This window comes from Hordeum vulgare, chromosome 2H, assembly GCF_904849725.1.
Source record: "Hordeum vulgare subsp. vulgare chromosome 2H, MorexV3_pseudomolecules_assembly, whole genome shotgun sequence".
Classification (NCBI taxonomy): Eukaryota; Viridiplantae; Streptophyta; class Magnoliopsida; order Poales; family Poaceae; genus Hordeum; species Hordeum vulgare.
In genome coordinates this window covers 228,528,028-228,672,206 of record NC_058519.1, presented here as the reverse complement: position 1 = coordinate 228,672,206, position 144,179 = coordinate 228,528,028, and positions in this window count along the sequence as shown.

Genomic DNA, 144,179 nt, shown 5'->3' with positions numbered 1-144,179 from the left:
CATGTCCTACCTCTCGCAAGAGTCGGGGCTTCAAACCTTGAAGAATAAGCCCATTCGCTCGCTCAGCTTGCCCATTGGATTGAGGATGTGCTACGAAGCGAAATCCACTCGGATACCCTGACTCGCACAGAAGCCTTTGAATCTGTCCGAGTCGAAGTTTGTCCCATTGTCCGTGATTATGCTGTGAGGTACCCCGAATCTGGAGATGATGTCCCTGACAAACTTGACAGCTGTTGAGGCGTCAAGTTTCTTGATGGGCTTGGCTTCTATCCATTTTGTAAACTTGTCGACTGCCACTAACAGATGTGTGTAGCCCCCTTGGCCTGTCTTGAACGGTCCGACTGTGTCTAATCCCCAGACTGCAAATGGCCACACAAGCGGGATTGTTTTTAGAGCAGATGATGGCTTGTGAGACTTGTTAGAGTAGAACTGACAGCCTTCACATCGGTCGACCATATCTTTAGCCATCTCGTTGGCCTACGGCCAAAAGAAACCGGCTCTGAATGCCTTGGCGACGATTGCTCTTGAAGAAGCATGGTAACCGCAGGTTCTCGAGTGAATGTCTTCTAGGATCAACTGTCCTTCCTCCGGGGAAATGCAGCGTTGGAGAACGCCTGACACACTCTCCTTGTACAATTGACCGTCAATGACAGTGAATGCCTTCGACCTGCGAACTATTTGCCTGGCTTGGACCTCATCCTCTGGAAGCTCTTGCCTTAGGATATATGCGATGATCGGCACAGTCCAATCGGGAATGACAACCAGAATCTCCGTGACCAGATCAACCACCGCAGGTACATCGACTTCAGTCGGATCTGTTGCGCTCTTGGGTTGTATCGGTTCTTCAGTGAAGGGATCTTCTTTGACTGAGGGAAGATGGAGGTGCTCGAGGCAGACGTCACTCGGGACTGGTCTCCGAGTGGATCCGAGTTTCGCCAACTCATCAGCTGCTTGGTTCTTCAGTCTCAGAACATGATGGAGCTCTAGACCTTCAAACTTCTTCTCCAGCTTCCTCACTGCATTGCAGTACACTGTCATGGTGGGGTTCCTTACGTCCCACTCTTTCATCACTTGATTGACCACCAAATCCGAATCGCCGTAGACCATCAAGCGACGGACGCCGAGTGAGATGGCCATGCGCAATCCGTAGAGGAGGGCCTCATACTCCGCCTCGTTGTTGGAGGAATCGAAGTGTATCTGAAGCACGTATTTGAGCTTGTCGCCTTTGGGTGATATGATCACAACGCCAGCGCCGGAGCCATTCAACATCTTAGACCCATCAAAGAACATTGTCCAATGAGCCGAGTAGATGTGGGTCGGTTGCTGTTGTTCTACCCATTCTGCTAAAAAGTCAGCCAGGGCTTGAGACTTAATAGCTTTCTTGGCCTCGAACTTGATGTCGCAGTACAACATCTCCATTGCCCACTTCGCCACTCGGCCTGATGTGTCACGATTGTGGAGAATTTCCGACAACGGAGCATCCGACACGACAGATACCGAGTGGTCTTGGAAATAATGGGCCACCTTCTTCGCAGTCATATAAATCCCATAGATAAGTTTCTGATAATGGGGATATCTCTGCTTGGAAGGGGTCAGGACTTCGGAGACGTAGTACACTGGCCGCTGAACTTTATACGCTTTGCCTTCTTCTTCTCGCTCGACTGTAAGAACAGTACTGATGACTTGATTTGTAGCCGCGATGTACAGAAGAAGGGTCCCTTTACTGAGCGGAGCAGTAAGAACCGGCTGGGTGGAAAGCAGGACTTTGAGGTCGTCGAATGCGACTTGGGCTTCGTCTGTCCACTCGAAGGTATCTGACTTCTTCATGAGTCGGTACAGGGGAAGTGCTTTTTCGCCGAGTCGACTGATGAACCTGCTCAAAGCCGCTAGGCAACCTGTGAGCCGTTGAACATCATGTATTCTGACCGGCCTTTCCATTCGGACGATGGTCCCGATCTTTTCGGGGTTAACGTCGATCCCTCGCTCGGAAACGAAAAAACCGAGTAACTTTCCGCTGGGAACGCCGAATGAACACTTGGCTGGGTTGAGCTTGATATCGTACCTACGAAGGTTGGCAAATGTTTCTGCCAAGTCAGTCAGCAGGTCGGAACCTTTGCGTGACTTGACTACGATGTCATCCATGTATGCCTCCACGTTGCGACCGATCTGGTCGAGGAGACATTTCTGGATCATGCGCATAAAGGTGGCTCCTGCATTCTTCAGACCGAAAGGCATAGTGATGTAGCAGAAGCACCCAAACGGGGTGATGAAGGCTGTTTTTAACTCGTCGGGACCATACAGACGGATCTGATGATAGCCCAAATAGGCATCGAGAAATGACAACCGCTCGCATCCCGTAGTCGAATCGACAATTTGATCTATGCGGGGGAGCGGAAAATGGTCTTTCGGGCAGACCTTATTGAGATGCTTGAAGTCAATGCACATTCGGAGTGACTTGTCCTTCTTGGGCACCATGACAACATTGGCGAGCCACTCGGAGTGGTGAACCTCGCGAATGAAGTTGGCAGCCAATAGCTTGGCCACCTCTTCTCCGATTTCCTTCCTCTTGTGCGCGGCGGACCGGCGCAGGCGCTCTCGGACAGGCCGAGCGGCGGGATCCACATGCAGTCGGTGCTCAGCCAACTCCCTGGGCACACCCGGCATGTCAGATGGTTTCCATGCGAAGATGTCCCAGTTCTCACGGAGGAATTGGGTGAGCTCGGCTTCCTATTTAGGATCGAGGGTGGTGGAGATGTTCGTCGGGGCGGCTGAGTCGTCCGTCGGGTGGATGCTGACCTTCTTCGTCTCCCCCGCCGACTGGAATGCGGACTCAGAAGCTGGTTTCTTCGAGCGCATGAGGTCGGCAGGGTCGACTGTCTTCTTGTATTCGTCGAGCTCGAGTACCGCCATCTGATGGTCAGCGATTCTTGATCCCTCTTGCAGACACTCCTCGGCTCGCTGGCGGTTGCCGGTGATGGTGATAATGTTGGGGAACGTCGCATGGGAAACAAAAATGTTCCTACGCGCACGAAGACCTATCATGGTGATGTCCATCTACGAGAGGGGATGAGTGATCTACGTACCCTTGTAGATCGTACATCAGAAGCGTTAGAGAACGCGGTTGATGTAGTGGAACGTCCTCACGTCCCTCGATCCGCCCCGCGAACAATCCCGCGATCAGTCCCACGATCTAGTACCGAACGGACGGCACCTCCGCGTTCAGCACACGTATAGCTCGACGATGATCTCGGCCTTCTTGATCCAGCAAGAGAGACGGAGAGGTAGAAGAGTTCTCCGGCAGCGTGACGGCGCTCCGGAGGTTGGTGATAATCTTGTCTCAGCAGGGCTCCGCCCGAGCTCCACAGAAACGCGATCTAGAGGAAAAACTATGGAGGTATGTGGTCGGGCAGCCGTGAGAAAGTCGTCTCAAATCAGCCCTAATTGCTCCATATATATAGGAGGAGGGAGGGGGACCTTGCCTTGGGGTCCAAGGGACCCTCAAGGGGTCGGCCGAGCCAAGGGGGGGAGGACTCCCCCCCCAAACCGAGTTGGACTTGGTTTGGTGGGAGGAGTCCCCCTCCCTTCCCACTTCCTCCCTCTCTTTTTTTTTCTTTTCCTTTGATTTCTTTTTCTTGGCGCATAGGCCTCCTTGGGGCTGTCCCACCAGCCCACTAAGGGCTGGTGTGTCTCCCCAAAGCCTATGGGCTTCCCCGGGGTGGGTTGCCCCCCCCGGTGAACTCCCGGAACCCATTCATCATTCCCGGTACATTCCCGGTAACTCCGAAAACCTTCCGGTAATCAAATGAGGTCATCCTATATATCAATCTTCGTTTCCGAACCATTCCGGAAACCCTCGTGACGTCCGTGATCTCATCCGGGACTCCGAACAACATTCGGTAACCAACCATATAACTCAAATACGCATAAAACAACGTCGAACCTTAAGTGTGCAGACCCTGCGGGTTCGAGAACTATGTAGACATGACCCGAGAGACTTCTCGGTCAATATCCAATAGCGGGACCTGGATGCCCATATTGGATCCTACATATTCTACGAAGATCTTATCGTTTGAACCTCAGTGCCAAGGATTCATATAATCCCGTATGTCATTCCCTTTGTCCTTCGGTATGTTACTTGCCCGAGATTCGATCGTCAGTATCCGCATACCTATTTCAATCTCGTTTACCGGCAAGTCTCTTTACTCGTTCCGTAATACAAGATCCCGCAACTTACACTAAGTTACATTGCTTGCAAGGCTTGTGTGTGATGTTGTATTACCGAGTGGGCCCCGAGATACCTCTCCGTCACACGGAGTGACAAATCCCAGTCTTGATCCATACTAACTCAACTAACACCTTCGGAGATACCTGTAGAGCATCTTTATAGTCACCCAGTTACGTTGCGACGTTTGATACACACAAAGCATTCCTCCGGTGTCAGTGAGTTATATGATCTCATGGTCATAGGAATAAATACTTGACACGCAGAAAACAGTAGCAACAAAATGACACGATCAACATGCTACGTCTATTAGTTTGGGTCTAGTCCATCACGTGATTCTCCCAATGACGTGATCCAGTTATCAAGCAACAACACCTTGTTCATAATCAGAAGACACTGACCATCATCGATCAACTGGCTAGCCAACTAGAGGCATGCTAGGGACGGTGTTTTGTCTATGTATCCACACATGTAAATGAGTCTTCATTCAATACAATTATAGCATGGATAATGAACTATTATCTTGATACATGAATTATAATAATAACTATACATTTATTATTGCCTCTAGGGCATAATTCCAACAGTCTCCCACTTGCACTAGAGTTAATAATCTAGCCTTCACATCACTATGTGATTTTACATTGTAATAAATCTAACACCCATACAGTTCTGGTGTAGATCATGTTTTGGCCGTGGAAGAGGTTTAGTCAGCAGGTTTGCTACATTTAGATCCGTGTGCACTTTGCATATATTTACGTCCTCCTCCTCGACGTAGTCGCGGATGAGGTTGAAGCGTCGTTTGATGTGTTTGGTCTTCTTGTGAAACCTTGGTTCCTTTGCTAAGGCAATGGCACCAGTGTTGTCACAGAATAAGGTTATTGGATCCAGTGCACTTGGCACCACTCCAAGATCCGTCATGAACTGCTTCATCCAGACACCCTCCTTAGCCGCCTCCGAGGCAGCCATGTACTCTGCTTCACATGTAGAATCTGCTACGACGCTTTGCTTGGAACTGCACCAGCTTACTGCACCCCCATTAAGAATAAATACGTATCCGGTTTGCGACTTAGAGTCGTCCGGATCTGTGTCAAAGCTTGCATTGACGTAACCTTTTACGGCGAGCTCTTCGTCACCTCCATACACGAGAAACATCTCCTTAGTCCTTTTCAGGTACTTCAGGATATTCTTGACCGCTGTCCAGTGATCCACTCCTGGATTACTCTGGAACCTACCTGCCATACTTATGGCCAGGCTAACATCCGGTCTAGTGCACAACATCGCATACATGATAGAACCTATGGCTGAAGCATAGGGGACGGAGCGCATATGCTCTCTATCTTCATCAGTTGCTGGGCACTGAGTCTTACTCAATCTCGTACCTTGTAACACTGGCAAGAACCCTTTCTTGGACTGTTCCATTTTGAACCTCTTCAAAACTTTATCAAGGTATGTGCTTTGTGAAAGTCCTATCAGGCGTTTTGATCTATCCCTATAGATCTTAATGCCTAGAATGTAAGCAGCTTCTCCTAGGTCCTTCATAGAGAAACTTTTATTCAAGTAACCTTTTATGCTCTCCAAAAGCTCTACGTTGTTTCCAATCAGTAATATGTCATCCACATATAATATTAGAAACGCCACAGAGCTCCCACTCACCTTCTTGTAAATACAAGATTCTCCAACCACTTGTATAAACCCAAATGCTTTGATCACCTCATCAAAGCGTTTGTTCCAACTCCGAGATGCTTGCACCAGTCCATAAATGGATCACTGGAGCTTGCACACCTTGTCAGCATTTTTAGGATCGACAAAACCTTCGGGTTGCATCATATAAAACTCTTCCTTAAGGAAACCGTTAAGGAACGCCGTTTTGACATCCATATGCCAGATTTCATAATCGAAAAATGCAGCTATTGCTAACATGATTCTGACGGACTTAAGCATCGCTACGGGTGAGAAGGTCTCATCGTAGTCAACTCCTGGAACTTGTGAAAAACCCTTTGCCACAAGTCGAGCTTTATAAACGGTCACATTACCGTCAGCGTCCGTCTTCTTCTTAAAGATCCATTTGTTCTGAATAGCCTTGCGGCCCTCAGGTAGTATCTCCAAAGTCCACACTTTGTTCTCATACATGGATCCTATCTCGGATTTCATGGCTTCTAGTCATTTGTTGGAATCTGGGCCCACCATTGCTTCTTCATAATTTGCAGGTTCATTGTTGTCTAACAACATGATTGATAAGACGGGATTACCGTACCACTCTGGAGCAGCGCGTGATCTCGTCGACCTGCGTGGTTCAACAGAAACTTGAACTGGAGTTTCATGATCATCATCATTAACTTCCTCCTCAACCGGCGTCACAACGACAGAGGTTTCCCCTTGCCCTGCGCCACCATCCAGAGGGATGAGAGGTTCGAGAACCTCGTCAAGTTCTATCTTCCTCCCACTCAATTCTCTCGAGAGAAACTCTTTCTTGAGAAAAGTTCCGTTCTTAGCAACAAACACTTTGCCCTCGGATTTGAGATAGAAGGTGTACCCAACTGTCTCTTTTGGGTAACCTATGAAGACACATTTTTCCGCTTTGGGTTCCAGCTTTTCAGGCTGAAGCTTTTTGACATAAGCATCACATCCCCAAACTTTAAGAAACGACAACTTTGGCCTTTTGCCATACCACAGTTCGTATGGTGTCGTCTCAACGGATTTTGATGGTGCCCTATTTAAAGTGAATGCAGCTGTTTCTAATGCATAACCCCAAAACGATAACGGCAAATCAGTAAGAGACATCATAGATCGCACCATCTCTAACAAAGTACGATTACGACGTTCGGACACACCATTACGCTGTGGTGTTCCAGGCGGTGTTAACTGTGAAACAATTCCACATTGTCTTAAGTGAGCACCAAACTCGAAACTCAGATATTCACCCCCACGATCAGACCGTAGGAACTTGATCTTCTTGTTACGATGATTTTCCACTTCACTCTAAAACTGCTTGAACTTTTCAAATGTTTCAGACTTGTGTTTCATCAAGTAGACATAACCATATCTACTTAAATCGTCAGTGAAGGTGAGGAAATAACGATATCCACCGCGTGCCTCTACGCTCATTGGACCACACACATCGGTATGTATGATTTCCAACAAGTCACTTGCACGCTCCATTGTTCCGGAGAACGGAGTCTTAGTCATCTTGCCCATGAGGCATGGTTCGCACGTGTCAAGTGAATCAAAGTCAAGTGACTCCAAAAGTCCATCAGCATGGAGTTTCTTCATGCGCTTTACACCAATATGACCCAAGCGGCAGTGCCACAAAAATATGGCGCTATCATTGTTTACTCTAACTCTTTTGGTCTCAATGTTATGTATATGCGTATCGCTATCAAGATTCAATATGAACAATCCTCTCACATTCGGTGCATGACCATAAAAGATGTTACTCATAGAAATAGAACAACCATTATTCTCAGACTTAAAAGAGTAACCGTCTCGCAATAAACAAGATCCAGATATAATGTTCATGCTCAACGCAGGCACTAAATAACAATGATTTAAGTTCATCACTAATCCCGATGGTAGCTGAAGTGACACTGTGCCGACGGCGATTGCATCAACCTTGGAACCATTTCCTACGCGCATCGTCACTTCGTCTTTCGCCAGCCTTCGTCTATTCCGCAGTTCCTGTTTCGAGTTGCAAATGTGAGCAACAGAACCGGTATCGAATACCCAGGCACTACTACGAGAGCCGGTTAAGTACACATCAATAACATGTATATCAAATATACCTGATTTTTCTTTGCCCGCCTTCTTATCTGCCAGATACTTGGGGCAATTGCGCTTCCAGTGACCCATACCCTTGCAATAGAAGCACTCTGTTTCAGGCTTAGGTCCAGCCTTGGGTTTCTTCGGTGGATTGGCAACAGGCTTGCCGCTCTTCTTCGAATTGCCCTTCTTGCCTTTGCCGTTTCTCTTGAAACTAGTGGTCTTGCTCACCATCAACACTTGATGCTCTTTACGGAGTTCAGACTCTGCGACTTTCAGCATCGCAAACAACTCGCCGGGAGACTTGTTCATCCCTTGCATGTTGTAGTTCAACACAAAGCCTTTATAGCTTGGCGGCAGTGATTGAAGGATTCTGTCAGTGATAGCTTCTTGCGGGAGTTCAATCCCCAGTTCAGCTAGACGGTTTGAGTACCCAGACATTTTGAGCACATGTTCACTGACAGACGAGTTTTCCTCCATCTTGCAAGCATAGGATTTATCGGAGGTCTCATACCTCTCGATCCGGGCGTTCTTCTGAAAGATAAACTCCAACTCCTGGAACATCTCAAATGCTCCATGACGCTCAAAGCGACGTTGAAGTCCCGGTTCTAAGCCATACAAGACTGCACATTGAACTATTGAGTAGTCCTCCTTACGTGCTAACCAAGCGTTCTTAACATCCTGATCAGCCGTAGCGGGTGGTTCATCTCCTAGCGCAGCATTAAGGACATAATCCTTCTTCCCAGCTTGTAATATTAGCTTAAGATTACGAGCCCAGTCTACAAAGTTGCTTCCATCATCTTTCAACTTAGCTTTCTCTAGGAACGTATTAAAATTCAGGATGACTGTCGCGTGAGCCATGATCTACAACACAAATATATTCAAAGTGGACTTAGACTATGTTCAAGATAATTAGAGTTCAACTTAATCAAATTATATGCTAAACTCCCACTCAAAAAGTACATCTCTCTAGTCATTTGAGTGGTTCATGATCCACTTACACTATCTCAAGTCCAATCATCACGTGAGTCGAGAGTAGTTTCAGTGGTAAGCATCCCTATGCTAATCATATCAACTATATGATTCATGATCGACCTTTCGGTCTCATGTGTTCCGAGGCCATGTCTGCACATGCTAGGCTCGTCAAGATTAACCCGAGTGTTCCGCGTGCGCAACTGTTTTGCACCCGTTGTATGTGAACGTTGAGTCTATCACACCCGATCATCACGTGGTGTCTCGAAACGACGAACTGTAGCAACGGTGCACAGTCGGGGAGAACACAATTTCGTCTTGAAATTTTAGTGAGAGATCACCTCATAATGCTACCGTCGTTCTAAGAAAAAAAAGGTGCATAAAAGGATTAACATCACATGCAATTCATAAGTGACATGATATGGCCATCATTACGTGCTTCTTGATCTCCATCACCAAAGCACCGGCATGATCTTCTTGTCACCGGCACCACACCATGATCATCCATCAACGTGTTGCCATCGGGGTTGTCGTGCTACTTATGCTATTACTACTAAAGCTACATCCTAGCAAAATAGTAAACGCATCTGCAAGCACAAACGTTAGTATAAAGACAACCCTATGGCTCCTGCCGGTTGCCGTACCATCGACATGCAAGTCGATATTTCTATTACAACATGATCATCTCATACATCCAATATATCACATCACATCGTTGGCCATATCACATCACAATCATACCCTGCAAAAACAAGTTAGACGTCCTCTAATTTTGTTGTTGCATGTTTTACGTGGTGACCAAGGGTATTTAGTAGGATCACATATTACTTACGCAAACACCACAACGGAGATCTATGAGTTGCTATTTAACCTCATCCAAGGACCTCCTCGGTCAAATCCGATTCAACTAAAGTTGGAGAAACCGTCACTTGCCAGTCATCTTTGAGAAAAGGGGGTTACTCGTAACGATGAAACCAGTCTCTCGTAAGCGTACGAGTAATGTCGGTCCAAGCCGCTTCAATCCAACAATACCGCGGAATCAAGAAAAGACTAAGGAGGGCAGCAAAACGCACATCACCGCCCACAAAAACTTTTGTGTTCTACTCGAGAAGACATCTACGCATGAACCTAGCTCATGATGCCACTGTTGGGGAACGTCGCATGGGAAACAAAATTTTTCCTACGCGCACGAAGACCTATCATGGTGATGTCCATCTACGAGAGGGGATGAGTGATCTACGTACCCTTGTAGATCGTACAGCAGAAGCGTTAGAGAACGCGGTTGATGTAGTGGAACGTCCTCACGTCCCTCGATCCGCCCCGCGAACAATCCCGCGATCAGTCCCACGATCTAGTACCGAACGGACGGCACCTCCGCGTTCAGCACACGTACAGCTCGACGATGATCTCGGCCTTCTTGATCCAGCAAGAGAGACGGAGAGGTAGAAGATTTCTCCGGCAGCGTGATGGCGCTCCGGAGGTTGGTGATGATCTTGTCTCAGCAGGGCTCCGCCCGAGCTCCGCAGAAACGCGATCTAGAGGAAAAACTATGGAGGTATGTGGTCGGGCAGCCGTGAGAAAGTCGTCTCAAATCAGCCCTAATTGCTCCATATATATAGGAGGAGGGAGGGGGACCTTGCCTTGGGGTCCAAGGGACCCTCAAGGGGTCGGCCGAGCCAAGGGGGGGAGGACTCCCCCCCAAACCGAGTTGGACTTGGTTTGGTGGGAGGAGTCCCCCTCCCTTCCCACTTCCTCCCTCTTTTTTTTTTCTTTTCCTTTGATTTCTTTTTCTTGGCGCATAGGCCTCCTTGGGGCTGTCCCACCAGCCCACTAAGGGCTGGTGTGTCTCCCCAAAGCCTATGGGCTTCCCCGGGGTGGGTTGCCCCCCCGGTGAACTCCCGGAACCCATTCGTCATTCCCGGTACATTCCCGGTAACTCCGAAAACCTTCCGGTAATCAAATGAGGTCATCCTATATATCAATCTTCATTTCCGGACCATTCCGGAAACCCTCGTGACGTCCGTGATCTCATCCGGGACTCCGAACAACATTCGGTAACCAACCATATAACTCAAATACGCATAAAACAACGTCGAACCTTAAGTGTGCAGACCCTGCGGGTTCGAGAACTATGTAGACATGACCCGAGAGACTTCTCGGTCAATATCCAATAGCGGGACCTGGATGCCCATATTGGATCCTACATATTCTACGAAGATCTTATCGTTTGAACCTCAGCGCCAAGGATTCATATAATCCCGTATGTCATTCCCTTTGTCCTTCGGTATGTTACTTGCCCGAGATTCGATCGTCAGTATCCGCATACCTATTTCAATCTCGTTTACCGGCAAGTCTCTTTACTCATTCCGTAATACAAGATCCCGCAACTTACACTAAGTTACATTGCTTGTAAGGCTTGTGTGTGATGTTGTATTACCGAGTGGGCCCCGAGATACCTCTCCGTCACACGGAGTGACAAATCCCAGTCTTGATCCATACTAACTCAACTAACACCTTCGGAGATACCTGTAGAGCATCTTTATAGTCATCCAGTTACGTTGTGACGTTTGATACACACAAAGCATTCCTCCGGTGTCAGTAAGTTATATGATCTCATGGTCATAGGAATAAATACTTGACACGCAGAAAACAGTAGCAACAAAATGACACGATCAACATGCTACGTCTATTAGTTTGGGTCTAGTCCATCACGTGATTCTCCCAATGACGTGATCTAGTTATCAAGCAACAACACCTTGTTCATAATCAGAAGACACTGACCATCATCGATCAACTGGCTAGCCAACTAGAGGCATGCTAGGGACGGTGTTTTGTCTATGTATCCACACATGTAAATGAGTCTTCATTCAATACAATTATAGCATGGATAATAAACTATTATCTTGATACAGGAATTATAATAATAACTATACATTTATTATTGCCTCTAGGGCATAATTCCAACAGATAACGCCTTTTGGGCCTGGCATCTTCAACTTCAAGTACACATAACATGGATGTGCCATGAAGCTCACGTATGCCGGGCGACCCAGAATTGCATGGTAAGCGCTCTGGAAATCCACCACCTCAAACGTGAGTTTCTCCTTGCGAAAGTTTTTGTCGGAGCCGAAGGTGACGTCCAACGCGATCTGGCCGAGTGACTTGGCCTTCCGTCCAGGGACGACTCCGTGAAACTGCATACTGCTCTTGCTGAGTCTGGACATCGGAATGCCCATTCCCTTGAGAGTGTCAGCGTACATGATGTTCAGTCTGCTACCACCGTCCATGAGGACTTTGCGCAGTCGGACTCCTTCCACCACCGGGTCGACGACCAGAGCTTGTCTTCCTGGGGTGGGGACATGCGTTGGATGATCTGACTGATCAAAGGTGATCGCAGTCTGAGACCATTTAAGGAACTCGGGAGCAGTCGGAACGGCCATGTTGACCTCTTTGTTCACCAACTTCAGTCGACTCTTGCTTTCAACGTCAGCAAAAATCATGAGGGTTGCATGGACTTGGGGGAACGGATCCTCTCTATCCTCCTCATCTTGTTCAGGATTCTTCTCACTCGGTTGTCCTTCGCTGAACCCCTGGATCAGGAGACGACATTGCAGAGTGGTGTGCTTCGCGTATATGGGGTTGCCTTCTTCGTCCATCTTCGTGTGAACCGGAGAAGGCTGGTCCAGGATGGGATTGTTGAACGGCTTCTTCTTGGGAGCAGACTGCGCTTTCCCTTTACCCTTGAACTTGGCGCTGGTCACAGCTGCAGCTTCTGCTTGCGGTGTGGGCGGAACCTTTTGTTTTTGCTTCCGAGTGTTACCTCCGTCGGCATCGCCAACTGTCTTGTGTTTGCCACTCTGGATGCGGTCCTCTTCCTTGCTGTTTGCATAGCGAGCTGCTATCTGCATCATCTTGCTCATGGAGATGTCGCCTGTCCGGTCGAACTTCAAGTACAATTCTCTGTACCGCACGCCTGCCTTGAAAGCGCAGACTGCTTGATGCTCGGTGACGTTCTCCACCGTGTGGTAGAGAGTTGTCCATCGCTGGATGAAGTCGCGCAAGGGCTCATTTGGCTTCTGGACGCAGTGCTGAAGCTCCACAAGGCCTGCAGGGCGCTTGCACGTCCCTTCGAAGGTTCTGATGAACACTCGGGCTAGATCTGCCCAACTGTAAATGCTTGAGGGGGCCAACTGGTTCAGCCAAGCTCGAGCCGAGCCGTCGAGCATCAGAGGGAGGTGCTTCATAGCGACATGGTCGTCCCCTCCTCCGATCTGGACTGCCACTCGGTAGTCGTCTAACCATGTTTCAGGCTTGGACTCCCCTATAAATTTATCGATTCCCGCTGCCAATCGAAAGTTGGGCGGGATGTCAGCCGAGCGGATGGCTCGACTAAAACACTCGGGGCCAGACACGATGGTTCTGCTGCTACTCGGACGATCCAGATCGTGACCATCGCGGTGGGCTCGACCTCTGTCGACTCTTCGCTGGGCGATTCGCCCTCTTGCGTTGGGTCTTGGGTCGTAAGTGTCGCCGACTGAACGCCGATCATCATGATGACGGGACCCATAGGGTCCACCCCGCGGAGGGGTGCGTGAGCGGCGGCGATCTTCACGGATGATAGAATGGCTGCCTCCCCTGTGGTGCTGATGGGAGCCAGGGCTGTGAACCGACCGATGCGTGTTTCCATGGACGGAACTATTGTGGATCCGATTGTGCGACTGGTTAACTGCCGAGTTCTGCTGCTGCGCCGTGTGCAATAAAGCACGGATCTGCTCAATTCCCCTTCCTGCCTCTGAATCAGTCGGTTGGAGGGAATCGGCGATCTTGGCAGCCGCAGCCAAGTTGAGGAGAGGTGTGCGGAACAACTCCACGTTGCTCCACCGGGAGTGCCGACTGGCGAAACGACGAGGCGGACGGCGCGCGCCGGATGCTTCACCAACTTCGCGCTCGCCCCGGCCGGCCTGATGGGGATCTTCATGGGTGTTGGCCATGTGGACTTCCGCTGCAGGTCCGCGACCCGTGTACTCGGAGGGGAGCTCAGTCGGAACCGAGCCCGAGCACTGGGAATGCGGGGCAACTACAACAGACTCCAGAACTGCCACTTGAGAAGACGCGATCTGACGCGCTCTGGCATGCTGCACCCAACGTTGGAGACGCGAACTACGGGAACGCTTGTTGCGGCGCATGACGGAGGTGCAAGCCGACAATGGAGCCGATTGTTGGAGAAGAAGAACGCCACGAGCGCCAGCACGGAAGTGCATGGCCCCGCGATGGGGAAGCGCCTTGACGTCGAGAGGCGCCTCCCGAAGCCATGCTGAATCATCGACGGTGAAGGAGAGAGCGCCGAAGAGGATCTGATGACCCATGCTCCAATCTCCACCAGCCGACATGATGAAGGATCGTAGTCGCAAACTCGCCGGAAGTCGCTTAGACGCGTGCCCCACGGTGGGCGTCAACTGTCGTGGGTATAAGCCTGACAGTAGATGTGTAGGGTACGAATGAGATGGGCAGAGTCCTAGATACGACGAGGTTGTATGAGTTCAGGCCCCTCTGCGGTGGAGGTAACAGCCCTACGTCTCAGTGTTCTCGGAGCTTGTTACCGAGTGTAATATGGAATACAGTGATTTGCTAACCCTTTGACCAGTGGGGGAGGGCGGCTTATATAGAGTGCGCTGCCCTCCACAACGGTTCTGACTCAGGGGTGGAGTAGTGGCGATTGAATGCATACGTTATAGGTAATGTATGCTCTAAATGCTAATAAACGCACGCGGAAACGTACGGCAGTTTCCCTCCAGAGAGGTTACGACGTACAGAGTGTATCCAGTCGGTTGGCCTGGTGCCTTCCGAATGCTAGCCTCCGACTGGATGATTCTTGGCATGTTACCGACTGGATGATGGGGACTCCTTAATTCAGTCGGGGTTGACTTAAGGTCCTGTCTTTTATGTGGGGTAGTCCTTGGGTAGGACATGTAGGGCAGGCCTATGACCCTACCCTAGGACTATGACCCCATCACCCTCCGTTACTAAATATAAGTCTTTTAAGAGATTTCACTAGGAGTCTACATACGGAGCAAAATGAGTGAATCTACACTTTAAAGTATGTCTATATACATATGTATGTAGTGTACTAGTGGAATCTCTATAAAGACTTATATTTAGGAACGGAGGGAGTAGCTGATAATATTTTATTCGACATTTATTGCTGCCGACCGGCTTTATTTTATTCGATATTTAAGTAAAGATATAATATTTAAATCCTTATAGCCTGCTTATATCATCTTATTGTATTTGTCTTACTTGATTAGCAAATACAATAAGGTGACATAAACAGGTTATAAGGATTATAATATTATATCCCTACTTAGTTGAAGGAAAGAGAGGAGGAGAGAGGAGAGAAGCGGGCTCTTGATGAGTAGTCAGCTGCAGCACGAAACCCAAGACATTTTGTAAGATTATAAGGTGGACCAACTATTACTAAAGTAGTACACATCTAAAATTTACTATTGTATATGCCGGCTATTAGGTTGGCTCTATATAACATGGCAACTCCTTATAGCCGATTGTTGGCTGTATTATTAACCATGCTCTTACAGCCTTGCTAAGCAACAACGAATTTTACTTGATGTGTCGACATGCAGCCATGCATGAACCGGAGATAAGTTTGACCCAACATGCATGAGCCGCTGCTGCTTTTGTGCTGCCGACATGCACATGGATTTAAAGCTACATTTGACCCATGTATTTTGTTCGACCAAACAAATGGTGGAATGGTTGACCAGTCAACTCAGTAAAATACGAAGCTGTACGGTGGGTGAGTGATCGTATAATCACCTTTTTACATATTCAGTGACTGTAACGAGAGTATTTCAAAGTAGGACAGTACTATGGAGCGGCGCCGCACCGATGCATTATCATGCAGCGGCTACCTAATCAGTTTCCAGCGAATAAATGAACATCACGTGTCCATGTAATCCTATTTCTACTTACGCATAATATCGTTTTTCCTGGCCACAAGCACGTCTTCATGCATGCATGCATGCATGCAAACCAATACATCAGCTTGATGTAAGCAAATATTCCCCTAGTTTTGAGTTTTTAAAAAGTTTTATCTCTTAAATCATTAATTTAATTAATGATCCGTTTAAACAATTAGGTTCCTTACGACAAGATCTTCGAATCTAGATCCCATATAGATATGTTTCAACACCTTTTTTTTTCATCGGTAATTGCGAGATTACTATCACTTAGTTATTGGTATATTAGCAACTTAGTGACCAGTTACAAATAACTTAGTTGTCATCTATTTTTACATTTTAGTTGTGTCAAGTTACCATTTTTATTTCATGCAGCTTGCCAAAAAAATAACATTACACACTAGATTTAAAAATATAACTTGTTTGACACTTTTTAATGTTGTTTCGTACAAAGCTTTGTAGCAGTTTTCATTATACATGATATAAAAAGCACGTCATAGGTTATGTTCGTCAATTTGAAAATATGCCAACTTGTCATATTTACATACAACTTTGCGAGAAAACTATTTTATGTGCTTGTTAGTTTAACTATGTCAAGCTGTCATATTTACAAACGATGATGAAAAAATATTTCTTGTGGTCATATCTGTTGAGTCGTCATATTTTTGCGCGTAATCGACTAAAAAAAGTTGTTTCTACTTGTCACTTTGATTATGCCGAGATGTAATATTTATACGCAATTTTTAAAAATATGGCAATTAAGTTATTTTTTATTAGACAAGTAGGTACTTACTAATCTGACAAGTAAGTGCAACAAATGTGGTAAGTATGAGCAAAAAAAATGTTGTCGAAACATGTCGACATGGGATCTAGTTTTAAAGATTTCGTCGAAACAAAGTCAACGACGAAAACGGATCATCGATTGAATTAACGGTTTAAGAGATAAAAGTTTTTGAATTCTGGTCGTAGAAACATAATCTAGCGCGCGTCCGCCGCACGGGAACACCCCTGTACGCACACTTCTCTTTAGATTTTTCCTTCAAAGTACAATGATTGTATTATGGTTTGACCTCAAATAGAGTGACTATGTATGTATTTATCTCGACCAACAAAGAGGAGTCATGCTGCCCGAAGCACAGAGGAAACAGTCTCTCATTAGGTTTCAAGACTAAAAAAATGTAGCTACCTATAATTTTGTTGTTCACAAGGTCAACTCAAAACTAAGGTTTTGCAATCAACCAATTTCCGATGATGATCTCATTGAGAAGACCTTGTGCACTTTCGACCCAACAATGAGGGTTCTGCAAGAGTAGTACCGTCAATAGAAATACAAAAAGTAGTCTGAACTCATAAACACTTTACTTCAGGCTGAGAAGCATGATGAACTTCTCATGAAAAATCATTAGGCTCACCCGACGGGTTCTATGCCACTACCTGAAGCACATGCTAACACTCAGATTACTAACAAGTATGGAGGCCATGACAAAGCCCTAGAAAATTCAAGGGAAAGTGGTAAAAGAACAACAAGCAGAAGTTGGGTGGTTATCCTAAGGGCAATGGTCACTTTAAGAAAGATGACCGGAACACCAACTCCGAGATTTGTCAAAGGTGTGGATGTACTAACCATCGTACTAGAAAATGCCGAACTCCGAAGCATCTAGCGGATTTATACTTCAAATCCACTAAGAAAGGCAACAAGTTCATGGAAAAGCAGAAGCTCACTTCACCGCTTTACAACAAGAAGAAAACCTTAAGGCTGGCACTTCTCAAAGTGCTCCTCATAAACAAGGAGAAGGATGAAGATATTTTTGATGTTGACAACATGATGATGGAATACAACCAACAATCACATGGAGATCTTATATAATCTCCACAACACTCATTTGATGTTATCAACTATTTTATTGTAATAATGGATGTTATAATTTGCATAACTCTAAGTAGAATAAAGTCCTACACACCAATCATATGATGTCATATTTATATTTTTATGTGTAATATGAATATTTTGTATATATATATTTATTTATATGTGAGTAATATGAATAAAATTTTCATCCTAAAATATTCTCTTACTCTATATAGATTTTACAGGTAGATAATCTAATGGAAGAAGAATTACGCTTGGTGAACAGTTGTACCACTAAAATAATATTAGGGAAATAAAGTATTTCCAAACTCTAACTAAGAGAAAAGGGAATATTATGACCAACGTCGCCCATGATGCGTCAATTATTGGTTCTCGATGAGTCACACCCGTTCTGCCTATGGGTACTACAATTGTAACTGAGGATGCACTCTTGCATCCTAAATCTACACGCACCCTTCTAAGTTTGAAAGACCTCAGATCAAATAATTCCATTTGGAAACAATCTCTAAAAATAATACTGAATATTTTCTTTTAACAAAGAGCAATGAGTCTGAGAAACAAGTTCTTCAGAAATTCCCTCACTTTCATCTAGATTATATTATAGTTATATAAAACCCGCACCACATGTTGCGTACAAAATATTTTTTTCAAGACCTTGATAAATTCAAGACTTGACATGATCGCCTAAGTCATCCTGGCATAGGGATGATGAGAAAAACTATTGACAATTCTATTGATCATAGCCTTCCAACTAAAAAACTCCCAAAAACATCAGATTTTGTTTGCACCGCATGTGCAACTCGGAAATTAAGTACAAGACCATCTTAACTTAAAGTAAAAAATGAGTCACTTAATTTTCTTCAACGCATAGTTATATAAAACCCGCACCACATGTTGCGTGCAAAATATTTTTTTCAAGACCTTGATAAATTCAAGACTTGACATGATCGCCTAAGTCATCCTAGCATAGGGATGACGAGAAAAACTATTGACAATTCTATTGATCATAGCCTTCCAACTAAAAAACTCCCAAAAACATCTAATTTTGTGTGCACCGCATGTGCAACTCGGAAATTAACTACAAGACCATCTTAACTTAAAGTAAAAAAAATGAGTCACTTAATTTTCTTCAACGCATTGAAGGAGATATATGTGGTCCAATTCAACCACTATCACGACCTTTTAGGTATTTCATGGTACTCATAGATGCATCTACTAGATGGTCACACGTGTGTCTATTATCCACACGAAATCATGCCTTTGCCAAGCTAATTTTTCAAATTATCAAATTAAGAGAAAATCATCCTAAAAGTAAAATAAAGACAATTCGAATGGATAATGCCGCTGAATTTTCTTCATGTGCATTGAATGACTATTGCATGGCTATGGGCATTCATTTGGAACATTCTCAACCTTATGTTCATACTCAAAATAGTTTGGCTCAATATCTCATCAAAAGAGTAAAATTAATTGCTCGACCACTATTACATAATTGTAATTTACTGACATCTTGTTGGGCACATGTGGTATTACATGTTGCAGATTTGAAAATTAGACCGATTGTGTATCATACAACCTCCCTGATGTAATTAGTATGTGGCACTCAGCCAAGTATTTCCCATCTGCGAAAATTCGGCTGCACGGTATACGTACCAATATCACCACCACAACGTACATACATGGGCCCTCAGAGAAAACTAGGGATCTATGTGGGTTATAATTCTTCGTCAATTATGAAATATCGTTAACCTCTTACAGGGGACCTGTTTACTGCCCACTACGCTGATTCTATTTTTGACGAGGACCATTTCCCGGCATTAGGGGGAGACTCAAACCACAAAGAATGCCAGGAAATAGATTGGAATGTAATAGACATTCAGTCCTTTGATCCATGTACTAAAGAATCTAAAACTGAAGTTTAGAGGATCATAGATTTGCAACACATTGTAAATAACCTGCGAGATGCATTTATTGACCATAAAGGTATCACTAAATCACATATTCTTGCAGTTAATGCACCAGAACGAGTGGAGGTACCAACTAAAACCACTCAAACCCCAAATGAGGGTAAGAGGGAGAGAAATTTGGTTAGCCGGAATATAGCTTCTTAAAAGCTTCCGTGGAAACAGAGGTAATCAAATCCTCTACCAGTAAATGCAATTCAACCTCAAGTTGAAGGACACCAACTAGATGCTCAACATCTTGAACCCAGCATAAATGCGCATACAAACATAATAGCTCGGACATCGGAACACCATGACTCTATTGTTGTGGGAAATCACATAGAGTGTGAAGGTATAAAAGAAATTTCCATGAACTATATAGAATCAGAAGGATCATATAATTAATAGAGAGACGACATATATTTCGCCTCCAAAATTTCTGAAACCCTTCAACTAGATCCAGAACCAAAGACCGTCACGAAGTGCCTCAAGCGTCCTGATTGGCCTAAATGGAAGGAAGCAATTGAGGCAGAACTGCACTCGCTCAACAAAAGAGAGGTATTTTCCTCAGTAATACCTACTCCTCATAATGTATTCCCTATGGGAGCAAAATGGATTTTTGTTCGAAAAATGAATGAAAACAATGAGGTTATGAGATACAGAGCGAGGCTTGTAGCACAAGGGTTCATACAGAGACCCGACATCGATTACGATGATACATACTCTCCTGTTATAAGTGGAATAACGTTTCGATACTTAATATCTATGGCAGTACAAATGAGTTTATCTATGCAGTTGATGGGTGTAGTGACATCATACTTATATGGGTCACTCAAATCACACACACACACACACACACACACACATATATATATATGAAAGTCCTTGAAGTAATTAAAATGCTGAATCCAAAAGAAAATTGCAACGCGTATTGTGTAAAATTACAAAAGTCACTCTATGGCTTAAAACTGTAGGGTAGAATGTGGTATAACTGACTGAGTGAGTTCCTTATTCAGAAAGGCTACTCAACTAATGATGATTGCCCTTACGTATTTATAAATAAATCTTGAAATGGATTTTGCATCATCTTAGTGTATGTTGATGATCTCAATATCATTGGGAGTACACATGATGTAGAAGAAGCACGCAATCACTTAATGGCGGAATTTGAGATGAAAGATTTGGGAAAAACCAAAAAATTCTTAGGCTTACAGCTTGAGCACCTTCCCTCGGGAATTTCAGTATACCAACCTGCTTATATTCAAAAGATTTTGGAAAAATTCAATATGGACAAATCCTATACAACCAAAACACCCATGGTTGTGAGATCCCTTGATAAGAATAAAGATCCTTTTAGACCTCAGGATGATGACGAAGAGATATTAGGACCTAAGTTCCCGTATCTTAGTGCCATTGGTGCGCTAATGACCTTGTAAATTACACATGCGTGATATTGCATTTGCGGTAAATTTACTATCTAGACATACCATGCCGCAACAAAACGTTATTGGACGGGAATAAAGAATATCCTTAGATATTTACATGGCAAAAAATATCTTGGCTTCTTCTATGAGAAAAACCAAGATATGACTATGGTAGGATATAACGATGCTGGCTATCTATATGATCCTCACAATGCGAGGTCACACACAGGTTTCGTGTTCTTATATGGTGGAACTGCTTTTTCATGGAAGTCAACAAAATAGACTCCCGTAGAAACTTCCACCAATCATTCTGAAATTATTGCATTATTTGAAGCATAAAAAGAATGTGTATGGCTTTGTAGGATGATTAACCACATTCAAACTTCATGTGTTGTTGGTTCACTAGGATCACCAAATATTATCTATGAAGATAATGCAGTTTGTGTTGCTCAAATGCAAATGGGCCATATAAAAAGTAATATCACAAAACGCATTTCTCCTAAGTTGTTCTTTCCTCATGCATTACATAAAGATGGAGAAATTGGTATTTTGCAAACTAAATCATGTGACAATCTAGCAGATTTGTTCACAAAGTCTTTACCAAATTCAACATTCTAGAAATGTATTCATCGAACTAGTACAGGATGACTTCGAAATTTGCAAAGTTCAAGGGGAGAAGTCTCCTGAAAATATAACTCTTTAGTTATCATCAACTAATGAATATTGTACTATTTTCCTTTATGAGTTTTTCCAACAGGTTTCTCATAAGAGGTTTTTAACGAGACAATTAAATACAAGCGTTAATGCATGCCATATCATATTTCTCCTTATATTTTTCCTACTAGATTTTATAGGAGTTTTTCATGGCACATTTCATTCCACTCTTTTCATTATGATTTTCTTTGAAAATTTCTCTCATGATTTTTTTAATGAGGCAATAACATCATAAAGATCATATGCTATACTTTCTATTTTTCTTATGAAGGTTTTTAAAGGAAAGTATCTAAAGCATATTTATTATTCTCTAAGCTCACTAATAATTTTCTGCTTCTTCGAAGGTTTTTATCATATGAGTTATCAAGAGATAATAACCACTATATGTTGCATCATTTTCTCCTTATTGTTTTTTACATTGGGTTTAAAGGAGTTTTAACAACATATCTATACCATTCTCCTCGTATTTTTCCCACGGGGTTTTTGGAGAAGACACTCAAAAGACGAATGATGAATATACAAGAAGGCTTGAATAATGAATTATTCAAGAAGTCGACGATGTACAAGGGGGAGTGTTATGAACCGACTATCTCGAAGGGTCGTTAGCAAGCCGTCATTAGGACTATCCTTAGTCAGTTATTAGTGTCCAAGCCTCGTACGGATGCACCTATCCGTACAAGCGCCTCTTTGTACAGACGCCTGATCAATGCGTCCCAAAATCTTGTATAAATATGTTATTCTTGAATCAATGAAAGCTATCAATCATTTTTCAATCATTTACATTCTTACAGGATCAACATATTAGTGGTATTGCTATATGTATCGATCGGCCACGGAGTGCTCTTAATGGTCACGCTGTAATGTAAAACTTGCTTGGATAACAGGATGTGTTCTTCTCGCTTTTACAACTCATCCTACTCTGTCGAATCTTGTTTTGAATGAAACAAGTCAATTTCTAAGCACTTGGTAACAGGGGATCATTTCACACAACGGTTGGTGCCCTCTCTGCTTACAAATTGTGGCGTTGCCTCTGGTGCACTTGGCAAACTATAAAGACCAATCCATGTACTGTCAGACATGATTGTGAGCCTCCATTCTAAATCCACCCTATATAACTTTTTGAGTTAGTTGTTTCATTTTTGACAAGTTGTGTAGGACCTTGTATGCAAATCAAGCATCCTCGATGAAGCTAGTGAACTGGTATGCATGCCACTTAAGAGATAATGTGGATGACCTTCAATCATGTGACAATCCCTGGCATTCAATTACCCTACTAGCGAATTTAGTGTGTTTGATCATGTCGCTTTATTTACCCTATTTACTTTTTGCTTTCAGTAATGTAACGACTCTATATAAAGCCTTGGATTCCTACCGACGTGGGCATCAAGTTGTAATCGGGTTGAAAACCCTAGCCACCACTCGAATGGTTGGTCTCTACATCCCCCTTTGCTAATATGAATCCTAACTAGTTCCCCGTCCAATTCGGTGCTAGCTTATGAATTCCTGTGAAATTAGTGAGTGATCATGATACTGACAACAGGAATCTAGAGCCTACTACCCTTGGAGGCGTGGTGGATTGCAGGTGAGAAGAAGTTCAGGAGACTGGTAAAATCCTTCGCACTCAATTCTGGCTATGGCATTACATCTAGTGGTACGGGTGGCGGTAGACTATTCAAATGCAGGTTAAGCATTGGTCCTCGTTAATGACTTTGCTTGGCACCGTATTAGTATGGATTTTGTGGAGGGCCTTCCATTATTTGGGAACAAAAATATTATCTTGGTGGTTGTTGATAGATTTACAAAGTATGCTCACTTCCATTCCATGAAAATCTTATTACTCTTCAGACTGTTGCTAGGAAGTTCTCTCACAATATCTTCAAGCTACATGGGATTATTGTCACTGATAGAGACAAGATCTTTACTACTCCTTGTGTTCCTAAATATAAGTCTTTTTAGAAATTTCACTAGGGGACTACATACGGAGCAAAATCAGTGAATCTACACTCTAAAGTATGTCTATATACATTTGTATGTAGTCTTTTAATGAAACCTCTAAAAAGACTTATTTTAGAAATGAAGGGAGTAGTATTTTGTGGCAAAAAAGTCATTAGGCATTAAACCTCACATGAGCACCTCATATCATTCAATTCAGATTGTTAGACAGAAAGATTCAATTAGTGCCTGGAAAACTACCTAAGGTGCATGGCTTTTGAACAAAAGTGGCACTCCTGATTAGTATTGGTTTAATGGTGATACAACAGTACATTCCACACATCCATGAAAATGAGTCACTGTCATGCATTATATGCCCCCTATGACGCCCCCGATTTGATTGTATGTCGATCATACACGCAAATGCATTCGACCAAGATTAGCGACTCACGGGGAGATATCACAACACACCTCTAGACACAAATAAAAGTCGTACAAGCTTCATATTACAAGTCAGGGGCCTCGAGGGCTCGAATACATAAGCTCGGGAAAAACATGAGTCAATGGAATCAAAAATATCCGAGTACACACATAGAAACAAGTGTATGCCTTAGAGAAGTCTAGCACAAAGATACAAAGATCAAAAGAGGTGACGCCTCCTGCCTGTGAACCTCCAGAACTTCTCCTGGTCGTCAACAACCTCCACATAGTAGTAGGAACGTCAGGGTATAGTAGTCGTCGTCATCCTCGGGATACACCATCTCCTCGGCTCCATCATCTGGTTGCGGCAATCATATGAAGGGGAAAAGAGGGAGCAAAGAAACGGTGAGTACTCATCCAAAGTACTGGCAAGACTGACATCAGAACTATACTAAGTATGCACCAGTATCAAAGGAATGGGGATATATCTGGACTGACTGCAGTAATGCGAGAATAGAGAGAAGGGACTAGTCCTATCGAAGACTAGCATCTTTAGTGTCTTGCAGCATTAGATGAGAGTAGAACAATACCACATATAGTCCTATTGTTGCGACAATTTTAATTAAGTCACGCCCAAATATTCTTTCTTGACTCCGTGCGAGAAAGCAATCTCGGAGCCACCAGTTAAGTCACAGTTCTAGTTGTATTAGATCAGGATACAACTCCAAGTCGTCCTGTTACAGTGGACATGGTTATTCAAATAGATAAATTCCATCCCTGCAGGGGTGCACCGCATTTCCTAACACACTTGATCAACTCTCGCCAGACTCACTGTCCTGGGTCGTGCTCGGCCTCGGAAGATCAACATGTCGCAGCCCTACCTAGCCTCAACTGAGAGGACAGCCCGCCGGTCTACCTCCTAAGCATGCATGGGTCTTGGGCCAATCGGTCTTTGCGCTCTGATACATTGTGTGGGCGGCCGAGATCAGTCGTGGCACCTCTAATACAAGATCAATGCTTACGCATACCACTCGTGCGCGTGCCGCTCCATTGCTGATGTCTGAAGAGCTTTGGCTGATACAACGACGTTGAGTACCCGTAACTTCTCCGACGTGAAAGTTAGTGCGAAAGAGGTCATCGACCAACTCAGATCAAATACCCAAATCCCATTAGAATTTTAATTAACATTGTGACGATGATCAGCAATCCATGATATGTGGTCCCGTCGCCACGTCTCGAGGATGTGTGGCAAGGGCCAAGAATGCCCGGCCACACCTCGTCACTTCCACGTGGGAATCCACCCGCGACACACCTCATATCATGATCCCAGTAATAAGTCAAGTAACTGTGTGGTTGTTGTCGGATTTCGGGCTCCGTAAAACCCTAAAGATTCGAACTGAGGGGCGTGTATGAAGATCTCTCACTGATTCGCCTCACCTAGCTCGCTACTCGCTTCGGACGGCTAGAAACTCACTCGATGGTGAGGGAAACACAGAACATAATAGTTTACCCAGGTTCGGGCCGCTGCGAAGCATAAAACTCTACTCCTTCTTTGGTAGATTGCCTCTGGTGGAGGTTGGTGGAAGAACTAGTACAGTGCTTGGGCGCCTCCGGAGGCTGGATGACCTTGCGGAGTGCTAGTGGATGAATAGGTGGTTCGGAATCAGATCCCCTTCTACAAAGCAACCTATCCTCTATTTATAGTGGCGGCCCTGGTCGTCTTCCCTTATCGTTTCGGTGGGAAGGGATCCCAAAGTGGCCAATTTTGAAGGGGAACAGGGGAACATGCTCCCCTGCCCAAAGATGGTTTTTGCTTGCAAAGTGGGTGCGTGCGTTGCAGGGATGGGCCCGGGGATGACGTCTGTCCGGTTGGCGGGCGTCATTGGCCTTGTTGCACCAGAAGGGAAACGTTTGAAAGATGTCTTCGAGGCCCCGACACTTCCTTCCCCCCTTTGCACTAAAAGGGAAACTGCACAACCCTACTGCTTGCTGCTTGCCTGTCCTTCCCTTGCGTCACCCTTGACTCCTGAGGCCGGTCCTCTACTCGGAATATCCGCCACTCCAGAGGGGTCCCGAGGAGGCCCCCTGTGGGTCTTGATGTTGTTCCTCCTCATGAGGCTTGGCCCCTCACGAGGGCCTTGCCTTGAGTGGTGCCAAGCCCGTTGGGTCGCTTGATGAAGTGGGCCGGCCATGGGCCACATGCAGGCAGGTCTGGGTACCCCCATTCCCAGAACGCCGATAGTAGCCCCCGAGCCCACGGCACGCTCAATTTGGCTTCTAGGAGAAGCCTTGGGGGCGACCTGAAACGCCGCGGGCCCTAAGTGCTTGTTGGCCTGGCCGATGCACGTCACAGGGCTGGCGTTGAGTCTTTCTTGTCTTTAGTCTTTCCCCGAGTTATTAGGAGCCTTGCTTGTTGCGTCGGTGCATTATTCCTTTCCTTCTCTCACACTTGCTCTTCCTCCTTGGTCTCCAACTCCAATCGGCATGCCCAGATCTAGCGTCGCGCTGCTCCTTCGCCAGTCTAGCGATGGCGCCCACCGGCAAGCAGAAGCCAGAGGCACAAGGCCCAACCCCGGCTTCTCCGCTCTTGGAGTGCGTCCTTTCCAAGGAGGTGGATCTCGCCCCCGTGCTTCCCTGGACCGCGGCCAAGTCCAACGAGTACGGGCGGACCCCGATCTGGCCTGGCACCATAGAGGAGTGGCTCGCGTCAAAGGCGGTGTACCCCTTCTTCGTCCATAGCGTCTTCGCCGGGCTGGTGCTACCTTTCTCCTCGTTCTTCACCGCCATCTTGAACCACTACGGGATCCAGGCTCTTCATCTCCATCTCAACTCTGTCCTGCTCCTGTCCGTATTCTCTTTCTACCATGAGGCTTTCATAGGAGTGCAGGCTTCGGTGGCCCTCTTCCGGCACTTCTTCAGCCCACGTCTGCATGACCATGCCCATTTGTCGGCGTGTTTCTCCTTCATGGCGGCCCAGGGCGGCAACCTGCTCCTGAAGGCCGGGAAGAAGGTGGAAAACTTCAGGCAATGTTGGGTTCTTATGGGCCTCTAGGACGTCAACCCTCGGCTGGAGGAGCCGAAGGGATTGCCAGAGAAGACCTCCGCGTGGAGCTCAGCGAAGCTTTCCGACCCTCAGGCTACGCCCGTCTTGGAGCGCTTCTCCCGTGACATCAGCGCCAAGAGGCTGACTGGTGGGATGATAGTGAAGGAGTTCTTGGTGCAGCGCCTGGCGCCCCTTCAGGCCCATCCCAGGCCCCTATGGGGCTACCATGCTGGTGACGACGAGTTCAGGCTATGGTCCCAAGACCTCCCTACTCATGAGCTAAGCAGGGTCGTGGTGATCTTGGTGGGCGGCGACCCTGGTGACTTGCCTGAGGCTCTGGATCCATTATACCGACTTCACGACCGGGCCGACGTGATTTCCGGGCTGCCTGTCTTTGATGAGCGTGGGCTCTTCCCAGCCGTGGGCTTCGGTCTGGTAGAGGTGTCGTCCGGCGATACCTCCGGTGAGGCGGACTCAGAGAAGACCGTCGAGGACTGCCTGACAAGCGCGCCCCTCCCGTCGTAGGTTGTCCTTCTACGCGAGCTCGCGGATGATGATGCCGCTGGTGGGGTCTCCGTGGGGGTTCCCTCGCGCCCGATCCGGACCTCCCCGGGACCCGCGTCGACCCCGCGTGCTGCGTAGTCTGCGTGCATGCCCGCCCCCCAGAAGTGCAAGGCTGGGTCATCCTTGGCGCATCCCGCCTCCGTCGGTGGAAAACATGAGGCGCCGGGCTCACCCCCCTCCATGGGGGTCCTGTTGCTCCCGCCGGCGCGGGGGCGGCGAAGAGGAAAAAGTGGATCGATCCCGAGGAGTAAGTTACTTGTCTTGGCACGCTATGTGCATTCGAAGTCCGTGCTTGGCTGATCCCATGTTTTTCCTGATGCCCAGGGACGTTGTATCGCCGAAGGCGAGGAGGAAGAAGTCTGGCGTGAAGCCAAAGGCATCTCCTGATGCACCGCCAGTTGTCTGCAATGCGTCGTCGCCTGCCGATGGAGAGGAGGAGGCTCGCAAGGCAACATCCTAGGCCTTGATCATCTCGCCCCTCGAGCCCTCGAAGCACCCCGAGGCGGCCGTGGTGACGCCGTTCCCCGAGGGGCAGGCCCTGGAGAACCCGCGACCTGCTGATGCACCAACGCCTGCAACCTCCACGCAGCCTTCGGAGCCCCCTATTCTTCGTGACACTGTCTCCCCGACGATACCGTCCGCGTCCATATTGGAGGCTCTCTAGGAGGAGGTCAGGAGGACCTCGGTATTCGCCTAGGGTGTCCTGAACGGGGTCTTCACTGCCGCAGGAAAGGTCGCAGCCGAGACAGGGAAGGACGAGAGGGAAGCCAAGGCCGCCCATGCTGCACGTGAGGAGGCGCTGGAGGGAGCCAAGGCGACGGCCGAACGCTGCGAAGAGGTGGAGGCTCGCGCAGGCCCTTCGAGGGGAGCAGGCCAAGCTGGCCAAGCAGCGTCGCCTGCAGGAGGAGGAGCTTAAGGCCCGCGAAGCCAAGCTTGCCGCCCGAGAGGAAAAGCTGTGCCAGGGGGCGTGCCGCTTGGAAGAGCGGGAGAAGGAGGCTGCCTCGAGGAAGGCCCTCCTTGATGACCAGGACAAAGTCCTCGCCGCGGCTATTGGCGTTCTGGGAACGAGGGTACCCAAACTCGCCTGTGTGCGGCCCAGGGCTGGCCCACTTCATCAACGCAAGATCAGCAAGGAGTAGCACCACCCTGAACAAGGCCCTCGCGAGGGGCCAATACCCGTGAGGAAGAGCGACATCAAGACCCGCAGGGGGCCTCCTCAGGACCCCTCCGGAGCAGCGGATATTTCAAGGCAAGGCCGGGCCTCAGGAGTCAAGGGTGACGCCATTGAAGAACAGGCGAGCTGCAGATGGCAGGACGTGGCAGTTTCCCCTTTAGTGCAAAAGAGCAAGGAACGTATCACGGGCCCAAAGGCATCTTCCAAAGGTTTCCCTTCCGGTGCAACAAGACCATGTCCGCCCGCCAGTAGGGAAAACGTCATCCTCGGGCCCGTCTGTGATGGCGCGGACAGTTACTTCGCAGGCGAAGACCACTTTTGACACGGGAAGCATGTTCCCCTTGTCTCCCACCGAAACTAGCCATTGTGGGATCCCTTCCCGCCTACGATAAGGGAAGAGGACCCTGGCCTTCACTATAAATAGAGAGGGTAGGATACTTGGCAAGGGGATCGGGTCATTGAAACTCAGAGCAATACGGCTAAGCACTTGGCCTCTGGAGGCTCAAGAGCACTGTACCAGTTCATCCCCAAACCTCTGTGAGAGGCCATCCACCAGAAGAAGAAGTAGAGTTTTATGCTTCGCACCGGCCCGAACCTAGGTAAACTGGTGTGTCTCGTGTTCTCCTCACCATCGAGTGAGTTCTTAGCCTTGCCCAACGTGTAGCGAGTCTGGTAAAATGTATCTGTTGAGTGGCCTCTACATGCGCCCCTGAGTTCGAATCCCTCCGGTTTTGCAGAGCCCGAAATACGACATTTGGCGCGCCAGGTAGGGGGTGCGTGTCGGAGCCTCCACGCCAACAGCAGGAACCAGATCTTTACTCGGCGGCACCATGGCAAGTGCAACCATCGACAACCGTCGATTCGCGGCGGTGGACGGCGTCCGAGCAAGCAGGGCCGTCCCTACGGTCGCATGTGTTCTCGGTGGATCGCAGGCGCCACCCTCCAGCCACCACGTCAAGTGTTTTGTGCATCGCGGGGGGACGGCCTGCCTAAGGCCCGAGCCCCGGAAACGTCATGTGTGGCCAGAGGTCGACATCACCTTCGGCCTCGATGACCACCCTAAAGCCATGACGGCTGCCGGGGCGCTTCCCATGCTGTGCACGCCGACCATCTCCGGTTTGGCTGTCTCCAAGACCCTCATCGATGGCTGCACGGGCCTCAACGTCATCTCAGTGGAGGCCTTCGATGCGCTGCGGTTGCTCCAAGAACAGCATACACCCTCGAAGCCCTTTTCTGGGGTTGTGGCGGGATCCGTCGAACGGATCTGTCTCCTTGTCACGTTCGGCACCCGCTCCAACTTCCGCACCGAGCGGATCGACTTCGACGTCACTCACATCCACCTTCCGTACAATGCTATACTCGGCTACCCCGCCCTCGCGCAGTGCATGGCGGCGACGCACCCGGGCTACAACATCGTCAAGATGCCAGGGAGCGGCGGCCTGCTTACCGTTGTGGGGGACATCAAGGACGCCTCACGGGTGCTCGGGTTATCCCATAAGGCCGCGGCCGCAGCGCGTGCCGATTCCAGGGGCGAGGCACGCGCCGCAGGGGACCCACGAGACGCCCATGACATCGCGCCCGTGAGGAAGAAGCATTTGTTTTCCCAGTACCGGGCAGAGACGAAGCAAGTGCCGGTGGATGAACGGGGCCTGACCCCCATCTTCACCATCGGCGCGAATCTCCCCCAAGACCAAGAGAAGGCATTGGTGGATTTCCTCAGGGCGAACAAGAACGCGTTCGCCTAGAGCACCTCCGACCTCGTGGGGGTTCCGAGAGACGTCATCGAGCACCACCTCATGGTGTGCCCGAACGTGCGTCCGGTAAAGCAAAAGGCAAGGAGGCAAGCCCCGGAGAAGCAGGCGTTCATCGCTCAAGAGGTGTGCAAGCTCAAGGAAGCAGGGGTCATAAGGGAGGTGTGCTACCCAGAATGGGTGGCTAACCCAGTGGTTGTCCCGAAGAAGTGTGGGAAGGAGCGCATGTGTGTCGACTTCACGAAACTCAACAAGGCTTGCCCTCAGGACCCGTTCTCGCTACCACGCATCGACCAGATCGTGGACTCCACCATGGAATGCGACCTCCTGTGCTTCTTGGATGCATTCTCGGGCTACCACCAGATCAAGATGGCAGTGGAGGACGTCGAGAAGACAACCTTCCTCTCCTCGTGTGGGGTACACTACTATGAGTGTATGCCTTTCGGGCTGTGGAACGTCGGTGCAACCTTCCAGCGGCTGATGCATATTGCCTTGGGGCCGCAGCTCGGGAGGAACGCGGAGGCCTACGCCGACGACATCGTGGTCAAGTCAAGGCAACCAAAGACTCTGGTGGAGGATCTGGAAGAGACATTCGCGAGCCTGCGGGAGGTGAACCTGAAGCTCAACCCCGAGAAATGTGCCTTCGGAGTCCCATCGGGCAAGCTACTTGGTTTCCTGGTGTCGCACCGGGGGATCAAGGCTAACCCAGTAAAGTTAAATGCCATAAACAAGATGAGCGCGCCCACAACCTCAAGGAAATGCAGAAGGTGGCGGGGTGTGTCACCTCCCTAGGTTGTTTCATCTCCAAGCTTGGCGAGCGGGCCCTGCCCTTCTTCAAGATCATGAAAAGGAAGGGGCCCTTCGAGTGGACCCCGGAGGCCGACGCTGCCTTCAACGAGCTCAAGCGTTACCTCACGAGCCTGCCAGTCATGGTGGCGCCTCGCCCTCGGGAGCCCCTACTTCTGTACCTCGTTGCCACCCCACACTCTGCCAACGCCGCTTTGGTGGCAATAAGGGAGGAGAAAGCCGGCAAAGGTGCTACTTTGGGAAGCCACAACGGGCTCTCGCCAGATGCCCCTGAGGGCTCGCACGACTCGCAAGCTCCAACTCCCCCGGGAGCGGAGGGACCTGAGGCCCAGACTGGCGAATCAGGTCATGAAGAGCCTTGTCCTCCCAAGGCCCCGACTTTTCATCCGGACGGCGAAGCGTCCCAACCTCCGGAAGCCACCAAGGAGCACGACGCACTCGGCGGTCGCATCCTCGTCGAGCACCCCGTGTACTTCGTCGACACGGTACTGCGGGACGCCCGCTCGCTCTACCCCATGCAACACAAACTCCTTCTGGCACTCCTCGTCGCCTCGCGCAAGCTGCGTCACTACTTCCAAGGACACCCGATCAAGGTCGTCTCCGCTTACCCCTTGGAGAAGATCCTGCACAACCCAAACGCGACAGGAAGAGTTGCTGAGTGGAACATCGAGCTTCAGGCCTTCAACATCGAATCCAGCACGACCAGGGCAATCAAGGGAGCTGCCCTGGCCGACTTCGTGGCGGAATGGACGTACGCACCGGACCGGGGGCTGGAAGGGAACCAATCCCTTTCCCCCGGAGCAAAGGCGCCCGAGGGATGGACAATGCACTTCGACGGAGCCTTCGCGCGAATGGGAGAAGGGGCTGGCGTCCTTCTCACTTCCCCGATGGGAGACAAACTTCTCTACGCCATGCAGCTCTGCTTCAAACGGGGGGAGAAGGTCTCCAACAACATAGCGGAGTACGAGAGCCTCATCGTCGGCCTCAAGGCAGCGGCGGCTTTAGGGGTCCAGTGCCTCACCGTTATGGGCGACTCTCAGCTCCTCATCAACTTCTCAAACAAGGGGTACACACCCAAGGATGAGAATATGGAGGCATACCTCCAAGAGGTACGTAAGATCGAGATATGTTTTCAGGGCCTGGGGCTGCAGCACGTCCCGCGAGGCAAAAACAAGGAGGCGGACGACATCGCCAAAGAGCTTCATGTCATGAGGCTCAGGAGCTAGGCTTCTTTGAGGAATGACTCTTCAAGCCTTCTGCAACGTTGTCACCCAAGGACCCGGCGCCGCATGGAAAGAAGCTCCCCCTAGCACCACCCTCGGGGGGCTCCAGACTGTGGCTAGGCCTCGGTGGCTCGACTGCTCTTGGCCGTGGAGGTCCAATATGATGATTGTATGCAGGAGCTTGGAGCGTACTTGCTTCGCGGAGTATTGCCGGAGAAGGAAGAGGATACATAATGCATAGTACGACAAGCCTCGGCTTACTGCGTGCGAGATGGCACCTTGTACCGCAGGCGCCCGAACGACGTCGTCCTACGGTGCATTTCCAGAGAGCACGGGCGCGAGCTACTGGCCGACATTCACGGAGGGGACTGCGGACATCACTCTTCCTTGTGCACGCTCGCAGGTAAGGCATTCAGGTCAGGTTTTTACTGGCCCACAACTCTGGACGATGCTACCGAGCTAGTTAGGTCTTGCGAGGCCTGCCAGTTCCATGCCAAGCAGATCCACCAACCCGCGTAGGGCCTCCAGACCATCCCGCTCACCTGGCCTTTTGCGGTCTAGGGGCTGGACATATTGGGGCCTTTCCCGCGGGCTACGGGGGGTTTCCGCTACCTCTACGTCGCCATCGACAAATTCACCAAGTGGGCGGAGGTGGAGCCCGTGTGCACTATCCCGGTCGGGTCTGTCGTCAAGTTTATTAAGGGCCTCGTGAGCCGCTTCGGCATCCCCAACCGCATCATCACTGATAACGGTTCGCAGTTCACCAGTCAGCTCTTCAAGATTTACTGTGCTAAGCTCGGTACACAGATATGCTATGCATTGGTGGCCCATCCGCGGAGCAATGGCCAGGCGGAGCGCGCCAACGCAGAGGTCCTATGAGGTCTCAAAGTGAGGAGTTTCAAGAAGAAGCTCGAAGCTTGCAGACGAGGTTGGGTTGATGAGCTCCCGTCGGTACCGTGGTCCATGTGCACCACTGCAACCAACCCCACCGGTGAAACTCTGTTCTTCCTCGTCTATGAAGCACAGGCGGTTCTTCCCCGCGAAATCAAGCACCGCTCCCCGCGGGTCTTGGCGTTCGATGAGGAGCGTCAGGAGGCCGTGCGGGGGACGGAGATCGTCTTGGAGAGGAGGTATACCGCCGGGCCTCTCTCCGAGCCGCGAGGTACCAGCAGGCCTTGCGGCGCTACCACTGCCGCAACATCCGCTCCAGGACCCTCGAAGTCAGCAACCTCATCCTAAGGCGGGTCCAATCCAGGGAAGGCTTGCATAAGCTTTCGCCCATGTGGGAAGGCCCATTCAAGGTCGTCCACATCTCCATGCTTGGCTCCGTGCGTCTGGAGACTCAAGAAGGAGTTCCCATCCTGTAATGCCCAGAGTGTAACTTGCCATATTTGGAACCTTCATGTATGTGGGTCCATCATGTCATTGCCATGTGAGATATATGCATGTGTTATTTCATGTGATGTTACTGAAAGTGCGTTATATCGACTAGAGGGGGGGGGGTGAATAGGAGATTTTTCGAATTTCATCACTGAGGAAATTCCTTTTGAGGAAATTCCTCACTGATGACTAACTTACAGCGGAAACAGTTAAGGATCAGACGTGCAAACGTTTACAACAGCAGTATTACAGAGTGAAGGTTGTGAAAACAGATTGCACACTAAGCAGGCACGCAGAATACAGATGATGATTAACTTAAGTGAAGAATTTGGGGTTGAGGAAATTCAGAGAAAGTCTTCAGCAAATTCTTCAAACAGTCACACTGAAAGTCATCAACACATAATACAGAGAAAGTAAAGAGTTGAGGAATTAGAACCCGATTCTTGGTGAAGACTGTTGTTGATGACCTAGTTCCAACTGCTGTGACAGTTGTACATCTGGTTTGGAGCGGCTTGGTATTGAAACCAAAGGACACCCAGTCCTGGGACACACAGTCTCTACCGTATTCTCCTTGAGCTAAGGACACACAGTCCTCGCCCAACACTCGTGGTAAGTCTTCACGGCAGACTTCCAAACCCTCACAAACTCGGTCACCCGGCGATCCACAATTGACTGCTGGATTGCTCTAGACCATGACGCCTAACCGTCTGGAGGATGCACAATCCTCAAAGGTAAAAGGCTTCAGTCCCACACAGGAACAACTTCTTAGTGATGCTCAATCACTAGGTTTGGTTTGTAGTTTCGGTGTGTGGTGTATTTCCTCACTGATGATTTACTCTCGAAGGCTCTAAGGAATTTGGGTTGCTCTTATGTCAAGTGTCAGTTTCTAACGGAGCAGCCAACCAGCTAGTGGTTGTGGGGGGCGGCTATTTATAGCCTGGGAGCATCCTGACATGATTTGACACTAATGCCCTTAAATAATATGACCGTTGGAGTGGATAAGACCAGTGACTTGGCGTGGTTATCGGAACGGTCGGGACCCTCAACTGTGAGAGTCCTCATGTCACTCATATTCCTCACTTGAGGCTTTTGGTAGGATTTGGCTTGGGTTGAGCATCATGAGGAAATTCATTCCATAGTGTTACTTTGACCCCCTTTAACAGTACGGTGTTCCTATTCATCAAATGCGAAGAAAGTAAAACAGAAAACGAAAATCTTCACGCTTCAATTTCTTCAGAATGATTTTCTTCAGGAACCACCGGTCTTCTCAATATCAATATCTTCATGAGGAATATCAATTTCATCGCAGATTTCTCATGATTCATTTCTTCAGCTTCAGACCAATTTCTTCAACTGAAGACATATATTTTTAGGGGTCGATATTCTTCAAATATCTCAAACTCCTCAATGACTTATAGATCCTGTGTACACTTATAAACACATTAGATACTTAACCTATAAGTCTTCAAACCACCAAAATCACTAAGGGGCACTAGATGCACTTACCATCTCCCCCTTTTTGGTGGTTGATGACAATTAGGTTAAGTCTTCAACAGGGAATAAAAATGTGGAGTGTAAATACTCAATTGAGGAATTTGAAGACAAGATTCACAGAGACTCCCCCTGAAGATGTGCATACCTTGAGGATTCTGCTTTTATAGCAGATGCACGTTGATGATTTATATCATGGAGATCTCCCCCTAAATCTTGTAAATCATGCATACATATAGCATATCATATGAAGAAAATGAAGATGCATGATGGCAAATGGTATCTGACGCATTCCAGCATGCGTGCATTAAAACTTGAGGAATAAGCATGCGAAGAAAAACGTTCAAAAGCGTCAGAGTACCATCGGGCTTAAGTTACAACTCATTGCATAAAAACTTCAGAAGAGCCAAGAGTTTGTAACTTAAATATAGTTCATAGGCCCCAAAAATAAATCCCGTTTGAAGACTAACTCTCAAGTTTCTCCCCCTTTGTCATCAAGTGACAAAAAGGCACAAACTAAGGACTAACGCCCGTGAAGACTTCATTTCTTGGCGGTTGATGAAGATCCTTGACGCTTCTTGGGTGTAGTCTTCTTCCTTGGGCCGGTTGCGGTGTCGAGTTGTTCCTCATCAGACTCAGCGGTGCGGAATGAAGAGAAGGAGCTATCTTCAAGATCTGGCACTGGAATGGGCCTAAACTTCTTCTTGGGAGGCCACAACCACTCAAAGTCTTGCTCAAAGTTCATTTCTTCAAGCTCAGTCTGGGTCTTCAGATGTGCAAGAGTAGCCCAGGTGCGATCGAAAACCTCATGCAGATAGTGATGATTAAGTTTCACAGAGTTCTGTGTCTCAGTGAGGGTTTTCACAATGGCACCAAACTGGCGTTTGACCCATTTGTGGTTGTGATCCACCTTCTGATGAAGACTGAGGAGAAGCTCTCTGGTGTTTTGCACACGAGGAGGAACAGGGCTGGGTGGACGAGTCTCAGTATCGTCGCATGAAGAATAAGCGTCTGGTTCTTTAAACTGGCCATCAAGGGGCCTGCTGCCTTCGTCAATCACAGACTTTCCTTTTCCCTCAATGGGCTCGAAAGTCTTCTTGTTGACCCGGATAGGAGGCATATAACCAACATGGTTTTGGAAATCAGCGTGGAAGTTGATGCCTGTCCTTGTCCTGATGAATCTCATGATCCATGGGGCATAAATTTTGTGATCAAAGGGGCACATGGCATTGTCGGCCAAAGTCCTCAAGAAGAAATCATGGATATTCATAGGAATACCGTGAATGATGTTGAAGAGGATATTCTTCATGAGGCCGGCAACATCTTCTTCATTGTCATGGCCTTTGATTGGCGCGAGCACACTGCAGAGAATGCGGTAGACAGACTGGGGTGTGTACTTGAGCTCATGGACGAGGAATGTGGTTCTTGAGGGTTTTCCTACAGCCAAAGGCTTCATGAGGACTTCCGTCATTCCATTTGGCAGCTCACGCTCACCATAAAGCTTCACTTCCCCATCTGAAGGAATTGGTACAGGCAGTTCTCTCAGGAGTTCAGAAGAAGGAGCCTTGTAGTGAGTGTTTTGGGTCATCCAATCAAACACCCAGGTGTTGATGTCATCAGCATTGCCAAAGATGTGCAGAGTTGCATAGAATTGAAGAATAAGCTCACTATTCCAGTCTGTTATATCTGAGCACATAGGGAGCAAACTTGCATCATGGAGTACACTGAGGACTGGTTCCATGCAGGGTATTGCTTCAAGCTCATCATGAGGAATGTGCCTGTGCTGGAATATCTTGTTGCGTCCACAGAGCACAGAAGCATAGTAGTTCATCTGAGTCCTTGTCCAAAACTTCAGATGCCTCATTTGAGGCTTGTCATAAGGATTCTCTCCGATGAAATACATGCGTTCCTCAAAGAAATTTTCTTTCTGAAACTTTGGCCGCTTCGAGAATGGCTGGCGCTGAACTGGCTTGATACTGTGCTGAGGAATGGGAGGGGAAACAACCATGGCAGTCTCTGGGTTGAGCACAATGAATTCATTGTCAGGGGCAGGAACATTTTCTTCAGCATTTTCCTCAGGTTGAGGAATTTCATCAGCTGGAACTTCTTGCTCTGGCTGAGCTTCAGACTGAGGAATTTCTGCTTCTTTCTCAGCTTGAGGAGTTTGGTCAGCCTGTTCAGAATGAGGAGGCTGCTCAGGATGGACATTTTCATCAGCTTGTTTTTCTTCAGCTGGCTTTGTGGCAGAGGAATTTTCATCAGCTGCTGTAGCTGAAGCTTGAGGAATCTCTGTCTGAGGAACATGAGGTTGAGGACTGTCATCAATCTGGATTTCCTCATCAGTGTGTTCCTCAGAGGCAACATCCTTCATTTCCTCATCTGCCCTTGTAGTTTGGTCACCAATGATGACCATTTCATATGAAGGTGCAACATTTAGAGGCACCGGGTCCAGAGGGGCAGATTCTTCAGTTTCCTTGAGGCGCTTTGCCTCTATCTTTTCTTCTGCTGAAGAAGCTTTTCTCTTCTTTGCTTCCTTCTCAGCAGCTCTTGTCTTCTTCGCGTCTGATGCAGACGGGATTGTCTTCTTCACCTTTGAAGCTTTTGGTGAAGGTGTTCTTTCTGCACATTCTTCAGCTGGTAGTGAGGAACCAGCTGGAACAGAGTCATCAGCCTGCTTTGATGAAGCAGCTGGATCAGGAGCAGTTGCATCAGGGGTTGCAATTTCATCAGTGGCGGTCTCGGTGATGATTTCTTCAATGGCCGGCTCATCAGCACAGCGCTCTTGGTGTTGTTCCTCAGCTTGAGGAATTTCCTCCTCATTAGGAGATGCATCTTCTGGCTGCTCAACCAGGGGCTGACGAGTTGGTGCTCGTGGTGGGTGTCGTTTGTTGTAGTCATCAACATCACTAGTGGCTAGCTTGATGAAATTGCGTTTGATGCCTTTGCGGTCTGACAGTTTGTCACACTTGTCAGTCAAGACTTGCAGCTCTGCCTGGGTTGACACCAGTGCTTCAGGAGTCAGCTTGAGGAGATTTTGCCTGAGGAATTTCTCCTTTTTGGCCTTTGCAATCTTTGCCTGCTTGGTCTTCTGTTCCTTCCACTTGGCTTCGTTTATGAAGGTGGCCACCATGTGGCTGATGCCAGGAGGAAGTTTCAAATCATCAAATGGTGTGTTTGGGTCCTCATACCATACATTGATGAAGTCGAGGAGGACCTTGGGGTCCATGGCCAGAGGAATAGCACTACCTGATGCTTGTGCTACCCGTTCTTGCTTGTTTCTGATGATGGCTTGCAGGGTTTCATCATCATAATCATCACTTCCCTCTGATGCAGACGGGACTATGATGATTTTGCTGGGGCTTGGCAGAGGTGCACATTCAGTAGTTGCCAAAGTCTTCACAAGTGGTGTTGAAGACTTTGTCTCCGAGCTAGTTGCAGCTGGGAGTGAGGAGCTGGAGCTGGCGGTCGTAGGCTTTACGACATTCTTCTGTACTGGCTTTAGAGGTGGAGCCGAGGATTTTGGTGTAGATGAGATGGGTGCTGAGGGTTTTGGCGCTGATGGTTTTGGTGTTGACGGTTTTGGAACCGAGGGTTTTGTGACAGAAGCCTGTGCAGACTTCTCTTGAGGCTTTGAAGCCTTTGGCTTTGTTGGCGCAGAGTGCTTTTGAGGAATTTCTGAGCCTGAAGTTTCTGCTGCTGAGGAATGAGCAGCACCGGAGGTAGCAGCTGAGGATTCATTAAATTTCTTCACTGCAGTTTTAGCTTGCTTCTTGAGCTTGGCCAGATGCCTTTCTTTTTCATCTGGGTAGTCATCAAGTGTCATAAGACTTGAGGGATGAGCAACTTGATGATCCTCAAGTGGAGCCCTTCTGCCAGGAGGCTTCAAAGCGAATTTCTTCGCATATTTTGGAGTCACAAACCTGTACTCCTTCCGTTCCTTCGCCCATCTGCGTTCAATCTTCTGCAGCCTAATCTTTATCTTGGCCATTGTCTCAGGTTCTTCTTCAGGCGTACAATAGTCCAAGTATACGTCCTCAGGAATATCAGCAGCTGTGTTCTGCTCCAGTTTCTTTCTTCCCTTCTGTTTCCTTTCTTCCTCCATTTTCTTCAGATGAGGAATTTGCTGATGATTTTGAACTCTTGAGGATTCTGATGAGCCTTGAAGAGTTTCTTCCAGAAACGCTGCAAATGAGTTAATATGATGAGAACCGAGAGATTCATCAGCTGACATGTGTGTACCTGTGAACAGAGTATAGTTGGAGAGGTCATATGCGTTCTCAGATTTGAAGAAAATGAAAAAGTTTGACAGTTTGAGGAATATAACCAGTGGTTGAGGAATTTGCCTAAGCATACTGTTCTTGGGTTCCAGAGTTGTATAGATCCAAAAATTTGCACAATTGAGGAATCTCGTGAAAATCTTAGATGCTTAGCTAGTTCATCAATGATTGTGGTGATAGATAGTGTTTGAGGAATCACGTGCACATCGTATCTTGAGGAAAAACAGATTTCTCATAGAAGGGGTAAAATTTCAGATCTAATCTCCTCTAAAAATGGGATATATTTACCCTGGAATGTGCGAACGAAGAACACAGAAAGTAGTGTTGGAGAGGCTCTTCGGTCGAGTGTCCAATGCACCCTAACTTGGTAGCAGAGGACGTCTACGGCGGCGTCGGACGTAGATGTTCCGACTCCGGCGTGATCCTGGCGACGAAAAGGTCGAGGCAGTGAAGCTCTTCCTTACCGGCGAGAAGACTACCAGCAGTGGCGCTAGGGTTCGGTGGAGAGTGCGATGGCAGAACAGTGATGAGGCAAAGAAGAGGATACCAAGGGGGATAAGGATCTATTTATAGCTCGAAAGTTACTATTTGGCGCGAAAGTTTCGGACCGAATAGCCCCTGCCTCTACGTCTTCGCAGGACACGTGTAGCTCCCCTATGATGCGGTGGAGATAGTGGAGATCGTGGTTATCCGATCGTGGGAAGTGGGGGTTCAGTTACTGTTCCTTTGAAGAAAACAATTTTTGAAGATTTGAGGATTTTTGTTACAAAATCATCAGCTGACAAGGATGCAGTGAGGATTTTGAACAAAGTTTCAAGTTGAACGCATATGAAGAATTGAATAGACTGGATAAGTATAGCATAGAGGGAAAGTAGGGTCCGATCACATTCACTTAGCAGAAACATCAACTTGAAGAAATAGCAATAAGTGAATGCTGTTGAGGACTAGAAATCACAGTCTACCTAGGCAAATGAAAGTCATCAAGTGTTTTTGAAGATTTTGTAATAGATCATCACAATGAAGAATAACTATTTTGAGGAAAAAATGAATTGTGAGGAAATTGATCATTTGAAGAAAATCAACTTGAGGAATTTCACATTGGGCGGTGGCGTTACCCACCATATAAGAATGTTGATTACAGACGCCGCGTACAATTGTCATAGGGCCCTGAGAATCAATTTCTTCGTTAATTTCTTCACATTCAGAGTGACTTTCTTCATTAGTTGAAGAAAATCGTTTCATCATGTGTTGCACATCTAAGTCATCAACTTTGCATAAGTGTTAGGATGTGTGCATGTTTTTACAAAACATTTGAAGGCTCTAAGATATTTAGCTCACACCGCATCTTACAAAACCTTTTCTCATCCAAGGGCTTAGTGAAGATATCAGCCAGTTGATCATCAGTCTTCACATTGTAGATGAGGATATTGCCCTTGAGGACATGGTCCCGAAGAAAATGATGACGAATCTGGATGTGCTTGGTCTTCGAGTGGTGTACTGGGTTATATGCAATCTTGATAGCACTCTCATTGTCACAGTAGAGAGGCACATTCTTCATGTTGATGTCGTAGTCCTTGAGGGTTTGCTTCATCCATAGTAATTGAGCACAACAAGAACCAGCAGCAATGTACTCAGCTTCGGCAGTGGAGAGTGATACGCAGTTCTACTTCTTTGAGGACCAGCAAACTAGTGATCTTCCGAGGAAATGGCATGTGCCAGATGTTGACTTGCGATCCACACGGTCACCAGCATAGTCTGAATCAGAATACCCTACCAGATGAAGATTGGAGCCCTTGGGATACCATAATCCTAGTGTTGGTGTGTGAGCTAAGTATTGAAGAATATGTTTCACAACCTTATGGTGTGATTCCTTCGGTTTTGCTTGAAAACGTGCACACATGCAAACACTAAGCATTATATCTGGCCTAGATGCACATAGATACAATAGAGAGCCAATCATAGAACGGTATACCTGCTGATCGAAATCTTTACCATTTTCATCAGTGCCGAGGTGGCCGTTGGTAGGCATCGGAGTCTTGGCACCTTTGCATTCGTGCATGTCGAATTTCCTCAGAACATCCTTGAGGTATTTCTCCTGTGATATGAAGATTCCATTGCTTTGTTGACGAATTTGAAGACCTAAGAAGAATTTCAGCTCCCCCATCATGGACATCTGATATTCTTCACTCATCATGTAGGCAAATTCATCACTGTATCTTTTGTTAGTACAACCAAATATGATATCATCAACATATATTTGACATACAAACAGCTCATTATCATAGGATTTTGTGAAAAGAGTTGGATCGAGTGAACCAGGTTTGAAGCCTTTCTTCACGAGGAATTCCTTCAATGTATCATACCATACCCGAGGGGCTTGCTTGAGGCCATACAGAGCCTTTTTGAGTCTGAAGACTTTGTCTGGATTCTTTGGATCCTCAAAACCTAGGGGCTGAGCAACATATACTTCTTCCTCAAGCTTACCATTGAGGAATGCACTTTTCACATCCATTTGATATAAGGTGATGTTATGATGATTAGCATAAGCAAGTAGAATTCGAATAGCTTCAAGTCTAGCAACAGGTGCAAAAGTTTCATCGAAATCTATTCCTTCAACCTGGGTGTAGCCTTGGGCTACAAGTCGTGCCTTGTTCCTCACCACTTGATCGTCCTCATCTTGCTTGTTTCGGAAAATCCACTTGGTGCCGATGATGTTATGCTTGCGAGGATCTGGTCGTTTGACGAGCTCCCATACGTCATTCAGCTTGAATTGAAGAAGTTCGTCTTGCATGGCTTGGATCCACTCCGGTTCCAGAAAAGCCTCAGCTACTTTTGAGGGTTCTGTGATGGATACAAAAGAAAAATGCCCACAAAAGTTAACTAAGTGTGAAGCTTTTGAGCGAGTGAGAGGACCTGGCGCGTTGATGTCATTGAGGATTTTGTCAAGTTCTACTTCATTTGCAATCCTCGGATGAGCTGGTTGAGGATTTTGTCTGGGCTGAGGAAGTGGTGCTGTTGCAATTTCCTCAGGAGCATCTTCTTGGTTTTTATCAGCGATGGGGATCGTTTCTTCACTAATTTCCTTAGTGGGGACAATGTCTTCAGTAGGCTTAAGCTTTATTGCTTCCTCAGGAGACAGCTTATCTGGATCAGAAGGCAATTGCTCTCTTTGCGAGCCATTAGTTTCATCGAACCGCACATCTACAGTTTCAACAACTTTGTTGTGATAGTTGTTGAAGACTCTGTAGGTGTGCGAGTCCTTTCCATAAGCGAGCATAAAACGTTCACGTGCCTTAGGTGCAAATTTTGAGCTATGATGAGGATCTCTAATCCAGCATTTTGCACCGAAGACTTTGAAATAACTTACATTGGGTTTCTTGTCAGTGAGGAGTTCGTATGAGGTTTTCTTGAGGAATTTGTGAAGATATACCCTGTTGATGATATGACATGCAGTGTTGATTGCTTCTGGCCAGAAGCGACGAGGAGTCTGATATTCTTCAAGCATAGTTCTTGCCATTTCAACCAGAGTCCTGTTCTTTCTTTCGACGACACCATTCTGCTGAGGAGTATAAGGAGCAGACAATTCGTGAGTTATACCAAGTTCATCAAGATAATCATCAAGACCAGTGTTTTTGAACTCGGTTCCATTATCACTCCTGATATGTTTGATCTTGATGCCGAAGTTCATCGAGGCCCTTGAAGAAAATCGTTTGAAGATTTCCTGCACTTCAGTTTTATGCACTATAATATGCACCCAAGTGTATCTGGAATAATCATCAACTATGACAAAGCCATATAGAGATGCTGCATTGGTTAGTGTGGCATAGTGAGTAGGTCCAAATAAATCCATATGAAGCAATTCGAATGGACGTGTAGTAGTCATGATGGTTTTAGAGGGATGCTTGGATCTGGTCATTTTCCCAGATTCACAAGCACCGCAGAGATGGTCCTTGAGGAATTTGACTGATTCGATGCCGATGACATGCTTCTTCTTAGTGAGCGTGTGCAAATTCCTCATGCCTGCATGACCTAGTCTTCGGTGCCACAACCATCCTTCTGAGGTTTTTGCTAGTAAGCAAGTGGCTGGTTGAGGACCTGTAGAGAAATCAACAATGTACAAATCCCCTCTTCTTACACCTTCGAAGACTTTGGATCTATCAGATTCCATGATGACTACACATCTATATCTACCGAAGATAACAATCATATGAAGATCACAAAGCATTGAGACTGACATAAGGTTAAAACAAAGGGATTCAACATGCATCACTTTGTCCATATGCCTATCCTTGGAAATAGCCACTTTGCCAAGTCCCAATACCTTGCTTTTATCTTTGTCAGCATATGTGATTTGCTTCAGAGGTGATGAAGTTAATGGCATATTCATCAGTAAGCTTTTATCACCAGTCATGTGATGTGTGCAGCCACTATCAAGAACCCACTCAGTATTCTTGGGTTTGTCATCCTGCAGATGAATTAGTACAGCTTACCATCTCATATGCTTCAGATTTGAAGAATATGATATTAATTTCATCAGATCAAAATTTCATCATAACAGAAATATAAGGACGTGTGAAATATCTCTATTTCATAAATCATTAGCTTGCGTCCTATCAAGCATTTCCTCAGGTCTCCAGCAAATTCTTCAAATGATGATTTTCATTTGGAGACCTGACCTGCAGAAGTGATTAGTTTGATTTCTTCACCACCCACATCTGAAGGGGTGGCAAAGCGTTCATCATCCTGCGAGCACCATATGAGAAAGGTGGCATTGAAGCTAATGCACTTATCTTAACAATAGGGGGTTAAAGTACTCATATGAGTATGCAGAGAACTGGTTTGAGGATTTGTGAACATAATTATTTGAGGAGTAGAGCTCATATTCATATTCCTTGTAGTTTCCCTGCATGTTAGACGCATAAGCACGGGTACGAGCATAGTTTTGACCAGTTGAGGATTTTGATCCTCTTGAAGACTTTGGTCCTCCTGAGGAATTTGATCTGGGGTTCAGATTCTTCAGAGGTGATGTCATGAGGACATTCACTTGAAGATTTTCAAGACAACTATTGGGAACCCAGATTTTCCTCAGAGGAGGGCCATTCCTGCAGTTAGTTCCAACATATCGAGCAAATACTTCACCAGATTGATTTTTGAACAGTTTATAGTTGGAATCAAATGACTCATCCGAGGAATAGGATAATTCACATGAGAAGCCAGTTAGATTAGATGGATCAAAAGGAGGCCCACTAGCAGCAACCCATGAGGTTTTGGGATACTGCTCAGGTTTCCAATAAGATCCATCAGCATTTAATTTCCTCTCAAAGGCAATTCCTTCTTTCCTCGGGTTCCTGTTCAAGATCTGCTTTTTGAGCACATCACAAAGGGTTTGGTGTCCTTTGAGGCTTTTGTACATGCCTGTCACGTACAATTCCTTCAACCCTGCATTTTCATCAGTAACATTTGTGTTTTCCTCAAGTGAGGAAATAGACACAGTAGGTGCAGTTGAAGAATTTGTAGCATTTGATGATTCTGTTGAGGAATTAGCAGTTTCACATTCAATGCATTTAGGACATGGAGGAATAAATTCAACTTGACTAGCGCTAATCTGTTGAGCTAGTAATGAATCATTTTCCATACGAAGATCATCATGAGACATCCTCAGCTTCTCAAGATCAAGCTTTCTTTGAAGGAATTCGTAGGAAAGCTTCTCATGATCAGTGAGGAGTGTATCATGACGATCCTGAAGATTATCAAATCTAGACTGAAGATTTTTCATGTCATCAGCGAGGATTTGATTAAGATTCATTTCATCATTCAACAGATCATCACTTTTGTCTAGCAGTTTTTGAAGCTTTTCCAGAGCAGTTTGTTGTTTAGTGGCAATGATGGCAAGTTTACTGTAACTGGGTTTTTTTGTAATCATCATGTTCATAGTCACTTGAATCAGAGGAGGAGGCATTATTTGATACCTTTGAACCTTTTGCCATGAAGCAATAGGTTGGAGCGAAGTCATCAGCATATCATCAGTATGGATAGTGCAATTATTTTCTTCAAGATTGAAGATTGACTTGCTGACGAAATTGGTTGCTAGTGCAAGACTAACCTGTCCAGATTCTGAGTCTTCTCCAGAGCCTTCTTCTTCATCACATTCCTCTGATTCTGCCTCGGAATCCATTTCCTTGCCAATAAGTGCCCGAGCCTTTCTGAAGCTAGTCTTCTTGTGTGAAGAGGACTTTGAAGATGAGGATTTTGAAGATTTCTTCTTCTTCTTTGAGTCATCAGAACTGTCATCCTTGTATTTCTTCTTCTTTGATTCCTTTCCCCAGCGGGGACAATCAACAATGTAATGACCTGATTTCTTGCACTTGTGACAGGTCCGTTTCTTGTAGTCCTCAGATGCAGATTCTGATTTCTTCATGTCTCTTCTTGATGATTTACCGAACTGGCCTCGTCGTGTAAATCTCTGGAATTTTCTCACAAGCATTGCAAGCTCCTGACCAAATTCTTCAGGGTCACAACTGCTGTCATCTGTGTCTTCTTCTTCAGATGAGGAAATTCCTCTTGCCTTCAGTGCACGTGGTCTGGAATAGCTTTGTCCATATAGATCTCTCTTTTCTTCTAGCTGGAATTCATGAGTATTTAGCCTTTCGAGGATATCAGCTGGATCTAGCATCTTGTAGTCTGGTCTTCTTGAATCATCAGAACTAGAGTGTCAAATGAAGAATCTAAGGATCTCAGCAGTTTCTTCACAACTTCGTGATCAGTGATGTCTCGAGCTCCCAGTGCTTGCAGTTCATTTGATATGTCAGTGAGGCGATCAAAGGTGTCTTGGCAGCTTTCATTGTCATGTCTCTTGAAGCGATTGAAGAGATTGCGAAGAATATCAACACGAGAGTCACGTTGGGTTGATACTCCTTCATTTACCTTGCACAGTCTCTCCCAGATCAGTGTTGCAGAGCCCAAGGTACTTACTCTTCCAAACTGGCCAGGGCTCAGATGACCACAGATGATGTTCTTCGCTTGAGAATCGAGTTGCTTGAATTTCTTCACATCAGCTGCAGTGACACTGGCAGAGATGATGGGGACTCCATTTTCCACAATATACCAGAGATCATTATCAATAGCTTGTAAATGCATTTGCATTTTGTTCTTCCAGAAGGGAAAGTTCTTTCCTTCGTAGGTAGGACATGCTGCAGTCACCTTAAACATGCCTGCAGTCGACATAACTAAAACTCCAAGTGGTTAAACCAAAATCACACAGAACAAGGGAGTACCTTGCTCTAATACCAATTGAAAGTGCGTTATATCGACTAGAGGTGGGTGAATAGGAGATTTTTAGAATTTCATCACTGAGGAAATTCCTTTTGATTAAATTCCTCACTGATGACTAACTTACAACGGAAATAGTTAAGGATCAGACGTGCAAACGTTCACAACAGCAGTATTACAGAGTGAAGGTTGTGAAAACAGATTGCACAGTAAGCAGGCACGCAGAATACAGATGATGATTAACTTAAGTGAAGAATTTGGGGTTGAGGAAATTCAGAGAAAGTCTTCAGCAAATTCTTCCAACAGTCACAGTGAAAGTCATCAACACATAATACAGAGAAAGTAAAGAGTTGAGGAATTAGAACCCGATTTTTGGTGAAGACTGTTGTTGATGACCCAGTTCCAACTGGTGTGACAGTTGTACATCTGGTTTGGAGCGGCTTGGTATTGAAACCAAAGGACACCCAGTCCTGGGACACACAGTCCCTACCGTATTCTCCTTGAGCTAAGGACACACAGTCCTCGCCCAACACTCGTGGTAAGTCTTTAGGGCAGACTTCCAAACCCTCACAAACTCGGTCACCCGACGATTCACAATTGACTGCTGGATTGCTCTAGACCATGACGCCTAACCGTCTGGAGGATGCACAGTCGTCAAAGGTAAAAGGCTTCAGTCCCACACAGGAACAACTTCTTCAGTGATGCTCAATCACTAGGTTTGGTTTGTGGTTTCGGTGTGTGGTGTATTTCCTCACTGATGATTTACTCTCGAAGGCTCTGAGGAATTTGGGTTGCTCTTATGTCAAGTGTGAGTTTCTAATGGAGCAGCCAACCAGCTAGTGGTTGTGGGGGGCGGCTATTTATAGCCTGGGAGCATCCCGACATGATTTGACACTAATGCCCTTAAATAATATGACCGTTGGAGTGGATAAGACCAGTGACTTGGCGTGGTTATCGAAACGGTCGGAACCCTCAACTGTGAGAGTCCTCATGTCACTCATATTCCTCACTTGAGGCTTTTGGTAGGATTTGGCTTGGGTTGAGCATCATGAGGAAATTCATTCCATAGTGTTACTTTGACCCCCTTTAACAGTACGGTGTTCCTATTCATCAAATGCGAAGAAAGTAAAACAGAAAACGAAAATCTTCACGCTTCAATTTCTTCAGAATAATTTTCTTCAGGAACCACCGGTCTTCTCAATATCAATATCTTCATGAGGAATATCAATTTCATCGCAGATTTCTCGTGATTCATTTCTTCAGCTTCAGACCAATTTCTTCAACTGAAGACATATATTTTTAGGGGTCGATATTCTTCAAATATCTCAAACTCCTCAATGACTTATAGATCCTGTGTACACTTATAAACACATTAGATACTTAACCTATAAGTCTTCAAACCACCAAAATCACTCAGGGGCACTAGATGCACTTACAATTACTTTGTCTCCCCTTTGCATTCATGCATTCATTCCATTCATGCCTTCTTGTGTTGTTGTTGTGGTTCCATGTATGTGGTATGTGATGTGATGAAGTGGGGTATTTGAAAGTGGGGTGCTTCTATGTTAGTTTTCAAATAGGTTTTAAAAGTCACCCCTCTCTATTGTTCTCAAGCTCAAGTTTGACTTGCTCTAACCTTGGTTCAAAAATGTAGTTCTTTCAGAGTGATTTGTAGTGGATGTGGTGCTAGGTTTAATGTGATTTTAATCTATGTTTGAGAGGGCTAAATATTCACAAAACAACTTATTTAATTCTGTTTTGTAAATATTTAAATGCTCCAAAAATTCCCTTTTCATTTTTTTCAAATAGGTCATAATTCCCTTATGCGAGGGGTATTTTTTTTTGAATTTTGGGTCAACAGTTTTGCTTGTGTGTATTGTTGTGTCTCTGCTTTATTTTAAATAGGAATTCCAGGTTTTTCCCTATTCTGCTATGTGGCGCCAATGACTGGGCTTTCTCTCTGTCACCAACCCATCTGGCTTTTCCTTCGCAGCCAGCCTAGAGAGCGATCGTCTCCTTCCACCTTTCCAGCGAGGCGTCTGGGCCCGCGTGTCAGCCTCCCAGTTCCCGTTCCCCTTTCCACCTTAGCAGCTCGCTCGACGCACATGGGCGCCGGCCACGCGTCCCTCGCCTCCTCCTCCTATAAAGCCCCCTCGGTGTCCGGGCCTCTAGGGTTCTTCCCTAGCCGCCGCCACTTCTTTCGCCATCGTCCTCCCCCTCGCCAGTCGATCCAGGGGCGGCCCGAGCTCCTCCTCCACCATGGCCGACCCCTGTTGAAGGTCCCCGTGGTCGATGCTGCTCGTCTTCCTCCTCTTCGATCGGTCCAGAAGCATGCGGAGTACCAGGAGGCTCCGTTCCCGCAGCTAGGAGGTGCAGATCGAGTCTGCTTCCACGACGTCGACGCCGTCCCCTTCTTCCTCCTCTTCTCTGAAGCTTCTACCACAGGACCTTCCTCCTCGACGTCTTATTCTTCTTCTCCGTCGAGTGGCACCTCTTTGAGTAGTGGGTGAGCATCTGATCCCCCCTTCGTTTTCCCTGTCAGTAGCGTGTAGCATCGCCGCCGTGCGTCTCTCTGTCGCCGGCGCCGCCGCGTGCTCGTGGAGCAGCAGGTGTAGAGCATCTCGCGCTGTGTTTAGTAGTGAAACGGAGACGTGGGAGGTCCTTCTCCCTTCCAGCAACGGGCCGTTGGCCAATTCGTAGCATAGCGCCGGCGGTGAGCCTCCCCTGTTCCGGCCACCGTCGGACAGAAGTAGATCTAGAGGGGGTTGCTCAAAAGAGCAGAGCCCCCCCTCTCTGTTAACATTCGAACGTGTAGCAGAGTGGTAGGTGGTGTTTTGCGTAGCTGGTGGTCGTGGGTTCGAACCCAACAGAACCCCCTTTTTGTTGATTTTGTTGCGGGCACAGTAGCAGCAGAGAGAGGCTTAACATGTTATTTGCCTTTGATCTGTCGAGCCAGAGTAGCTAGCCTAGTGGTTGTATGTGTGTGTGTTGAGCCACAAGTCAGGGGTTCGACTCCAGGAACCCCCTTTTCTTTTTCCTTTTCATTTTCTTTTCTGTTTTTCTCTTTTGTTGCCCTAGGCATCACTTGAGCATGGTAGTTGATATTTTCCCTTGTGTTATATTCATTTCTTTCCTGCATAAGCATGTGTGCATGTATATATGTGGTAGTGTGTGTATGTGGTTGTGTGAGTGCATGTGTAGGGGTATGTCCTTGTGTTGATGTAGATGTAAGCATGTATGAGATTATGTGTGTGTGTGCATGTGTGTGTGCCACCCACATGCCCAAGGCATGGTATTGCCTTAGTGAGCTCTATGTTGCAAGCATGTATGTGTGTGAAATAGTGGTAGTTGATGTGGGTGAGTGTATGATGGAGTGTGTGTATGCTTGATGGATGTGTGTGTGTAAGGTGATGTGCTATGGCACACATACATGAGGTCTAAACCCTCATGTCACCATTGGAGTTGTGAGTGTGTGCAAGTGCATGTGTAGGTGATGAACTAGTGTGCAACACATGTGATATGGCACTATTTGCATCTATGTGATTCCATGTAGTTTTTCATCTTAACTTTGTGCCTATTTGTTCTATGCAAGTACCTAGGTATTATATATGTTTTTGGGGTAGAATCATCCCAGGAATCCAATGATGGAATCAGATTTCCCTTTGGAACACTTTCTGGGAATGTCATTTTTTCTGTTTTGTTCTATGTTTAGAGCTTGGTGCCATGTGATGTGATGAGCCTAAGAGATTGATTCCTTGATGTGGCAGTAGAGGGTGAACCCCTCTACAACATGGTGGTTTTTTTATGCTTAGGAGTTTATATGTGCAAGTTGTGCTTTGTCAAAGTAGGCATGTGGCTGAAAATGTCAGCTTAGTGAAAATCTGTGATTTTCACTAAGTCTGAGAAACTGCTGATATTTTCTTCCCTTGTAGTTGTGGTTGCAAAAGTTCATGTGTGGGGAATCAGCCCTTGCAATCGACTAGATAGTTGGAGATTTTGTGTTTGTCTAGCTCTCTGTCAATTTTCATTCCATTTCGCTTCATGTAGATATTGTTTTGGGTGCTGTCAAAATGCTTCAGAGTATAAACAACTGGTGAGAATCTGAGATTTTCACCAAGTCCCTGAAAGCTGATATTTTTGTCCAAGTTAGCAGCTGTATATCTTTCTGTGTGTAGCTCCTTTGTATTATCTTTTTTCTCATGCTTGTAGAGCTTTTGAATAGCTTTTGCCACATATCTTGGTTGGCACATTTGGGTGGTTGTAGGTGCTTTGCATGTTGCTCACAAACTGCTATGATGCTGTTTAGGACAGAATGCATAGTTTTGTTGTTTTGGTGCTTGTGAGTGCATAGTTGGTGGTGTGGTGAGTTTCTTTGCACCACCCCACCTATACCTGGGAATACCAGAAGTATGCTATTGGAGAGTGCTTGTGGTAGATTTGATCCGTAGGACTCCATTTCTTGTTTCGTAGTTTCCGGTTGATCCGTAGCTCCGTTCTCAACGTTCTTTATATGTTTTTGCATCATTTTCACGTGATGCACCTTTTCATGTCATCTTCATGCATGTCAAGATATCTTAGAGTGAATATCTGTCCAGAAGTTTTTCTTTTCTTCTCATGCATATGCAAGTGACTAGAATAGAGATGCATGCTACATTCTCATCTCATGCATCTTGTGTTTGGTGCATCATGTGGTGTTGTTGTTCATTGGATGATATTTTTATGTTGGGTAGCGCCGGGATCGGAGAGCGAGTACGTGGATATGGGAGAGTACGTGCAGGACGAACAAGAGCAGTTCCAAGCTGAAGACATCACAGGCAAGATGACCATGACCTTGATACCGTCTCTAGCTTTGTTATGCTTAGATTCACGTTTCCTTCGTCATATGCTCGATGCCTACCACTGAAATAATTGCCTCTTGATATTGCCATGAAACCCAAACACTTTCCCCTCCTAGCTAATATTGAATGGCTAAGTAGGCTTGCTCTGCTTCTAATGTTAGCGTTGCTAGTTGCAGGTGCGATTGTCTCATGTGATAACATGAGTTTTGATATGATTATGTTTAAATGTGTTATTTAATTATGCACCTATATACTTGGTAAATGACGGGAGGCCTAGCCTTTTGCCGGGTGTTTTGTTCCGTTATTGCCGCCTTAGTTTCCGGCTACAGGTGTTTGATTCCATATCTAATCGCTCCTAACACGTTCGGGGTTGTTATGGGGACCCCCTTGATAAATCGTGTAGTGTTAAGACTTGTCCGGCAGGACCCAACATTGGTTTTAATCTGCTAATCACCTAATAATAATCTGCATAGGGAATAGGTACCCCGAGGAATTAATCAACAACCAGGGACAGTGCTCCTCATGAGTGTTGGTCCAAACTAGAGCACTGTGCGGGGCCAACTCAGGGCAACTTGAGATATTTCTATCAGGCCATCGTGCGCGTAGCTCATCCGTCGTGTCCTGAGACTGAGATACGTGGCTCTTATCGGGGTCGTCGACACGACGGGAGGTCCTGTTAGTCTTGTCTTACCTTAGCGATATATCTTGCGTATAGGAATCCCGGTGAAGCTTTGGTTCTCCCTGGAGTTGAGGTTTTCCTCTAAGGAATCCGACGAGATCACGAGATTCTTGATAGAGGATTACTTTATGGCTCGTGACCGTTTGTGATGGACTAGTTGGAGCACCCCTTCAGGGTTTAATCTTTCGGAAAGCCGTGCCCGCGGTTATGTGGCAACTTGGAATATTTGTTAACATCCGGTTCTAGATAACTTGAACTAATTCTAATAAAACTGCCAATGTGTGCGTAACTGTGACTGTCCCCTTCGAAGACCTCTCTTCCAATGGGAACACGGTGGGGTTCCGTTTGACGTAAGTAGGTGTTTGATAACCCACAAGTATACGGGATCGCAATAGTTTTCGAGGGTAGAGTATTCAACCCAAATTTATTGATTCGACTCAAGGGGAAGCCAAATAATATTCTCAAGTATTAGTAGTTGAGTTGTCAATTCAACCACACCTGAAAGATTTAGTATCTCCAGCAAAGTATCAGTAGCAAGGTAGTATGATAGCATCAGTAGCAGCACTAACCAGTAGCAGCAAAGTGACAGTAGTAGCAGCAAAGTAACAGCAGTAGCAACAGAGTAATAGTAGCAGCAGTGATAGCAGTAGCGACAAAGTAACGTAGCAAGGACCAATAGGAAAAGACTCCTAGGCATTGGATCGGTGATGGATGATTATGCCGGATGCTATTCATCATGCAACAGTTATAACACGGAGACATAAGTAACTAGCTCCAGTTCATCAAAGTAAGGTAGGCATGTATTCCGTATGTAGTCATACGTGCTTAGGGAAAGAACTTGCATGACATCTATTGTCCATCCCTCCCATGGCAGCGGGGTCCTAATGGAAACTATGGGATATTAAGGTTCTCCTTTTAATTATATCGAGGAGTAGGTTTCTTTTTTCTCCTCTTCCATGCTCTGGTGAGGTTCTCTTCTTAGGATATCTTAATTCTACTCCTCTTCTCGCTCAAATTTTTTTAGGGTCACGCGGGTATTTTTGAAATCTATATGATATCAATGTGACGGAGTTTTGTCTTGGTGCCTCCTGTGTGCCTTGATTTCTTCCGGGGAGTTGAGCTCCAGGGGATTCTTGTGCACATCGCCATCATTCAGATTTCTAAGTATCTCAGAACGAAGGATGTTCGTAATTGCTTCAATACTAGTAGTCGCGAGATAACCCCGATGTCCGAGTACTGGTGCAGATTGTTCGGGAGTACTGCCATCTTTGTATCGTTGTGATCACGAGGGTCTGTAGTAGATGAAGGTCCGAGATTCTGGTTATGTGTTGACGTATGTGATACATTGGATGGGTTAATATAGGAGTTGTGTGAATATTACTCCTTGTATCCGTGTACCAGATTGCATGACCAGATATTTCAGGAATTCATAGGTGGGATATCAAGTAGTGACTTATAGGACAATCTTCCTACAGTTGCATGATGTGAGGTTGGGATTCGACATTCAGTGGGCACGTTTGTTCACGGTCGTCTTACAGCGGTTCTCGTTGTGTCTTAAAGAGTCCTTGTAGCTTGCTACCACTCGGGGATACTTCGTAAGTCGCGTGCACTACCTTGCACATGATGGCTACTGTAAATTCGAGCCCGTGCGATCTTATCCACGAAGATATCGAATGAAATCTCGATCATATGTTTGTTCCGAGCAGTTCTAGCTCATACGTGTTTGCAAGTGGTCTTATTCATAATTTTGTCGACAGTCACTTTGAGGAAGCATTCTTAGTATTTTGTTCGAGTGCAATTGTTAATATTCCTGTTCGGATATTCCTGCCTTTTTTATTCAGCTTTACCTTCAATTTTATTCTGTGGGCTAATGTGTTGTCCGTCTTCAGGATGGCTCCACCAACTCGTCAGATTCCAAGTCGTGAGGGTACTGAGATGCCGCCACCACCACCTCCTCCAGAAAATCCTCCACCGCCGCCTCCTCCTGCAGAGGCTTGGCAAGCGGTGATGGCTTCTACAAATGCAAACACTGAGATGCTGATGTAGTTGTTGCAAGAGAGGACTAACCAGCAGCAAGGCAACTTCAATCATGGTGGCAATCAGTTTGCTAATCTGAGTCAGTTCCTGTCAAATCAGTCGAAGACCTTCACATCTTGTGACCAGCCCTTTGATGCAGAGGATTGGATTCGCGACATGAACAAGCACTTTGAGTGTAGCAACGTTCGTCTAGAGGATTTCGTCAAGTTTGCAACATTCCAGCTGAAGGGGCAAGCATCGATTTGGTGGCAGCAGTTGAAGGATTCCAGGGGTGCCAGAGTGATCACTTGGGAGGAGTTTTGCAGAGACTTCAGGTTCCACTACATACTGTCTAGCTTTGTGGAGGAGAAGCATGAGAAGTTCAGGCGCTTGAAGCAAGGTGGTAACTCCGTGTACAAGTACAACATTGAGTTCCACGAGCTAGCCCGATACGCCTTGCAGGATATTCCGGATCAGAAGAGCAAGATTTATCAGTTCAGAGGTAGTTTGAAAGAGGATTTGCACCTAGCTCTCGCTTTGCACGATCCTGAGGAGTTTGATAAGTTCTACAACTTGGCTCTCAGGGCTAAGGCAGCTTTGCTCAGGGAGGAGAATTTAAAGAAGCGCTTCAGAGATTCTAGCTCGTCTTCCTCAACTCAGGTGGTTCAGAAGCAACAGAAGTATTGGGTGTCTCCTCCTCCTCCTCAGCACACATAGTAGTTCAAGCATTCAGGTGGCCATGGTTCTTCCCACCCACCCAACCCAGCTTTCCAGCAGAGATTCCAGCAGCAGAAGCAAGGGCCTCCTCAGACACAGTACCGTCAGCCGACAGATGTTACTTGTCACAAGTGTGGGCAGAAGGGTCACTATGCCAACAAGTGCACTTCTCAGCTGCGTCTTCCGCCTCCTCCTCCAGGCAAACCTCCAAGCAATTATATCGTCAAGTTCAACCCCAGGTCAGCTCGAGTCAACATGGTGAATGCGGCTGAAGCAGAAAACTCGTCACATGTGATTATGGGTAACCTCCTCGTTAATGATATTCCTGCTAAAGTGTTGTTTGATTCTGGTGCTTCTCATTCGTTCATGTCTAGAATGTTCTTTGCCGAGCATGATTTTGATTCTGAGTATTTGAAGAAGGCGTTACGTGTGGTGTCACCCGGTACTCTTATGAGCGCCAACAAAGTGCTTCGGGATGTCACTGTCAAGATGGGGGATTATACTTTTCTGGTGTCTCCTATTGTCTTGGGCAATTCTGACATTGATTTAATCCTTGGAATGGACTGGTTGGCCATGAACAAGGCATCGATTGATTGTGAAGCTAAAGAAGTAAAGCTAACTCATTCTTCGGAGGACGTGATTATCTTCGCGGCGTGCGATGACACAATCCGTCTATGTTCCTTAAATGAGAAGGGTGAGATTAATCCAATTTCGCAAGTCCGAGTGGTCTACAAATACGAAGGTGTGTTTCCAGAAGAACTGCCAGGAATGCCTCCGCACCGAGAAGTTGAATTTGTTATTGAGCTTGAACCAGGTATTGAGCCTGTGTGCAAACGACCATACAAATTGGGTCCAGAAGAGCTGAAGGAACTTAAGAGGCAACTCGATGAGCAAGAGCGTTTGGGTCTGATCAGACCAAGCTCGTCTCCTTGGGGCTGTGGAGTGCTGTTTGTCAAGAAGAAGGATGGCACAGACCGATTGTGTGTCGATTACCGTCCATTGAACAAGAAGACAATCAGAAACAAGTATCCACTTCCTAACATAAATGAGTTGTTCGAGCAGTTGAAAGGAGCTAAGGTCTTCTCCAAGCTCGATCTCAGGATGGGCTATCATCAAATTCGCATTCGCAAAGAGGATATTCCAAAGATTGCTTTCAGGACAAGTTTTTGGCTCGTATGAGTATACGGTCATGTCTTTTGGTCTGGCAAATGCTCCACCGACATTTTCTCGAATGATGAACTACATATTCTCTCCGTTCAATAATGAGTTTGTATTGTTGTATCTTGATGATATTCTGGTCTTTTCGGAAACTGAGGAAGAGCATGAAGAACATCTCAGACTGGTGCTTGATAAGCTAAGAGCGCATAAATTCTATGCCAAGTTTTCCAAATGTGAGTTCTGGTTGAAAGAAGTTTTCTACCTTGGGCACATCATCTCTGCTGAGGGCATCAAAGTTGATCCGTCGAAGGTGCAGGCCATTGTTGAGTGGGAGCCTCCACAAATGTAAAGCAGCTTCGAAGCTTTCTCGGGCTTGCAAGCTATTGTAGAAGGTCCGTTGAGAACTTCTCCAAGATTGCTAAGCCTCTCTCAAGTCTTCTTCAGAAAGGTGTAAAGTATGCCTGGTCTCCAGAGTGTCAGTTGGCCTTCGACACACTCAAAGAGAAGCTCACCTCTACTCCAGTCTTGGTTCCTCCTGATGACTCCAAACCTTACCAAGTGTTCTGCGACGCCTCTCTTCAAGGTCTTGGTGTTGTGTTGATGCAAGAGAAGAAAGTGGTAGCTTATACCTCGAGGCAGTTGAAGCCAAGTGAGAAGAATTATCCTGTGCATGATCTTGACCTGGCAGTACTGATACATGCTCTCATGACATGGAAACACCTCTTGTTGGAATGAAAGGTTGAAGTGTTCACAGATCACAAGAGTCTCAAGTACATCTTCACCCAGCCTAACCTGAATCTTCGGCAAACACGTTGGGTGGAAATGCTCCAAGATTTTAATCCGAGCGTTGAGTACACTCCAGACAAAGCTAATGTCATGGCAGATGCTTTGAGAGAGAAGGCTTACTGGAGCAATCTCATTCTGAAGCCTCTCCAGCCTGACCTTTGTGAATCTTTCAGAAAGCTCAACCTTCAGTTAGTACCTCAGGGATTTCTTGCAAATCTTCAGATCTCTCCTACCTTGGAAGATCAGGTCCGAGCAGCACAACTTCTTGATGCAATAGTGAAGAAAGTTAAAATTGGCTTGGCAAAGGGAGTGCCCAAATAGAAGTGCTTCAGTGTTGATGCCAGAGACACGTTATTCTTTGAGGATCATCTTGTCGTTCCGAAAGGTGATCTCAGAAAGGTAATCATGGAAGAATCTCATAACTCTCTGCTCTCAATACATCCAGGAAGCTCCAAGATGTATCATGACTTGAAACAGACCTTCTGGTGGATTCGCATGAAGCGTGAGATTGCTCAGTTCGTAAATGAATGCGATGTATGTCGTAGGGTGAAAGCAGAGCATCAACGTCCGGCAGGTCTTTTGCATCCATTGCCCATTCCCGAGTGGAAGTTCGACCATATTGAGATGGATTTCGTCACCGGGTTTCTGAAGTCGAAGAAGGGTAACGATGCCATCTTCGTCGTCATCGACAAGTTGAGTAAAGCGACTCATTTTCTTCTAGCCAAGGAATCCGTCTCGGCAGCTCAGCTTGCAGAGATGTACACTTCTAGGATAGTATCTTTGCACGGCGTGCCTATGTTGATTTCTTTGGATCACGGAAGTATCTTCACTTCCAAGTTCTGGGACTCTTTTCAGTCTGCGATGGGTACGAAGATACGATTCAACACAGCTTTTCATCCTTAGACTAGTGGGCAAGTGGAGAGAGTCCATCAGGTCCTTGAGGACATGCTAAGAGCCTGTGTTATCTCTTTTGGCATGAAGTGGGAAGACTGCCTGCCTTTCACTGAGTTCTCGTATAACAACAGTTATCAAGCTAGTTCAGGCAAAGCTCCGTTTGAGATTCTCTATGGCAGGAAGTGTCGTACCCCGCTCAACTGGTCCGTGACTGGCGAGCATCAGATTCTTGGGAATGACTTGATAGAAGAAGCCGAAGAGACGTGTCGGGTCATTCGGGATAATCTCAGAGCAGCGTAGTCCCGTCAGAAGAGCTACTATGATAGCAAGCATCGTGACATGTCTTATGAGCTCGATGACTTCGTCTATCTGAAAGTGTCTCCTATGAAGGGTACACAACGTTTTGGCATCAAAGGCAAGCTTGTGCCTTGTTTCGTTGGTCCATTCAGAGTTGTTGGCAAGAGAGGCGACGTTGCGTACCAACTTGAGCTCCCTTCCAACTTTGCAAATGTGCATGACGTGTTCCATGTCTCTCAGCTCCGGAGATGCTTCAAAACTCCCGAGCGCACAGTTGATTTTCAAAACACCGACCTTCAACCCAACCTATCCTATCATGAGCATGCAGTTGCGGTTCTCAAGGCGACTGAGCGCATGACCCGCAACAAGTCTATCAAATTTCTCAAGGTGCAGTGGTCACACCATTCCGATAAAGAGGCCACTTGGGAACGCGAGGATCACCTCCGTTCTGAATTCCCAGAGTTCTTTTAGTCCTAGATCTCGGGTCGAGATCTTTTTGTAGTGTGGGAGAGTTTGTAATGCCACAGAGTGTAACTTTCCATATTTGGAACCTTCATGTATGTGGGTCCATCATGTCATTGCCATGTGAGATATATGCATGTGTTATTTCAGGTGATGTTACTTTGTCTCCCCTTTGCATTCATGCATTCATTCCATTCATGCCTTCTTGTGTTGTTGTTGTTGTGGTTCCATGGATGTGGTATGTGATGATGATATGTGATGTGATGAAGTGGGGTATTTGAAAGTGGGGTGCTTCTATGTTAGTTTTCAAATAGGTTTCAAAACTCACCCCTCTCTATTGTTCTCAAGCTCAAGTTTGACTTGCTCTAACCTTGGTTCAAAATTGTAGTTCTTTCAGAGTGATTTGTAGTGGATGTGGTGCTAGGTTTAATGTGATTTGAATCTATGTTTGAGAGGGGTAAATATTCACAAAATAGCTTATTTAATTCTGTTTTGTAAATATTTAAATGCTCCAAAAATTTCCTTTTCATTTTTTTCAAATAGGTCATAATTCCCTTATACCAGGGGTATTTTTGTTTTGAATTTTGGGTCAACAGTTTTGCTTGTGTGTATTATTGTGTCTCTGCTTTATTTTAAATAGGAATTCCAGGTTTTTCCCTATTCTTTTATGTGGCGCCAATGAGTGGGCTTTCTCTCTGTCGCCGGCCCATCTGACTTTTCCTTTGCAGCCAGCCCAAAGAGCGATCGTCTCCTTCCTCCTTTCCAGCGAGGCGTCCGGGCCCGCACGTCAGCCTCCCAGTTCCCGTACCCCTTTCCACCGTAGCAGCTCGCTCGCGCACATGGGCGCCGGCCACGCGTCCCTCGCCTCCTCCTCCTCCTATAAAGCCCCCTTGGCGTCCGGGCCTCTAGGGTTCCTCCCTAGCTGCCGCCACTTCGTTCCCCATCGTCCTCCCCCTCGCCAATCGATCCACGGGCGGCCCGAGTTCCTCCTCCGCCATGGCCGACCCCTGTTGAAGGTCCTCGTCGTCGATGTTGCTCGTCTTCTTCCTCTTCAACCGGTCCAGAAGCGTGCGCAGTACCAGGAGGCTCTGTTCCCGCAGCTTGGAGGTGCAGATCGAGTCTGCTTCCACGACATCGACGCCGTCCCCTTCTTCCTCCTCTGCTCCGATGCTTCTTCCGCTGGATCTTCCTCCTCGACGTCTTCTTCTTCTTCTCCGTCGAGCGCACCTCTTCGAGTAGTGGGTGAGCATCTGACCCCCCTTCGTTTTCCCTATCAGTAGGTTTAAGCGTAGCGCGTAGCATCGCCGCCGTGCGTCTCTCTGTCATCGGCGCCGCTGCATGCTCATGGAGCAGCAGGTGTACAACATCTCGCGCTGTGTTTAGTAGTTAAATGGATCCGTGGGAGGTCCTTCTCCCTTCAGCAATGGGACGTTGGCCAATCCGTAGCATAGCGCCGGCGGTGAGCCTCCCCTGTTACGGCCACCGTCGGGCAGAAGTAGATCCAGAGGGGGTGCTCAAAAGAGCAGAGCCCCCCCTCTTTGTTAACATTCAAACGCGTAGCATTGTGGTAGCTGGTGTTTTGCGCAGCTGGTGGTCGTGGGTTCGAACCCCTCAACGCCCCCTTTTTGTTGATTTTGTTGCGGGCACAGTAGCAGCAGAGAGAGGCTTAACCTGTTATTTGCCTCTATTTTGTCGAGCCAGAGTAGCTAGCCTAGTGGTTGTCTGTGTGTGTGTTGAGCAGCAGGTCAGGGGTTCGACTCCAGGAACCCTTTTTCCTTTTCCTTTTCATTTTCTTTTATGTTTTTCTCTTTTGTTGCCCTAGGCATCACTTGAGCATGGTAGTTGATATTTTCCCTTGTGTTATATTCATTTATTTCCTGCATAAGCATGTGTGCATGTATATATGTGGTAGTGTGTGTATGTGGTTGTGTGAGTGCATGTGTAGGGGTATGTCCTTGTGATGATGTAGATGTAAGCATGTATGAGATTATGAGTGTGTGTGCATGTGTGTGTGCCACCCACATGCCCAAGGCATGGTATTGCCTTAGTGAGCTCTATGTTGCAAGCATGTATGTGTGTGAAATAGTGGTAGTTGATGTGGGTGAATGCATGATGGAGTGTGTGTATGCTTGATGGATGTGTGTGTGTATGGTGATGTGCTATGGCACATATACATGAGGTCTAAACCCTCATGTCACCATTGGAGTTGTGAGTGTGTGCAAGTGCATGTGTAGGTGATGAACTAGTGTGCAACACATGTGATATGGCACTATTTGCATCTATGTGATTCCATGTAATTTTTCATCTTAGCTTTGTGCCTATTTGTTCTATGCAAGTATCTAGTTATTATATATGTTTTTGGGGTTGAATCATCCCAGAAATCCAACGGTGGAATCAGATTTCCCATTGGAACACTTTCTGGGAATGTCATTTTTTTGTTTTGTTCTATGTTTAGAGCTTGGTGACATGTGATGTGATGAGCCTAGGAGGATGATTCCTTGATGTGACAGTAGAGGGTGAACCCCTCTACAGCATGGTGGTTTTTTTTATGCTTAGGAGTTTATATGTGCAAGTTGTGCTTTGTCAAAGTAGGCATGTGGCTGAAAACGTCAGCTTAGTGAAAATCTGTGATTTTCACTAAGTTTGAGAAACTGCCGATATTTTCTTCCCTTGTAGTTCTGGTTGCAAAAGTTCATGTGTGGGGAGTCAGCCCTTGCAATCAACTAGATAGTTGGAGCTTTTGTGTTTGTCTAGCTCTCTATCAATTTTCATTCCATTTCACTTCCTGTAGATATTGTTTTGCGCGCTGTCAAAATGCTTCAGAGCATAAACAACTGGTGAGAATCTGAGATTTTCACTAAGTCCGTGAAAACTGATATTTTTGTACAAGTTAGCAGCTGTATATCTTTCTGTGTGTAGCTCCTTTGTATTATCTTTTTGTTCATGCTTGTAGAGCTTTTGAATAGCTTTTGCCACATATCTTGGTTGGCACATTTGGGTGGTTGTAGGTGCTTTGCATGTTGCTCACAAACTCCTTTGATGCTGTTTAGGACAGAATGCATAGTTTTGTTGTTTTGGTGCTTGTGAGTGCATAGTTGGTGGTGTGGTGAGTTTATTTGCACCACCCCACCTATACTTGTTTGTTTGATCATGTGGCAACATGGGAATACCATAAGTATGCCATTGGAGAGTGCTTGTGATTGATTTGATCTGTAGGACTCCATTTCTTGTTTCGTAGTTTCCGGTTGATCCGTAGCTCCGTTCTCAACGTTATTTATATATTTTTGCATCGTTCTCGCGTGATGCACCTGTTCATGTCATCTTCATGCATGTCAACGTTCTTTAGAGTGAAGTTCTGTCCAGAAGTTTGTCTTTTCTTCTCATGCATATGCAAGTGACTAGAGTAGAGATGCATGCTACATTCTCATCTCATGCATCTTGTGTTTGTTGCATCATGTGGTGTTGTTGTTCATTGGATGCTATTTTTATGTTGGGTACGCCGGGATCGGAGAGCGAGTACATGGACTGGGGAAAGTACGTGCAGGACGAACAAGAGCAGTTCCAAGCTGAAGACATCACACGCAAGATGACCATGACCTTGATACCATCTCTAGCTTTGTTATGCTTAGATTCACGTTTCCTTCATCATATGCTCGCTGCCTACCACTGAAATAATTGCCTCCTGATATTGCCATGAAACCCAAACACTTTCCCCTCCTAACTAATATTGAATGGCTAAGTAGGTTTGCTCAGCTTCTAATGTTAGTGTTGCTAATTGCAGGTGCGATTGTCTCATGTGATAAGATGAGTTTTGATATCATCATGTTTAAATCTGTTATTTAATTATGCACCTATATACTTCGTAAATGACACGAGGCCTAGCCTTTTGCCGAGTGTTTTGTTCCGTTATTGCCGCCTTAGTTTCCGGCTACCGGTGTTTGATTCCATAACTGATCGCTCCTAACACATTCGGGGTTGTTATGGGGACCCCCTTGATAAATCGTGTAGTGTTAAGACTTGTCCGGCAGGACCCAACATTGGTTTTAATCTGCTAATCACCTAATAATAATCTGCATAGGGAATATCTACCCCGAGGAATTAATCAACAACCCGGGCCAGTGCTCCTCATGAGTGTTGGTCCAAACTAGAGCGTTGTGCGGGGCCAACTCAGGGCAACTTGAGAGATTTCTATTAGGCCATCGTGCGCGTAGCTCATCCGTAGTGTCCTAAGACTGAGATATGCGGCTCTTATCGGGGTTGTTGACACGACGGGAGGTCCTGCTAGTCTTGTCTTACCTTAGCGATATATCTTGCGTATAGGAATCCGGTGAAGCTTTGGTTCTCCACAGAGTTGAGATTTTCCTCTAAGGCATCCGACGAGATCACGAGATTATTGATAGAGGATTACTTTGCGGCCCGTGACTGTTTGTGATGGACTAGTTGGAGCATCCCTGCAGGGTTTAATCTTTAGGAAATCCGTGCCCGCGGTTATGTGGCAACTTGGAATATTTGTTAACATCTGGTTCTGGATAACTTGAATTAATTCTAATAAAACTGCCAACGTGTGCGTAACCATGATTGTCCCCTTCGAAGACCTCTCTTCGAACGGGAACACGGTGGGGTTATGTTTGACGTAAGTAGGTGTTTGATAACCCACAAGTATAGGGGATCGCAATAGTTTTCGAGGGTAGACTGTTCAACCCAAATTTATTGATTCGACTCAAGGGGAAGCCAAAGAATATTCTCAAGTATTAGCAGTTGAGTTGTCAATTCAACCACACGTGAAAGATTTAGTATCTGTAGCAAAGTATCAGTAGCAAGGTAGTATGATAGCAGCAGTAGCAACAGTAACCAGTAGCAGCAAAGTAACAACAGTAGCAACAGAGTAACAGTAGCAGAAGTGACAGCAGTAGCGGCAAAGTAACGTAGCAAGGACCAGTAGGAAAAGACTCGTAGGCATTGGATCGGTGATAGATGATTATGCCGGATGCTATTCATCATGCAACAGTTATAACACGAAGAGATAAGTAACTAGCTCCATTTCGTCAATGTTATGTAGGCATGTATTCTGTATGTAGTCATACATGCTTAGGGAAAAGAACTTGCATGACATCTATTGTCCATCCCTCCCGTGGCAGCGGGGTCCTAATGGAAACTACGGGATATTAAGGTTCTCCTTTTAATAAAGAAGCGGACCAACGAATTAACGCTTGGTGAATACATGAACTCCTCATACTATGGTCATCTCCGGGAGTGGTTCCGGCTATTGTCACTCCGGGGTTGGTGGGTCATAACACATAGTAGGTGACTACAACTTGCAAGATAGGATCAAGAACACACATATATTGGCGACATCATAATAGGTTCAGATCTGAAATCATGGCACTCGGGCCCTAGTGACAAGCATTAAGCATGGCAAAGTAGTAGCAACATCAATCTCAGAACATAGTGGATACTAGGGATCAATCCCCTTCAAAACTAACTTGATTACATGATAGATCTCATCCAACCCATCACTGTCCAGCAAGCCTACGATGAGATTACCCACGAACGGTGAAGAGCATCATGGAATTGGCGATGAAGGAAGGTTGGTGATGACGATGGCGACGATCTCCCCTCTCCGGAGCCCAGAACGGACTCCAGATCTGCCCTCCGGATGAAGAACAGGAGGTGGCGGTGCCTCCGTATCGTAAAACGCGATGAACTCTTCTCCCTGATTTTTTTCCGGACGAAAGGGACTAAATAGACCTGAGATTGGAGGCGGTGGAGTTTTGTGGGCCCCACAAGCCTGCCAGGCGTGGCCAGGGGGGCGCGCCTCGTGGGCTTGTGGGCTCCACGCTCCACTTCCTCCGCTGATTCTTGCGCCAGTATTTTTTATATATTCCACAAAAATTCTCCGTAAATTTTTAGGTCATTCCGAGAACTTTTATTTCTGCGCAAAAACAACACCATGACAATTCTGCTGAAAACAACGTTAGTCCGGGTTAGTTCCATTCAAATCATGCAAATTAGAGTCCAAAACAGGGGCAAACGAGTTGGGAAAAGTAGATACAACTGAGACGTATCAACTCCCCCAAGCTTAAAGCCTTGCTTGTCCTCAAGCAATTCAGTTGACAAACTGAAAGAGACAAAACAAAAACTTTTACGAACTCTGTTTGATCTTCTTGTTGCAACTATGTCTAACTCATAACCAGAATTTCAGCAAGATCACAAGCTAACCACATAAGCAAATGACTTCTAGGTCTCACGGTAAACTCATATCAATGGCATACTCAACTAGCGAGCAAATAATAATAAGTCTCAAACGTCAACACTTCAATCAAAACAATCATGAAGCAGTACAACCAGATGGTATCTTGCTAGCTCTTTCTGAGACCGCAAAACATAAATGCAGAGCACCTTCAAAGACCAAGGGCTGACTAAACATTGTAATTCAAGGCAAAGAAGATCCAGTCACAATCATACTCAATCACAGTTAAAAGCAAAGCATAAAAATGACAGAGGTGCTCTCTAATTGGTGCTTTTATAAGAAGAGGATGACTCAACAGGAACATAAATAGACAGGCCCTTCGCAGAGGGAAGCATTGATTTGCAGAGGTGTGAGAGCTCAAGCTTTTAAAACATAGATAATAATTTTGGGTGGCATGCTTTCATTGTCAATGCAATGACTGAGAGTTCTCACCATCTTCCATGCTACACATGCTATTGGCGGTTCCCAAATAGAAAAGTAAAGTGTTGACTCTCCCACCACCAATCAATCACACTCCACGACTAGCCGAATACTCGGGTGCCGTCCATACCAACATCAATCCAGGGGGAGTTTTGTTTGCAATTATCTTTTCGATTTAAGCATGGAACTGGGCATTCCAATTACCGGCCCCTTTCTCGTGAATGATAGGGAATAAATACATATCGAGGATAACATGCCTAGCATGGAAGATACTGATAGCTCCCTATCACCACATGAGCGGTTTGGGCATGCAAAACAGATTATTTCTTGAAGGTTTAGTGAGTGGCACATACAAATTTACTTGGAACGGCAGGTAGATACCGCATATAGGTAGGTATGGTGGACTCATATGGAACAACTTTGGGTTTATGGAAGTGGATGCACAAGCAGTATTCCCGCTTAGTACAAGTGAAGGCTAGCAAAATACTGGGAAGCGACCAACTAGAGAGCGACAAGAGTCATCAAAATGCATTGAGATTAACTAACATTGAGTGCAAGCATGAGCGGGACATAAATCACCATGAACATGAATATCATAGAGGCTATGTTGATTTTGTTTCAACTACATGCATGAACATGCGCCAAGTCAAGCCACTTGAATCATTCAAAGGAGGATACCATCCTATCATACTACATCATAGTCATCTCAAAATTCATGTTGGCATCCAAGACAAACAATTATAAGCTCCTAGCTAATTAAGCATGGCATCAGAAACTATGATCTCTAAGTTGTCATTGCAAACATGTTTCTCTCACAACAAACACTACTGCAATTCAGTTATTTGTCGTCAGCCTCTTCTTTGCCGTCCGTTGGCTGATGGCAAAAACCCTATTTGCCGTCAGTCACCAGAAAACTGACGGCAAAGATCAGACGGATGGCAAAGATACTCTTTGCCATAAGTCTTGTCTTTGCCGTCTGCTGGCGCACGGCAAAGAGCAGGAGAGGAGACGGCAGAGAACATGGGGCGGCCCACCACACACCCCCTCCCACCCATAACGGGCGCTCCCTTTGCCGTCTGCCCTCCTGCTCTTTGCCGTCGGGGGGCGGACGGCAAAGCGAGCCCCCCCTAACGGCCGTCTCCCCACCCCACGTCCCCCTATCTCCTGCTCTTTGCCGTCGGGGGGCGGACGGCAAAGAGACCCCCCCTAACGGTCGTCTCCCCACTCCACAGTCTCCTCCGCTCCGACAGTCTCCTGCTCTTTGTCTCTCTCACCCGCTCGTCCCCCACCCGCCAGCTGCCTCCCCTCCCGCCCCCTCCTCCCCTCCTGTCGGCCGCCCTTCCCCCGCCCCCTCCTCCCTGCCCGCCGGCCGCCTCCCCTCCTGCCCGTCGGCCGTCTCCCCTCCCGTCCCCTCCTCCCCACGCCCTCCTCCCCACACCCCTCCTTCCCGCCCGCCGGCCGCCTCCCCTCCCGCCTGTCGACCGCCTACCCTCCTGCCCCTCCTCCCCGCCCCTCCTCTCCGCGCCCCTCCTACCCGGCTGCCCACCGCCCCAGCTGCCCACTGCCCCAGCTGCCCCTCCTCCCCGGCTGCCCACTACTCTCCTCCTAATAGGTGAGTTTTTTTATTTAATTAGATTTAGTTAGTTGATTTAGTTATTTGATTTAGTGGTAGTTTAGTTAGTTGTTTTAATTAAATAGTAGATTTAGTCCTAGGTTTAGTTAATTAGTGCTAGGTTATTTGTTATTTGTTAATTTAGAGGTAGATTCTATTTTGTTAATTAGTGGTAGATTCTTTTTTAGTTAATGATTGGTAGATTCTGTTTTTGTTAAAAATTTTGTTGTTTAATGCTATATAGGTTTAGCGATAGGTTTAGTGATAGGTTTAGATTCTACATAGTCATAATTGAAATAAGTAGAAAAAATATGAAGAATAAAAGAAGAATAAGTAGATAAGGGAAGAACAGTAAGAAGAAGAGGAGGAGGAGGAGGATAAAAAGAAGAAGAAGAAGAAGAAAAAGAGGAGAGAGGAGGAGAATAAAGAAGACGAAAAAGGAAAAGAAGGAAGAAGAAGAAGAAGAAGAAGAAGAGGTAAATGGAAAAGAAGGAAGAAGAAGAAGAAGAAGAAGAAGAAGAAGAAGAAGAAGAAGAAAAGGAAGGAAGGAAGAAGAAAAAGAAGAAAAGGAAGAGGAGGAAAAAGAAGATGAAGAAGAAGAAAATGACACCCTGACACACCGACACCCTGACACGATGCCCGAAACCCCGACACGACATCCTGACGACACCCTGGCAGAATATGCCGCCCCCGACGCCACTGACCCCCAACCCCCGACTGTCGACACCTCTTGGGCCTCTTGTTGACTGAAAACTCCCCCGACCACCGACCCCTGACGCCACTGACCCTGGACCCCCGACGACACTGACCCCCGACCACCGACACCACTAACCCCCGAACCCCAACGCCACCGACACCCGATACCACCGACCCTCGACGGCACTGACTCCCGACGCCACTAACCCCCGACCCCGGCAACTCTTCTGCCTCCGGTTGAACGAGAAGGTGTTTTTCGGCCTTCCACAAACCGACGAGGTCATAGTTTTGTAAATTATAAGTTAGGTCACATATTTTCCGATTATGTTTTAAAAACATCATATTTGTGTTGATCGTGTGAATTACAATGTGCAGTTGTTCGACGACCTCCACGTGCGTTGGACGAGCTACGCCCCTGCGTTTGTTGGTGAGCACAAATGACTTCTCCTCCTACCCCCTTAATTTTCTCTGTTCCGGACTTCGTGCCGATGAAACTTGCTAGATATAGGTTTCTTCAATCATGAGTATGCATGACCATTATGCGTCTCCCGTTCGAAAGGGCGACATCTATAAATATGCATGTCTTTGCATATTTATAACCGCCATCCTTTCGAATTGTCCAACGTTATCCATGGACAACCTGAGTATGTGCAGACTGGGTTCGTTTTCCCGTATGTTGTGCTCTGGATCCGATGAGGAATTTCGTTAGTGCCTCCCTGTTGTTCTCCGGGTACACATCCTCTCTGCTTATTGTCGAGACGTGTATCAGGAGAACAGCGGGGAGGTGCTGCCGAAATTCTGCGTCGCATCTGGAGGAGAGCATGGGAAAACGAACCCAATCTACACATACTCGGGTGGGATTAGGACCTATCTTTACCTATTAGCGTGTAGGTTGCATGGTCGTAATAAAATTGACAAACTTGATTAGCGGATGAATATAGATGATGAATTATATATTTATTTCTTGTGCGCCCATAGGTATCTAGGCAAGATGAGTGATCGTGCTTGGATGTACACTGGTCACCCTAGTCAGAAAGACATGACCAATGAACGGTTAAAAAACCAGGAGGTTTGTGAGAGCCGCATTTGCAAATGGCCAGCAAAAAACATGGTGCCTCTGTCCCAACTGCGACAACTGGAAAAAGCAGACAGAGTTTGAAATGGGTAAACACCTGCGGAAGTGGGGTTTTACGCCTAATTATACGGTGTGGACTTTTCATGGTGAGTCTGACCAATGTGCCAGAGCTGAGGTGATTCGTCGTCGCACCGACGAGCATGGTACCGGGATCAAAGACATGGTGCAAGACTTTGATGATGCTCGGGATTCGGACGATGAGATGGAGGAATCTGCAAAGGCCTTCCATGAAATGTTGGAGTCCTCAAAACGTCCTCAACACGAGCAGACCGAGCTTTGTCAGCTGGATGCCATCGCGCAAGTAATGGCTCTGAAGGCTCAATTCAACCTAGGCAGAGAATGCTACGACGCGATGATGATGATATTTGGACGCTTTCTACCCAAAGGCCATGTATTGCCTGCAAACATGTACGAGTCAGAGAAAATCCTCCCTGTACTTTAGATGCCCTATGAGAAGATACATGCCTATGAGAATGGATGTGCCTTATTTAGGCTTGAGTATGCGGCCTTTAACTATTGCCCCATTTGCAATTCTTCCAGGTATATTGTGGTAGACAACAGTATGGGTGAGAAGAATCAGACCAAAATTCCCATTAGTGTTCTTCGGTATCTGCCAATCGTACCAAGACTTCAACGTCTTTTCATGGTCGAAGAGACGGACAGACAGATGACATGGCGCAAATTGGGCAAAAGAACCGAACTAGATGCGGATGGAACAAGATGCTGGTACACACTTTAGATGGTTTTGCGTGGAGGCACTTCGATGCATTACATAAGGATAAATCAGAAGATCCAAGGCATCCTAGAGTTGCCATCAGCACGGATGGGTTCAATGTGTATGGTATGATGGCAACACAAAACAGTTGTTGGCATGTATTTATCATTCCACTCAATTTGCCACCCAGAGATTATGAAAAGAAAGAACATTTTCGTGACGTTGATAATTCCAGGGCCCAACTATCTGGGGAAGAATATGAATGTGTACATGCAGCCGCTTAAGGATGAGTTGCAAGAAGCCTGGGATAATGGGATCAAGACCTACGATGCGGCTACCAAAACAAATTTCAAAATGCATGTGTGGTACATGTACTCGACGCATGATTATCCGGCGTTTGCGCTATTCGCTGGCTGGTGTGTGCATGGAAGGTTCCCGTGCACCACATGCAAGGCAGCTCTTCAGTTCCGTTGGCTGCAGGCTGGTCACAAGTTTTCTTGCTTCGACGTGCATAGACAATTCCTGGATCCTAACCATAAGTTCAGAAAAGACAAGAAGAATTTCGTCAAAGGTAGAGTTGTCAAAAACATTGCACCAGTTGCGTTGACAAGCGAACAGACCCTTGATCAGTTAAACGCTCTCGAGCCTGATCCTTTGCGTCCACGATACTTCAAAGGGTATAATACGGAACAGGCCTGGACTCGCAAGTCATGCTTATCGGATATGCCTTACTTCAAAGACCTCCTTTGCCCACACAACATCGACGTGATGCACACTGAAAATAATATTGCGGAGGCCATTTTGGGTACATTGTTTGGCGTAGAGGGGAAGTCAAAAGATAATCCTAAGGCTAGAATCGACCTGGAGGCTTTATGTGATAGACCATTGCAAAACTTGCGACAACGGAAAGGAAAGCAAAGCATAGCGAAGCCAAAGGCATGGTTCAATCTTGAAAGGCCAGCTATGAGGGAAATGCTATTGTGGGTGAAAATGCAGTTGATGTTCCCCGATGGGTATGCTACGAATCTAAAGAGGGGAGCGAGTCTTGAGAAATTGAAAATATTTGGTCTCAAGAGTCATGATTGGCCCATATGGATTGAGCGGGTAATGCTAGTGATGTTGCGTGGCTTTATCCCTCAGGATGAATGGCTAGTACTGGCAGAGCTGAGCTATTTCTTCCGTTCTCTTTGTGCGGAAGAACTATCGCCTAGCGTGCTACATGAAATGGAAGAGTTGGCGGCGGAGTTGATCTGCAAATTAGAAAAGATCTTTCCACCGGGCTTCTTTAATCCAATGCAGCATTTGATTTTGCATCTCCCGACCGAGACAAGAATGGGGGGGGCATTCAAAATCAATGGTGCTACTCAACTGAGAGGATGCAGAAGACGCTTCGAGCTAAGTGTAAAAATAAACGTAGAATTGAAGCATCGATGGTCGAGGCATTCATTACTGAGGAGGCGGAAAAATTCGTGACAACACACTACGAAGCCAAAAATCATCATTTGCATAACCCGAAGCCTCGGTACAATGATGGCGATCCAAAAAAAGTTCAATCCAACCTCATCCTATTCAAAGGTAAGCTCGCACCATCCGGTGCTTCGAAAGGGAAATCGTTGGATGTCGAAGAATGGCGGACCATTTCATTGTATATCTTCACCAACCTAACAGAAGTGCGTCTGTACATCGAGTAAGTTCTCGGTAAATTATTGTTTTGCAACTTCTAATTCCTTTGAACTACTCTTATTCCCGGATATTTGATATAGTCGATACGTCAACGAATTCTCGGATGGAGCGGTCATTGAAAAGGATTCCGTCGAAGAGTATGAGTTTCTCGCGAAGCATGGAGGCGACTATCCCGGTTTCATCTCTTGGTTCAAACAAAGGGTAATTAATTACCATTAAGGACCCATTTGATTTCTTGGCCTAATTCGTGGCTAATTCATCCATTCTTCCGTATTAAACTTGTAGGCTGATGCAAAGTCTATAGACGCCGAGTTGAGACAATTCGTTAATGGTTTTGACTATAAGGTCCATTCATTTGACAAATACAACATCAACGGGTATCACTTTCGTACCTTTGGCAAAGAGCTATCTATGCCCAGCCTAAAGACTACAAATTGTTCTGTCTCTGCTATCGGCGAAGGAGGCACCGAGTATTATGGAAGAGTTGAAGCAATTTATGAACTTCTATTCTATGGTGAAAACCCACCGACCGTTGTAGTCTTCAAATGTTATTGGTTTGAGCCGAGGGAGACTAGAAGGACTCATGAACATATAGGACTAGTCAAAGTCAACCAAAACACCCACTTAGATGTTCCCGATGTCTATATTACGGCTCAACAGGCGACACAAGTTTTGTATCTACCATGGGCCTGCCAAACTGATCCAAATCTCAAAGGTTGGGATGTCGTTTATGAAGTGCCACCACATTTTAGACCACCTACCCTCAATGAAGAGGATTACGAACCTCACATTAACCCAGACACATATGAAGGAGATTCTTCCAAGAAACATGTATGTCCAAGAAACGTTTCAAGAACCACTCTACTTCACCCCAGAACATTGAAGTAGACAGCGATAGTGAATCCGTCTTAACCCCTGAGCCCGAACAGGAAGAGCTGGAATAAGAAGAGGTTACTGTTGCGGATGACCTATCACTTCTTGACCGATTACATAATGGTGGCCTTCCACATGTTCTTCTTGATAGTGATGATGATGATGCATTTATTGATGATAGTGATGATCATGATGCATTTATTGACCCCGAAGCATATATAGACGAGCACGATTGTTATTAGTTCATGTCAGGTATTCAACTATTACTATATATAAATTTTGAGTTCATGTTAGGTATTCAATTTTTATTAGTCATGTTGGTATTTATGACGATGATACACTTAAATTATATACATTTTATTACTCATGTTGGTATTTATGTTGTACTAATTTCATTTACTCTTTGTCATGACAGGTGTTGAAAGATGGTGGGAAAGGGTCGAAAGCACTCCGCGGCTCCTTCGTCGGTGGATGGTGGTATGGGTACTTCCATTCCTGGCTCGCCTCTTCGGAGAACGTTGCTCTCTACTCTGGAAGGAGCGCCCCCCGTGAGAGGAGGTCGACCCCTCGCGAAGCTGAGAGGTACTAAAGGTACACGTTGTATTCATGTTGGTATTTATGTTGTACTCATGTTGTATGCATGTTGGTATTTATATACATCTTATTACTCATGTTGGTATTTATGTTGTATTAAAGGTACACGTGGCCGCGGGAGAGATAGGGCAGTGGCTGCCATGCCTTCTGAGGTGGAGGCTACACGGTCTCTGCCACCACCCCAAGTTGATTCACCTGAGCACAAGACTTCTAGGGTGGATTCGTCTGAGGTGGAGGCTACACGGTCTCTGGTTCACGAGCCTCGAGTCGACGAGCCTTAGGTCGATGAGCCTTCGACCCACGAGACTTGTGTCCCAGAGGCTTCGTTCCAGGAGACTCCGGACCAAAGCAGGGATGAGGGTACGTCCCTAGAGACCCAGTGGGATACCTGGGCTGAGCCAAGTGGCCATGCTGGTAGCGACGAGGAGCTGGGTGAGGGGGCTACCGTCTACCAGCGTGGTAGTTCGGGGCTCCCGCTCGTGCCAGCGACCCGCGGGCAGAGGTGGTCGATTAAGCCAAATGGGGACAAGTAAGTTAATTTACTCTTATTTAACCTTTTGCCTTTACGTTTTCTCAAATATCTAATGTTTTGGCTTTAATTTGTCATACCGCAGGGGTTGGATTGTTGCCAAGGGTGTCCGCAAGCCCAACAGTGTCCTTGGTGTGCTTTGTGTCAAAACTTCCCAGGGTTGTTACGTTGCCCGGTCGGGAGCGAGAGGTAGGAATGACCTGGGAGCACTACTTGGGTGCCCCGGCCCCGCCGGAGGTGGAGATCGACGGTGTTTTGTGCCACACGAGGGCCGACATGGTGATCTGACAGTTCTGGGTAATTTCTCCTTCACACAACTATAAATCAACCATAGCTAGTTATTGTACTAATCGGTGTTGTCTCGTTTGCATACCTACTACAGGTGTGAGGAGGGATACGAGGAGGATGCGGCAAAGGTTATCGAAATTGAATGTCGCCGCCTACTTCAAAACTTTTGGCACGAGGCTCGGGTGCAGGCTGTTCGAGACTACTATGCCACGCGGCGTATTAGGAAGGACAAGGCGAAGTGCCGTGATTCTAAGATGGAGAAGGAGCATTACATGAAGGTAATTACATATTATTAAGGCTTTGTAGTTAGTTTCCTTGATTTGGTTCTTACGCGCTCAAATTCCTCTTTATTAACTTAGGTGCCCTCGAGATGGTGTGTGGATAAGATGGATTGTTGGGAGGCCTTGGTGGATCAGTGGTGCTCCGAAACGTGGGAGGCCAGCCACAACAACGCAAAGGAGAGGCGTGGCAAGATGGTTGGTGTGCCACACCATCAAGGGAGCGTCAACTTAATCCAATTTGGTGAGAACTGGGTATGTGGTTTGCTTCATGCCTCATGCAATTCATTCTTAATGCTATCTTGAGCCCTTTACTAATACAATTTTCCTCTCTCTCTCTCTTTTAGGCACGTCACAATAAGACGGAGGTGCCACAGATGTACGACCTGTATGCGATGGCCCATACTGCCTCGTACAAGAAGGTCAAGGCATTCTCTGAGTCTGACCTTGAGCATCCAGAAAACTTCACCAACATGTCCTCCCACCACAAGCTCGTGAAGTACAGAGATCACGGGAAGGCGGGGAAAGGGGAGGACTTTAACCCAAGCGAGGGGCCTATTGATCCAGAGCTGGTGATGATAGCTGGCAACGGGAGGCCCCATGGCTCGATCACCATTGGAGACGGCCTTATACGTTGTCCTAGCACTCTCCGGCAAATAAAGGCACGCCAAACAAGCTCCTGTCCAGAGATAACACCTCGTCCACGGCCAATCGAGCTCGCCATCGAGGTTAGTTTAATGGACTCAACTATCTTCCGCATTATGTTGTGCGTTGGAACCAATATGATTACAATGCTAACAATGAGTTGTGTTGCAGGCTGCTATTCTGAAAGAGAGAGAGGCAATGCAGGCGGTTATGGTGGAGAAGGATACGGAGATGAGGGAGCTGGAGGAGAGGACGACTGCATTGGTGGAGGCGGAGAGGGCACGGAATGATGCGTCTAACAGGGCCATATACGAGCTCTTCGTGGTAAGTTTCTTCTTCATATTATTTCAAATCTTGCATTTTAATGTCCTTTTCATTAATAACTAAAAAGTTTGACTTGTCGAAACCAAATGTACAGTCTATGTGCGAGAAGACGGGCCAAGTCCCTCCGGCGATGCCAGTAATTAACATGGCGGGGAAGGTGAGTTTCATTTCAGTGCAGTGATCTTAAGAGTGTCCTCATGCTAACGACACATTGCAAACGATGTTTGGTGCAGAATATCTCCCAAAACGCATCGCACGACCCTTCTACAGTGGAGCCTTCTCCAGGGCAGCCTTCTCCAGGTGAAACAAGCCAGAGCCACCGTGCTTCACCGCCGTGATGACGATAATGGTATGTTATTTCTAGTGTTTTGCTGAACAACCGCATAATGGTCCAATATGGATTAATAAGCATAGTTAGCTCCGAAATGACATATTTAACCCAAGTTAGCTCCAAAACGACATATAGTTAGCTTGGCTTCCACCTAAATGACATAATTACCTTAGTAAGCTCCAAAATGACCTATTTACTAAAAAAAAATGACCTATAGTTAGCTAACTTCTCTCCTAAATGACATAATAAGGCTTAGGTAGCTCCAAGATAACCTATTCCCCCTAACTTAGGTATGAAATGTCCTATAATTAGCTTAGCTAGATCCAAAATGGCTTAATAAGCATAGTTTGCTCCGGAATGACCTATTTTACCCAAGTTAGCTCCCGAAATGACCTATAGTTAGCTAGGCTTCCACCTAAATGACATAATTAGCTTAGTTAGCTCCAAAATGGTCTTTTAATAAAAATGACATATACTTAGCTAATTATCCTCCAAAATGACATAATTAGCTCCAAAAAGGCATAATTAGCTAATTTAGCCCGAAGAAGGGGACAAGAGGAGAATAAAGAGGAAAATGAAAAGAAGGAAGAAGAAGAAGAAGAGAAGGAGAAGAGAAGAAGAAGGATAAGGAGAAGGAGAAAGAAGAAGGATAAGAAGGAGAAGGAGGAGAGAAGCTCCTTCTCTTTCTTCTCCTCCTTTTTCTCCTTCTTCTTGTCCTTCTTCTTTTCTTCTTCTTCTCCTCTTCCTTCTCCTTCTCCTCCTCCTTCTCCTCCTCCTCCTTCTTCTTCTTTTACTTCTCCTTCTTCTTCTCTTCTTGCTTCTTCTCTTTCTCTTCTTCTACGTAGTTTAGACTCATCCAACAAAGACTAAATTGGCTAGTTGTCCTACAAAATGATATAATTAGCTTAGTTAGGTGAAAACATCATAAGAACCTTGGTTAGCTCCTTAAAATGACCGATTTAGCTAAAAACATGAAATAATAAGCTCAAAATGGCATAAGAACCTTGGTTAGCTCATGGATATTATATACTTAGCTTGGCTTCCACCTAAATGATATAATTAGCTAATTTAGCTCCAATATGGCTTTATAAGCATAGTTAGCTCCAAAATGACATATTTAACCCAAGTTAGCTCCAAAACGACATATAGTTACCTTGGCTTCCACCTAAATGACATAATTAGCTTAGTTAGCTCCAAAATGGTCTATTTAATAAAAATGACATATACTTAGCTCATTATCCTCCAAAATGACATATTTAACCCAAGTTAGCTCCAAAACGACATATAGTTAGCATGGCTTCCACCTAAATGACATAATTAGCTTAGTTAGGTCCAAAATGACCTATTTAATAAAAAAATGACCTATACTTAGCTAAGTTCTCTCCTAAATGACATAATAAGGCTAACTTAGCTCCAAGATGACCTATTCCCCCTAACTTAGGTATTAAATGGCCTATAAGTAGCTTAGCTAGATCCAAAATGGCTTAATAAGTGTAGTTTGCTCCGGAATGACATATTTTACCCAAGTTAGCTCCGAAATGACCTATAGTTAGCTAGGCTTCCACCTAAATGACATAATTATCTTAGTTAGGTCCAAAATGGTCTATTTAATAAAACATGACCTATACTTAGCTAATTATCCTCAAAATGACATAATTAGCTCCAAAAAGGCATAATTAGCTAATTTAGCCCGAAGAAGGGGACAAGAGGAGAAGAAAGAGGAAAAATGAAAAGAAGGAATAAGAAGAAGAAGAGAAGAAGAAGAGAAGAAGAAGGAGAAGGAGAATAAGGAGAAGGAGTCCTCCTTCTTCTTCTATCCTCCTTCTTTTCGTTCTTCTTTTCTTCTTCTTCTCCTCTTCCTTCTCCTTCTCCTTCTCCTCCTCCTCCTCCTCCTTCTTCTTTTTCTTCTCCTCTTCTTCTCTTTCTTCTTCTACATAGCTTATTTTCCCCAACATAGACATACTTAGCTAATTATCCTCCAAAATGACATAATTAGCTTAGTTAGGTAAAAACATCATAAGAACCTTGGTTAGCTCATTAAAATGACTAATTTAGCTCCAAAATGACATAATAAGCTCATAATGGCATGAGAACCTTGGTTAGCTCATGAATATTATATACTTAGCTTTTTTCCTCTAAAATGACATAATTATCCCATTTAGCTCCGAAAATACATACTTAGATAATTTAGCTCCAAGAAGAGGAGAACAGGAGAAATGAAAAGAAGGAAGAAGAAGAAGAAGAAGAGAAGGAGAAGGAGAAGGAGAAGGAGGAGCCTTCTTCTCCTTCTTCTCCTCCTTCTTCTTCTCCTTCTTCTTCTTCTTCTTCTTCTTCTCTTCTTCTTTTCATTTCTCCTCTTCTCCTCTTCTTGGAGCTAAATTAGCTAAGTATGTCTTTTTGGAGCTAAATGGATATGAAACTTACTTAATTCTTATCCTCTTCATCTAGTCTTCTTCTTCTAACTTACTTATTTCCCATTTTGTAGATTACATTCAATTCACGGAAGCTTGGATTATATTGATGGAGTGCTTCAATATGGTTTCTTCTAAAATGTCTTCATAGAAGCTTGGATTGAAACTATTGTAGTAAATGGATATGAAAGTTTGTATGTATGGATGAAACTAGTGTAATATATGTTTGGTACGGATGAAATTTGCATAATATGTATGGATTATGGATGAAACTTATTTTAATATGGTTATGAGTATTGGTAGTTTGTGTGAAATATATTATGTCATTTGGGGCAGTTTGTGTGAAATATATTCCTGATTTGTGTAAAAATTGCTGGATATTATTAAAAATAAAATAAATAGTGGCAGTTTGGAGCCTTTGCCGTGTGCCCACCGACGGCAAATGAGCTACAGCAGATAGCAAAGGGCCCAAACTGGCATGTTGAATCAAATTGGGTGCCCCCTTTGCCGTCTGCCGTGCTGTTGAGCGGACGACAAAGGTTAAAAGGGCAAACGACAAAGGGGCAAGTGAGAGGGGCTTTGCTGGTACCTTTGCTGTTAGCCCACCAGCACGACGGACGACAAAGGGTCAAAGGGCAGACGGCAAAGGTTCAAAGGGCATATGGCAAAGGTGCAAATGAGAGGGGCTTTGGCGGTGCCTTTGCCGTCAGTCCACCAGGACGGCAGATGGCAAACTATCTGTGGGCCCAGCAGGCCACCGTTAGCACTTGACGGAGGTGCCGGCAGATGTGTCGTCCTATATTCTTTGCCGTTAGCCCCCTCACGACAAAGATCCTTTGCCGTCAGCTGTCCCAATGCAGACGACAAAGAGACCCTTCATCGGATTTTTGTTTGCCGTCCAGTTTGTCGTCTGCTAACCGACGGCAAAGGCCTTCGCCGTCCGGGGTGACCCCCTTTGCCATCCGCCATGACAGACGGCAAAGTCTCAGATTCCTGTAGTGAAAGCTGAATCAGGAACGAAGAGCTAGTCATATTTACAAAAACAAAATAGATCGAGTTCATACCAGCTTTTCCAGGCTCAGTCACTTCATCATATATCGTCATTATTGCCTTTCACTTGCATGACCGAATGATGTGAACAATAATAAGAGTGCTCGTGCATTGGACTAAGCTGGAATCTGCAAGCAAACACAAAGGAGAAGACAAAGTAATATGGCTCTTTAACAGATAAACAGATATGCATGCGAGAGCCACTAAACATTGTAACCATGGTCTTCTACCTTGACCCAAAGAAAAAGAAAACTATTTACACGGGAAAGCTCCCAACAAGCAAAAGAAGAAAAAGAAAATATTTTTGGATTTTCTCAAACTAGACAGAAACACGAAAAGAAAACGAGAAAAAGAAAATAAACTAGCATGGATGATACAGTGGCAAAGTGTGAAGACCGACTAACAAAGTGAAATCAGAAGCAAGAATGTAAAGTCGGTGAGAAACACGTACTCCCCCAAGCTTAGGCTTTTGGCCTAAGTTGGTCTACTCCCATGGATGGTCTGGGCGATACCCAAAATCATAATGGGGGTTATACGGGAGCGCTGCAGCCACTGCCTGAATAGTTGCCTCACGGAGACGAGCAACCCTTGCCTCCCTCTCATACTCCTCTGCATCTCCTCTGGTTATGTAATATCTCTGTTTCACGTTAAAGTCAAAGAAGGCAGGAGCAGGAAGGGTAATATGGAAAATGCGCTGCCGGTTAAATATTAAACGGTATAGGAGGGATGCATCATTCCCCTCAAGGAACTAGTAGCGTGTCAAAGTGACGTGGTCAAGGAAAGCTGTATGGAGCGGGGGATCTCCTTCGCGGATGGGTACTCCAAGAAAATTTGCTATGCGAGTGGCATAGATCCCACCAAAGAAATCCCCTTCATTTAGCATTATTATTCAGCCTCCTTGCTATTATAGCTCCCATGTTGAAACTTCTATCCCCCATTACTGTGCTCTTAAGAATATTAAGGTCTGGTGCGCAGAGGTGATAATGCTCAATCTTGCCATTAATGCATCTGCCTATGAAGAGGGCAAAGTAATGCAAGGCAAGAAAATGAATGCTCCCCATGGTAGCCTACGTAATATCTCTAGTTTCTCCAACAATTATACGAGAGAAAAAATCTCTAACTGAAGATTTAGGAGGATCATTGAGACTGCCTCAAATAGGTATCTTGCAAATTCTATTGAAATCCTCTAAATCCATGGTATACGATTTGTCATAGAGATCAAACAGTACGGATGTATCACGGCCAACTGAAAATTGAAATCTACGAACAAAAGAGGCAGTGAGAACAACATATTGTTCACATTTATCGGAGATGAATTCTTCGAGTCTGACGTTGTGGACAAGTGTATCAAACTCGTCTTTGAAACCTGCCTCAATCATGAATTCATCAGAAGGCCATTCACATGGTTGTACTTGTGCGTTCCTTGGTTGGTAAGGATCGGTCTCCCGAATCGCGAGACGGGGACCTCTCTTGCTTGAGGAACCACCATGATAGTTTCTCCTGAACATCTTCCTTTTCTGAAATTTTCAGTGACTCTAAGGAAAAGTGAACAAGGCTCAACTAAACTCGTAGCAACTACTCCAACAAGTGCCTAGAGGCCATATTACGCATCAAAACTACTTGGGACCAGCTAAAATTAACATGCAAAGCTCAAGAACATGGTCACCAAGGCAGCAAAAATACGCGATGTATAAGGCACTAGAGCAAAAACTAATTGGACCAATGGACGAGTCACTTACTAAGGAGTAATTTCCCCAAAACAGTTTGGTGAATGGTTCTTTGCACAAGGAGATCGAAAATCCCAGCAAGAAGAGCGAGAACACGGGTTTGAGCTACGAAACGATTTTTCTGGAGGTAGGAGAAGCGGATGGGAGCTAGAATGAGTGAAGGGGGTGCACGTGGGCCCCACAAGCCTGGTAGGCGCGGCTAGGGGGTGCTCGCGCCTCCAGGGCTTGTGGCCCACTGGTGCATCCCCCTGACTAGCTCTTCGTCTCAGTATTTTTCAGAAGTTCCAGAAAAAATCATACTTGATTTTCACGGCATTGAGAGAACTTTTTTTTGGGGTACTTTTCTACGGGACGCAAATACAGAAAACAGGGAAAACTAAACTAAACCTATCATTTTTCTTCTAAGCAACCGAAGGTGAAAGCTTGGAACAGAGGTTTTTGACTCCTCGATTCATCCATCTCATGATCATCGAAAGAAATCCGTCAATGAGGTTGATCAAGTCTCCTTGACAAACTTTTTCGAATCGCAAAACTTAACGGAGAATTTTCGAATAGTCACTAGGTCACCACAATGGGGATGTGTATCTCCCCAACAAGCAAATCATACTTCATCTTAATAGGAGGTATAGGGCATTCAAAGCACCCAATAAGAATCGATGAAGTTTTTTCGATAGCATTGATGTAATGTACTCGATATTGTTTCTTCGGAAAGTGCACCGTATGCTCATTACCGTTGACATGGAAAGTGACATTGCCTTTGTTGCAATCTATAACAGCCCCTGCAGTGTTTAAAAAGGGTCTTCCAAGGATAACCATCATGGCATCATCCTTGGGAATATCCAGAATAACAAAGTCCATTAAGATAGTAACGTTAGCAACCACAACAGGCACATCCTCGCAAATGCCGATAGGGAAAGTAGTTGATTTGTCGGCCATTTGCAAAGAGATTTCAGTGGGTGTCAACTTATCCAGTTCAAGTCTACGATAAAGAGAGAGAGGCATAACACTAACACCGGCTCCAAGGTCGCATAAAGCAGTTCTAACATAGTTGCCCTTAATGGAGCAAGGTATGGTGGGCACTCCGGGATCACCTAGTTTCTTAGGAGCTCCACCCTTGAAGGTATAATTAGCGAGCATGGTGGAAATCTCAACCTCAGGTATCCTCCTCTTATTAGTCACAATATCCTTCATGTACTTAGAATACGGAAACATTTTGAGCATATCTATCAAACGCATTTGCAGAAAGACAGGTCTAATCATTTCAACAAAGCGCTGAAAATCCTCATCATCCTTTTTCTTGGTTGGTTTGGGAGGAAAGGGCATGGGTTTCTGAACCCATGGTTCCCTTTCTTTACCATGCTTCCTAGCAGCAAAGTCATTCTTATCGTATCTCCTAGTCTTAGGTTGTGGGTTATCAAGATCAACAGGTTCAATCTCCACATCCTTATCATTGCTAGGTTGAGCATCAACATGAACATCACTATTGATATTATCATTAGGCTCATGTTCATCACTAGATTGTGTTTCAGCATCAGAAATGGAGGCATCGTTTGGACTCTCAGGGGTAACAACATCTGGGTTGCTAGCGTGCAAGTTCCTATCATCTTTCTTCTTCTTTCTAGGATGACTAGGTGCATCAGTGCTAACTCCTTGAGAATCTTGTTCAATTCTCTTTGGATGACCCTCAGGATACAAAGGTTCGTGAGTCATTCTACCACCTCTAGTAACGACTCTGACAGAATTGTCATTCAACTCATTGAGCAAGTCATTTTGAGCCTTAAGTACTTGTTCTACCTGAGTAGTAACCATAGAGGCATGTTTACTCAGAAGCTTAAGATCATTGACATTTCTGTCCACACAAGCACTTAAATGATTAAGCATACGAGCATTCTGCTCCAATTGTCTGCTAACATAATCATTGAAACTCTGTTCTTCGGAAACAAAGTTATCAAATTCATCCAGGCATAGGCTAGTAGTTTTATCAAAAGGAATATCACTCTCATGAAACCTACGCAGAGAATTTACTTCTACTACCTGTATCGGGTTATCAAGACCATGGATCTCTTCGATAGGTGGTAGATTTTTGTCATCTTCAGATTTAATGCATTTCTCTTTCATAGATTTCTTAGCTTCTTGCATATCTTCAGGACTGAGGAATAGAATACCTCTTTTCTTCGGAGTTGGCTTAGGAGGTGGTTCGGGAATAGTCCTAGCATTCTCATTGCACAAGATATAATTCAATAGGATCTCAGCTTGTTCTACGGTTCGTTCCCTAAAAACACAACCAGCACAACTATCTAGGTGGTCTCTAGAAGCATTGGTAAGTCCATTATAGAAGATATCAAGTATTTCATTCTTCTCAAGAGGGTGATCAGGCAAAGCATTCAGTAGCTGGACGAGCCTCCCCCAAGCTTGTGGGAGACTCTCTTCTTCAACTTGCGCAAAGTTGTATATTTCCCGCAAGGCAGCTTGCTTCTTATGGGCAGGGAAATATTTTTCAGAGAAGTAGTAGATCATATCCTGGGGGATACGCACACAACCAGGAGCAAGAGAAGTGAACCAAGTCTTAGCATCATCCTTTAGCGAGAAAGGAAACAACTTGAGGATATAGTAGTGGCGGATCTTTTCCTCACTAGTGAATAGGGTGGCTATATCGTGCAGTTTGGTAAGATGTGCTACGACCGTTTCAGACTCCTAACCGTGAAAAGGATCTGATTCGACCAGAGTGATTAACTCAGGGTCGACAGAGAATTCAGAATCCATATCGGTCACAAAGATAGGCGAAGTAGCAAACTTCGGGTCGTATTTCATCCTAGCATTCAAAGATTTTCTTTCCACTTGAGCAGTAATTTCTCAACATCGTAGCTATCCTTAAAAGCAAGAAAGTCCTCAGCTATCTCTCCCTCCATAACATAACCCTCAGGCATATAAGGCAATTCATATCTAGGAGAGCTAGTTCTAACAGGCAAAATAACAGGTTCTACTTCAATAATCTCAGCAGTTTCAGAAGTATCATCACATCTAGTAGCAACTCTAGAAATTTGTGCATCAAGGAATGCACCTAGTGGCAAAGCAGTATCAAGCATAGCATCATCATAAGCATCATGGGCAGCAGAAGTAGCATCATCAAGCACATGCGACATATCAAGATTTCTAGCAGGAGGTGGTGTCGCAAACTTACTCATAATTGAAGGTGAATCAAGTGCAGAGCTAGATGGCAGTTCCTTACCTACCCTCGTAGTTGAGGGCAAGACTTAAACTCTTGGATCTTTCAGATTCCTCATAGTGATCAACAGACATAAATCCCAAGTGACTCAGAGAATATAGTTGTGCTTCCCCGGCAAGGGCGCCAGAAAATAGTCTTGATAACCCACAAGTATAGGGGATCGCAACGGTTTTCGAGGGTAGAGTATTCAACCCAAATTTATTGATTCGACTCAAGGGGAAGCCAAAGAATATTCTCAAGTATTAGCAGTTGAGTTGTCAATTCAACCACACCTGAAAGATTTAGTATCCGCAGCAAAGTATCAGTAGCAAGGTAGTATGATAGCAGCACTAGCAACAGTAACCAGTAGCAGCAAAGTGACAGCAGTAGCAGAAAAGTAACAGCAGTAGCAACAGAGTAACAGTAGTAGCAGTGACAGCAGTAGCGGCAAAGTAACGTAGCAAGGACTAGTAGGAAAAGACTCGTTGGCATTGGATCAGTGATGGATGATTATGCCGGATGCTATTCATCATGCAACAGTTATAACACGGAGAGATAAGTAACTAGCTCCAGTTCGTCAATGTAATGTAGGCATGTATTCCGTATGTAGTCATACGTGCTTAGGGACAAGAACTTGCATGACATCTATTGTCCATCCCTCCCGTGGCAGCGGGGTCCTAATGGAAACTACGGGATATTAAGGTTCTCCTTTTAATAAAGAACCGGACCAACACATTAACACTTGGTGAATACATGAACTCCTCATAATATGGTCATCTCCGGGAGTGGTTCCGGCTATTGTCACTCCGGGTTTGCCGGGTCATAACACATAGTAGGTGACTACAACTTGCAAGACAGGATCAAGAACACACATTTATTGGCGACAACATAATAGGTTCAGATCTGAAATCATGGCACTCGGGCCCTAGTGACAAGCATTAAGCACGGCAAAGTAGTAGCAACATCAATCTCAGAACATAGTGGATACTAGGGATCAATCCCCGTCAAAACTAACTCGATTACATGATAGATCTCATCCAACCAATCACCGGCCAGCAAGCCTACGATGATATTACTCACGAACGGTGAAGAGCATCATGGAATTGGCGAAGAAGGAAGGTTGGTGATGACGATGGCGACGATCTCCCCTCTCCGGAGCCCAGAACGGACTCCAGATCTGCCCTCCACATGAAGAACAGGAGGTGGTGGCGCCTCCGTATCGTAAAACGCGATGAACACTTCTCCCTGATTTTTTTCGGACGAAAGGGACTAAATAGACCTGAGATTGGAGGCGGTGGAGTTTTGTGGGCCCCACAAGCCTGCGAGGCGCGGCCAGGGGGGCCCGCGCATGTTGGGCTTGTGGGCTCCACGCTCCACTTCCTCTGCTGATTCTTGCGCCGGTATTTTTATATATTCCACAAAAAATCTCCGTAAATTTTCAAGTCATTCCAAGAACTTTTATTTCTGCGCAAAAACAACACCATGACAATTCTGCTGAAAACAGCGTTAGTCCGGGTTAGTTCCATTCAAATCATGCAAATTAGAGTCCAAAACAAGGGCAAAAGAGTTCGGAAAAGTAGATACGACGGAGACGTATCAGTGTTTAGGATCACTTAGTGATCAGCTAGTCTTCGACCGATAGCATAGACCACCACATCAATAACTTGTTCTACGTAAGTTAGCCACCATAAATTCTTAGGATGTTGCAACCTTAACACTGAACCTTCCCCTCCTAATAACTTGACTAGATTCCTTACCAAGGTCATAGATTGATGAGTCCCTGTGGCTCACAGATTACTTCAACACCCCAACAGGTACAGGTACGCCCGACACAGGTGATCCCGATGGCACACAGCTGGCGTGGCAGTATGATGAGGAGAACGACCGCATGTACGTGAACTATCCAAAAGACTGAGGCCGTGGTCGTGATCATGGGCAAGCATGAGGGATAGCATAGCCTTTTCTCATGTTATGTAGTCCATAGCGGAACTACCTTGTCTGAATAAATGTGTGATGTAAACTCTGATATTATCTATGGAGATGGCAAACAATTTCCTATTTGTCATTCTTATATTATGTATGAGCTATGTTTATCTTTCTTGCGAAATGCTTAGATGCGCTTCTTTCCATTTTGGGGCCTCAATCCCTAAATTGGAAAGGACCGCATCTTAGTCGTTACACATCCAGAACGCGTGGAACATCCAACACCTCCGCAAGTTCTACCCATGACGACTCTGCGCCACCCATGCACTGCCTCTGTGTCGCCTCTGCATCATCCTTCAATTCTTCTGGAACCTACTTCATCTCATGACACTCTCATGTAATAACGAGCCGAGGTTGTATACGCCCAGGGCCCCTCGAGGACGCGGAAGGGGTCCATCCCACACCTAGTGGGGAAGACGAAGGAAATCAACACAGTCCACCAATGATTTCCGGAATCAGGCGCCTAATGCCTCGGGGGTAGGGACACTCGCAAGGCCAAATCGTCCCCGCGACCTCCCAGATACACCCCCACCGTGAGACTCTCACGTAATAATGAGCCGAGGCTGTATATGCCCAGGCCCCCCCCCCCCCGAGGACGTGGAAGGGGTCCACCCCACACCTAGTGGAAGCCCTATGCTCAACGCTGGGGGCGACGGAGGCGGAGAATAGATTAGGTGCTGGACGCGGCTTGCATTTGCTTTTTCTGGCTTGGATTTACTAGTATTTGTGAAATCAAAACTCGGGGCCTTTCCAAATGAAGCTTTCCGCAAAAACTTATTTTCCCTGCACTCTTCGCAGCATGCTCTTTTCCTCTAAGTCGTGCGTCCGTCTACCCTCACCTTCTCGTACCCCGCGAGAAGGGGATGGGGGCACGATGCCGGCACCTCGCCAAGGCCTTGGCGCCCGAATCCACGTTTGGTACTCACTGACGAGTCGGCATACTCACGCCAACCAGCACTCGCTCAAGAAGTCCATTCACGGCTTGACGCACCGTCCTGGAGAGGAAACAACATTTGGTTTTTCCTCACAACAATTGTTTATCTTAGGACAGTTTGAGCACCTAAGGGGGCTCCTGAGCACAGCGCCTCAGGAGCCTTACCGGTCATAAAGCCACCTGGCACCCCGGTGCCGGGGCCTGGCCCCGTGAGGAACCACCTTGGTAACGGGTCACGCCTCACGACGGTGAGGAAATGTGCGGGACCGGGACTTGCCGACACAGAGCATCCTGAATGCAGATTAGTGACCTCCAAAAAACAGAACTCGCGAGGGCCTCTTGAAAGTCTAAGGGGGCTCCTGAGCATCGTGCCTCAAGAACCTTACCGGGCGCAAAGCCACCTGGTACCAGGGTGCCACGGCCTTGTTCCGCATGAGAAGACCTTGACAAGTCGCGCCTCGCGGCAGGGAAATATGCGGGGCTGGGACCTGTCGATGTAGAGCCGCTTGTATGCCTAAGGGGGCTCCTGAGCACAGCGCCTCAGGAGTCTTACCGGTCACAAAGCAACCTGGCACCCAGGTGCAAGGGCTTTGCCCCGTGAGGAACGACCTTGGTAATGGGTCGTGCCTCACGGCGGTTGGGAGATGTGCGGGACCGGGTCCAGCAGACATAGAGCATCGACCCACTTCATGTCCAACAAGGAAAAGACCAACCGACTAACGGGCCCACCCCCCGAGCACCACAATCATGCAACACAATGAAGGAGTTCCCCGCAAGCGTACCAAGCTAAGTATCTAAACCAACAGAGAAGCAACATCACTAACAAAAGGAGGCAGCCGCCCAAATCCATTACACGCCCAAAGGGCCTATCCCAGCTTCTATGCATGCAGGGTAAAAACTAAGGAGGAGACAGCTAGAGATGGAGATCCCGGAGGAGGGTCGCCGTTGCTAGCATCCGGCACCTGCATGCCGACACTCAGTTTGTGTCCTCCTCCTCCTTCACAGATGTTGCAGGAGCAGACGGGCGGTGCAGCACCTGGGGACTCCTCCCTGAGGCTCGGGCACGACGGCGAGGCGGCTCATCGTAGCTGCTGTCGCTCGGGCTCCTTCCAGAGGAGGTATCGCCATTGCTGGGGGATCGGCACCCGCCATCGGAGACGAGCTCGTCCACCGGACCGCCACGGCCGGCGTCCTCCGGGCAGCAACCCACGCGATCGCCCTCGACCCCGAAGATCTTGACAAAGAGTGCTGCCTCCCCATCGTACTTGAGAGGAGGTAGCGCCTCACCTTCAGGCCTCGGGCACGGGCGAAAGTCTGCCACCCACAGTTCAGATACACGTAACCGTCAGGGGTGACCTCAACCTCCACCCAGGATGCCCCGCCGCAGTAGCTGTCGGCCTTCAACCAGAGGCCCCGAGGCCCGCCGGCCGGCAGTGCCTTCGCGAAGAAGTTCGTAAGCTCGAGCCTAGCGATTTCCGACCTATTCACCCACGTCATGAACTCCATCGTCGTATCGGTCTAGTGGATCCGTGGGCGAGGCGGCGGAGTGTCCATCACCGACCTCCCACTCCGGCCGCTACGGGCACCCGCTTCAGTCGACCCCCCTCTGTTGCCGCCGATGGAGATCCTCGGGCGGGCGGAACCACGACCGCGCGTGCCGAAGGCCGCTGATGGCACAGCTGCATACTTTCGGGGGCGGCCTCGCCCCCTCTTGGCAGGTGGAGCAGCAGGACCTTCACCAAGGGCATTCCCCTTGTCAATGGAAGAGAGTCTCCTAATTGGCGCCTTGCCGAAGGAACGAAGGGCTCAAGGTGGGAAGCAGAGAATACTGGGCGACGCAAGCCTTATCGTTCTCGCCGGGTTGAATAGGAGGCCCAAAGCGGGCTGGCGTCCACTCGCGCCCCCGGGCCCGCGCAATTCGGAAGGAGACGCGCCCACATGGCGGGCGCCCAGGTGTCGCCCCAAGGAGCAATGATGGTCGGTGCTGCACCCAAGCGTCACATCAATTTGACCATGCGTGCCTCTGGGCGCCTCGAGAACAGGAGTGTAGCCACCAGGTTGCATGGCGTGCATGAAGCCTGACCCGCAAACATTTGGGGGCCGTGATGCTTCGGACTGCATCCAAGGCTTCACCAGGAAGCCAGCTCGGGCGCGCCTTGGGCCCGGGGGCTACTGTCGGCATTCTGAGAACGGGGGTACCCAGACTCGTCTGTCTGCTACCCAGGGCTAGCGCACTTCATCAATGCAAGATCGGCAAGGAGTAGCACCACCCTGAACAAGGCCCTCGCGAGGGGCCAAGCCTCGTGAGGAAGAGCGACATCAAAACCCGCAGGGGGGCTCCTCAGGACCCCTCCGGAGTGGTGGATATTTCAAGGCAAGGTCGGGCCTCACAAGTCAAGGGTGATGCCATGGAAGGACAGGCGAGCTACAGATGGCAGGACGGTGTTGTTTCCCCTTTAGTGCAAAAGAGCAAGGAACGTATCAGGTGCCCAAAGGCATCTTCCAAAGGTTTCCCTTCCGCTGCAACAAGACCATGGCCGCCCGCCAGTAGGGGAAACGTCATCCTCGGGCCCGTCTCTGATGGCGCGGACAGTTACTTTGCAGGCAAATACCACTTTTGATAGGGGAAGCATGTTCCCCTTGTCTCCGACCGAAACTGCCTGTTGTGGGATCCCTTCCCGCCTACGATAAGGAAAGAGTACCTTGGCCTCCACTATAAATAGAGAGGGTAGGATACTTGGCAAGGGGATCAGGTCGTTGAAACCTCAGAGCAATACGCCTAACCACTTGGCCTCCGGAGGTTCAACAGCACTGTTCCAGTTCATCCCCAAACCTCCCTGAGAGGCAATCCACCAGAAGCAGGAGTAGGGTTTTACGCTTCGCAGCGGCCCGAACCTGGGTCAACTGTTGTGTCCCGTGTGCTCCTCACCATCGTGTGAGTTCTTAGCCTTGCCCAATATGTAGCGAGTCTGGTAAAGCGAATCCGTTGAGTGGCCTCTGCGTGCGCCCCTGAGTTCGAATCCCTAGGGTTTTCACGAACTTGTCAAGGCTTGTAATAACTGAATGCTTGAATGTTTTCTTCGCCTCGTTCCTGTCATGTTTGTTGTGTTACTTTGCATCGGTAGGGCCCGCCCCATGCGTACCTCCCCGCGATTGGACCGACCGGAAACCAAGGACGGCCCAAAGGCGGAAGGGGCTACGAGCGCAGTTAGCCCCCTGAGCCGTGATGCTTAGGAGTCCCCCTTGACGCGCGAGCTGTCCTCATGAGGAGAATGCGACTAGGATTGTAAAACTTTAGAACACTTTCAGCACTCTGCGTCGGCAGGGCCCACCCCGCGCGTACCTCCCCGTGATTGAACCAACCGGAAACCAAGGACGGCCCAAAGGGGGAAGGGACTACGAGCACAGTTCGGCCCCTGAATCGCGATGCTCAGGGTTCCCCCTTGAGGTTTGAGCGATTCCAATGTCCCTCCTAAGTGATCTGAGGTGGCTTGTTGAGCGCACTAGGCTCTGCGTCGGCAGGGCCCGCCCCGCATGTACCTCCCCGCGATTGAACCGACTGGAAATCGAGGACGACCCAAAGGGGGAAGGGGCTACGGGCGCAGTTAAGCCCCTCAGTCGCGATGCTCAGGGGTCCCCCTTGACGTGCGAGTAGCTCTGTACCTTCAGTTGTTTGTCCCACGCGCTCGGCGTGGGCATAGTCGCGGGTGGACTATGCTAATCTCCTTGCCGGATGCGGGTGTAGCCATTGACGGGTTGTGTTGGTGTCACGTGAGGGCACAGTCATTGGCGGACTGCGTTGGTGCCAATTGAGGGTATAGTCATTGGTAGACTGTGTTGATTGCCTCCATCTGTACCCAACATGGAACATAGGTCTTCCACTAAGCGTGGGATGGACCCCTCTGCGTCCTCGGGGGGCCCTGGGTGTATACAGCCTCGACTCATTATTACGTGAGAGTGTCACGGTGGGGGTGTATATGGGAGGTCGCGAGGACGCTTTGGCCTCACGAGTGTCCCTAACCCCGAGTCTTTGGTGGACTGAGCTTCTCCCCAGCGCGGAGCATAGGGCTGCCACTAGGCGTGGGATGGACCCCTCCGCGTCCTCGGGGGGGGGGGGGGGGGGGCTGGGCATATACAGCCTCGGCTCGTCATTACGTGAGAGTGTCACAGTGGGGGTGTATTTGGGAGGTCGCGGGGACGCTTTGGCCTCGCGAGTGTCCCTACCCCCGAGTCATTGCTGGACTGAGCTTCTTTCGGGTCATTGGTAAACCGTGTTGATTTCTTTTCTTTGGGGTGAGATTGGTGTTGGAATTATGCCCTAGAGGCAATAATAAATATAGTTATTATTATAATTCCTGTATCAAGATAATCGTTTATTATCCATGCTATAATTGTATTGAATGAAGGCTCATTTAGATGTGTGGATACATAGACAAAACACTGTCCCTAGCAAGCCTCTAGTTGGCTAGCCAGTTGATCAAAGATAGTCAGTGTGTTCTGATTATGAACAAAGTGTTGTTGCTTGATAACTGGATCACGTCATTAGGAGAATCACGTGATGGACTAGACCCAAACTAATAGACGTAGCATGTTGATCGTGTCATTTTGTTGCTACTGTTTTCTGCGTGTCAAGTATTTATTCCTATGACCATGAGATCATATAACTCACTGACACCGAAGGAATGCTTTGTGTGTATCAAACGTCGCAACGTAACTGGGTGACTATAAAGATGCTCTACAGGTATCTCCGAAGGTGTTAGTTGAGTTAGTATGGATCAAGACTGGGATTTGTCACTCCGTGTGACGGAGAGGTATCTCAGGGCCCACTCGGTAATACAACATCACACACAAGCCTTGCAAGCAATGTAACTTAGTGCAAGTTGCGGGATCTTGTATTACGGAACGAGTAAAGAGACTTGCCGGTAAACGAGATTGCAATAGGTATGCGGATACTGACGATCGAATCTCGGGCAAGTAACATACCGAAGGACAAACGGAATGACATACGGGATTATATGAATCCTTGGCACTGAGGTTCAAACGATAAGATCTTCGTAGAATATGTAGGATCCAATATGGGCATCCAGGTCCCGCTATTGGATATTGACCGAGGAGTCTCTCGGGTCATGTCTACATAGTTCTCGAACCCGCAGGGTCTGCACACTTAAGGTTCGACGTTGTTTTATGCATATTTGAGTTATATGGTTGGTTACCGAATGTTGTTCGGAGTCCCAGATGAGATCACGGACGTCACGAGGGTTTCCGGAATGGTCCGGAAACGAAGATTGATATATAGCATGACCTCATTTGATTACCGGAAGGTTTTTGGAGTTACCGGGAATGTACTGGGAATGACGAATGGGTTCGGGAGTTCACCGGGGGGGGAAACCCACCCCGGGGAAGCCCATAGGCCATGGGGGTGGCGCACCAGCCCTTAGTGGGCTGGTGGGACAGCCCTAAAGGGCCCTATGCGCCATACAAAGGAAAATCAAAGAGAAAGAAAAAAAGGGAGGTGGGAAGGAAGGGAAGGACTCCCACCCACCAAACCAAGTCCAACTCGGTTTGGGGGGGGGGAGTCTTCCCCCCTTGGACTCGGCCGACCCCCTTGGGGCTCCTTGAGCCCCAAGGCAAGGTCCCCTCCCTCCCACCTATATATACGGAGGTATTGGGGCTGATTTGAGACGACTTTTCCACGGCAGCCCGACCACATACCTCCACGGTTTTTCCTCTAGATCGCGTTTCTGCGGAGCTCGGGCGGAGCCCTGCTGAGACAAGGTCATCACCAACCTCCGGAGCGCCGTCACGCTGCCGGAGAACTCTTCTACCTCTCCGTCTCTCTTGCTGGATCAAGAAGGCCGAGATCATCGTCGAGCTGTACGTGTGCTGAACGCGGAGGTGCCGTCCGTTCGGTACTAGATCGTGGGACTGATCGCGGGATTGTTCGCGGGGCGGATCGAGGGACGTGAGGACGTTCCACTACATCAACCGCGTTCACTAACGCTTCTGCTGTATGATCTACAAGGGTACGTAGATCACTCATCCCCTCTCGTAGATGGACATCACCATGATAGGTCTTCGTGCGCGTAGGAAATTTTTGTTTCCCATGCGACGTTCCCCTACAGTGGCATCATGAGCTAGGTTCATGCGTAGATGTCTTCTCGAGTAGAACACAAAAATTTTTGTGGGCGGTGATGTGCGTTTTGCTGCCCTCCTTAGTCTTTTCTTGATTCCGCGGTATTGTTGGATTGAAGCGGCTTGGACCGACATTACTCGTACGCTTACGAGAGACTGGTTTCATCGCTACGAGTAACCCCGTTGCTCAAAGATGACTGGCAAGTGTCGGTTTCTCCAACTTTAGTTGAATCGGATTTGACCGAGGAGGTCCTTGGATGAGGTTAAATAGCAACTCATATATCTCCATTGTGGTGTTTGCGTAAGTAAGATGCGATCCTACTAGATACCCATGGTCACCACGTAAAACATGCAACAACAAAATTAGAGGACGTCTAACTTGTTTTTGCAGGGTATGCTTGTGATGTGATATGGCCAACGATGTGATGTGATATATTGGATGTATGAGATGATCACGTTGTAATAGAAAATATCGACTTGCACGTCGATGGTACGGCAACCGGCAGGAGCCATAGGGTTGTCTTTATACTAACGTTTGTGCTTGCAAATGCGTTTACTATTTTGCTAGGATGTAGCTTTAGTAGTAATAGCATGAGTAGCACGACAACCCCGATGGCAACACGTTGATGGAGATCATGGCGTGGCGCCGGTGACAAGAAGATCGTGCCGGTGCTTTGGTGATGGAGATCAAGAATCACGTGATGATGGCCATATCATGTCACTTATGAATTGCATGTGATGTTAATCCTTTTATGCACCTTATTTTGCTTAGAACGACGGTAGCATTATGAGGTGATCTCTCACTAAAATTTCAAGATGAAATTGTGTTCTCCCCGACTGTGCACCGTTGCTACAGTTCGTCGTTTCGAGACACCACGTGATGATCGGGTGTGATAGACTCAACGTTCACATACAACGGGTGCAAAACAGTTGCGCACGCGGAACACTCGGGTTAAGCTTGACGAGCCTAGCATGTGCAGACATGGCCTCGGAACACATGAGACCGAAAGGTCGATCATGAATCATATAGATGATATGATTAGCATAGGGATGCTTAGCACTGAAACTATACTCAACTCACGTGATGATCGGACTTGAGCTAGTGTAAGTGGATCATGAACCACTCAAATGACTAGAGAGATGTACTTTCTGAGTGGGAGTTTAGCAAATAATTTGATTAAGTTAAACTCTAATTATCTTGAACATAGTCTAAAGTCCACTTTGAATATATTTGTGTTGTAGATCATGGCTCACGCGACAGTCATCCTGAATTTTAATACGTTCCTAGAGAAAGCTAAGTTGAAAGATGATGGAAGCAACTTTGTAGACTGGGCTCGTAATCTTAAGCTAATCTTACAAGCTGGGAAGAAGGATTATGTCCTTAATGCTGCGCTAGGAGATGAACCACCCGCTACGGCTGATCAGGATGTTAAGAACGCTTGGTTAGCACGTAAGGAGGACTACTCAATAGTTCAATGTGCAGTCTTGTATGGCTTAGAACCGGGACTTCAACGTCGCTTTCAGCGTCATGGAGCATTTGAGATGTTCCAGGAGTTGAAGTTTATCTTTCAGAAGAACGCCCGGATCGAGAGGTATGAGACCTCCGATAAATTCTATGCTTGCAAGATGGAGGAAAACTCGTCTGTCAGTGAACATGTGCTCAAAATGTCTGGGTACTCAAACCGTCTAGCTGAGCTGGGGATTGAACTCCCGCAAGAAGCTATCACTGACAGAATCCTTCAATCACTGCCGCCAAGCTATAAAGGCTTTGTGTTGAACTACAACATGCAAGGGATGAACAAGTCTCCCGGCGAGTTGTTTGCGATGCTGAAAGTCGCAGAGTCTGAACTCCGTAAAGAGCATCAAGTGTTGATGGTGAATAAGACCACTAGTTTCAAGAGAAACGGCAAAGGCAAGAAGGGCAATTCGAAGAAGAGCGGCAAGCCTGTTGCCAATCCGACGAAGAAACCCAAAGCTGGACCTAAGCCTGAAACAGAGTGTTACTATTGCAAGGGTATGGGTCACTGGAAGCGCAATTGCCCCAAGTATATGGCAGATAAGAAGGCGGCCAAAGAAAAATAAGGTATATTTGATATACATGTTATTGATGTGTACTTAACCGGCTCTCGTAGTAGTGCCTGGGTATTCGATACCGGTTCTGTTGCTCATATTTGCAACTCGAAACAGGAACTGCGGAATAGACGAAGGCTGGCGAAAGATGAAGTGACGATGCGCGTAGGAAATGGTTTCAAGGTTGATGCAATCGCCGTCGGCACAGTGTCACTTCAGTTACCATCAGGATTAGTGATGAACTTAAATCATTGTTATTTAGTGCCTGCGTTGAGCATGAACATTATATCTGGATCTTGTTTATTGCGAGACGGTTACTCTTTTAAGTCAGAGAATAATGGTTGTTCTATTTCTATGAGTAACATCTTTTATGGTCATGCACCTAATGTGAGAAGATTTTTCATATTGAATCTTGATAGCGATACGCATATACATAACATTGAGACCAAAAGAGTTAGAGTTAACAATGATAGCGCCATATTTTTGTGGCACTGCCGCTTAGGTCATATTGGTGTAAAACGCATGAAGAAACTCCATGCTGATGGACTTTTGGAGTCACTTGACTTTGATTCACTTGACACGTGCGAACCATGCCTCATGGGCAAGATGACTAAGACTCCGTTCTCCGGAACAATGGAGCGTGCAAGTGACTTGTTGGAAATCATACATACCGATGTGTGTGGTCCGATGAGCGTGGAGGCACGCGGCGGATATCGTTATTTTCTCACCTTCACTGACGATTTGAGTAGATATGGTTATGTCTACTTGATGAAGCACAAGTCTGAAACATTTGAAAAGTTCAAGCAATTTCAGAGTGAAGTGGAAAATCATCGTAACAAGAAGATCAAGTTCCTACGGTCTGATCGTGGGGGTGAATATCTGAGTTTCGAGTTTGGTACTCACTTAAGACAATGTGGAATTGTTTCACAGTTAACACCGCCTGGAACACCACAGCGTAATGGTGTGTCCGAACGTCGTAATCGTACTCTATTAGAGATGGTGCGATCTATGATGTCTCTTACTGATTTGCCGTTATCGTTTTGGGGTTATGCATTAGAAACAGCTGCATTCACTTTAAATAGGGCACCATCAAAATCCGTTGAGACGACGCCATATGAACTGTGGTATGGCAAATGGCCAAAGTTGTCGTTTCTTAAAGTTTGGGGATGTGATGCTTATGTCAAAAAGCTTCAGCCTGAAAAGCTGGAACCCAAAGCGGAAAAGTGCGTCTTCATAGGTTACCCAAAAGAGACAGTTGGGTACACCTTCTATCTCAAATCCGAGGGCAAAGTGTTTGTTGCTAAAAACGGAGCTTTTCTCGAGAAGGAGTTTCTCTCGAGAGAATTGAGTGGGAGGAAGATAGAACTTGACGAGGTTGTCGAACCTCTCATCCCTCTGGATGGTGCCGCAGGGCAAGGGGAAACCTCTGTCGTTGCAACGCCGGTTGAGGAGGAAGTTAATGATGATGATCATGAAACTCCGGTTCAAGTTTCTGTCGAACCACGCAGGTCGACGAGACCACGTGCTGCTCCAGAGTGGTACGGTAATCCCGTCTTATCTATCATGTTGTTAGACAACAATGAACCTGCAAATTATGAAGAAGCAATGGTGGGCCCAGATCCCAACAAATGGCTAGAAGCCATGAAGTCCGAGATAGGATCCATGTATGAGAACAAAGTGTGGACTTTGGAGGTACTACCTGAGGGCCGCAAGGCTATTCAGAACAAATGGATCTTTAAGAGGAAGACGGACGCTGACGGCAATGTGACCATTTATAAAGCTCGACTTGTGGCAAAGGGTTTTTCACAAGTTCAAGGAGTTGACTACGATGAGACATTCTCACCCGTAGCGATGCTTAAGTCCGTCAGAATCATGTTAGCAATAGCTGCATTTTTCGATTATGAAATCTGGCAGATGGATGTCAAAACGGCGTTCCTTAACGGTTTCCTTAAGGAAGAGTTGTATATGATACAACCCGAAGGTTTTGTCGATCCTAAGAATGCAAACAAGGTGTGCAAGCTCCAGCGATCCATTTATGGACTGGTGCAAGCATCTCGGAGTTGGAACAAACGCTTTGATGAGGTGATCAAAGCATTTGGGTTTATACAAGTGGTTGGAGAATCTTGTATTTACAAGAAAGTGAGTGGGAGCTCTGTGGCGTTTCTAATATTATATGTGGATGACATATTGCTGATTGGAAACAACGTGGAGTTTTTAGAGAGCATAAAGGATTACTTGAATAAGAGTTTCTCTATGAAGGACCTAGGAGAAGCTGCTTACATTCTAGGCATTAAGATCTATAGAGATAGATCAAAACGCCTGATAGGACTTTCACAAAGCACATACCTTGATAAAGTTTTGAAGAGGTTCAAAATGGAACAGTCCAAGAAAGGGTTCTTGCCAGTTTTACAAGGTACGAGATTGAGTAAGACTCAGTGCCCAGCAACTGATGAAGATAGAGAGCATATGCGCTCCGTCCCCTATGCTTCAGCCATAGGTTCTATCATGTATGCAATGCTGTGCACTAGACCGGATGTTAGCCTGGCCATAAGTATGGCAGGTAGGTTCCAGAGTAATCCAGGAGTGGATCACTGGACAGCGGTCAAGAACATCCTGAAGTACCTGAAAAGGACTAAGGAGATGTTTCTCGTGTATGGAGGTGACGAAGAGCTCGCCGTAAAAGGTTATGTCGATGCAAGCTTTGACACAGATCCGGACGACTCTAAGTCGCAAACCAGATACGTATTTATTCTTAATGGGGGTGCGGTAAGCTGGTGCAGTTCCAAGCAAAGCGTCGTAGCAGATTCTACATGTGAAGCGGAGTACATGGCTGCCTCGGAGGCGGCTAAGGAGGGTGTCTGGATGAAGCAGTTCATGACGGATCTTGGAGTGGTGCCAAGCGCACTGAATCCAATAACCTTGTTCTGTGACAACACGGGTGCCATTGCCTTAGCAAAGGAACCACGGTTTCACAAGAAGACCAGACACATCAAACGACGCTTCAACCTCATCCGTGACTACGTCGAGGGAGAGGATGTAAATATATGCAAAGTGCACACGGATCTGAATGTAGCAGACCCGCTGACTAAACATCTTCCACGGCCAAAGCATGATCAACACCAGAACTGTATGGGTGTTAGATTTGTTACAATGTAATTCACATGATGATGTGAGGGCTAGATTATTAACTCTAGTGCAAGTGGGAGACTGTTGGAATTATGCCCTAGAGGCAATAATAAATATAGTTATTATTATAATTCCTGTATCAAGATAATCGTTTATTATCCATGCTATAATTGTATTGAATGAAGACTCATTTACATGTGTGGATACATAGACAAAACACCATCCCTAGCAAGCCTCTAGTTGGCTAGCCAGTTGATCAAAGATAGTCAGTGTCTTCTGATTATGAACAAAGTGTTGTTGCTTGATAACTGGATCACGTCATTAGGAGAATCACGTGATGGACTAGACCCAAACTAATAGACATAGCATGTTGATCGTGTCATTTTGTTGCTACTATTTTCTGCGTGTCAAGTATTTATTCCTATGACCATGAGATCATATAACTCACTGACACCAGAGGAATGCTTTGTGTGTATCAAACGTCGCAACGTAACTGGGTGACTATAAAGATGCTCTACAGGTATCTCCGAAGGTGTTAGTTGAGTTAGTATGGATCAAGACTGGGATTTGTCACTCCATGTGACGGAGAGGTATCTCAGGGCCCACTCGGTAATACAACATCACACACAAGCCTTGCAAGCAATGTAACTTAGTGTAAGTTGCGGGATCTTGTATTACGGAACGAGTAAAGAGACTTGCCGGTAAACGAGATTGAAATAGGTATGCGCATACTGACGATCGAATCTCGGGCAAGTAAGATACCGAAGGACAAAGGGAATGACATACGGGATTATATGAATCCTTGGCACTGAGGTTCAAACGATAAGATCTTCGTAGAATATGTAGGATCCAATATGGGCATCCAGGTCCCTCTATTGGATATTGACCGAGGAGTCTCTCGGGTCATGTCTACATAGTTCTTGAACCCGCACGGTCTGCACACTTAAGGTTCGACGTTGTTTTATGCGTATTTGAGTTATATGGTTGGTTACCGAATGTTGTTCGGAGTCCCGGATGAGATCACGGACGTCACGAGGGTTTCCGGAATGGTCCGGAAATGAAGATTGATATATAGGATGACCTCATTTGATTACCGGAAGGTTTTCGGAGTTACCGGGAATGACGAATGGGTTCCGGGAGTTCACCGGGGGGGCAACCCACCCCGGGGAAGCCCATAGGCCATGGGGGTGGCACACCAGCCCTTAGTGGGCTGGTGGGACAGCCCAAAAGGGCCCTATGCGCCATACAAAGGAAAATCAAAGAGAAAAAAAAAGGGAGGTGGGAAGGAAGGGAAGGACTCCCACCCACCAAACCAAGTCCAACTCGGTTTGGGGGGGGGGAGTCTTCCCCCCTTGGACTCGGCCGACCCCCTTGGGGCTCCTTGAGCCCCAAGGCAAGGTCCCCTCCCTCCCACCTATATATACGAAGGTATTGGGGCTGATTTGAGACGACTTTTCCACGACAGCCCGACCACATACCTCCACGGTTTTTCCTCTAGATCGCGTTTCTGCGGAGCTCGGGCGGAGCCCTGCTGAGACAAGGTCATCACCAACCTCCGGAGCACCGTGACGCTGCCGGAGAACTCTTCTACCTCTCCGTCTCTCTTGCTGGATCAAGAAGGCCTAGATCATCGTCGAGCTGTACGTGTGCTGAACGCGGAGGTGCCGTCCGTTCGGTACTAGATCGTGGGACTAATCGCGGGATTGTTCGCGGGGCGGATCGAGACGTTCCACTACATCAACCGCGTTCACTAACGCTTCTGCTGTACGATCTACAAGGGTACGTAGATCACTCATCCCCTCTCGTAGATGGACATCACCATGATAGGTCTTCGTGCGCGTAGGAAAATTTTTGTTTCCCATGCGACGTTCTCCAACAAGTGGTTGTTTGATGTCTCAGGCAGCCTACAAGGATAAGCTTCGATCGATGCCCCAATGCGGGGATCGACCTCCCAAAGACGTAAGCAAGGTAGAACGTTAGGGTTCGAAATAAGTGATGTAGAAACAACTGAAAGACGCTTAAATGAAAGTAGCGGCTGGGAGTGCCCTGAGCTCCTGGAGACCGCATGGTATTGTGGGCATCCTCGGACGGGGTGAGCCAAAAAGTTACGTGGCAGCAGCCAACAAAAATTCACCTGGCGGCCATGCCGCTGAAGTGCAAAAAGCATCGTCATTGTCTGGTCTCCTGTCTCCGCGGTCGTGACCCTCACAGGTCCGCCGTCTCCCGAGGCTCGGGGCCTTTGCTCGGCTCGAGCGCCTCCTCCTCCTCCTCCCCGACACGCCCCAGCGGGCCGGGAATGAGCTTGGCCTGTTGGAGCCGCTGATAGGTGGCAGCCGTGTTTTCCAGCCTGAAGGGCATGTGTGCACCGGCGTGCGGGTACACCCACCGGTGCTCAGTTGGCGCGGGCCAAAAAGGGCATTGGGTCGCGGCTTTGTCGATTGCAAGCGCGTTGATGCACACGCGTGACCGGTCGACCATGCCGCCGACGGCGGCTGCGATTGGTGGTGCAGGGCAACCCCGCCTCGCACGGCTTGGGCTTCTCGAAGTTCTCGGATTGCTCTGATGATAGACTCTTGAGAGCTGAGCTGGCGCGCGCCGGAGCTCGCCCTCGAGTCGTTCTCGAGCACCACCCTTGCCTCACTGGTTTGGCCAGAGATCTCCCTGGTGGGATCCCCCAGGCCCGACCCAAGGGGGGCGCCGAGCGCGCCTTCCTATGCGATGGGGGGCACGGCCTCGTCCCCCGGCACGGAGCCCGTAGCCCCCGGGCGCTCCGTGGGGAGGAGTTCCTTCTTCTTCTTGCATGGGTCCTCGTGAGGCAGTTCGTCTTCTTTGTCATCCTAGCACTCTGCTGCCGCTGCACGATAAGCGCACTCGAGCGCACAGACCACATCCTTCTTGTCGCAGGCAATGGTGATGACGCCGCCGCTCCCCGGCATCTTGAGGACGTTGTATCCTTGGTGGGTCACTCCCATGAACTTGGCGAGAGCCGGGTATCCAAGGACCGCATTGTACGGCAGGTGGATGTGCGCGACGTCGAAGATGATGACCTCAGTATGGTAGTTCTTGTGCTCGCCGAAGGTGACTGGCAGGTGCACCTGCCCGATAAGCATGGTGGACCCCTTCGTGACTCCTGAGAAGGACTTGGTCGGAAGGAGCTGTGCGTACGGTAGCTGGAGTTTCTCAAAGGTCTTGACCGAGAGTACGTTGAGCCCCGCTCCACTATCGATAAGGGTTTTGGTAACGAGGACCTTGCTGATGGTCGAGGTGCACATCATGGGGAGCTTGCCGACCATGAATTAGCACCTGAGTTGATCGATGGGATCGAAGGCAATGGTGGGCTAGGACCAGTTGAGGGGGCGCATTGCTTCAGGCTTCGGGAGAGCGGCATTCACCTCGCACACGAACTGCTTGAAGGCGCGGTTGCAGGCCGGGGTCTGGGAGCTGCCCAAGATGGAGACCACCGCCCTGACCTCCTGGAAGCCCCCATCCTGATCGTCCTTCCTGTCTTCATCCCTCCTCCTGTGTGGCAGAGGCAGAAGAGGCAGCCTAGCCTCACGAGGACAGACCTCACGAGGCTGGCCGCGTCGTTGCCCTTCCTGAGGGTCATCGCACCAGCGGTCCTCCTGAGCCTGGCCGCGCCAACGGTCCTCCTGAGGTTGGCCATGCCAACGGTCCTCATGAGGCTGCTCGCGCCACCCCTGACGCGGCTCTCGGTCGTCCCAGCGGCCTCCATCGTGGGCGGGGCTTCTGTCTCCCCGCCCAGGGCGCCTGCTGAAATGCTCTGCACGGGCCAGCCGGAGCTCTGGGCACTCATAGCTGTCATGGCCGATGGTGCCATGGAAGATGCACATTGCCCCCCCCTCTTGACGGGCGCTCTCCTCCTCGATCGTACTTCACCTCAGGCTGGGATATGAGCACCGCAGGAGCCTTGCGCTTCACCTCCTTGGCCTTGGCCTTCTTCTCCTCTGGTTCGCCGCCTGAGGCCCGAGGAGGGACATGCGACCTTCCTGAGCCCTAGTGCACTTGTTTGCCAGGTTGAACATCTCCAGTGTGGTGCTCATTTTGTCAATCATGGCGAGCTCCTCCTTCATCTTGAGGTCGATGAATCCGTCAGAGAAGGCCGAGATGATGGCCTCGTCCGACGCCTTAGGGATCTTGAGGCACATGACCGTGAAGCGTTGTATGAACTTGTGCAGGGTCTCCCCCTCTTGCTGCTTGATGCACCGCAGGTCGTTCATGGTGGGGGCGCGGTCGTGAGTGCCCTGAAAATTGGCGATGAAGCATTCGCGCACGCTGTCCGACGAGGTGATGGACGCCTTCGGGAGGTTCAGGGGCCAAGAGAGCGCACCACCCTTGAGCGCCATGGGGAACCAACAGGCCATGACCTTGTTGCCTCCTCCTGTCGCCCTCATGCTCAGCATGTAAAGCTGCGGGAACTCTGCCGGGTCTAGGGTGCCGTCGTAGAGCGGGGGTAGGTCGGTCTTGAACTTGCAGGGCCACGCAGTTAGGTAGAGTTCAGGGGCGATGGCGAGGCATCCCACTGGCCCAAAGGGTGCAACACACGCCAGAGCGGCCGGATCTTGTTGCTCCACCTGGTCTGCTTCGAGCGGGGCATGCTCATGATGCGGGGGTTGCAGCGTTGGGGGCGCACGCGCATCAACACGGGGCCGAGGGACCACCTGACAGCTGGCTTCATCTCCTGGCCCCGCCCTGGGCTCGCGAGATTGGTCGTGGGGACGCGCTTCTTGTCTAGGCTCGGGGCGCACGTCTCGCCGCGGTGCTGGGGGCGGCGCATCTTGTTCTTCGTCGTTCGCTTGGGAGGTTGGGGTCAAAATAAACAAGAGAGTGCCACGGAGTCGCCGGCGGCAGCGACGAGCTCCTCGATTCGTTGGAGCCAGTCGTGGTGGCGGTCAGGAGCGGGCCGGTAGCGGAGCAGCTCGGTGGCCATGGTGAGCGCGCGCCGGCCGTGTGGCATCTCCGGTCGGGCGTGCGAGGTCGCCCCAGAGCCCCGGACGAGCGACGGAGTGGCGGTGCGGCCGTCGTGGTGCTCAGTAACTGGCTGGGAGGAGTCGTGTTGTTCTTGAGCGTCGGGGCCCGTGGCGGCGTCCATCACGGGCGATGGTGACCGGCGTGCGCCGGCGGGGCCTGCGGGCGCCGTCTGAGCGATGCGGGCGGTGCGATGTTCAGCGCGAGCCCGGCGAGCGTCACCCATCGGTGCGACGAAGCTTGGTAGATACGGAACCTGGAGAAGACCTTGACACGCCCCCTACCTGGCATGCCAAATTTCGGATTTCGGGCTCGGCAAAACCCTAAAGATTCGAACTCGGGGGCATGTACGAAGATCTCTCACTGATTCACCTCACCTGGCTTGCTACTTGCTTCGGACGGTTAGAAACTCACTCGATGGTGAGGGAAACACAGAACACAACAGTTTACCCAGGTTCGGGCCGCTGCAAAGCGTAAAACCCTACTCCTGCTTTGGTGGATTGCCTCTCGTGGAGGTTGGTGGATGAACTAGTACAGTGCTTGGGCGCCTCCGGAGGCTGGATGACCTTGTGGAGTGCTAGTGGGTGAATAGGTTGTTCAGGAATAGGATCCCCTTCTACGAAGCAACCTATCCTCTATTTATAGTGGCGGCCCCGGTCGTCTTCCCTTATCGTTTCAGCGGGAAAGGATCCAACAGTGGCCAATTTTGAAGGGGAATAGGGGAACATGCTCCCCTGTCCAAAGGTGGTCTTCGCGTGCAAAGTGGTTGCCCGCGCTGTAGAGGCAGGCCCGGGGATGACGTTTGTCCAGCTGGAGGGCGGCGTCGGCCTTGTTGCACCAGAAGGGAAACCTTTGGAAGATGCCTTCGGGGCCCCGGTACTTCCTTGCCCGCTTTGCACTAAAGGGGAAACTGCACCACCCTGCTCCCTGTTGCTCGCGTTTCCTTCCCTTGTGTCACCCTGACTCCTAAGGCCGAGCCTCGCCTCGGAATATACGCCGCTCCAGAGGGGTCCTGAGGAGGCCCCTGTGGGTCTTGATGATGTTCCTTCTCGTGTGGCTCGGCCCCTCACGAGGGCCTTTCCTTGAGTGGCGCCGAGCCCATTGGTTCGCTTGATGAAGTGGGCCGGCCGTGGGCCACATGCAGGCAGGTCTGGGTACCCCCATTCCTAGAATGCCGACAACTGTAACATCAAAGAGATCCGAGGTATGACCCTCGACGGATTAAGAACGATGTAACCATCAAGGTGACCAGGGAGGTATCACCCTCGGTGATCCATGCTTGAGGTGTTGCACGACAGAGTCATTATCGGAAGTGGTGAAGGAGGAATCACCCTCCATAAACCATCGATGGTTGACTACACTAGATAGCTAACATCAGGAGTACATAACGAGGTGTCACCCTCGGTACTCGATAGTAGCTATGCATAGTCGTACAACACAAGTGTGTGAAGTGATGTGACGGGTCTTGGCTCGTCGAGCAGTAGATCGAGACTTCGATGATAAAGCAGGGCAACTGGGACTAAGGGGTTAATGGGGATCACTGCTCCACCTATACTAAGCATTTAAGGTGAAGTAGAGTATAAGAGCAGTTTATCAAAAACAGGTTATGCATCAGAATATGAGCTATCTACAACAGTAGCGAAATCTAATGCAAGCATGAGGGAGAAAGAATGGGCGATATAGGGATGATCAAGGGGGTTGCTTCCCTTGTTGCTCTGCTGCAAAAGGATGGTCGTCAGGAGGGTAGTCGTACCCAATAGCAGCATGAGCGTCGGTGTTTACCATAGAGAAGAGGGGGAAGAAACAATAATAACACCAAGCATGTGCATCACGATGCATGGCATGGCAAGCAGCGCTATGCATGAGGTAACGCAGTACTACACGTCATGGACGGATCAGGAAAATATCTAATGATATTTTCCAGGTTTGTGGCTAATACCACATAGATGAAAACGATGGAAAAATTTCATGTTCGCTATGCTAGGGGCACGTGACAAACAAACGGATAACGTATGTCGGTTCGTCTCGTTTTTCTGATTAACTTCCATGTACAAATTATTTTCATCTCAGTTACAGATTATTTTATCTTAATTTTTAAAGTATCATTATTATTCTGAAATTAAATAGATTTATTTTAATTAAGAAATGCAATTAGGACATCAACATGACATCATGCTCACATATGAGTCAACAGTCTAATTTGACTGGTCAAACTTACTAGTGGGTCCCACATGTTATACTCTCACGTTTAACAGGTTTTAAATTAAACAGATTATATTTAATTAATCTAATTAATTAGAGAGGTTAATCACAAGCTAATTAAGTTGACTAATTACTTGTTTAATTAATTGATAAATTAATTAATTCTATTAATTAGTTATTTATATTTATTTATTTATTTATTTTTCTGTTAAACGTTTTAAGGTGGTGGTCCCCTCATGTCATTGAGTGGGTGTGTTAATTGGGGTGAGTGGGGGGCTTAATCCCCACTGACCCAAAACGGGGATGGTCGGTCGGGGGGGTGGGGGACCGTGGCCAACCGAGGCCATGGCTGGCGCGACGGCGGCCAACGGCGGTCCGGCCCAGTGGCAGCGAGTGGCGGCGGGCATGCAGGCGAGACGTGGGGAACGACACGACGGTTATAGTGGCAGTGGCGGTGGCCAGATGCGATTAAGCGGGGCGGCAAGAGTTGTGGCGGCACCGAGGCACGACCAGCAGGGGCATGGCTAGACTAGCCGCGGGCATGGCCTGGGGAGGGGCGTGCACGGTCGGGGTTGCGGGGGTTCATCGGAGCAAGATCACCGGAGGGGGGAAGGGAAGATAGGTGAGTGGGGGTGCTCACTTTCGTTGATGATAAGGGGGCGACATGGATCGAGGTAGCCAACGCGGGGAGGGGTGAGGAGGTCGGCAGCGGCGAGGTCCGGTGATGGCCGATTTACGAGGCGATGGGGAGGGCACCGCCGGTTTGGTGTGGAGAGGAGAGGGTGAGGGTATGGGGAGGGAAAAGCTAGGTTAGTGGGGTGGGGGTTTATACCCCTTAGGGTGAGGGAGGTGTGGTGGGCCGCCGGTGCGGCACGGGGGGTGATGCTAGGCCGGCCTGGCCGGCTAGTGGCCACCTAGGCCGAGGCCTAAAGTTTCATTACCCTTTTTCTTTTTTCTTTACCTTTCTATTTTTATTTATTTTAAATAAGAAAGCACTTTTCTAAAAATATGCCAATCGGCCAAATATTAAAGTTATAATATTTGATAGTGCCACAAAAAGTTGGGGCCCTTTTGGATTAATTTGAATACTTCATAATTTAAAAGTGGATTTAATAATTGATTTGGTATTTGTTTTATTTATTTTGAGGCACTAGAAGACTTGATAGAATATGATGTCATACTTTATAATTGCCTTGTGAGTATTTGCAATCCAACCATGATTTTAGATTTTAGGTTTGCAAAACTTTTAAATCCACATTTCAAATAAATTTGAATTGCAAAGGAAAATGAATTTGGATTTGATTCCCAATATGACCACACATGGATAAGAAAAAATGGATTAGCTTAATCATCATGTTACTGTAGCTTAATTACATTAATGAGTGTAGCATAATCCGGGGATGTCACAACTCTCCCCTACTACAAGAAATTCTCATGCCGAGAATTAAGAGGTAGAAGGAAAGAGTTTGGAGTATTCATCACGAAGATGATCCTCGCATTCTCGAGTGGCTTCATCTTCAAAATAATTTGACCACTCCACTTTAAGGAACTCAGTGACCTTGCGATGAGTCCGACGTTCAGTTTGATCGAGAATGCGGACTGGATGCTCTTTATAAGAGATGTCTTGTTGGAGCTCAAGCATATCATGATCCACTACTCGGACAAGATCCTTGAAGCAGTGGTGGAGCTGAGACATATGGAACACATCGTGAACGTGAGAAAGGTTCGGTAGTAGCTCCAATTGGTAAGCCACTTTTCCACGTCTTTCGGGAACGATGAACGGACCAATATAGCGAGGTGCTAGCTTGCCCTTGATCCCGTAGAGGTGTGTGCCTCACATTGGTGTGACCCAAAGATAAGCCTTTTCGCCATGTTGATAGACCATATCTTGATGATGACGGTCATACTCACTCTTCCGACGAGACTGAGAAGCCTTTAGATGCTCATGAATAATGCAGACTTGATCTTCGGCATGTTGGATAATATCCGGACCGAAAAGTGATAATTCCCCAATTTCTGACCAATTGAGAGGAGTTCGACACCTTCGTCCATACAATACTTCAAAAGGGTTCATCTTCACACTAGCTTGATAGCTATTGTTGTAGGAGAAATCGACATACGGGAGAGATTCCTCCCACTTCTTACTGAAAGAAATGACACAAGCTGGAAGCATGTCTTCGAGAATTTGGTTGACTCATTCAACTTGTCATTGGGATTGAGGGTGAAATGCGGCGCAGAAGGACGGATGAGTTCCCATAGCCTTCTCAAAACTTCCCTGGAATTTTGAAGTGAAAAAGTTGCCACGGTCTGAGATGATTACCAACAGAATACAGTGGAGTGAGACAATTCTGGACATATATAGATCTACCAGCTGACCAGCAGTGATCGTTTCCTTGACGGCCAGAAAATGTGCAACTTTGGACAGGCGGTCAATGATGACAAGAATAGCATCGTTATCTTTCTGTGATGTGGGAAAACCAGTGACAAAGTCCATTTCAACATGGTCCCATTTCCATTCAGGAATAGAGATAGGTAGTAGAGTCCCAACGGGCTTTTGATGTTCTGCTTTGATTCACTCGCAAATATCGCATTTTGCAACATAGCGTGCAATGTCTTATTTCATGTTTGACCACCAGAATCTTTGATGGATGTCTTGGTACATCTTGGTACTACCCGGATGAATAGATAGAAGTGTATCATGAGCTTCTTTCATCACCCTTCGAGCCATACTCAGGTTTTCCCTCTTACTTGGTACGTAAAGATGACCCTTGAAGTACATGGCGCCATCATCAACAAGAGTGAAGCAAGAGGGTTTAACTACTGCAAGGTAGCCTTTAATCTTATCGACTTCAGGGTCAAAGAGTTGAATAGTTTTGATGCAGCTCACTAGATCTGGTTCAGCAACCAGGTTACTAAGGGAACCCTAACTAACAACACGGAGATTCATCTTGCGGAACTCTTCAGGAGGGGGACCAAGATAACCCCGAGGAACAATATGGAGGTTTAGCTTACTGACTTCTTCTTGAAGATGGTCATGAACCTTATGAACCGGGAGGTAGTTGTAGTATGACTTGCGGCTCAAGGTATCAGCCATTGCATTAGCCTTGCTAGGTGTATAAGATATACCCAAGTTGAAATATGCTAAGCGCTCCATCCATCTCTATTGACGGAGGTTCACATCCGCTGAGTAAACAGGTACTTCAGACTTTGGTGATCGGTGAAGATCTCACAACGGTTACCAAGAAGGTAATGCCACCACTCTTTCAGTGAATGTACTACTACATCAAGTTCGAGGTCATGAACTGGATAGTTCTCTTCATGAGCACGCAACTGACGAGAGGCATAATCAATCACTTTGTGCTCTTACATTAGGACACAACCTATTCCTTGACGAGAAGCGTCACAATATATGGTGAAATCCTTTTTAGTATCCACGGGAGACAGTACTGGAGCAGATGTCAGTTTGTCCTTGAGTGCGTGGAAAATTTCCTGACGTTTATCCGTTCACTCATACTTAACACCTTTGTGAAGTGGATTGGTTAAGGGCTTTGCAATCTTGGAGAAGTTCTCGTTGAATCGACGGCAATAGATGGAGAGTCCGAGAAAACTTCTTACTTGCTTGACATTCTTCAGGGGAGTCAAGTCAAGGATAGCTTGAAATCGTTCGGGGTTGACCACAGTAGCATGCTTGGAGATCACGTCGCCAAGGTAAGTCAGTTCGTCCAGCCAGAATTCACACTTCGAATACTTTGCATAAAGTTGATGCTCCCAAAGATTTTCCAGTACAAGACGAAGATGTTTGACATGTTCTTCTTCATTCTTTGAATATACCATAATATCATCCAGATAAACCATGACTAATTTGTCGAGGTAGTCCATGAAGATATAATCATCAAACGAAAGAAGGTTGTCGGAGCATTGGTTAAACCGAACGACATGACGGTGTACTCGTATGATCCATATCGAGTAATGAAGGCAGTTTTTGGGATATCCTCTTCGCAAACATGGATCTGGTGGTATCCCAACCTAAAGTAGAGCTTAGAGCAGACTCGGGAACCAGCAAGTTGATCATACAAATCATTTAGCTGAGGAAGATGATACTTGTTTTGAATAGTGGCCTGATTGATAGGATGGTAATCTTGAACTAAATGATTTGTTCCATCCTTCTTCTTAACAAAGAGAGAAGGTGCTCCCCAGGCAGAGGAACTTGGACAAATGAAACCCAGGCGAAGTGAATTGTAAAATTCTTGTTTAAGTTCAAGGAGTTCATTTGGTGGCATCTTATAAGACCGCTTGGCGATAGGAGTGGTACCGGGTACCAAGTCGATGACATACTCGATAGCTCGAGGAGGGGGAATTCCTGGAAGTTGTTCTAGAAAGACATCTTCGAATTCTCGGGCAATTGGAATGTTTTCAATTCCTTCAAGAGGTGACGCATTTAATGCATTCAAGGCATATAGTCATGCTTCAGCATCTCGGACGAGATGAACATGGTAGCTTATTATTTCATTTGAAGGGTGTAGGAGATGGACGGTTTTGGTGGTGCAAACAATTGAAGCCATATGATCTTTCAACCAGTCCATTCCCAGAATGAGGTCAATGTCGGAAGACTTCAGCAATATGGGAGCGCCAAGGAATTCAAAATTTCCATTCCTTATGTTTCAATGGGGACATTGGGGCAAACCATAAAGGTTTGACATTGGCCCGCGAGGGTGTTTACCACTATTGGAATGTTCATCTCTTTGCTTCTAATGTCATGCATGTATGAAAAAATTTCTAACATAAAGGAACGCGATGCTCCTGTACCAAATAATAGAGAAGCTGGTGCTGAGTTAACAAGAAGTCTACCCATCACGGTAGAGGCTAGTCTTGAGCTTCACCCATTTCAACATTATTGGCCTCACCAAGAACATAAGCAGGCTTGGCATTGTTGTTGTGATTCTGTTTGTTAAGAGTGCCAGTTGAGGAAAGTGTCAGATGATTATGATTCCGCCTGCACTCTCTGGCACGGTGAGCTAGAAGGCCACACTTGAAGCATAGCCCGTCCTCGGGACGGGAAGGAGGCGCTCGAGGTGGTGGAGCTGGAAGCCTCGACTGCCTAGATGGTGGAGGAGGCACATGAGTTACAATATATGATGGCCTTGGAGCAGGAGCAGGTGCATGGTAGATGTTGTGGGTAATCCAGATATTCTGCTTCAGTGCAGATGAGCCCATGTCACGGTTGCACTTGCTGCCATCCTTGTATTCCTGCAAGCCAGTTTGAACCTCGATGGCCTTGTTCACCAAAGTGGCGAAGTTAGGATAGTCCTCAACAAGGAGTGACGGCTTGATGTCAGGGTGGAGGCCATCATGAAACTTCTCCTGTCTGCGAGCATCAGTTGCAATGTCTTTTAATTATGTCACGCCCAGAGATTCTTTCTTGACTCCTGCTACTGCAACAAAAGACCTTCCAACGGCGCCAGAAACGTGCTACGACACCAGGAATCCTTCTGCTACGGCTACGCCTTAAGGGACTTCCTAGGAAAATATGCAAAGGATTTCCCCCGTGGCCTTGGAGCCTTGCGTTGGTGTTCCCTCAAAGCGGGAAGGGTGAGGTAGCGCAGCGGTGGTAAGTATTTCCCTCAGTTTTGAGAACCAAGGTATTGATCCAGTAAAGGAGTATCACAAGTGCCTGCACAAACACAAAAGCTTGCTCCCAACGCTATGAAGTGGTTGTCAATCCCTTATAGATTGTTCACCAAGTGAGAACTGAAAGCAACAAAGTAACAAAGCAAAGTAAAAGCGAAAGTGGAAACGATAAGTGTGAATAGACCCAGGGGCCGTAGTGTTTACTAGTGGCTTCTCTCATGAAAGCAAGTAGATGGTGGGTGAACAAATTACTGTCCAGCAATTGATAGAACCGCGCAAAGTCGTGACGTCATCTATGGCAATGATTATATCTATAGGCATCACGTCCAAAACAAGTAGACCGATACTTTCTGCATCTACTACTATTACTCCACACGTCGACCGCTATCCAGCATGCATCTAGTGTATTAAGTCCAAAAGAACAGAGTAACGCATTAAGCAAGATGACATCATGTAGATGGACAATCTCATATCTACGACAAAAAGCCCACCTTGTTACCCTTGATGGCAACTACACGATGTGCGCCTTGCTGCCCCTACTGTCACTGGGAAAGGTCACCACATGGTAAGAACCCAAAACCAAGCACTTCTCCCATTGCAAGAATCATAGATCTAGTTGGCCAAACAAAATCCAAGACTCGGAGAGACTTACAAGGATATCAAATCATGCATAAAAGAAATCAGCAAAGACTCAAATATATATCATAGATAATCTAATCACAAATCCACAATTCATCGGATCTCGACAAACACACCGCCAAAGAGGATTACATCGGATAGATCTCCATGAAGATCATGGAGAACTTTGTATTGAAGATCCAAGAGAGAGAAGAAGCCATCTAGCTACTAACTACGGAGCCGTAGGTCTGAAGTGAACTACTCACGAGTCATTGGAGGGGTGATGATGTTGATGTAGAAGCCCTCCAACTCCAAAGTCCCCTCCGGCAGGGCACTGGGCAGGGTCTCCAGATGAGATCTCGCGGAAACGGAAGCTTGCGGCGGTGGAAAAGTATTTTCGTGGATCCCTTGATTTTTTTCTGTATTTTAGGGAATATATAGGCAAAGGAGCTAGGTCAGGGGGGCGCCAGGGAGGCCACAAGCCTGCTAGCCGCCCCCCCTCGTGGCGGATAGGGGGCTTGTGGGCCCCCTGTAGCCCTCCTGGCTTGGCCCTCAAGCCCCCTGATCTTCTTCCGTTCGGGAAAAAAATATTTCAGGGATTTTATTCCGTTTGGACTCCATTCCAAAATCAGATCTGAAAAGAGCCAAAAACACAGAAAAAACATGAACTGGCACTTGGCACTTAATTAATAAGTTAGTCCCAAAAAAGAGATAAAAGGTACACAAAACATCCAAGGATGACAAGATAACAGCATGAAACCATCAAAAAATATAGATACGTTTGAGACGTATCAAGCATCCCCAAGCTTAACTCCTGCTCGTCCTCGAGTAGGGAAGTGATAAAGAATGAATTTTTGATGCTTTCATGCTACCTAGCATAGATGTCCTTTGTAACTCCTCTTATGTAACGTGAATGTTCAGATCCATTAGATTCAAAACAATAGTTTGCTATTGACGTGGAAACAATAATAATTCAAGCAAACTAGCAAGGTAATCATGAACTTTCAAAATAACAAGGCCCAAAAAAGCTATCCCTACAAAAGCATATAGTCTGGCTATGCTCTATCATCATTGCACAACGAATTTAAATCATGCACAACCCCGTTATTGGCCAAGTAATTGTTTCACACCTTTACTTTCTCAAACTTTTCAACTCTCACGCAATACATGAGCGTGAGCCATGGTTTTAGCACTATCAGTGGTGTGGAGTGTGGTGGAGGTTGCAAGAAAAACAAGGAGAAGATGATCACATTAACTAGGCATATCAATGAGCTGTGGAGATGCTCATCAATAGATATCAATGTGAATGAGTAGGGATTGCCATACAAATGATGCACTCGAGCTAAGAGTATGTGAAAGCTCTTAAAGAAAACTAGTGGGTGTGCATCCAACTTGCTTGCTCACGAAGACCTAAGGCAATTTTGAGGAAGCCTATCATTGGAATATACAAGCCAAGTTATAAAATGAAAATTTCCCACTAGCTATATGGTGGTGACAAAACGAGAGACTCTCAATCATGAAGATCATGGTGCTTAATATGCACAAGTGTGGAAAGGTGGTAGCATTGTCCCTTCTCTCTGTTTCTCTCATTTTTTTTGGTGGGCTCTTTGGCCTCTTTTTTTGGTGGGCATCTTTGGCCTCTTTTATTTCCTCACATGGGACAATGCTCCATCAATGATGATCATCACACTTACAACTCAAAACTTAGAGCAACGATGACTCTATATGAAATGCCTTCGGTAGTGTACCGTGACAATGATCTAGCATGGCATAGACATAAATGGAAACATCATGCCAGCTAATTATGATCATGCAATGGCAATGTAGACATGGTGGCACATGTCATGGTGGTAGTTGCATGGCAATATATCTCGTAATGACTTTGAAAAAGCCATAGTAGGTAGGTATGGTGGCTGTTTTGAGGGAGGCTAATGGTGGGTTTTGTGCACCGGCGAAAGTTGCACGGCACTAAGAAGATAGTGATGGTGGAAGGTGAAAGTTCATCTAAACCATGGACTCAACATTAGTCATGAAGAACTCATATACTTGTTGCAAAAGTTTTATTAGTAATCGAAACAAAGCATTCAACGCATACTCCTAGGGGAAGGGTTGGTAGGTATAAACCATCGCGCGATCCCGACCCCACGCAAAGGATGACAATCAATAGACTAATCATGCTCGGATTTCATCACATAGCGGTTCACCATACGTGCATGCAACGGGAATCACTAACTTCAACACAAGTATTTCTAGATCCACAACACCTTACTAGCATGACTTCAATATTACCAAAACCACAACTCAAAACTAATTGAGATGAATCAAACTTCTCTAACTATTCAATGCACATGAAGGTGGAAGTTTTCGTATACCTTTGGATAACTACCCCTTTTGAGACTACTTTCAAAGCATAGATCAACTACCAAGCCACGCACCGCTGTGCTCTAAAAGATATAAGTGTAGCACATAGAGCAAAAGTATCTAGCTCAAAAGATATAAGTGAAGCACATGTGAGCTGAATTGTCTAGCATAGGATATAAGTGAAGCTCGACAAAATCACGGTGAGTGCATGTATATCTCTGTAGGTGTGCAGCAAGGATGATTGTGACACAACAAAAATAAAATACTCCTACGATGCAAGATGCTCCAAGCAAAAACACATAACATGTGGTGAATAAAAATATAGCCCCAAGTAACGTTACCGATGGATTGAAGACGAGAGAGGGGATGCCTTCCCGGGGCATCCCCAAGCTTAGGATTTTACGGCATCCTTGAATCTCTTGGGGTGCCTTGGGCATCCCCAAGCTTGATCTCTTGTCACTCTTTATCTATTTGTCCATAAGAACTTCACCCAAAACTTGAAAACTTCACAACACAAAACTTAAACCGAAACTCGTGATAACATTAGTATAAGAAAGCAAACCACCACTTCCTCAGGTACTGTAGCAAACTGAAATTATGATTATGCTGATGTTGGGTTACTGTATCTTCAATCTTCCATGGCTAATACCCCCCGATACTATCCATAGTTTCATCAAAATAAGCAACCAACACAACAAAAACAGAATCTGTTAACAGCAGACCAGTCTGTAGCAATCTGTATATTTCGTATACTTATGGTACTTCAAAAATTCTGAAAACCTACAACAGTCTGAATAATTTTCCTAGAAATCAGTAGCAATCAGAATCGACTCAAAAGCTCTTACAGAAAAAAAATGAAAATTCTTTTCGTGAGCAGAAAGTTTCTGTCTTTTCCAGCATGACCAAATGATCATCCCCAAGACTAATCATAACGGTTTTGCTTGGCACAAACGCAAAAAGAAACACAAAAAACACAATCATAACAGAATTATGAAAGTGTGGAAAACACAAAACATAAATAAAAAGGATAGATTCGTTGGGTTGCCTCCCAACAAGCGCTTTTGTTTAAGGCCCTTCGCTAGGCAAAAGGTGATGGAATCACGTATGGTCATCTTTGGTGCTCAAACCATAAGTATCCCTCATCATAGATTCATAAAGCAATCTTATTTTATTTCTAGGAAAGTGTTCCGTGCCCTTCTTTAAAGGAAATTGAAATCTAATATTCCCTTCCTTCATATCGATGATAGCACCAATAGTCCTTAGGAAAGGTCTACCAAGAATAATGGGACATGAAGGATTGCAATCTATGTCAAGTACAATGAAATCCATGGGTACATAGTTCTTATTTGCAACAAAAAGAACATCATCGATCCTTCCCATGGGTTTCTTGACAGTAGAATCCACAAGATGCAAATTAAGAGAACACTCTTCAATCTCATGAAAACCAAGAATATCACATAAAGACTTTGGGATCGCGGAAACACTAGCACCCAAATCACAGAAAGCATTGCACTCATAGTTTTTTATCTTGATTTTGATAGTAGGTTCCCACTCATCATGAAGTTTTCTAGGTATTGAGACTTCTAATTCAAGCTTCTCTTCAAGAGATTTCATCATAGCATCTACGATATGCGCGGTAAAGGCTTTGCTTTGGCTATAAGCATGTGGAGAGTTTGCAATGGATTGCATCAAATAAATGCATTCAAACAAGGATCAATTATCATAATTGAATTCCTTGAAATCTAAAGTGGGAGTTTCATTACTACCCAAAATTTTGATTTCTTCTACTCCACTCTCCACACCTTTATCATCAAGATAGGTGGACTCCGAATCATTGGGGCGTTTTTCAACCAAAGTGGATTCATATCCAGCCCCTTCATCAATAGGTTTGACACGCGAAAACAAAGATTCAAGAGGAGACACACCAAGAACTTTAAGATCTTCGTGATTTGCAGCACTAGAACGCACCCTTTTAAACCATTCATGCCTAGCGCGAATTTGGGCGGTTCTTTCTTTGCTCCCATTCATGGAGACACGCATAGCTTTCAAAGTTTCATCCAAGTTGACCTTGGTAGGAGCACATCTAACTTTCAAAGCATCAATATCACAAGACATCCTATCAACGCTCTTAGCCAAATCGTCTATTTTGAGTAGTTTTTCCTCTATGGACGCATTGAAAATCTTTTGAGAGTTGATGAACTCTTTGATATTACTCTCTAAATCACAGGGTAATTTGTTGTGATTTCCATAAGTGTTGTTGTAGGAATTGCCATAATTGTTAGAGGGATTACTAGGAAAAGGCCTAGGAACGTAGTTTCCTCTAAAAGCATTGTTGTCGCCAAAATTGTTCCTACCAACAAAATTCACGTCCAAACTAGCGTTGCTACTCTCAATCAAGGAAGATAGTGGCATGTCATTAGGATCTACAGTAGCGTTTCTACTAGCAACCAAATTCATCAACTCGTCCATCTAAGCACTAAGCGAGTTAATTTCTTCTATAGCGTGCACCTTTTTGCTAGCAGGCGAACTTTCAGTGTGCCAGTGAGAGTAGTTGGTCATGATATTGTCTAGGAGTTTTGTAGCGTATCCTAACGTGATTTCCATGAACGTTCCACCTGAGGCGGAGTCCAAGATATTGCGAGAAGCGAAATTCAAGCCAGCATAAAAGATTTGTATAATCATCCACAAACTCAAGCCATGAGCGGGACAATTTCTAATCATAAGCTTCATCCTCTCCCAAGATTGTGCAACGTGTTCATGATCAAGTTGCTTGAAATTCATGATATCATTACATAAGGAGATGATCTTAGCCGATGGAAAATACTTGGATATGTAAGCATCTTTGTACTTATCCCAAGAATCGATACTATTTTCAGGCAAAGAAGAAAACCAAGTTTTTGCGCGATCTCACAACGAGAAAGGAAAAAGCTTCAACTTAATCATGTCATTATCCGCATCTCTTTTCTTTTGCATATCGAAAAGCTCAATGAAGGTATTGAGATGGGATGCGGCATCTTCACTGGGAAGGCCAGAGAATTGCTCTTTCAAAATAATATTCAGCAAAGCTGCGTTGATTTCATACGATTTCGCACTAGTGGCGGGAGCAATCGGAGTACTAATAAAATCATTATTATTGGTACTCGAGAAGTCGCAAAGTTTGGTGTTTTCAGCCATGATGACTTCAACAAACAAACAAGCACACAAGCAAGCAAGAAAACCGGCAAAGGAAAACGGCAAAAAGGCAAAAGGCAAAAGAAAACGGCAAAGGAGAAAGGCAAATGAAAACGGCAAATATGAAGTGGGGGAAAGGAAAATGAGAGGCAACTGGCAAAAAAGTAAATGCAGGAGATGAGTTTGTGAGACCTTCTTGGATAGATCTCTCCTTCCCCGGCAACGGTGCCAGAAATACTTCTGCTACTGCAACAAAAGACCTTCCAACAGCGCCAGAAACGTGCTACGGCACCAGGAATCCTTCTGCTATGGCTACGCCTTAAGGGACTTCCTAGGCAAATATGCAAAGGATTTCCCCCGTGACCTTGGAGTCTTGCGTTGGTGTTCCCTCGAAGTGGAAAGGGTGATGTAGCGCAGCGGTGGTAAGTATTTCCCTCAGTTTTGAGAACCAAGGTATCGATCCAGTGAAGGAGTATCACAAGTGCCTGCACAAACACAAAAGCTTGCTCCCAACACTATGAAGGGGTTGTCAATCCCTTATAGATTGTTCGCCAAGTGAGAACTGAAAGCAACAAAGTAACAAAGCAAAGTAAAAGCAAAAGTGGAAACGATAAGTGTGAATAGACCCGGGGGCCGTAGTGTTTACTAGTGGCTTCTCTCATGAAAGCAAGTAAACGGTGGGTGAACAAATTACTGTCGAGCAATTGATAGAACCGCGCAAAGTCATGACATCATCTATGGCAATGATTATATCTATAGGCATCCCGTCCAAAACAAGTAGACCGATACTTTCTGCATCTACTACTATTACTCCACACGTCGACCGCTATCCAGCATGCATCTAGTGTATTAAGTCCAAAAGAACAGAGTAATGCCTTAAGCAAGATGACGTGATGTAGATGGACAATCTCATATCTACGACAAAGCCCACCTTGTTACCCTTGATGGCAACTACATGATGTGTGCCTTGCTGCCCCTACTGTCACTGGGAAAGGTCACCACATGGTAAGAACCCAAAACCAAGCACTTCTCCCATTGCAAGAATCGTAGATCTAATTGGCCAAACAAAACCCATGACTCGGAAAGACTTACAAGGATATCAAATCATGCATAAAAGAAATCAGCAAAGACTCAAATATATATCATAGATAATCTGATCACAAATCCACAATTCCTCGGATCTCGACAAACACACTGCCAAAGAGGATTACATCGGATAGATCTCCATGAAGATCATGGAGAAGTTTGTATTGAAGATCCAAGAGAGAGAAGAAGCCATCTAGCTACTAACTACGGAGCTGTAGGTCTGAAGTGAACTACTCACAAGTCATTGGAGGGGTGATGATGTTGATGTAGAAGCCCTCCAACTCCAAAGTCCCCTCCGGCAGGGCAACGGGAAGGGTCTCCAGATGAGATCTCGCGGAAACGGAAGCTTGCGGAGGCGGAAAAGTATTTTCGTGGATCCCTTGATTTTTTCTGTATTTTAGGGAATATATAGGCAAAGGAGCTAGGTCAGGGGGGCGCCAGGGAGGCCACAAGCCTGCTGGCCGCCGCCCCCCTGGTGGCGGCTAGGGGGCTTGTGGGCCCCCTGTAGCCCTCGTGGCTTGGCCCTCAAGCCCCCTAATCTTCTTCCGTTCGGGAAAAATTTATTTTGGGGATTTTATTCCGTTTGGACTCCGTTCCAAAATCAGATCTGAAAAGAGCCAAAAACAGAGAAAAAACAGGAACTGACATTTGGCACTGAATTAATAAGTTAGTCCCAAAAAAGATATAAAAGGTACATAAAACATCCAAGGATGACAAGATAACAGCATGAAACCATCAAAAATTATAGATACGTTTGAGACGTATCAACTCCATGCGACAAATTAATCTTGAACCAAACATTCTAGTTAGGTCATAGTTCTAGGTGTATTAGATCGGGATACAATTCCAAGTTGTCCTGTTACCGTTGACACGGCTATTCGAATAGATAAATTTCATCACTGCACGGGTGCACCAAATTTCCCAACATGCTTGATCAACTCTCGCCGGCACACTTTCCTGGGTCATGCCCGGCCTTGGAACATCAACAAGTCGCAACCCTACCTAGGCTCAATAGAGAGGCCAGCCCGCCGATCGACCTCCTAGGAGCAGGGGCCTTGGTTCAATCACCCTTTGCGCTCTGGTACATTGCATGGGCGACGGAGATCAGTCCTGGCACCTATAATAAAAGATCAATGCTTACGTGGACCACTCAGGCGCACGCCGCTCCATTGCTCATGTCTAAAGAGCTTCTGCTGATACAACGATGATGAATACCCATAACTTCTCTCACGTGAAGGTTAGTGCAAAAGAGATAATCGACCAACTCAGATCAAATACCCAAATCCCATTAGCATTTTAAAACACTGCAGCGGTGATCAGCAATCCATGATATGTGGTCTTGTTGCCCCGTCTCGACAATGTGTGGCAAGGGCCAAGAATTCCCGGCCACGCCTCATCACATGCACGTGGGAATCCACCCGCAACACACCTCATATCATGATGCTGGTAATAAGTCAAGTAACTGTGTGGTTGTAACATCAGAGGGATCTGAGGTATCACCCTCGATGGATTCCAAACGATGTAACCGTCAAGGTGACCAGGAAGGAATCACCCTCGATGATCCATGCTTGAGGGGTTGCATTCCAGAGACGTTATCAGAAGTGGTGAAGGAGGAATCACCCTTCGTAAACCACCGCCGGTTGACTACACTACAGAGCTAACATCAGGAGTACATAACGAGGTGTCCCCCTCGGTACTAGATAGTAGCCTACAGAGTCATACAGCAAGGGGGTGTGAAGTGATGTGACGGGTATTGGCTCGTCAATTAGTAGATCGAGACTTCGATGATAAAGCGAGGCAACTGGGACTAAGGGGTCAATGGGATCGCCCCTCCACCTAGATGATAACAACACTTTATTAACAATAGGCTATGCATCAGAATAGGAGATATCTACAATAGTAGAAAAATCTAATGCAAACATGAGGGCCAAAGAATGGGAGATATAGGGATGATCAAGGGGGTTGCTTGCCTTGTTGCTCTGCTACAAAAGGCTGGTCGTCAGGAGGGTAGTCATACCCGGCAGCAGCGTTAGCGTCGGCATCTACCGAAAAATAGAGGGGGAAGAAACAATAAGTAATAGCAAGCAGGTGCATCACGATGCATGGCATGGCAATATGCAGCACTAGGCATGAGCTAACGCAGTACTACACGTCATAGACGGATCGGGCAAATATTTGGTGATATTTCCCGGGTCTCTAGCCACTACGGGACAGATGAAAACGATGGAAAAGTTCCATTTTCTTTATGCTAGGGGCACGTGATAGACGAACGAACAGCGTACCGTGGTTCATCTTGTTTTTCTGATCAATTTTCATGTACAAATTATTTTCATCCGAGTTACTAATTATTTTATATTGATTTTTAAAGTTTTTATTATTATTCTGAAATTAAATATATTTGTTTTAATTAAGAAATGCAATTATGGCATCAGCATGACATCATGCTCACATCATCAGTCAACAGTCTAGTTTGACTGGTCAAACTAACTGGTGGGTCCCACATATCATACTCTCAAGTTTAACTAGTTTTAAATTAAACAGATTAGATTTGATTAATCTAATTAATTATTCTAATTAACTAGGTAGGTTAATCAGAAGTTAAATAAGTTGACTAATTACTTATAAATTAATTAACTAACTAATTAATTCTATCAATTTATTATTATTTTTTATTTATTTTTCTTATAAACTTTTAAGGGGTGGGCCCCTCATGTCATTGAGTGGGGTTGCTAATTGGGGTGAGTTGCCGGGGGGGGGGGTTAATCCCTACTGACCCAAAAGAAGGATGGTCGATCAGGGGGGGGGGGGGGGCGTGTCCAACCGAGGCGAGGCGGTACGAAGACGGCCAACGGCGGTCGGGCCCGGTGGCAGCATGTGGCGACGGCCACATGGGCGAGGCGCGGGATGCGGCACGGCGAACGGAGTGGCAGCGGCGGTGGCCCGATGCGATGGCGCGGGGAGGCACGAGGTACGACGGTAGCGAGGTGCGGCTAGCACGGGGCATGGCCACACGGGCTGCGGGCACGGCTGGGGAGGGGCGTGCACAGCCAGGGTTGCGGGGGTTCGCCGGAGCGAGCTCGCCAAAGGGGGGCAAGGGAGGAGAGGTGAGTGGGGGCGCTCACTTCCGTTGATGGGAAGGGGACGGCATAGCTCGAGGTAGACCATGCTGGGAGTGGGTGAGAAGGTCGGCGGCGGCAAGGTCCAATGGTGGCCAGTGCCGGCAGGGGCGGTCGGCGAGGTGGCTGGTGCGCGGGATGATGGGGAGGACACCGCCGGTTCGGTGTGGAGAGGATAGGGTGACGGAATGGGGAGGGAAAATCTAGGTTAGTGGGGTGGGGGTATACCCGTGAGGATTAGGGAGGTGTGGTGGGCCGCTGGTGCGGCACGAGCCGCTGGGCCGAGGCCTAGAGGGGAGGGTTCTTTTTTTATTTTCCCTTTTTCTTTTTTTCTTTACCTTTCTATTATTATTTATTTTAAATCAGAAAGAATTTTTCTAAAAATATACCAATGGGCCAAATATGTTTCAAGACTGAGACATGGTGTAGCTCAAGATACACCCTTATAGGCACACTTCTCTGAGCATCCACAGGCACCTCAAACTACCCTCTAAATATCATGAGCCTTTTAGAATTCTAGAAAAAAAATGGGCAACACATCTTACGAGCTCTTACTTCCTGAAGGCTAGAAGTTACACCGCACTTTTCATGTCAACCAATTGAAACAACACACTGGATCTCGAGGTGTTCCTACTGAACACCAACCTATGGTCAATGAACAAGGACAAATTATGTTTGAATCTAAAGTTGTATTGGTCAGAAAACTGATTCCAATACCTCAAGGGGATATCTCCATTCATGTGGTCCAATGGCTAAACCTCCCACCGGAAGATGTAACGAGTCAAGATTCGCCTTTCATTCAAAAGATCTAATTAGCCATGAGTACAAGTCGGTCTTCTCGGGAGGAGTATTGCCAGGAACCAATCTGAATCCTCTCTATTTACTTCTTCAGTTAGCTTTTCCATTTCCAGCAAGTTGCGTACGCCATGAATCCAGATCAAGCGGTCTAGATGAAGCTAGTGAACAGATACGTGTGCCAGTTAAGAGATGATGTGGGCGGTATTGCCAGACTCCATTCTGAATCCACTCTATATTACTTTTTCGGTTGGCTTTTCTATTTCCAGCAACCTGCATAGGCCCTTGGATCCATGTGGGGACCCTGACTCATAAGTCGAGATCATCGAATGTACGTGCACAGTGATCCCAGAGATCTTTGCTCACTGAACACACAAAAACTGAATAGCAGGAGTCTTACATCCATTACGTACCGTTTATGCAGATATGGCCTCCATGGCAAAGTCTTCATATATATTGCAGTGGAAAATCTTCATCGGTAACATGAACCCATGCCATCAGCCTTAACCCAACAGGCATTCTGACTAGGAAGCGTCCTAGCTCGCACGAGCGTCACCAAGGTATTATCCATCATACCATGTTCTCTCATGCCTAGTCAATTAAATAATCTATGGCAAGCCAATGAGTACTTTGAATGTACTCACAAGCAACCCATGTTTAGAACAAGGCAATAACAATGCATGACATAATACCAATAGGTAATTTGCAAAAAGCGGATTTTTCCTAGTGCAAATGAGATGATAAACTTCTCGTGCGAGCATGCATCATAAGGTAAGTGATAACCGTGTGAATAGGTTACGTATATCAATATTAACTGAGGGCTGAACAACCCATGTTCACCCATCATGCCAAGTCATTCGACTTAGCTTAGGTATCATATTACTCATATGACCACCTTTCTCAACACACGCACATTGTTTGGTAAACCTGGACGCAGACCAAGAGGGGTCATCCAACTGTCCATGATCGTGGACACGGCTATTTGAATAGTTTTACACTCTGCACAGGTTGCACACTTTACCCACAAGACTCGGGAAACTTCTGTGTCATTCCACGACTCGCGGTATTTCTCATACCCGAGGTAAGTACCCGAGCATTACCTTTCGCATGACGATACTAGCAAAGAGTCCACTCGTTCGTGATAGTCCCTCGTGATGTACATCGCACGTATCATCCACGAGGGCACGCAACGGTGTACGTGATGTCTCTGAAAACAGCCCATGGTCGCCCTTTTCTTGGCCCGACCCCGTCTCAAGAATGAATACGTCACTCCCGTCACTAGTAATGTGGGCTCTTTACTAGCACCAACCATAGTATTCAGCAAAGCCACGTCCCATAAGGGGTATCATGGTCGTGCATGTAAGGTTGGAGTAACGGTCGCAACTTAAACTAATCTGTTTTCGAAACCACACACTCACTTGCCTCGGTACACCACTTCTTCCTCAAGTGGATATCTAGCTCACACCATCTCCCTCGGACATTAGTGGCACCCGATGGGGTTTTCGTAAAACCTTTGTCATCACTTTCCTACCCGACACCATGCATACACCCATCCCACTTGTGTAGCATCTATGAGCAACTTAACTACTTCCCATCTGCACAACCCTCATAGGAAGGTAGGGTCATGCCCAAGTGCAAGTATCAACAAGGAGTTTTTCGGAGGCAAGCCACCAAAGTGGTCACCGCTTCAACATGAACCAATGCATCATAATGGAGTGCTATATGGCATGCATAAAATAGTTTTTTAGACATGGTCAAAGGGTTGCTTGCCTAGTTCTGCAAAGTCTTCGAGGTCTTCTCATGCTTCTCGTCCAACTCCGAGCAGCTCATCTACTTCGTTAACTATCATCAGAAACAACCACGATAAGCCACACAACAAGAAGAAACACAAAGTGCTCTATAAATAGGAGTCTTATTTTTCTTGGACAACTTTGGTCATGAGAAAAATATCTAAGGTTTGTTCTAAGGTGTTTGTATTATCGGAGAATTTTGAACGATGGAAATGGAGGCATCACTAGCCCCACAAGAAGTCTACATAAATCATTTTTATAAAAAATGAGTGGATGTGCCTATTAATTATGGGATAACTTTATAATAATTTTGGAAGTGGTTTCACTAGATTTGGAGTTGGGATGCATTCCCTATGATTTTAATAAGTTGGAATAATTGGAAATGGGGCTAGCAGAAACAGTGCATGAGAAAATGTTCACCTAGGCTAGAAAATAGAGTGTGATTTTAGAGTCATCTACAAATTGGAATCACTTCATTTGGAGTTGATTTGAGCTCTCTAGGAATTTTGCAAGGTGGGATTTGAAATGTTCAAATTTGAATTTGAATATTAGCTCTATAGAAAATGTGAGTGAAAAAATGTGCAATGCACATATTTGGATAACACATGATTTTAGGAATCTGTAGGAATTTGAATCATCAAAATTGGAGGTAAAATGAATTAGATGAGCTCTCTGTAAAAGGAAAAAAGGTGAAAATAAATTTACCTAATCGAACTAAGCAATGCACATGGCGGAGGGTAGCTGCTGGACTGGCCCAGCAGCTTAGTTGCGCGCCCGCAGCGGCCACACCGAGCATACTACAAGGAGTACGTCTCTCATGGAGAGAAGGCGGGGAGAGGGAGACCCGTCTCCACTTAAACCACCGGGCCCGGCTGGACGATCACTAATGGGTGGGGGGCGCATGTCGAGTTCACCCCTACCTCCCACTCGATCTAGGGAGACCCAGGGAGGCAGGGCCGACGCTCGTCCCGGTGGCTCCACGGCCACCGACGTGCTCGGTGGCGAGAGCCACACCATCCTCGGTGGTCTCTAGCCTGGGGGAAGGTCGAGGCCGACCGCGGCCTTGCCCATGGCGGAGGTGGCCGACGGTGGCGATGGGCGCGACCCCCTGGCCTGGAGGAGGGGAAAGGGAGAGAGGAGAGGGTTCTGTGGCAGAGCTAGGGCATGTAGGTGGTGCTGAGAGGGAAGGAGGGAGGCGGAGTGCCGTGAGTGGAGCCGAGGCCGAGGCGGCGACCTCGCGGCCATGGGAGGAGGAAGAGGGCACAGGAGCTCCAACGGTTTGGCCCAGGAGCTCCATGGGAGAGAGGGAAAGAGGAAGGAGGGAACATGGGCTCGGGGGAGGGGCTAAGATAGATGAGGCGACAAAGGGAAGCTCGGGCGCCTCGGAGGCTCTTCGGGTCTGGGGGAGCACGCGTGCCAGAGCTGATTTGGCAGGTTGCTGCTGTCGGGGAGTGGCGTGGGTGGATGAAGGGATATTCTTGGTGCACGCTGGTGCTGTGTCGAGGCTGGACAGGAGCTACCCGACGAGGTCAAGCGGCAGAGCACCGTTGATGCATGCCGACAGGGTGGTCACCACGCCCACTAGCATCCAGGGCATCAGTCAGTCTGCCAAAGCTTGTCTAGAGTGTGAGGCACGTATGGTAAAAGGTGATGGAGGAGTTTAGACCCATATGAGGCTGTGTAGGATGGATTTCATCTCTGGTTAAGTTTGCAGCACAAATTTGGGGCTAGAAAAAAGGGTTTTTACTGGGGGGACTTCGAATGGAACCTTGTCTGGTAGCCCTATCTACGCAAGGACTACATGACCACCACGTTTCAGCTCACGGAGATCAATATGCAAGGTACTTGCAGTACAAAGTTGCATTAGGTGCGAGAATCTAGTTTTAGATGGCATGCTCATATTTTCCACATGAGCGTGCCATTTTTGGGTGTGCCAAGATGAATTAGCACACTACAGATGTTGTGGAAGATATGGGGACATTTGCATAAACAAAAATAGTGGGAGAGGGGTAAAAGAGGTGTTGACATGGTGAAAAGGAGAAGGGAAGAGAGGGAGTTACCCTGCAATAACTGAGCAGAGGCCATAGCAAGGTTTCTGGAGATGAAATGGGGTCATAGCATCTTGTGGAAAAAAGTTGGATGCAAGGGGAATACCTTTGGGACAACTTTGCTTGTCCTCCAGTTCATAGCAGAAGGTGTTTGATGATGTCCAAGGGCACCTTGGGGGATCCAATGCCCTTGAGATTTAACAGGTTCCTATGATAGGTGAGAATGAGATTGGACACCAAATTTGGGATTTGCTAGAGAAAGTTTCCAATATAGACTTGAAAGACCCTAGAAATGGGTTTCTGTTTATAAACCCATGCAAATTAATTCCCACCAATGCACCTCTTGGTGTGGTGGTATTCTTTGAGTTGTAGAGCCTGCCCAAAAAGTTTGGGGGCAATTGGAGAAACTTTACAATGTAAAATTTCCCAATTCTAGAAATCAGCACAAGTGGTTTTGAGGGGCTTGGGGCAAGTTCATATGATATCCTTGATGCACCACTTGGTGTGGATGCATTATTAGAGTATCAGAATATGTCCACAAAATTTGAGCGCAAATGGAGATAATTGGCAATGTAGAGTTGGTCAAATTTGGTTCTGGACACATAGGGTTTTGGAATATTTAGGTGAATCAAATCAATTTGGATTGAGATGAAACTTGGCAAGACCATCACATATATCATGTGTGACTTTCTATAATTTTGTTGGAATTTATTGAGAACTTTCTTGTAGAAATATTTCAAAAACTTGAAATAGGCAAAAAGGGTTTTGAAGGGTTGTGTCCAACATTTTGAACATGAGATGTGTTGAAACTCACATATATGGAATATATATGTCCCCTGAGTTTCCTAAATTTTCTCAAACATTTTTAAAGCAATAAAAATATTTTTTCTTCACACAAGACCATTTTTGGCCTCAGAAAAAGGTATTAAAAGAAAATAGGGAAACAACTTTTAAAATAATTATTTTGTGGTTTTGGGAAGTCTTTTTGCTAATAGGATTTAAATAAAATATTTGGGGAAAACATCTTCCATAATTTGAGGACTTGTAGTACGAACCTCAATTCATGGGTTTTTGAAAAGCTAAATTAAATAAATGCTTTTTGGCCAAAATACTATTTGGCGAAAATAGGTTTTAGGACCTATACACGTGGTATGGTCATTGGGCAAAGACTTGGGTCAAGGGGGTGAGTCTAAAGAGTAGTAGGAATTTTAGTGATTTAAACACTAGCAAGCAGACAAGCAAACAATAATCACATCAAGCATCACAAGCACTTCACAAAAAATTTAATTGGTCTAATTTTTGAGCTATGATAATTTAGCAAAGTAAGGCAAATCACGGGGTGTGACAATCCAAATCAAGCTGCTTGGATCAAGCTAGTGAAAAGATACACATGCCACTTAAGAGATGATGTGGGCAACCTCTCATCTCCATTCAACGGCCTACGTTCAATTACCATGTTCCTTTGTTCTGTATGGTCATGTTGCTTTCTTTTCCCTTTTCACTTTTAGAATGTAATGGATTGTTCATGAGATAAAGCGCACCAAAAGGAAGGGGTGCTTCTTAAGATCGATTTTGAGAAAGACTACGACCGAGTGAACTGGGAGTTCGTTCGGGAGGTGCTCCTCAAAAATGGCTTTGAGGTAGGCTTTGTTCAACGTATCATGCACCTGGTCAGTTGTGGACACACAGCGGTAACGATTAACGGTTATGTTAGCAAGTTCTTCCGCAATAGAAGGGGCCTCCGTCAAGGTGAACCTAGCTCGCCGCTTATTTTTAATTTCCTTGTGGATGACTTGTTGGCTATGCTTGCCAAGGCCCCAGCGGCGGGGCACATAAAAGGGTTGGTGCCCCACCTCATCCCCGGGAAATCTGTTTAAAGACTTCCCAAAACCAATTTGTTGCTCCTTGCCTTTGAGATCCTTTCGGGGCTGAAAATAAACTTTCTAAAGAGCGAGGTGATCACCATGGGAATGGGATACCAGGAGAGCACGTGTGTTGCAACCTACTTAATCGCATGCTTGGGGGCTTCCCGATTAAGTACCTCGGCATCCTGATCTCCCATCAGAAATTGTCAATCTCCGAATGGGAGCCACTTTATGCCAATTGGCGAATAGTGTTAGCCCGTGGCGTGCGAGGTTCATGTCGTCGGTGGCTAGGTTGATCCTTACTAACTCTAGCCTCTTCTCCCTTCGACTCTTCACGATGGGAATGTTCTACGGGGTTCACGCCAAGTTTAACACACCGCGCTCCAGTTTCTTTCGAGAAGGATGTGGCATCAAGCGATAATACCACTTGGTCAAATGGGTGACGGTGTGTAGGCCAAAAAAATCAAAGGCTTGGGGATCACCAATTCCAAGCTAATGAATGTAGCCCTCCTCACCAAGTGGTGGTGGCGCTTAGACCAAAACGAGTTGGGATTCTCAGCGGACCTCCTCCGAGCAAAATACTTCCGGGATGGAAATCTGTTTAAAGCAAAACCTTCAGGATCGACGTTCTCGAACGGGATCCAAGCGGTCCACCCGATGTTTACTGTAGGGGACCGTTTCGTCGTTAACAACAGTATGTCCACTTGGTTTTGATTAGATAATAGGTTAGACGATAGCCCGCTTTGGAATTCTTACCCAGTTCTGTACAATTAGCCACGGACACAAACGTGATGGTGGAGATGCCCTTAGTACCTCACCGCCGACGATTCACTTTATTCTCTCCCCCCCTCTACGATGGAAGAAGTGAGCTGGGAAGATTTGTTAGCCGAAATTGGTAAGAGACAACTTAGCCTGGGAGCTGATTCACTCACTTGAGGACTGGCATCGTCCCAAAAATTCTCGATGAAATCACTATACTCCAAGGTGACTGAGGGAAACACCTTGGACATAGTTGTTGGGTATCGTAGTAATTTCAAAAAAATTCATACGCCATACAAGGATCTATCTATGGAGAAACCAGCAACGAGCAAAGGGGTGGAGCATCTTCATACCTTTGAAGATCGCTAAGCGGAAGCGTTGCTAGAACGAGGTTGATGGAGTCGTACTCGCAGCGATTTAGATCGTTGTAGATTCCGATGTATGTACCAAACGATGGTGCCTCCGCATTCAACACACGTACAGCCCGGTGACGTCTCCTCCATCTTGATCTAGCAAGGAGATAGGAGAAGTTGAGGGAGAGCTCCGGTAGCACGACGGTGAGCTGATGGTGGAGCTATGTGGTTCTCCGGCAGGGCTTCGCCAAGCGCTGCGGAGGAGGAAGAAGAGAGAGATAGGGCTGCGCCGCGGGAGAGACATGAATTATTGTGTCTCAAAAATTCCAAAACCTCAAGTATATATAGGGGGAAGGAGAGGGACGGCTTTCTTGGCCCCTCCTCCAAGGAGGATCAGTTTGGCCGAGATAGGGAGGAGTCCACCCCTCCCGGCACTCCCGGTACACTACCGATGAGCCCGAAAGTTTTCCGGTGACCAAAACAGGACTTCCTATATATCAATCTTTACCTCCGGACCATTCCGGAACTCCTCGCGACATCTGGGGTCTCATCCGGGACTCCGAACAACCTTCGGTAAACACATACTATTCCCTTTGCAACTCTAGCGTCATGGAACCTAAAGTGTGTAAACCCTACGGGTTCGGGAAACATGCACACATGACCAAGACAACTCTCCGGTCAATAACCAACATCAGGATCTGGATATCCATGTTGGTTCCCACATGTTCCACGATGATCTCAACGGATGAACCACGATGTCAAGGATTCAATCAATCCCGTATCTAATTTCGTTTGTCTACCGGTGTGATACTTGCCCGAGATTCGATCGTCGGTATCCCCATACCTTGTTCAATCTCGTTACTGGTAACTCTCTTTACTCGTTCTGTAAAACATCATCTCATGACTAACTCCTTAATCACACTGAGCTCAATATGATGATGAATTATCAAGTCGGCCCAGAGATACCTCTCCGTCACATGGAGTGACAAATCTCAGTCTCGATTTGTGCAACCCAACAGACACTTTCGGAGATACCCGTAATGCACCTTTATAATCACCCAGTTATGTTGTGACGTTTGGTACACCCAAAGCATTCCTACTGTATCCGGGAGTTGCACAATCTCATGGTCTAAGGAAATGATACTTGACATTAGAAAAGCTTTAGCAGACGAACCACACGATCTAGTGTTATGCTTAGGATTGGGTCTTGTCCATGACATCATTCCCCAATGATGTGATCCCATTATCAATGACATCAAATGTCTATGATCAAGAAACCATAATCATTTATTGATCAACGAGCTAGCCAACTAGAGGCTCACTAGGGACACATTGTGATCTATATATTCAGACATGTATTAAGGTTTCTAGTTAATACAGTTATAGCATGAATAATAGACAATTATCATGAACTAGAAATATAATAATAACTACTTTATTATTGCCTCTAGGTCATATTTCCAACAGTCTCCCACTTTCACTAGCCAATAATCTAGTTACATTGTGATGAATCGAACACCCATAGAGTTCTGGTGCTGATCTTGATTTGCCCGTGGAAGAGGTTTAGTCAACGGGTCTGCGACATTCAGATCCGTATGTACTTTACAAATATCTATATCTCCATCCTGTATGTATCCACGAATGGAGTTGAAGCGGCGCTTGATGTGCTTGGTCTTCTTGTGAAACATGGGCTCCTTTGCAATGGCAATAGCTCCAGTGTTGCCAAAGAACAGAGTCATCGGGCCCGACGCACTTGGAATCACTCCTAGGTCGGTGATGAACTCCTTCATCCAGACTCCTTCATGTGCTCCTTCCGAAGGAGCTATGTAGTCCACTTCATATGTAGATGCTACCACAATGCTTTGCTTGCAACTGCACCAGCTAACTGCCCCATTATTCAAAATGTACATGTATCCGGTTTGTGACTTGGAGTCATCCGGATCTGTGTCGAAGCTAGCATCAATGTAACCCTTTACGACGAGCTCTTCGGCACCTCCATAAACGAGAAACATATCTTTAGTCCTTTTCAGGTACTTAAGGATGTTCTTGACCATTGTGCAGTGATCCACTCCTGGATCACTCTGGTACCTCCCTACCAAAATTATGGCAAGGTTCACATCAGGTCTGGTACACAACATGGCATACATGATAGAGCCTATGGCTGAAGCATAGGGGACTTTACTCATCTTTTCTCTATCTTTCGTCGTGGTCGGTCATCGAGTCGCACTCAACCTCACACCATGTAATAAAGGCAAGAACCCCTTCTTAGCCTTCTCCAAATTGAACTTCTTCAATATCTTGTCAAGGCATGTGCTTTGTGAAAGACCTCGATCTATCTCTATAGATCTTAATGCCTAATATGTAAGCAGCTTCTCCAAGTTCCTTCATTGAAAAACTCTTATTCAAATAGGCCTTTATGCTTTCCAATAGTTCTATATCATTTCCCATCAATAATATGTCATCCACATATAATATGAGAAATGCTATAGAGCTGCCACTCACTTTCTTGTAAATACATGATTCTCCATAAGTCTGTATAAACCCAAACGCTTTGGTCACCTCATCAAATCAAATGTTCCAACTCTGAGATGCTTGCACCAGCCCATAGATGGAGCGCTGGAGCTTGCATACCTTGTTAGCATTGCTAGGATCGACGAAACCTTCCGGCTGTATCATATACAATTCTTCTTTAAGAAAGCCGTTCAGGAATGCTGTTTTGACGTCCATTTGCCAGATTTCATAATCATAAGATGCGGAAATTGCTAACATGATTCATACCAACTTCAGCATCGCTACGGGTGAGAAGGTATCATCGTAGTCAATCCCTTGAACTTGTCGATAACCCTTAGTGACAAGTCGGGCCTTATATATGATCACATTACCATCTGCGTCAGTCTTCTTCTTGAAGATCCATTTATTTTCTATGGCTCGCCAATCATCGAGCAAGTCCACCAAAGTCCATACTTTGTTCTCATACATGGATCCTATCTCAGATTTCATGGCCTCTGAAAGGATCGATATGGTTGGCTAGAGGGGGGGTGAATAGACAACGACCACTTTTTAATTAATCTCAACAAGTTAAGGTAAACACTATACGGGTTCACAAATAATATGACAAAGAGGTTACCCCTATAGATGCTACCAACAAGACCTATTAAGGCAAGTAAGATACAATCACAAGTAAAAGCAAATACAAAGTAAAGGGTAGAGATAACCACAAGTGGAACCGATGGAGACGAGGATGTGTTACCGAAGTTCCTTCCCTTTGACAGGAAGTACGTCTCCGTTGGAGCGGTGTGGAGGCACAATGCTCCCCAAAAAGCCACTAAGGCCACCGTATTCTCCTCACGCCCTCGCACGATGCAAGGTACCGTGATTCCACTATAGGTGCCCTTGAAGGCGGCGACCGAACCTTTACAAACAAGGTTGGGGCAACTCCACACAAAGCTTGGAGGCTCCCAACAAGACCACGAAGCTTCACCACAATGGAATATGGCTTCGAGGTGACCTCAACCGTCTAGGATGCTCAAACACCCAAGAGTAACAAGATCCGCAAGGGATAGGTGGGGGAATCAACTTTTCTCTTGGTGGAAGTGTGGATCTAGGCCTTCTCAACCAATCCCTAAAGAATCAACAAGTTTGATTGGCTAGGGAGAGAGATCGGGCACTTTTAAGCTTGTGGAGCAACAATGGAGCTTAGAGAGGTAAGAGATAGGGTTCCTCAGCTAGAAGAACCCTTTATATAGTGGGGGGAAAATTCAGACCGTTTTCCCACCCTCTGCCCGAGATCCAGCGGTACTACCGCTGGGATGGAGCGGTACTACCGCTGCCTGGCGGTACTACCGCTGGATGCAGCGGTACTACTGCTGGGACTTCCAGCGGTACTACCGCTGGCACCAGCGGTACTACCGCTGGCCCCTTGGTAGTGCAAAAGCACTAATACCGCCGGGAAAGTCTTCGCAAAAGGGTCCGTCCACGAACTACCGCTAGGTAGGTGGAACAAGGCACCTGGAGCGGTACTACCGCTGACCAGGGGGCGGTACTACCGCTGGCTAGCGGTACTACCGCTGTCAAGTGGCGGTACTACCGCCAGACAGCGGTACTACCGCTGGCTACAGCGGTACTACCGCTCGCAGTCCAGCGGTACTGCCATTTTGCAGAGATGCTCAAGACGAAATAGGCGAGGGCCGCTCCAAACACTGAAGGGGAGAATTGTGATGAGTGCGTGTGTAAAGATAGATTCCACCCAAACCTTTCCACTACGGATCCCCTCTTAATAGTACGGCTTTCCTATGACTCAAATAAAGAGAATCGTAGAGAGCGCCGTGTTTCCGTTCCAGCAGAGAGGAGACGAGTTGTCTTGTGCCGTTGACGAGTGTTACGTGAAACCTTGACACACACGATTAGTCCTGTACGGTACTGTCATCAATCACCAAAATTACTTAGGCATAAACTATGCCTCAACAATCTCCCCCTTTTTGGTGGATTGATGACAATACCGGATTTGCACAGATAATAATATGAGAATAAAAAGATAGAGATATATGACATATGACTCACAGCATATGATGGAAATAAATCTAATCTCACATAAGAAAGATCATGTCTCACACAAGATAGCAAACGAATCAAACCAAGTTCAAAGCAAACCATACGAGATAAAGCAAAGCAATGCAAAGTTCGAAGTGAAAGCAAATCCTAGACTCTCTCCCCCTTTGGCACAAGACACCAAAAAGGGGCACACCTAATGCCACAGGTAACTACTCCTCGTCTTCAGGATCACCAGACTCGTCTGTCCCTTCTTGGTCAGTCTGCTCCTCCTCTGCTGCCTCATCGCGAGACCACTGGTACCCCTGAGCATGCATCCAGGTGGCCTCCGGAGTGATGTCGTCCTCGGAGCCGCTGGAGATGTCCACATCCAAGGTCCTGAGAACACGTTTATGCCTCTGATGGCTCTGCTTCTGAGCCACATGTGTCTGGTACTGTCCCTTGGCCTGCATGCAGAAAAGTGTCTTCATCTTGTCCTGTAGTTTGATAGCCCAAGATGGCATGGCAGATGAGCGGGGCTGAGAGGCAGGTCCTCTGCCAGCAGCGGTCTCTGTATCAGTGTCCATGTGCTGAGAAGATGAAGATGGGTTGGCCCACTTGTCCTTGACGCGCAGCCTGATTGGGTCATGCACAACGTAATCAGATTGTGCGTAGAGCACCTCATCCGGAAAAGCCTGTTCCCACTTATGGAAAATGTATGCAAACAGGTAAGGCCCATAGATAGGAACCTTACGATTGATGATGCAGTTCCAAAGCTCTGTGAACATCACATCTGCAATATCCAGCTGAGCAGACTCCTGAGACATAGCATCCTCACACAGTAACAGCATCTCAGCCAAGTAGCCATGTACCTCATCGAAGTTACCAATCCGAGGAAAAAGAGTGTTGCGAAGAATCCGATGCATGATGTCCAGGTGCTTGGGAAGCACCCCCTTCCTCAGATACAGTGACTGCAGTCTGTCCTTTGCGGAGGCCCTATTGGTGGGGGCTGCAGCATGTGGACGCAGCCCAAGAGGAGTGTCAGCACCCTGAAAGTCAATGTGAAGGAACTGCATGAACTCAGTCTAGGAACCAGTCATCTTTTTTGACCCAGTCATCCAGATCATGGAACGCTGATCATCAGGTGAGAAATGGACTGTGACATAAAACTGGGCCACTGCAGTGGGATCAAAGTCCGTCTTGAAGGTAATGATGTCTTTGATGCCCAGTTTGTCAACCAGAGAGAGGGCATCACCAAAGTACTCCATGTGCCGCTGAAGATGTGCCAGATCAATCCACTGAACAGAGACATGGTTCTTCTTGAAGGAAGCAATAACATCCCGATATATCCTGTACTGGTTCTTTACCCAGACATTTTCAACCCCATCAATCACTTCCCTCTCCTTGAGATAGGGGTTCTTGGTGCGGAATTGCAGAAAGTCCTTGGATGACATAGAACGGATATTGACCCTCTTCTCCTTGTGAGCGACCTTCTTGAAGGTCTTCTTCTTGGGAGGCAGACCAGACGTGACAGACCCCTCAGGCACCTCTGTGTTGCGAAACTGTTTGGATGCCGTGTCCCGTGGGGGGTTCGAGCGGCGAGCAGAGCCACCTATGACACAGACCACAAAGCAAAAAAGAGGCGACAAGAAAAGTCAAGGCAATGAATCTTGAAAACGCAGAAAAAGGAAACATGCATTGCTAAGCAAAAGAAAAATACACCATGAATGCTCCTGGTGGTAGTACCGCTGGGGCCTAGCGGTAGTACCGCCAGTCCTGGCGGTAGTACCGCTGGGGGTCATAACGGTAGTACCGCTACCCCTGGCGGTAGTACCGCTGGGGTCCTAGCGGTAGTATCGCTACCCCCCGGCGGTAGTACCGCTGGGGGTTTTGACTTTCAGATCTAGACATATAAAACTCGTTTTCGAGGGCATGGACTGAATATGAACATTGAGACGTACACCCCAGCCCTACTGTCAAGAGGAACATATAGTAACACGAGGTACAAACATGCCTAGGCAAAAGAGAGCACGTTTTAGATCTAATCCAAAAGTTCAAATATTCGATCTAAGACGATGAAATCCTAAACCATGGCAGCAATCATAACAACAAACCATTGGACCTATACTCCCCTCAAAAATTTCCTTCATGCCATCCAATAACTAGCCATAGGATCAACAAGATGAATCCAATCCCCAATGCTCCTAACCCTAGAACACGAAGAACAACCAAATAGAAGAAGGGAGGAGCTTTTGTTACCGGGATTCATGGCTTTGGAGGAGGAAGAAGAAGTGAAGCAGCCCTTCCACACCAACGGGGAGAAAGAGCTCCACGAAGTGAGATCCAATCGGGGGGTTTTCGGTCTAGAGGAGGGAGGAGCCGCGAGGAAGAAGAAACAGATGGGAAAATCGGGCTCCCCCTCCCTTTATATAGCCCAAGGGGTACGGACAGCGATAGTACCGCTGGGGTGCAACGGTAGTACCGCTGGGACGGCGGTAGTACTGCTGGGGTGCAGCGGTAGTACCGCTGGGGTCCTGGCGGTAGTACCGCTCCCCCTTGAAACCATAGAAATTTTCTAGCCGGTCGTGGTAGATTTCGAATCCTGGCGGTAGTACCGCCGGGTATGGCGGTAGTACCGCTGGGGTCCTGGCGGTAGTACCGCTATCCCTGGCGGTAGTACCGCTGGGGTCCTGGCGGTAGTACCGCTACCCCTGGAGGTAGTACCGCTGGGGTCCTGGCGGTAGTACCGCTACCCTGGCGGTAGTACCGCTGTACATGTTTCAACACGGCTAAGGAAAGCGGGAAAACTTGGGCACATGACAAGTGAGTAAAAATGGATGACTTCCAAGAAAAAGTACTGACTTGTCATTGTATATCCTCTCCTTTATACGCAAGAGAGGATGGAGGGGCGGTGGCTGAGGCCACCTATGTTTGAGACATTGGTATGACACCGCGAAGAATTATCCTTGGGTTCATGACCAATGCTCGTCTTTGAAGCACAAGTGCCATTTGACAATGGCTAAAGTGAAAGACTAGATTGATTTACGCATAATGGGGGGAGGGAGAGTTCATTGAGAGAACAACACTCCCCCTATGTCCATGCCTACATCTAGACCAAGATGAAATGTAAAGTGAGGTGCAACATGCCTAGTTTCAATCCACATTACTTGAATCAATGATATTTAGCTCATGCCTTAACTCCCGGAACCTTGCTTCATCTAGTGGCTTGGTGAAAATATCTGCAAGTTGCTCTTCAGTGTGAATGAAGTGAACCTCAATATCACCTAGCTTGATATGTTCACGGATGAAGTGATGACGAATATCAATATGTTTGGTTTTGCTATGTTGCACTGGGTTGAGGGAAATCTTGATGGCGCTTTGATTTTCACATAGAAGAGGCACTTTGTCACAAGTGACACCATAATCCTTTAAAGTTTGCCTCATCCATAGCAATTGTGCACAACAACTTGCAGCTGCCACATACTCAGCTTCGGTGGATGATAAGGAGACACAGTTCTGCTTCTTTGAAGTCCAACTTATCAAAGAGCGACCAAGGAATTGGCACCCTCCAGATGTTGACTTCCTCTCCACACAATCTCCAGCCCAATCTGAGTCAGAATAGCCAACTAGATTGAAGTTTGCTCCTTTGGGATACCAGAGGCCAAAGTTTGGGGTATGAGCCAAATATCGAAAGATTCGTTTGACAGCCATGTAATGACTTTCTTTTAGTGCGGATTGAAACCGTGCACATATCCCTACACTCAACATAATATCCGGTCTAGATGCACAAAGGTAAAGGAGGGATCCAATCATGGAGCGGTATACCTTTTGATCCACTGCTTTACCATTGGGATCACTGTCAAGCTTGCATCTTGTTGGCATGGGGAACTTGACCGGTTTGACATCTTCGAGCTCGAACCGTTTAAGCATGTCTTGAGTGTACTTGGCTTGTTTGATGAATGTCCCTTCTAGACCTTGTCTAATCTCGAACCCGAGGAAGAACTTCAACTCTCCCATCATGGACATCTCAAACTTCTCAGTCATTAGTGCAGCAAATTCTTCATTGAATGAAATGTTAGGAGAGCCAAAGATAATATCATCAACATATAGTTGGCATATGAACAAATCCCCTTTAACCCTCTTAGTAAAAAGAGTGGGATCTATCTTCCCAATTTCAAACCCACGATCTTGTAACAACTCAGTAAGATACTCATACCACGCGCGTGGGGCTTGTTTAAGGCCATAGAGTGCCTTATTGAGTTTGTACACATGATTGGGGATCTTGGGATGTTCGAATCCCGGGGGTTGTTTGACATATACCAACTCATTCAAAGGACCATTAAGAAATGCACTTTTCACATCCATTTGCTGTAATTTGAAGTTATGATGAGAAGCAAATGCAAGTAACATGCGAATAGATTCTAGACGAGCAACAGGGGCAAAGGTTTCACCGTAGTCGATACCCTCGACTTGGGAGTAGCCTTGAGCCACCAATCTTGCCTTGTTTCGAATCACAATTCCATTTGCATCTTGCTTGTTCTTGAATATCCATTTGGTCCCGATGACATTATGTTCCTCCGTTGGCCGAGGCACTAAATCCCAGACTTGGTTGCGCTCGAAGTTGTTAAGTTCTTCGTGCATGGCCATAAGCCAATCCTCATCATCAAGCGCTTCCTGTACCTGTTGAGGTTCACAATACGAGACAAACGCGTGATGCTCACAATAATTCCAAAGCTGTTGACGAGTGGATACTCCCCTTTTTAAGCTGCCAAGGACATTCTTCATAAGATATGACTTGACTCTCAGCTTGTTCGCATTCTTGGCTGCTCGGCGCTCCAAGAGTTCTTCATTAGATAACGGGGGAGCAACGACTTGTTGCTTCTGTTTGCCCTTGCGTCTTGAGCCGGTTGTTGGAGCTCCAGACGGGAATTGTGAGACAGTCTCCTGATCATCTTGTCCTTCGACTTGAGCAGGTTCACTTGTTTGATCTTGTATTAGTGGTTGCTCTTGATCTTGATCTCGTGTTGGTTCAAGGTCTTGGGATAGTGCTTGAGTGGGCATATCACCATTGTTAGGCAATTGATCTTGACCGAGAGCTTGATCAACTTGTTGAGAGTCTTCTCTTTGTTCATCGGAAGCGTGTGGGGCTTGTGGGGGTGATGGCTCCACTTGAGTAGAGCATTGTCCTTCTCCTTCGGCCACAAGGGGTTCCTCAATGGGGAGTATTTGACCAATCCCCATTCTTCTTATGGCTTCGGGAGGAATTTCATCACCTATATCACAAAGACCACTTTGCTCCACTTGGGAGCCATTATTTTCGTCAAACTCCACGTTACACGTCTCCTCAATTAGTCCGGTAGACTTGTTGAGGACACGGTGAGCATGAGAGTTTGTAGCATAACCAACAAAGATACCCTCATGTGCTCTAGAATCAAATTTAGCTAACCGAGCTCCCTTTTTAAGAATGAAACACTTACAACCGAATACCCGGAAGTACTTGAGATTGGGTTTGTTTCCAGTTAGAATCTCATACGGAGTCTTGTTCAAGCCTTTGCAGATGTAGAGCCGATTGGACGCATGGCATGCTGTGTTGATAGCCTCTGCCCAGAAGTTGTATGGAGATTTGAATTCCGCCATCATTGTTCTTGCAGCGTCTATCAAGGTCCGGTTCTTCCTTTCTACCACGCCGTTTTGCTGAGGGGTATATGGTGCAGAATATTGGTGCTTTATTCCCTCATCACCTAGAAACTCATCTAGGGTGTAGTTCTTGAACTCGGTGCCGTTGTCACTCCTAATCATCAAGATCTTTGCTTCATGTTGACGTTGCGCTTCATTGGCAAAGTTGATGACCGTTTGTTGAGTTTCACTCTTCCTTTTGAAGAAATATACCCAGGTATATCTTGAGTAATCGTCAACAATGACTAAGCAATACTTTCTGCCTCCAAGACTATCAAATGTTGGAGGACCAAACAGATCCATGTGAAGAAGTTCCAATGGCCTCTTAGTGTAGATAAGAGTTATTGGACGATGAGCAGTTTCATGAATCTTTCCTTCAATGCAAGCACTGCAAACACGATCTTTAGCAAAGCTCACATTTGTTAGTCCACGAACATGGTCCCCTGTCAGAAGACTTTGCAAAGATCTCATATTGACATGAGCTAAACGGCGATGCCAAAGCCAGCCCACGTCAACTTTAGCCATTAAACATGTCGCAGTCTTAGTGGGTCGCTTTGAAAAGTTTACCACATAGAGACCATTTTCGACATGTCCAACATAGGCTACTTTAAGAGTCTTGCTCCTTAGGAGGACCACAGTGTCAATATTAAAGAATGTGGAAAAACCCATGATTGCAAGTTGACGAACGGAAAGTAAATTGTAGGCAAGAGACTCAACAAGCATGACCTTCTCAATAGACAAATCTTGAGAGACGACCACCTTACCAAATCCCAATACCTTTGACGAGGATGCATCGGCGAATTGGACATGGGTGGGCATAGATGGAGAAGGATGCACATCCACCACTAAGTCCTTGCTTCCGGTCATATGATTTGTTGCTCCACTATCGAGCAACCATGACACCCCACCGGAAGCAAACTCCTGCAATAGATCAAGCCTTGGTTTTAGGTACCCATTTTTTAATGGGTCCTTTCATGTTAGAGACAAGGGTCTTAGGAACCCAGATAGCCCATTCAATATCTTCATCGTAGGAACCAATAAATCTGGCATAAACATGCCCATCACTAGCACAACATAACACATATGAGGAATTGAGTTTGCCGGCTGTGTTAGTAGGAGCGGCTTTGCCCTTCTTGAGGTTCCCATAGTCCACCTTGTTCCTGTTCACCTTCTGAGTCCCCTCACCCTCCTTGACAAAGATGTCCATGAGGGTGAGAGATCGTTTGTTCTTGTTCTTCCTTTTTCCTTTTGACTTGGAAGTAAGTCCAAGTCCTTCCTTTCCTACAACACCCTTTTGAGTGCTCAAGAGATCGTTCAGACTCTTCTCACCTTGTCTGCATGACACAAGGCCCTTCTCAAGTTTCTCCTTTAACTTGGCATTTTCCTCCACAAGATGAACATGCTCACAACAGGGGTTAGTTGCACAAGTATTATCAATTAACACAAAGGGAGGACAAGTAGAGATCTCCTTGGTAAGCTTTGCTTGGAGTTGATCATGGGACTCTTTCAGAGCGAAATGAGCACCTTTCAAGGCTTTGTGGGCCTTGTCAAGTATGTCAAACTCTTCTTTGAGTCTGTCACGTCCAACCTCAAGAGCATACTTTTCAGATTTAAGCATGCGAGTAAGAACAACATCATGATCTAGTTTCTTTTGCATTTTAGTGCAGTCATCGTTATATGACTCCTCAAGAGCCAAACGAAGAGTGCGCTCTTCTTTTAGAGTACTAGATAATTCGGCAATTTCATCGGCATAGTCACGGCTATGTCCATGAAGCTCGGAGATGGTCTCCTCATGAGACTCAATGAGGTCAGTGTCCTCACCCAGTTGTTCCAAGAGGGCAACAAAATGCTTCTTGGTTTCTCCCTTAATAGTGCATAGAAACTTATCAAGATCATGCTCATTAAGTTCTCCAACATCACTATTTTCTACACAATTTAACAATGAAGGAGCGGAAGCAATGTTGGTCTTAATGATAGGAGTTACCTGATTGGTACCTTTTGCCATGAGGCACTTGGTGATGTGGTTCTCGTTGGGGGCGTTGAAGAGAGACACTTTCTGGGAAGGGGTAGTGGCTATAGCAACAGTCGCCGTTGCCACTGTATCATCATCATCATCATCATCAGAAGGATACTCCTCCAGGGCCACCATTCCTTTTGGGTGAGGTTTCTTCACAAAGTTGTTCTTGATTGGAAATGATTTGGTTTTGTCTTTGCGAATGAGCTTCCCTCCGTTGTCTTCTCTCTTCTCATAGGGGCATTCTGCCACGAAGTGACTCACGTTGCCACAGTTATAACATGTCCTTACTCGTTGTTTGGGTTTGAATCCACTAGAGTTGTTCTTGTTGAAGGTTGGTCTTGAGTTCCTTTTATTTCCCCAGAATTGCCTTGATGCAAGAGCCATGTGCTCATGATAGGCATACTTTGTGTCTTCTGGGCAGCTCTCCTCTTCCTCATCTTCTTCTTCTTCTTCAAGCATTGCTCTTGCTTTCAACGCAAGTTTGGGTGAAGTGGTTTTTGATCGGACACGAGCAAGTGCATTGTCGGCTGTTTCGTTCATGATTGACATTGCAATGAACTCATCCAACACTTCACTGGAAGACAAGGAGTGGAAGTCTGGCCGCTGACGAATGACAGATGACATGGCTTTATTGAAAGGCATGATGGCTTTGAGAAACTTGCGCTTGACCCAAGTGTCATCCACATCCTTACTCCCATGGTCTTTTAGTGCCACAGCAATAGCCGTCACCCTCCGATAGAGATCACGAGGGTCCTCTTCTTCCTTCATCACAAACTCATCGGCCTGATCAAGTATCACTTCATAGTTGGATCGTTGAATACTTGAGCTTCCCTTGTACACAACCATAATATGCTCCCAACAATCCTTGGCCAATGTGAAGGGACGTAAGTGGGGAAGATCTTCAGGTGGCACAGCAGACTGGAGAATAAACAGCGCAGAGTGATTATATTGATTGTCTGCATCTTCTCTTGGAGTGAGGTTGCTTGGGTCATGGGGGTAATATCCTTGCTCGATAATTCTCCATAAGTTTGTTGAGCTGTGATTCAAATGAGACTTAATAGAAAATACCCAGTTAGCAAAGTCACCTTTTACAAGTTTAGGAGGAGGACCAACTGGATTAAGACGAGGTGCGAGAACGGGTCCTCCATATGTCATGGGAGGTGGAACCGAAGCATATGTTCCAGTCCCATCCTTTTCGTGAGGTGAAGTAGGTTGCATACCTTTAGCCGCTTCCTTAGAGGAGTTGGCCTCCGAATCGGAAATGGTGGGTTTAACCACTAAAGCCGGTTCGGGTGAACTTTTAAGACCATCAATTAGTTCTTTAAGCATGGTTTTGACTTCGCTCGTCAAGGACGTCTTGAGGGCGGCCATAGCCGTATTCAAGTCGTCCCTTGTGATCGAAGTCAAGTCCATGTCCTCGGGTTGCCCACGGTTAACTTCCTCTCCGCCTTCCATACTCTTCGGGTGGTTAAACCCTTAATAAAGAGACGTGGCTCTGATACCAATTGAAAGGATCGATATGGTTGGCTAGAGGGGGGGTGAATAGACAACGACCACTTTTTAATTAATCTCAACAAGTTAAGGTAAACACTATACGGGTTCACAAATAATATGACAAAGAGGTTACCCCTATAGATGCTACCAACAAGACCTATTAAGGCAAGTAAGATACAATCACAAGTAAAAGCAAATACAAAGTAAAGGGTAGAGATAACCACAAGTGGAACCAATGGAGACGAGGATGTGTTACCGAAGTTCCTTCCCTTTGACAGGAAGTACGTCTCCGTTGGAGCGGTGTGGAGGCACAATGCTCCCCAAAAAGCCACTAAGGCCACCGTATTCTCCTCACGCCCTCGCACGATGCAAGGTACCGTGATTCCACTATAGGTGCCCTTGAAGGCGGCGACCGAACCTTTACAAACAAGGTTGGGGCAACTCCACACAAAGCTTGGAGGCTCCCAACAAGACCACGAAGCTTCACCACAATGGAATATGGCTTCGAGGTGACCTCAACCGTCTAGGATGCTCAAACACCCAAGAGTAACAAGATCCGCAAGGGATAGGTGGGGGAATCAACTTTTCTCTTGGTGGAAGTGTGGATCTAGGCCTTCTCAACCAATCCCTAAAGAATCAACAAGTTTGATTGGCTAGGGAGAGAGATCGGGCACTTTTAAGCTTGTGGAGCAACAATGGAGCTTAGAGAGGTAAGAGATAGGGTTCCTCAGCTAGAAGAACCCTTTATATAGTGGGGGGAAAATTCAGACCGTTTTCCCACTCTCTGCCCGAGATCCAGCGGTACTACCGCTGGGATGGAGCGGTACTACCGCTGCCTGGCGGTACTACCGCTGGATGCAGCGGTACTACCGCTGGGACTTCCAGCGGTACTACCGCTGGCACCAGCGGTACTACCGCTGGCCCCTTGGTAGTGCAAAAGCACTACTACCGCCGGGAAAGTCTTCGCAAAAGGGTCCGTCCACGAACTACCGCTAGGTAGGTGGAACAAGGCACCTGGAGCGGTACTACCGCTGACCAGGGGGCGGTACTACCGCTGGCTAGCGGTACTACCGCTGTCAAGTGGCGTTACTACCGCCAGACAGCGGTACTACCGCTGGCTGCAGCGGTACTACCGCTGGCAGTCCAGCGGTACTACCGCTGTCACCAGCGGTACTACCGCTAGGGACCATTTTGCAGAGATGCTCAAGACGAAATAGGCGAGGGCCGCTCCAAACACTGAAGGGGAGAATTGTGATGAGTGCGTGTGTAAAGATAGATTCCACCCAAACCTTTCCACTACGGATCCCCTCTTAATAGTACGGCTTTCCTATGACTCAAATAAAGAGAATCGTAGAGAGCGCCGTGTTTCCGTTCCAGCAGAGAGGAGACGAGTTGTCTTGTGCCGTTGACGAGTGTTACCTGAAACCTTGACACACACGATTAGTCCTGTACGGTACTGTCATCAATCACCAAAATTACTTAGGCCTAAACTATGCCTCAACAGCCTCAAGCCATTTGTTGGAATACGGGCCCGCCATCGCTTCTTCATAGTTCGAAGGTTCACTGTTGTCTAACAACATGATTTCCATGACAGGGTTGTCGTACCACTCTGGTGCGGAA